This window comes from Colias philodice, chromosome 22 (genome assembly GCF_061535455.1).
Source record: "Colias philodice isolate Cphi_HAF_F1 chromosome 22, ilColPhil1 Martin Lab GWU primary, whole genome shotgun sequence".
Taxonomy (NCBI): domain Eukaryota; kingdom Metazoa; phylum Arthropoda; class Insecta; order Lepidoptera; family Pieridae; genus Colias; species Colias philodice.
In genome coordinates, this window is record NC_143107.1 from 7,753,099 (window position 1) to 7,897,277 (window position 144,179).

At 33.5% G+C, this 144,179-nt stretch overlaps 6 protein-coding genes, 1 long non-coding RNA gene and 1 other non-coding gene across 9 annotated transcripts; 1 reads left to right on the top strand and 7 right to left on the bottom strand.

The window, feature by feature from the left end:
* Positions 1–2,846: 2,846 nt before the first annotated feature.
* On the bottom strand, positions 2,847–3,875 carry LOC149478528 (uncharacterized). Its single transcript, XR_016317449.1, has 3 exons — positions 3,758–3,875; positions 3,569–3,630; positions 2,847–3,494 (listed from the first exon to the last, which is right to left on the bottom strand). It is a non-coding gene; the product is annotated as an uncharacterized LOC149478528 (long non-coding RNA).
* Positions 3,876–5,198: 1,323 nt separating this feature from the next.
* Positions 5,199–31,402, bottom strand: Cpsf160 (cleavage and polyadenylation specificity factor subunit 1). The gene is made up of 29 exons (XM_089709266.1): positions 31,030–31,402; positions 30,416–30,636; positions 29,834–30,007; positions 29,257–29,417; positions 28,608–28,747; positions 28,171–28,281; positions 27,460–27,641; positions 26,845–26,986; positions 26,287–26,486; positions 24,697–24,892; positions 23,221–23,336; positions 21,964–22,102; positions 20,929–21,068; positions 20,080–20,193; positions 19,351–19,482; positions 18,122–18,313; positions 14,824–15,006; positions 14,325–14,478; positions 13,824–14,002; positions 13,090–13,304; positions 12,296–12,442; positions 11,500–11,572; positions 9,596–9,748; positions 8,462–8,656; positions 7,854–7,968; positions 7,441–7,575; positions 6,615–6,744; positions 5,988–6,090; positions 5,199–5,322 (listed from the first exon to the last, which is right to left on the bottom strand). The coding sequence occupies exons 1-29, from the start codon at positions 31,190–31,192 to the stop codon at positions 5,242–5,244; spliced, it is 4,386 nt and encodes a 1,461-aa protein (XP_089565392.1). The 5' UTR covers positions 31,193–31,402; the 3' UTR covers positions 5,199–5,241.
* A 1,388-nt stretch (positions 31,403–32,790) lies between these two features.
* On the bottom strand, positions 32,791–34,891 carry LOC149478530 (autophagy-related protein 13 homolog). The gene has a single exon (XM_089709351.1). The coding sequence runs from the start codon at positions 34,889–34,891 to the stop codon at positions 33,665–33,667; it is 1,227 nt and encodes a 408-aa protein (XP_089565477.1). The 3' UTR covers positions 32,791–33,664.
* A 2-nt stretch (positions 34,892–34,893) lies between these two features.
* Positions 34,894–39,205, bottom strand: galla-1 (cytosolic iron-sulfur assembly component galla-1). The gene is made up of 3 exons (XM_089709376.1): positions 38,997–39,205; positions 38,654–38,917; positions 34,894–35,034 (listed from the first exon to the last, which is right to left on the bottom strand). The coding sequence occupies exons 1-3, from the start codon at positions 39,139–39,141 to the stop codon at positions 34,937–34,939; spliced, it is 507 nt and encodes a 168-aa protein (XP_089565502.1). The 5' UTR covers positions 39,142–39,205; the 3' UTR covers positions 34,894–34,936.
* A 1,392-nt stretch (positions 39,206–40,597) lies between these two features.
* On the bottom strand, positions 40,598–43,882 carry RpS11 (ribosomal protein S11). 2 transcript variants are annotated; one of them, XM_089709199.1, is made up of 4 exons: positions 43,826–43,882; positions 43,059–43,175; positions 41,365–41,570; positions 40,598–40,741 (listed from the first exon to the last, which is right to left on the bottom strand). In XM_089709199.1, the coding sequence occupies exons 1-4, from the start codon at positions 43,835–43,837 to the stop codon at positions 40,618–40,620; spliced, it is 459 nt and encodes a 152-aa protein (XP_089565325.1). In that variant the 5' UTR covers positions 43,838–43,882; the 3' UTR covers positions 40,598–40,617. The 2 variants fall into 2 exon arrangements, with proteins under 2 accessions (XP_089565325.1, XP_089565324.1); XM_089709198.1 differs by lacking the exon at positions 43,059–43,175 and adding an exon at positions 43,217–43,345 and having other exon boundaries at positions 43,826–43,879.
* A 251-nt stretch (positions 43,883–44,133) lies between these two features.
* On the top strand, positions 44,134–116,597 carry ssp3 (SCAPER domain-containing protein short spindle 3). Its single transcript, XM_089709384.1, has 21 exons — positions 44,134–44,438; positions 46,346–46,503; positions 48,604–51,363; positions 51,971–52,148; positions 52,815–52,890; positions 53,600–53,702; positions 53,939–54,028; positions 54,503–54,661; positions 55,872–56,042; positions 59,171–59,332; positions 67,587–67,717; positions 67,802–68,552; positions 68,946–69,055; positions 71,316–71,436; positions 77,941–78,122; positions 95,163–95,280; positions 95,778–95,969; positions 109,424–109,532; positions 110,097–110,197; positions 112,089–112,250; positions 113,434–116,597. Exons 1-21 carry the CDS (start codon positions 44,354–44,356, stop codon positions 113,527–113,529), a joined length of 6,015 nt encoding a protein of 2,004 aa, XP_089565510.1. The 5' UTR covers positions 44,134–44,353; the 3' UTR covers positions 113,530–116,597.
* Positions 57,346–57,418, bottom strand: TRNAK-CUU (transfer RNA lysine (anticodon CUU)). The gene has a single exon. It is a non-coding gene; the product is annotated as a tRNA-Lys (tRNA).
* Positions 101,485–102,860, bottom strand: LOC149478535 (uncharacterized). The gene is made up of 2 exons (XM_089709213.1): positions 102,625–102,860; positions 101,485–102,258 (listed from the first exon to the last, which is right to left on the bottom strand). The coding sequence occupies exons 1-2, from the start codon at positions 102,791–102,793 to the stop codon at positions 101,486–101,488; spliced, it is 942 nt and encodes a 313-aa protein (XP_089565339.1). The 5' UTR covers positions 102,794–102,860; the 3' UTR covers position 101,485.
* Positions 116,598–144,179: the final 27,582 nt, after the last annotated feature.

Sequence of the window (144,179 nt, forward strand, 5' to 3'; positions counted from 1 at the left end):
ACAACTATCAAAAACTTATGATGCAAGTAAGTCGTTGTCATAAAGCTATCCGCCGCAAAGCTTTGAAGGATTTCGATAAAGCAAACAATAGGTAATGTATTGTATACGTTAACAATACATAGTAAACACGTGCAAGCAATAAATACCGAAACCTTTTGTTTTGACACTCTTTCAAAATGACTCATTGACAAATAATTTTATGTTATAAGAGGTTGTGGAAACATTTCTTTAAGTTACTGAGGGCCAATACAGAGATTATTTATTTAAGTTATAGAGGTTGCGTATTTTAAGTTAAAGAGGTTTTGGGCTCTGATGGGAAGGGAACATATAATTTTTTGAAGTTACAGAGGTTTTTATGCTATCGAGGTTTAAGTTATCGAGGTTCTACTGTATTATATTTACCTACGTAATAAGAAACAGCAGTGCCAATTTGTTTTCTTTATCCAAAATAAAAAGTCAATTACATACACACCATAGAATCAAACCCAATTCAAACTATATATTATATCACACGCTCCAAAAATTCTGCAAGTCATCCACCATTAATGTGATCTATACAATATTACCTAACTCCATTCTATTAGCCCAGAAACACACATTATTAAAAGTTTTCTTTGTTTTCTACTTTATGCACTAACTGAGCAAAAGTAGAGAAACTATATTCTCTATAACAGACTTAAGTTGGCTGAAAAGAGCTTATAATATGACTTTATGCAAGTGATTTTATTTAAAACTTTCAAGTGTTCGAGTTCATTGTTTTATTTTTAGACGTTGATATTAACGATTATTGATAAAAGAGTGTTGCAGAAAATTAAAAAAGAAAAAAAAGTCTGATATTCAAAAATATTTGCAACTAGCGGTCCGCCCCGGCTTCGCCCGTGGTACCTAGGTACATGTTTAAATTATTTTTCATAAGAACCATCCTCGTACAAGGAATAGATTCCGCAGCGAACGCGATGACAGAATTTTTATTAAGGATTTTTTTACACCTTGGGGTACATTATTGCATTTTTGGTAAGGATCTCTAATTTTTTTTAAAATGCAATATAGCCTATGTTGCTCAGTGTAGATGCAGCTTTCTAATGGTGAAAGAATTTTTGAAATCGGTCCAGTAGTTTATGCGTGAAAACCATACATACATACATAATTACAAACCTTTCCTCTTTATAATATTAGTATAGACTATAGATGTAGTAGTTAGTTAATAATTATCATATCAATGTTTTACTAAGTTAGTAGGTAGAGGTAAACCTATCCCATTTCTTCCAATATTATAAACGTGAAAACTTTGATGAGATGTTTACGACTACTTTGTGGTAGTTAACTAGTGTATAAAATTAGGTTCAAGTTTGCTAAAGATTAAATACTGGATAAGCCTAAGATTCAGTTTCGAACTAGTATAAAATGTAGGTATTATAAGTAGAAATTAGAGACCGAATTAGTAACTACAGTAAATGTATACCTACAGTATCACTACATAGTATAAAACAGTCGCTTTCTCTGTCCCAATGTATGCTTAAATCTTTAAAACTATGCAACGGATTTAGCTGCGCTTTTTTTTTAATAGAGTGATTCAAGAGGAAGGTTTAAGTATATAATTTATAAGGTTTAAGACAAAGCAGGCGAGGTTGCGGGCAGAAAGCTAGTTAAGTATTAAATTGTCTTTTATTTAAATACGGTACCTAAATACCGTCTTTACATCGAAGCAAACACCATTTTAGTAAGTCATCAAACTAGCCCACAAACCCAAAGAAACATTGCATACCTCAATAACTATAAAGAAATAAACAAAAGCTTCTGTTTATCTAGATTATACGTTGTACGGTCATTTCCTAGTTCCGATAGCAGACAATGGCACAACAATGCTGATAACGATCTTATATAATATTGTTTTATTCCGTTTTTATTAATTATTTGGCGCAGTCTGTCGTGGTTTCCTTCCTTTCCTTCCTATTTAAATCTACACTAATATTATAAAGAGGAAAGATTTGTATGTTTGTTAGTTTGTATTGAATAGGCTCCAAAAGTACTGGACCGATTTTAAGACGATACACAAAAAAAATCCACTGCTTGGCGGGCGGAGTCTAATAGCTCGCTATCGCGAACGCGGGTGTGCTCGAAGTCATTCTTGCAAACTCGCCGCGCTGCCGCTGGCCGACTCGGGACAAACATGTATGGAGTCGTCATACAGTTATAATATTGTTATACATTTATTTAATTGTTGATTTATTGGTTTTATTTTCTTGCTTATAAACAATGCTTGCAAATAATCTTCTTTTTAACAACTACTTAAACATTATTAATAATTATTATTATTTCGTAATGTTTACTTTATTACAAAATAATACAGGTTATAAATAATCTTTAAAATAACAAAAAATATTGTTACTCTGAAAAAATGAAATGGTAGGTACTCAATAACGCGGACTACTGAATTCATTTAGATAGAATTTGATGCTGACGTAGATATTACATCATGCCCAGAAATGAAAGGTACTATTTCTGAAAGAAGTTATAAACCCTAATTCTTCTCAGTCAAAGTCAAGACTCAAGAGTGGAAGATATCACTAATACAGTAAAACTGATGCGAAACTTTGGATGTTAATTTGTATATTTTTTTGTTAGTTGTTACTTAATCACGTCAAGACTACATTACCAATTTTGATAAAATATAGCTAATTGCCTGGATTTACACATAGGATACTTTTTATCCGAACTGAACACTTCTGTGGGAAAAAACAGGATTCACGATATAACCTAATTCCACGCGGGCAAAGCCGCGGTCGGAATGATTTTAAAAAAAAAAATTGTTTTAAAAAAAACACAAAATATATTGACGCATTTATTTATTTTTTGCACTCTATTATAATTGTAATTATTCATTACAAATAATCAAAATAAAATAGCCAGAACAAAGTTAGGCCCTGGTAGGGTAGGTAGGCAGGTACAGCAATGTGAGACGAACACTGGCTTATTTATACCAATAATAATGTATTATAAACATTAAATTAAGTTTACAAAAAAATACATAATATTAGCTAATGTGAAAACGAATCAACCAATCATCCCACAACAATGAAATGTGCACACAAATATTCATCCAAATCGGTTCATGTGATTAGGAGGAGTGACTGCAGCGCCATCTTTCGGGCCCAATTGTGTTTCCAGATCACCCAGGAACTCAATTTAATATACTTACACAAAATTATTCGAAATGAAAACTCACATTACTATGTAAATATGAATATAAACCTGTTTTAGTACTAAGCAATTTCCCGCACAGGTGTAGTAAGTATAAATGAAATAAATATCAACATCAAATTCTTTATACAACATACTTATCTACCACCTACTAAGAAATGTAATTCTTGAAATTTTTTCGTATTTTTTTAAATATAATACTACTCCAATGAGCTCCTGTTCCATATTATGTCCACCATACTTCCACTAAGTTCACCATGATTTTTTATTTCTTTGCACTTTGTTGCTTTTTGCTAAAAATGGAATCATGCGATAAAACCAGTAGAGCGTTGATCACATACATTTTTGACTGAATAAAGGTACTTACGAAAGAGTGGGTTCACATTGTGAACAATCAGTGGTTTTATTTTCCTTCTGGATTCCGGATTTCTGAAAAGATTATCTATGCTATAAATGAAAAAAATCTTACACGTTCGTTATGTACTTAAAACAGGGGTACATATCAAACATCGTCTATAATACAATTATCATCAAATTTAAAATAAAACCAACTTACTTCATTAATTTGTTCCAATTGTAAGCATTCTTTTTCCTCCAACCTTTATGTTTCTTCTTCTTATTTTCTTTATTGTCCCCATTTGTCTTATCGTGTTGTCACCCTTTGTTACGATTGCGCGAGCAACACAAGTTCCCCGTGTGACGGCCGTAGCGGGAATGACTCGTGCAGCGATCGGGGTAGGAAGGTGCAGGGCGGCTCTCGCTATATTGGCTGGTCGCGCGCTAATTTCAAGTATTTCTTGTTTATTTCAAAACCATCGCATATTTCAAAATTCTAAATCGGTAGACGTATCGGTTGTATATTTTATAGTTAATATCCAAAAAGTCGTAACTTTACGTTTGTTATTTTGAAGATGCCAGAGATTAAAAAAAAATAACAATGATAACTTTGTATTTTTTTTCTATCGAGAAAATATCATGGAATCATGTTTCTAAAACGGTAGACGTTTTGTGTTACTATTGAACTTTCTTGTCAAGAATTTTCATCACGACAACTTTAATAATATAAAAATTACGAAGGTTTAAAAAGGGCCGTAAATGTTAGAAAAATTAATTCATCACCTTAATGACTTTTTTCACTGATAGAGATGTAGCCCATAAGCTTTATTTAATTTCGTGTTTATTTATATGGGCATAGATAATACTGGTATATGGGTCAGACCGGGCGGAGCCGGCATGAGCGGCTAGTATAGTTATGTGCTTCGCTCGTACATAATAATATGATTTGTTTTCAATATTTATATGTATAGGACCTACACTGCACTAAATGAAATAATTTATAAAAGATAATAAAGAATCCGGATCTTTTAATATATAAACAGATCGGATTTTTTAATCTAATTAAGATATCATTGTTATTTTATGTACATATATGTATATATTTCTCTGAAACTGCTCTCCTAATACATACTTTTTTATTTTTTATTAATTGTATTAACTTCCATTACATTAGATTATTTACCTACTTGTTAACTTTCTACTGTCCATAACATATGTATATAACCAAGAAGCGCAACTCAGGGTCCCAAGACACAAGTATTTCACTTAGTTTGGGACCCACTGTCGTACATTAATTGTAAATCATATAATGGACAAATAAATTTATTTCATTTCATTTATTTCATTTCATTTCACTTTACTTTTTAGTTGAGTTAAATAAAATTTTTAAAAATATCAAAATATGTATTGAAAATTTCATTTACATTTGTGCATGTTTTACTGATCGATTTTTTAAGAGACCAGTATTTTGTGTCAAAGCATTATTACTATAGTTTTCACCGGGAATCGAACCCAGAATTTTATTTTAAGTTCAACATTGAAAATCATAATAATTAATTGAATAAATACGTAATATTTCCATATATTACTTACTTTTCAAAAGAAGTATATATTATATCAGAGTAAAAATCAAAACGAGAAATAGAAATAAAACACCTTCATAAAGAATATCATTTATTCATCTATTTACAAACAACACTTAATCTAAAAATGCGCAGTAAGTCTGTCTATTTCGTAGAGATCACTGAATATCTCCTCCACTTTTGTGCCTATCTTCTTTGCGATCTGAAATAGAAACAAAATTTAATATAAAAATTGAATGAAAGTAAGAAAAAGATCATAAATAGCTATATATTTTTGGAGTGAAACATGTTTAGGCGCGTTGAGAATAAAATTCAACATGGCAATACCGTCACGTCATGGATTAAGGCGACGATATTGGTAGCTTTGAATCTTGCCCATAAGTTTCACTTCTGACACGTGTGCTCGGCACACACGCTATAATGTATTAGAGTTTAGACAAAGCGGGCAAAACCACGGGCGGAAAGAATGAATGAATGAATGAATGAAAAATACTTTATTGTACACCAGATATGATACATTTTATAAACTTAACAATAAATTAATCAATGTACAGTAGGCGGCCTTATCGCTGGCAGCGATCTCTACCAGGCAACCCAAAAAAGACGAGGAAAATAGTTAAATTAATCATGGTGGTGCATAATAAATAAAAGTGCATGAATCGGAAAGCTAGTCTTCTTCTTATATATAAAAATGAATCGCAAAATGTGTTGGTAAGCGCATAACTCGAGAACGGCTGAACCGATTTCGATAATTCTTTTTTTATTATATTCCTTGAAGTACGAGGATGGTTTTTATATAGAGAAAACGTAAATATGTACCACGGGCGAAGCCGGGGCGGACCGCTAGTATATTATAAAAATACTTACGTCTTGTTGTTCATTTATCGGCATCGAAGTATATAATGAAACTAAATCTCCGTCCAAAATGCCTCGCGCCGGACCACCGCCTCGTCTCACACTTTTATAAGTCCTGTATAATTATAAAATAATTAATCATTGCATAATAAAATCTATTTATATAAAAGTTATTTTAATTACAATACTTGCAACTCAAGAATGGCTAAGCCAATGATTTTCGGTTCGATAGATTTCTTAAATTTTAAAAAGAGCGAGCAACTAGTCAATTATACATATTAAGGGCGTATGTAATTATTTTAAAGATTTTCGAAGCGTTTCTGGCAAGCGAATTCACATTTATACATTTATTTATTCAAGAGATTTTTTAAGACTTTTTCTAAAGCTGAATTAAAAAAAGCTTTATCTATACTAATATTGTAAAGCTGAAGAGTTTGTTTGTTTGAACGCGCTAATCTCGGGAACTACTGGTCCGATTTGAAAAATTATTTCGGTTTTAGATAGCCCATTTATCGAGGAAGGCTATAATATTATATAGGCTATATATCATCTCGCTAAGACCAACAGGAGCGGAGCAATGCGGGTGAAACCGCGGAGCACAGCTAGTAGTTCATACGATACGATATTAAAATATATTACCTGTAAGCTCTAGGATTTAATCCGGCGATATGGCAACAATAGTTATTCATAACATTTTGCAACATCAGTAATCTTCGGTACACTTTTTCAGACACTGGCAACACATAGCCCACTCCACCGTCTAGGGTTGCTATATACAAAAAAAATAGTAAAATTAGGCATTGAAAAATATTAAAATTAAATATTTTATGGTATTGGTAGATTTGGATTCTTGATAAGGTTACTCAATCGGGAATTCGGATTCGATTCAATGATATTTTTATTTGTAAGAGTAAATAGTTCGAAAAATATGAAATGAAAAATATATGGGAGTCTTTGTTGTAAATTTTTTGATATTTCCCGTTTTATTTTTAAAAATGTATTATGGGGATTTTACTCATTAGGTTAAGTATTTTCGATATCAGTTTAAAGTTTTTTGATATCTGCAATAGTTACGGAATAATCGCTTGTGCACACTTAACGGTTACACCCTGTATATTTATTGGATCTTGGACCTTTGGATTACTACGATATTATTATACCAGTAATATTTCCAGTGTGGGAAAGTGATAGCGCTTACATACTGGAAATAATACTGCTTTAGGACATATGCAAGTAATTCAGATACGGAATTTATAATTTATACAGCATTTGAATGCTATAGAACTAAATATCACAATCCGAATTTTTAATATACATTAAAAATTTATCGTCACATGTCGTTGAGTTTGTTTGTCTTTGTCGTTGATTTGAGTGCAAATTTGCTGTTTAATCTTATACTTCACTTTAAAAATCGAACCTGTATTACTATACAGGTTTGATTTTTTTAGTATATACTTATACTCACTGTAAACAGTAACATGTCGTTTCTGCTCATTTCTCTGATTGACAACAGAATTTGTTTGAGCTCGAGCCGCGATACGAAACATGGCGTGTACCTGCTGGCCCAGGTGGTAGTCGCACTTGCGGATCAGACGCTGACCTGCAGACATACATACATACATTATATTCATCTATATATCACATTACATGTGTAAAAAAGTTAAAAAAAGACGGTTTGCACTCCGGGAGTGCCGGCAGAAGTGAAAACTTGATTATTAACGTTGAGCATGTTTGATATCCATCCGTCTTACGCTTTTTCGATCAGGTCACGTGTCCTGACGCGAGTTTAAGATTTTATACCCATTACAGAAAAAGTGCTCAACGCCGCTAAAGAAGTTTTCACTTCAAAAAGACAAAACAAAACAAATAAAACATTACCTCCATAACTCTCTCTAGCTTGTGGCTGGTACATAAACAACGCTAGATTTCCTTCAACTTCGCTAACCAGGAAACCAAGACTAGTGTTGTCCACCATGAATTCCATGTCATATATCTGTCAAACACAATGTAATAATTGAAAATAAATGATTTAAAAATTCATGTAACAATTTATTGACTGTTTCATGCTCATTCAAATACTCAGAAAAAAATCGAAAAACTCCTAAGAGGTATTTTTACATCTCTTTTTTTAATGGCTCTTAATTCACGCAAATTTGATTCAAACATCTATAATGGAATCTATTATTCATAGTTTATTATGAAATAGCAGTTTGTCAAAACGTCTCTTCCTAACTCCATTATTTCCTACCTTAAAAAGCGGTCCTAAGAACCACGGAGACCAAAAGTTTCGAGAAACATCTCTTAAAAAAATCAATTTTGCGTAAATTATTAAATACCAAAGACAATACCAAAAATTCCAAACCATAGACTAAACATAAACATATAGACCACCATAGACTAACATTAATACTTTTTTATTCTACTAACGAAATATGGATCTGCGATATCCAAATTTTATGCAAAATAATTAATAAAATAAATCTTACCTGCGCGGTCCTAAAGTCCCGCGAAACCAGAGACAACGTCCTATGTTGGTCTTGATATCTCAATAGAGATATGGACTTATAAACATCGGCTACTAAAATCAAGTTTTTAACAGCCAACATTCTGTGGACATAGATTTGTGTGTCTATGAAAGCAACACCCACTAGATCGTTGTCTTTGAGCTGCCAAATGTATATCTGAAAGGGAATTTATGTATTAGTTTGTTTTAAGATAGGAAGAAAGGAAATAAAAAAGATGTGTGGCACTCGGGGACTGCCGCGGTAAAGCTATTGCATGCTATGCCTTCAAGCTACACCTCCAAGCTCGTCGGAGTGGGGAGCGTGAGGTTTTTTCGTTACGCAATTTCTGGATTCGGTCCCCACGCTCAAGGCCCGCGATAGAAGCTATGCAATAGCTTAAAAAACTTGAGATATAGATAGATAGAGAGAGATAGACAGATAACCACGCGTACGCCGCACAACTCTAGCAAAAAAAGACGGGTTGCACTCCGGGAGTGAGGGCAGAAGTGAAAACTTGATTATTAACGTTGAGCATGTTTGATATCTTTAAAATAGCAACTATGGTGTTTCTTGTTCGTTCTTCTCCAGATAGATACTGCTTTCCGAATTGGTGGTAAATTTAAATATGTAATGACGATTCAACAGTGCTTCTGGAAGAAGTCTAATTGAATAAATAAATGTTTGAGTTTGAGTTGTATTCTTGATAACTTGTTAAAAATTCTCTTATACGAATAAACTGAATAAAAAGAGCGTGTGTGCCGAGCACACGTATCAAATGTAAAACTTCTTTGGCAAGATTCAAAGATACCAAAATCGTCGCCTTATTCCATGACGTTGTAGGCAATACCGTCATTGCCATGACGCTCTTGATATTTTACTCTCAACGCGCCTAAAGAAGTTTCACTTCACTACATAGTATAAAACAAAGTCGCTTTCTCTGTCCCTATGTCCCTTTGTATGCTTAAATCTTTCAAACTACGCAACGGATTTTGATGCGGTTTTTTTTTTTAATTGATAAAGTGATTCAAGAGGAAGGTTTTAGTATATAATTTATTAGGTTTTAGACAAACCGGGCGAAGCCGCGGGCGGTAAGCTAGTTAAAAATAAATATCTCACCTTCTGTCCAACAGCTGATATAAGATATCCCAAAACCTGCGTAAGCGCAGTCACGGGCCCTTTTTGTTCTTTCGCGTATATTTCTTTAAATCTATTCTTCGTTAATGGCTGCCCTGGTTCAGGGACCACGTCGATTATGTCGTAGATTATTATCTGGGAATAAAAAAACATATATGTTATATAATAAGGAAATACATTATATATAATGTATTTCAACAAAACATATTAGAAAACATATAATATGAAACGTATATGCTGCCATCTATTGCTAAAATTAGTAAAGTGATAGTGAACTGTCACTTTTCATGTCCAATTAGAAATTAAATTTAGTCATTTTTACACAGATATTTGATAATTTTAGTAAATAAAAATGATTTAATATTTATACATTGTGCAATAGATATCTGAAATCTAAAAACTAGAATATTTCTAAAACAAAATAATATATAATAGACTAGAGTAGATAATTTTTGAAACAAAAAAAAATCGCAGTCGGATGAAACCCATTAGAAAAGGAGGGGAATATGATAAAAATGTAAGGAAAAATAAATTACGGTCAATCCGAGTTCGGGAAGCGGGAGGGGGAGCTTTAAAGAGAAAAAATGGTTTCTCTCGATTTCCGACAAAACTACAAGTCCTATCGAAAAAAGTTCAATGGCAAAGTTGTAGGTAATTAAAAGTTCTACAACTTTTGTATTTACAATTTTTTCACATAACCTAAAAATTTAGGTGAAAAATTCAAAAAACCAAGTTTTTGGTCTTTTATTTCTATCTACTTCAAAATTTATTTTTTTTCTACGACATTTGGTGGAAACTTACTTTATTATGTCCCAAATACACTGTAATTTATTTGATTGAAAATATTTATTTTTTCGCCTTATTTTGAATTAATACCAAAAAAACAACCTAATTTTCAATCGAAAAGTCACCCGTCAAAATATCAGCTTTTTTCAAAAACTTGGGGTGCCTTTTATTCATTGAAATCTCTACTTTCATATGGTGTAAAAAAAATAAACACGACCATAGTAAATGTTCTCAGGAAATGCATACAAACAGTCTGAAAATTAGCTTTTACTAAATCAGGCACACTTCTCGAACTACCTGAAATGTTTTTATCGACATCATTTTGCTTTTGAATATGCTGTAAAATATTAAACTTAGAACAGATAATTATTTTTCTTTTGAAATATTACCGAAAAGCCGATACAAGAGAAGATATAGAGTTCAAGAAGTGTGCCTGATTTAGTAAAAGCTAATTTTCAGACTGTTTGTATGCATTTCCTGAGAACATTTACTATGGTGGTGTTTATTTTTTTTACACCATATGAAAGTAGAGATTTCAATGAATAAAAGGCACCCCAAGTTTTTGAAAAAAGCTGATATTTTGACGGGTGACTTTTCGATTGAAAATTAGGTTGTTTTTTTGGTATTAATTCAAAATAAGGCGAAAAAATAAATATTTTCATTCAAATAAATTACAGTGTATTTGGGACATAATAAAGTAAGTTTCCACCAAATTTCGTAGAAAAAAAATAAATTTTGAAGTAGATAGAAATAAAAGACCAAAAACTTGGTTTTTTGAATTTTTCACCTAAATTTTTAGGTTATGTGAAAAAATTGTGAATACAAAAGTTGTAGAACTTTTAATTACCTACAACTTTGCCATTGAACTTTTTTCTATAGGACTTGTAGTTTTGTCGGAAATCGAGAGAAATCATTTTTTTCTCTTTAAAGCTCCCCCCTCCCGCTTCCCGAACTCGGATTGACCGTAATTTATTTTTCCTTACATTTTCATCATATTCCCCTCCTTTTCTAATGGGTTTCATCCGACTGCGATTTTTTTTATCTTTTCATTATTTTCAAAGGCTTCTACCCCAGTCTATAAATAAACAAATTTAACTCACTCTTCCTCTAGAAGTGATGTCTTCTCCATAATTATAATTAGTACCTATAGCAATGTAACCGCGACGACCGGACCTAAGTGAAATTAAATAATTTTATTTAAGATCCTTTACCCCAAATTTACCTTATTAAGCATATTGTAAATGACAAAATAAATTACGTATTTCTAGTATGCTTTCGCGTCGAAATTAAATTTGAATTTTCATTAAAACCCAATCTGACATAGTCACATATGGATTGAAATTCAAATCAATAAAAATGATTGTTGCTTTAAAAGCATAGAAGGCAATTTTCATATACCTACTTAAAAGGTTTAAAGCTAATCTATTCAAATCCGGTTAGAAGGACCAATAGGCCTAGATTAAATAGTTACGCTTTATCATCGAAATTAGTGAAGCTTGAACGATTAAATTGTATCAACTTATTATTTCTAATTATTGTATGCATAAAGAAACTTTATGACTATGTACTATCATACACTAAAAACAGTCTATATAACCAGGCATTTAAATCAATATAAAATTGTTAATTTGTAGCCATCTCTTCCAGGCAAGTTAAATAAAACCGGCCAAGTGCGAGTCGGATTCGCGCACGAAGGGCTCCGTACTATGGGGGGTCCTTAATATATTTTTATTTGCTGTTATAGCGGCAACGGAAATACATCATTTGGGAAAATTTCAGCTTTCTAGCTATCACGGTTTATGAGATACAGCCTAGAGACAGACAGACAGACGGTAATATCCCCATCTTACAAACAGGCAATACTAGAATCCTCAAGAATACTAAAAAACAACTCACGTGGTCCCTTCATAAGATAGCGAAACATTTTTCAAGCAAGTGACATGTTCCCATTCTTCCAAAGAAACCCGACTGCCGGGAACAACCTCCCATGAAACCGGCGAAAACAACATCACTGAAAATTTCTCTTGCATCGGGTAAGGGAATCTGGAAAGGGTAGAAAAATAAATTAAACAGAATAATATAATATGTATAAGTGTAGAATAATAATTGGTTTGAGTTATCAGGCAGTAAAAAAAAAAGTGAAGTCGCGTGTCCCCAAGTGGGGTAAGTAAGTAAGGGCAGATGCATGATGCATACATCTGTTTAACTGATCTATTTTCTTTACAACAAAGGACAAGTAGGTGATCAGCCTTCTGTGTCCTGCCAGACCGAGACTTTTTTTTTTCTTCGTCTCCACCGGGAATCGAACCCAGGACCCCTCGATTCTACGCTCACGCGTCAACCACTATACCAAGGAGGCGGTCAAGCAGTGCCTTCCTTAAATATTGTGAGGAAATCTACATTGCATATTATATTAAAAAGCTAATGTTATGAAGTGATAGTTTTGTAACATCGAATTATTGGTGAAAAAATAATTTTTTTGGCGATTAAATTAAAAAAAGGGCCATGCTAAACTTAATTTTGTTCCCCATCCCCGAATATCATACATCATAGCGTCATTTTATTGGACTCCTAACACCTTTTTTTACTCTTCCTACTTATAGTATAAATTAAAAAAGACTGCGTGTGTTTCTCGCAGATACACTTTACAAAAACCACTTTACTTTTTTCACTTATTTTTCTACCCTTACCTATCTCCCTTATTCTCGGTACTTTTTTCCTTGTCTTCCCCGTTAAATTTGTAATAAGACGTGGTCGGTGTTGACACGGACGACACTAAGCAATAAGTCTTCGACTCCAAATGAAAAGTGACTGCGTGAGGTGTTTCTCGTAACGGCACTTTACGCACTGCCCATGGAGCGTCGTAGGAAAGGTGGGTTGGTAATACGCTGATTCGTAGTGAGCCCTGAAAATATAAAAAAAGACGTGTGTCACTCGGGGACTGCCGCGGTAAAGCTATTGCATGCTTTGCCTTCAAGCCACACCTCCGCGCCCGTCGGAGTGGGGAGCGTGAGGTTTTTTCGTTACGAAATTTCTGGATTCGGTCCCCGCGCTCAAGGCCCGCGATAGAAGCTATGCAATAGCTTAAAAACATAAAACAATAGATAGACAAACAAAATTACAATACAGACATGTTGGGTTCTGATACCATACTACTTTGGACGAACAATAGAAATAAAAGAAGACCGGTTGGGAGGAAAACAGAAAATAACTTTCATAAAGTTGCAAATCTATACTAATATTATAAAGCTCAAAAGTTATAAATATTTATCTGTTATTTCAATTTCCACGAATTTTTCACTCATTTATTGAAATAAATATTTTTTATCTTTTAAAAAACTTGCTTTTCATTTCTTATCTTCCAAAAATGTTTTCCTAAAACTTGATCCAAGAACATATTTTTTTCTTTGTTCACATAACTCACCTTAGTATTAAAATACAAGAATCCTTGCGGGCAATTAGTATTATTGAACGACGCGAAACTAGCAACAGGTGCTTCTTCCAAACTCAACGGGTGTAACCTTAGTTCCCCACGACCACTCAATATGAGAAAGTATGGCGTTTCCCCGCATATAAAAACGCCGTTATAACCGCCTACGTTACCTAAAAATATGAAAAAAAAAACGTATTTATAAAAGTAAGTGTAAAAATATAAACGTCTGAAAAAAATTCTTTAATTTCTATTTCTATTTTTCTGAAAACAATGGTTAAGTCGCTTAACAAGTGATCCTATCATGTCACTTTTTGTCATTTCTTTTCACGTCATGTTTTATCAAATGACGCCACGATCTGTCGTAAACACATCGAATCACGCCACGTCACGTGCTGTCACATCATATCTTTTCACGTCATGTCTTATCATGTGACATCATGCTTGTCACATCACAACACATCACATCACATCACATCACGTCACATCACTCACCGAAATATCTCAAATAGCGCACGTTTTCCCTCAAGGTTGCGGCTTCGTATCCATCATCAGGCGTCACCAGCGGCGTCCCGCGGTAACCGAACGGGAAAGAGCAGGCCACGCGGGAGAAACGGAGCTTTAGGTTGCCGCGGGGGTATTTGTAGGCCTGGAAGTGATTTATAAGTTTTTTATTGTATTTATTTTTGAAGTGAAAACTTCTCTAGCGGCGTTGGGTATAAAATCTTAAACTCGCGTCAGGACACGTGACCTGATCGAAAAAGCGTAAGACGGATGGATATCAAACATGCTCAACGTTAATAATCAAATTTTCACTTCTGCCGGCACTCCCGGAGTGCAACCCGTCTTTTTTTCCTCGTAGTATTGTCTGCAGGACACAACCAACGCTATTTATTTGCTATTTGCACAACGCAGGATTTGTATATTGTTGCAGACTCTCCACGTGCGTGCTGTGACCCGATGTCAGATCCTCTCCATCACGACCAGCACCCACCTGGTAGACCAGCAGCTGGTCGTCCATCCGCAACAGCAGCAGCGGCCGCGAGCCCTTGTTGCCGAGCCCCACCACCAGCAGCTCCCGCAGACCCTCCACCAAAGTGCTGTGACCTGATGTCAGATCCTCTTCATCGTTGGGGTTCAAGGGCATGGGAACCGATTCTAAGCTGTCCGCTAGTATCTGGAATTTTCATATTATACACATCACTGAATAGTATAAAACAAACTCGCTGTGTAGGCTTAAAGGCCGATTTTTCAATGCTTGGATAAAACTTATCCGTCCAATAAAGTATTACACGATAATATTAAAATGTCACGTAAACTGTCAAATACGAGCAATTAGAATACATTTTTAAAATGGTAGTTTTATACATTATTCGACGAATAAGTTTTAACCAAGGATTGAAAAATCAGCCCTTAATCTGTAAATTACGCAACGGATTTTGATGCGGTTTCTTTTTTATAAATAGAGTAGGTAGATTGGGTTTAAACAAAGCGGACGAAGCCGCTAGGAAACATTAATAAATGTGGTACCAAAACACAAAGGTCAAATTAAACATTATAATGCCAAAAAAATTCCCAAGTCAGGCAAAAATTACAGAAAAGATTCTGTAACACTGGTTTTAAATCGGCCTACAATCAATTATGGATCCGGCTCGTGCGCGTATCAACTGCAATTTTGACAGCGCACTGACAGCTGTCACCTGTCGTCTATTTGACAGGGTGGGTAATAAACGTTCCGCTGTTTTTAGGGTTCCCTACCCAAAAGATAAAACGATTATTAACTTAACTTATCGATTAATTAACTTAACCTATCCATATCGATTAATTAACTTAACCTATCGATATCGATTAATTTACTTAACCTATCGATATCGATTGATTGACTTAACCTATCGATATCGATTAATTAACTTTAATCTATCGATATCGATTAATTAACTTAACCTATCGATATCGATTGATGAACTTAACCTATCGATATCGATTAATTAACTTAACCTATCGATATCGATTAATTAACTTAACCTATCGATATCGATTAATTAACTTAACCTATCGATATCGATTAATTAACTTAACCTATCGATATCGATTGATTGACTTAACCTATCGATATCGATTAATTAACTTAATCTATCGATATCGATTAATTAACTTAACCTATCGATATCGATTGATTAACTTAACCTATCGATATCGATTAATTAACTTAACCTATCGATATCGATTAATTAACTTAACCTATCGATATCGATTAATTAACTTAACCTATCGATATCGATTAATTAACTTAATCTATCGATATCGATTGATTAACTTAACCTATCGATATCGATAAATTAACTCAACCTATCGATATCGATTAATTTACTTTACCTATCGATATCGATTGATTAACTTAACCTATCGATATCGATTAATTAACTTAATCTATCGATATCGATTAATTAACTTAACCTATCGATATCGATTGATTAACTTAACCTATCGATATCGATTAATTAACTTAACCTATCGATATCAATTAATTAACTTAACCTATCGATATCGATTAATTAACTTAATCTATCGATATCGATTGATTAACTTAACCTATCGATATCGATAAATTAACTCAACCTATCGATATCGATTAATTTACTTAACCTATCGATATCGATTGATTGACTTAACCTATCGATATCGATTAATTAACTTAATCTATCGATATCGATTAATTTACTTAACCTATCGATATCGATTAATTATTTTAATCTATCGATATCGATAAATTAACTCAACCTATCGATATCGATTAATTTACTAACCTATCGATATCGATTGATTGACTTAACCTATCGATATCGATTAATTAACTTAATCTATCGATATCGATTAATTAACTTAACCTATCGATATCGATTAATTAACTTAATCTATCGATATCGATTGATTAACTTAACCTATCGATATCGATAAATTAACTCAACCTATCGATATCGATTAATTTACTTAACCTATCGATATCGATTGATTGACTTAACCTATCGATATCGATTAATTAACTTAATCTATCGATATCGATTAATTAACTTAACCTATCGATATCGATTATTTAACTTAACCTATCGATATCGAAACTTAACCTATCGATATTGATTGATTGACTTAACCTATCGATATCGATTAATTAACTTAATCTATCGGTATCGATTGATTAACTTAACCTATCGACATCGATTAATTTACTTAACCTATCGATATCGATTGATTGACTTAACCTATCGATATCGATTAATTAACTTAACCTATCGATATCGATTAATTAACTTAATCTATCGATATCGATTGATTAACTTAACCTATCGATATCGATTAATTAACTTAACCTATCGATATCGATTGATTGACTTAACCTATCGATATCGATTAATTTACTTAACCTATCCATATCGATTCATTAACTTAACATATCGATTAATTAACTTAACCTATCGATATCGATTAATTGACATAACCTATCGATATCGATTGATTGACTTAACCTATTATATAGATTTCGCTGTCTGTTTGTCGGACCATCTGTCACCTGTATCCTACCAGCTGTATCTTACGAACCATGATGGTTGGTCAGTTGAAAATTTCAAAGAATATGTATTTCTGTTGCCGCAATAACAACAAATCCTAAAAAGCAGAATTAAATAAATATTGAAGGGCGCTTCAATACAACAATCGCGATTCATCAATTTTTTTTTTCGAATTTTTCTCAACCGATTATTTTTTCGTTTGTCTTTTAATTCTATAAACCTCCTTACCAATTAAAAAAAGTAAAGTCTGTTAAGTCGGTTTACTGACGATAATTGAACGTGACAACGTCCGATTGTGCTTCTTTGTCGCTCGTTCCGCGCTCTCGCTCGCACTTCAAGCCTTACATGGAACGCCTCAGAGCGAGGTAACGCCGCATGAGTCATGTTTTTTCGTGCGTGCAGCCGGCTATATCGCATTATAAGACGTTGTCACGTCAAAAAATTACGGAACCTTAATGTGGCTGGAGTTCGACTCACAACTTTTTAACTTAACATATTTTTAAACAAGCAATATTTTAAATAACTCACCCGATTGAAATGGATATTTTTGGTTTTATGGCATTCAAATGCTTTATAAATATAAATTTATAAAGAATAGAAAAAATTCGATCACGAGGCGGGACTCGAATTGGTCAGGCATCCGCCCCGGAATGGCGCGAAAGGATGCGGGTTCGAGTCCAGCTGAGTGATCGAATTTTTTCTATTCTTTATAAATTTATAACTCACCCGATGTCCAGCACACACATCGCGCACCAAAAAGCTCAATTTCATCTCTGGCAGGGAGTAAATCTCCAAATTGCCGTTATCCCTCAGTACGAAGAGCCAATATGTCGGCTTGACCTCCGCGAGCTGTTTCTTCCACCAACGTGACACGCGACGGGGAACGCCGGGGTTTTTCGATTGTTCTGCTAACATTATCTGTGAAATAATAGAAAGAAAGAAAGATAATTTATTTGACTCCACAATAATAACAAACACAATTAACACACAATACAATATTTAAAATTAAAACAACAAAACATGAAACAATACAAGTACAATAAATATAGGAGTAAAATAAAATAAAATAAAGCCGAAAAGTGGATCCAAGTCAGACAAAAAGTTAAATAATGACGGTAAGTACTGTAGCGTTTAATAAATTGTGTAAATAATAGTGTGTTTGTTTGTCCTTCTTTCACGTCGCAACGCAACGATTTAATGTTTTGATTTTTGTAGTTAAAGATAGTTAGAATAACAGACAGCAACTTTTACCGCGCATCTAATTCGTACGAGAATTTCCTATGAGCTTTTTTTGAAACAATTAAGACTTGAGACCTAGTTTCTTTGTCTATATTTTATTTTAATTTGTTCTGAAACCGAAGCATCTTTGTATATTATTTTTGAAGTGAAACTTCTTTAGGCGCGTTGAGAGTAAAATTTCAAGGTCACGTCATGACAATACCGTCACGTCCTGGAGTAAGGCGACGATTTTGGTATGTTTGAATCTTGCCAAAGAAGTTTCACTTCTGACACGTGTGTTCAGCATACACGCTCTTTTTTAACTATATTCTGTCATGTTAAGATAACTACTAATAAGAAGATAGTAGACTAATAATATAGTAAGATATTAAGATACTTTGAAATTTATTTTTAACTGTTTTCTCTGAAATAAAGCTTTTACTTTATAGTTTTCAAATAAATTTTTTTTTATTTAAAACTAGCTTTCCGCCTGCGGCTTCGCCCGCGTTTTCAAAGAAAAACCCGCATAGTTCCCGTTTCCGTGGGATTTCCGGGATAAAACCTAGCCTATGTTACTCGTGGATAATGTAGCTTTCGAATGGTGAAAGAATTTTTAAAATCGGTCCAGTAGTTTATGAGCCTATTCATTACAATCAAACTAACAAACAAAGTTTTCCTCTTTATAATGTTAGTGTAGATTTAAAATTAAATATGTAGTAGGATTGTAAAATACTCACGCTAGCCATAGAAGCCGGTGTCTGATCACCACCATACAGCAGCTCATCATCATTGAGCTCATACACCACGCCCGGCTTCAGACCTTCAGCTTTCACGTTCTTGTTCGCTTTGCCCGAAAACTCGCCTTTCACCTGGTTATAAATTTATTTTAGTGAGGGTAGTTGGATGTTGGAAGAATTTTTTTCAATTTGATTAAAGAAAGAAATGAAATAATAGTGAAGATAATGGCTGTACTGGTAGCGTTTAAAAAAAAGGTTAAATAAAATTATAATATCCTGAGGAAATAAGATCATGTCCAAAAACAACAGAACAATATGAATCAATTGATGATGTAAACATAGGGATAAGGGAATAAATTGCGTTTATAGTCAAAACTGCATATCTAAATAATATAATATTCATAGTGATGATTATCTCGATCCCAATGATACCAATGACTACGGTAGCAGTATTGGAAGTAATAGTGTCAATTATAGTTCTAGTGCAAGTGATAGTGATAGCGATACATGCAAATGTTATTGAAAGTGATAATGCTAGTGCATATGATACTGATAATGATAGTGATAGTGCTAGTGTTAGCGATAGTGATGCAAAAGTGCAAATTCCATTGAAAGTAATAATGCTGGGGCAAGTGATAGTGACATTGATAGTTCTAATACTAGGGCAAAGGCCAGTCATATTAACAGCCCTAAAAAAACGACTAACTCCTAATAACAAGTCACACCCACCTGTACAGGAGCGCCGCCCTGCGCGAACAGGCCGCTCAGGTCGCGGTACGGCGCCGCGCGGACCACGCCCGGCCGGTGCGGGACCGCCTGCCGCGTGGGGGCGAGGCGGGCTGACTGGAGTATACAAACAATATTAAAAAAAATGTTGTGTGGTTTTATGAAACCACGGTAAAAATGAAACTGTTCGAACGGTTCCGAACACTGCTTTGTGCCGAGTAGGTATACCTACTCGGCAGCCGCGATACACGCGACATGCGCTACATAGACCAAAGAGTTTGAGACGATGTAATAAAAGTTTCACTTTAAAAATCATCACTATAGCTGTAAGGCTACGCAAGATTTCCCCATTGAAAAAAAAGTGGCTGTAGGGCTGTTTGTGTATGTGCACGGCGAGGCGGGGGAGAGTACCGACCGTTCCGTTTCTTTCTAATTTCTAACTCGTGCTCTTTCTTGCCCGGTCCCCACCAAAACCGCACATACCTACACCACCCTACAGTCACTGCACACAAGCTATAGTGCAAAACATAGTTTCAAAAGATAGAAAATAGAAAATTTCCGCTATCTGTCTGTCTGCCCTTAAATAGGATTAGATCTTTAAAACTACGCAACGAATTTTAATAATGGTTTTTCTAATAGACTGATAGAAAAAAAGTCGGTCGTCGATACTGTAGATACAGGTGAAACATTTTTATATATATGCTATGTCATGTTAAACATGCCGTTTCTAACTGTAATTTATAAATTTCACATTTACAAAGCTAGCAACAATTTACATTTAAAATTAAAACAAGTAACACAATATAAAATCCATAACCTCAATCCCATAAAATCCTAAAAACACAGTCTTACCAAAGCGTCCTTAGCTCGCATTTCCCTTAGAGCCAGTACTAAAGCTCTCCCACAAGTAGACAGCACACACAAGTACGGGTCAGCTGTGATGGCAGTTCGAGCTGTCCATTCCAGTGATATGGACTGGATTAGCGCACCATCTGATTAAAAAATGTCCAAATTTTTCATTATTTCTCGTATTTTTTTTAGTATTACACCAAGGTAAGCGAACCTTACCAAGAGTCAAGAATCTTTTGACAAAATTTTCCAAAAATATGCCCAAAACAGGCCTAAAAGAATGCTGCCCTTTTCTAAATAATACCAAAACACCTATATCGTAAGAAATAGTTATTTTTCTAACCACCGTGATGGCTGTTCGAGCTGTCCATTCCAGTGAAATGGACTGGATTAACACACCATCTGGGTAAATAATTCTTTATTTTGAGCATTCTTTAGTGCTTTTTTTTCTGCAAAAACTTCTAACTTAACTCTATCTCATTAAAGAGTCAAAAAACATTGGATTTTCCAAAAATATGCCCAAATCAATGCTAAGAATCCTACTCTTTACAAATATAATTCCAAAACCTTTATATCGTAAAAAATAGTTATGAGAAGAACAGGAAAAACTTTTTATAAACAGCAGCAATTTCAATACTGAATTTCCTAAAAAAATATCCAGAAAAAAAAATGTATGCGTGTACTAGAGTACACACGTAAGAAGTGAAACTTCTTTATGACCTTAAAAATGTCACGAGTATGGCGTAACGCAAAAATGTCACGCGTACGGCGTAACGCAAAAATGTCACGTCCAACCCCGATAAAGAAGTTTCACTTCAAAAAACTAAAGTACTTTACACTAAAGTTTCTATTATCTTATATATAAAATTCTCGTGTCACAATGTTAGTCTGCATACTCCTCCGAAACGGGTGGACCGATTCTCATGAAATTTTCTGTGCATATCGGGTAAGTCTGAGAATCGGCCAACATCTATTTTTCATATGTAACACGGGCGAAGCCGGGGCGGACCGCTAGTCTACTTTATAAATGTTACCAACTTCTAATAAGCCGTATAGCCACAGTGGTAACTTGCACCATAAACTTGTTATTTCCCAAATTTCCGGCAAAAACTGTCGGCGCGTTCGTCAAGAAGCCAGAGTTGTCTACTTCGTTGATTTCCTGCCCCGTTTGTAGGATCTGTGAACATTAAAAAAATCCATGATCGTCTTCATCAAAATTTTCCCTATATCCGTAAAAATTCCTATAGCTTTTTGAATAATAATTATTTTGAAAGAAAAAATAATTATCACTTTACTACTTACGGCTCATTTTTAATATTTAATTCGAATTAAGCAACAATCAATACAAAAAAAAATAATCAGATTCATTCTTTAAGTGCTGATTTAGTAAAAGATTATTGAACAAAATGTTATCCCTTTATTATTTACTAGAGGTCCGCCCCGGCTTCGCCCGTGGTACATATTTCGCAATAAAAGGTAGCCTATGTCCTTTCTCGGATATCAAAATATCTCCATACCAAATTTCATGCAAATTGGTTCAGTAGTTTAGGCGTGATTGAGTAACAGACAGACAGACAGAGTTACTTTCGCATTTATAATATTAGTATGGATAAAAATAATAAACAACTAAAATCATGATACTATAGTTTAGATATTTAAATGAAGCACATAATTCAATTCACTTTCAACTGATTTTTTTATAAAAAATCAAAACTACTCTGTCCATTATATTATTTGCTTTTTGACAGCTTCACGCCTATGAAGGATTGTATTGTCTATGTTAAAATGTCATACAAATAATTATTATCGTTCTTCATGGACAGGTCCCGCCCACTTAGTGATGTCTACACAGAATTATTCAATGATGGGTCGATAGATTATAATAATCGATAGAAATACTATGTAAAATATATCCGATGCAGAAAAACTCTTCTATTATGTTATATAATTTAAACGTAAAGACAACCAAATTGTAAGATAGAAACCAATAAATAATAAAATATTAGTTTAGTTTAGTTTTAACATACAATGCATAGATATGTGGTCTTATTATTACATATCTTATTAGTACGTTTACGTTGTAATTATTATTTACGTACCTGATTCGATTTATGATAATATTTTTAATTTATAATTGAAATGGTATCACAATCGATAATCTTTTGAACATCACTTCTGGTATCGAGCTGTCAAAAAGCAATTCTTATAGTGGACAGACTATATACAATCATCAACCATCAAGAGGTAACAAGACAAAAAATAAATTGTATTATCATACTACCAAACTACACTCACCATGCTAGTATCATCCTGTGTGAGTATCATATACGCGTGTGTCCCCTCCATGTCTCTGTGCGCTTCGCGTTGCGTTTCCGTTTGTTCGCCGATCACCGTCCACATGTCTACACAACCTGCACATATACAGACAATAGTTATTTATAACACATTAGTATAACATAAAGTGACAAAGTGACGCTTGTATAACGACATGCCAAAGTGACACTACAAATTTGTGAAAGCGGCACTTGTCAAAGTGAATGAGTAGTTACATGTCCACACAGCCTGCACACACAGACATGTTATTAATTACATATTAGTATAACATAAATTGACAAAGTGACGCTTATATAACGACATGCCAAAGACACTAAAAATATGTGAAAGCGACACTTGTCAAAGTGAATGAGTGTAATTCAAGAAGCTTATATCTAATACACTGGAGATTTCAGTATGAACATTAACTTGAAACAAGAAAATATGACGTTGAATGACGCCTGTATGTTTTTTTATCCCTTTCACACCTAACTTGGCAAGTGCCGGCAGAAGTGAAAACTTGATTATTAACGTTGAGCATGTTTGATATCTATCTGTCTTACGCTTTTTCGATCAGGTCACGTGTCCTGACGCGAGTTTAAGAGCGTATACGCACTTTGCGGGTAGCCGCATTGCGGGTAGCCGTCCGGCTGACCGCAAGCAGCAATTATGTACGTAATATTCATTTCTATGCGCACTGTGCGGTCTGCGGTAGCCGCATCGCAGTGCGCATAGAAATGAATATTACGTACATAATTGTGCTTGCGGTCAGCCGGACGGCTACCCGCAATGCGGCTACCCGCATAGTGCGTATACGCTCTAAGATTTTATACTTAACGCCGCTAAAGAAGTTTTCACTTCAAAAAAAGGATAGGATGTGTATAGTGAGTTGCAGCTGTCTCGCTCACCCGGCAGCTCGAAGGCGGTGACGAGCTGCGGCCTCAGCGAGCGCTGCAGCACACACAGCGCGCCGTTCTTGCGGAGAGCTAGTAGTATAGTATAGTGCTGTCTCGCTCACCCGGCAGCTCGAAGGCGGTGACGAGCTGCGGCCTCAGCGAGCGCTGCAGCACACACAGCGCGCCGTTCTTGCGGAGAGCTAGTAGTATAGTATAGTGCTGTCTCGCTCACCCGGCAGCTCGAAGGCGGTGACGAGCTGCGGCCTCAGCGAGCGCTGCAGCACACACAGCGCGCCGTTCTTGCGGAGAGCTAGTAGTATAGTATAGTGCTGTCTCGCTCACCCGGCAGCTCGAAGGCGGTGACGAGCTGCGGCCTCAGCGAGCGCTGCAGCACACACAGCGCGCCGTTCTTGCGGAGAGCTAGTAGTATAGTATAGTGCTGTCTCGCTCACCCGGCAGCTCGAAGGCGGTGACGAGCTGCGGCCTCAGCGAGCGCTGCAGCACACACAGCGCGCCGTTCTTGCGGAGAGCTAGTAGTATAGTATAGTGCTGTCTCGCTCACCCGGCAGCTCGAAGGCGGTGACGAGCTGCGGCCTCAGCGAGCGCTGCAGCACACACAGCGCGCCGTTCTTCCCGCGGCCGCAGCACGCCAGCAGCTCCAGCGCGCCGTGTTCCGCTCGACGCTCTGCGCTCAGCAGCTGCACCTCGCCCATCGATATGTCGCCGATCGGGCACGTGTTCAGGAGAGAGTCGCACACCTGACCACAACGACACAAACTTAACAACTGAATAGGGAACACGAGACAAAAAACAATCAGGACAATGAACCCCAAACTAAACAGCTTTACGCAAGAAATTAAAGTGTCAGACATCGATATACAGATCGCACATTCAACGAGGGAACGAGAGGCAAAAATCTAAACAGAAAAGACAGATATACCGATAGGACCCTGAATCGCATACTTAACACGTTTACTCAAGAAAAAATATTTCAGACACATATATAACAACTAAAGAGCAGATCGGACACGTGTTGAGGAGAGAACCGCGCACCTGAACGTACACGGATATAACGATCAGACATCACATACTTAACAACTAAATAGGGAACAATAGGCAAAAATCTAAACAGAAAAACAACAAAGAGGAGCAATCGCTTTTACACATTATATTAAGAAGGACACACATTACATAATAAAATAAAAAGGTAAATACAATAAGAAAAGATTCAGCATATTAAATATTGCCAAGGAATAATAATTATAGAAAGTTTAAAATATTGTATTCACTAATTTAAGAAATTATACCGTGAAATTTTCTCATTTGAAAAAATTGTGATGTCTATAATGACTATGTCCGTGTTAATTTAATGAAAAAAAAATAATAAATTCACAATATCTAAGACTGATACACACAGGAATAAAAACCTGTTTCACTTATTCTGCAACACTGATATCTTTGATGTGCATCAAAAAGTGTAACGGTCCTAAAACTGAGCCTTGTGGAACTCACAATTTATTTCTGCACTGTCAATAACAAAATAATAATTTATCGCTATTTAATATCTGTTACTAATATACAAGTTAAGAATTTATCAAATGCTTTAACAGTTATCCCAATGTTGTTTATTTTTTTAACAAAATAGAGTAGCTTACTGTGTCGAATGCTTTTTTTGACATCTGTAATTATTTCTTAAATTTTGTTTATAGAACCAATTGTACCCAACGTATTGATATAGGACAAAACAATAAAAAAATATATTTCTTTATTTTTAAGACTTTTGTTATTAACAGACTTTTGACACTGGCCAAATTCAATAAAATATACCATGACATTTTCAATTCAATTCAAATCAGACGAATTCTGGCAAATTAAATTGAAATGACGGTATTAATTTATTTTATTCATACAAATCACAATTCCAACACTACCAGTCAAATAAAAGAGCAACTATGAAGTTTCTTGCCGGTTCTTCTCCATAGATACTGCTTTCCGAATCAGTGGTAAATGTTAAAAATATGTAATGACGACTCAAAAATGCTTCTAGAAAAAGTCTAATTGAATAAATAAATGCTTGAGTTTGAGTTTGAAGACTATCTAAATAGTTTAATGCGCTTAAAATTTCTATTATCTGTAAAAAAAAGGAACTCACCTCAAAAACATAGCTAGTCAACTGTGTAGACGTCCTAATATCAGATCCATACACTTCTAATTCATCTTTATCACTAATCTCTATCACATTACTTGCAACACAATCACTTATTGTATCCATACGACGTTTCTTCGCAGCCGGGTCTGTTTCTTTTTGCGCTTCCTTTTCCTTGTTAGATTGTTCCATTTCCCTTGTCGCTTCTGTAATTTTTGAGTAGAGGAATTTGAGCTTTTGGGTAGTAGAATAAGATTTAGTTTGCGATGGTAAGTAAACTTAAGTATGTTGCTATCTCAAGTCATAGTTAAGACAAGAAAGAGACAATGATATGTATACCTATGAGGGTAATATTAATTAAACTTTGTTTTGCTGTTGTTGCATTATTATCATTAAAACCAAATCGAAAATATTTTAATTTCATTGGCAAATATCGATAAGCATACATTTGCAAAAAATCATTCTGGATAAAGATTAAGGATTAAAAAATATAAAAATTTCACAGAATTAGGATTCCAATTTATTTTTTGTGTTTTTTGCGTCAATAAATGAACAATAACTTACCAGCATCCGTAAGATCTATGGTAGCAGCTAGCGGTCTATCGATAGAGAATATCATTCTATTCTCTCTCTCTGTCACTCTCAGTAAGAGAGAATTGCCCAACCGCGAGCCAAGAAAGAGAAAGTCCTCTTCTATGACGCACATCTAAGAAAATAATTTAACATTTTATATTCTATTGCACTTCAATGTGTTATATTGAACTAGCTATGCCCCGCGGTTTCACCCGCATTGCTCCGCTCCTGTTGGTCTTAGCGTGATGATATATAGCCTATAGCCTTCCTCGATAAATGGGCTATCTAACACCGAAAGAATTTTTCAAATCCACCAATAGTTCCTAAGATTGGCGTGTTCAAACAAACAAACAAACTCTTCAGCTTTATAATCTTTATAATATTAAGTATTTACTGTAAACTAGCTTTCTACCTGCGGTTTCGTCCGCGTTGTCGATAACTTTCAAATTATGTACTAAAACCTTCCTTCAGAATTTCTCTATAAGTGAAAACAGGATGTGTGGCTTGAAGGCATAGCATACCGCTGCAGTCCCCGGGTGCCACACGTTTTATTTTTATTTTTTAGTAAATAGTTTGAACCAAATAAATTAAAAACAAAAAACTCACACAGCTGGTCAACACAGAAGCCGCAGCTCTATCCAAATGGAAGCTGTTCACACTGCGAACGCTGTCAGACAACATGGTCAGTACGTATAACTGACCACCGCGTAACGCTAGAGCAACTCTACTCTCCCCTAGAGTGGCTACTTTGGCCCCATCGAGCGTTATACACACGCCTTCTTGGATACCTAAAATATATTTATTTATTTAGGGCTGATTTTTCAATCCTTGGTTAAAACTTATTCGTCGAATAATGTATAAAACTACCATTTTAAAAACGTATTCTAATTGCCCGTATTTGACAGTTTACGTGACATTTTAATATTATCGTGTAATACTTTATTGGACGGATAATTTTTATCCAAGCATTGAAAAATCGGCCATTAACCATTTATTGTTACCACACCATTTAACATTACAATGTACAGTATATATAGTTGTATAGATGCAAGGTAACATAGAAAGTACAATATATTTTTATTTGAGTCAAATACCTAATTTAAAAGTAATTTCAACAACTTATATCTAAATGATAATGATATAATTAGAAGAACATATGATTAAAAAAAATCAAAATATTTAGACAGTACACAGTATAAATATATATTTTTTAATCCCGTTAGAATTCCGCCTCGAGATCGAATATTTTGTATTATTTTAAAATTTATATTTATAAAAAATTAATTTGAATGCCATAAAAGTACACAGTATACTTACGTAAAGGAAAATTTGTAGTGTGCGTTGCTATACTGTTCAAAGATACTCCATATGGTGGTACCGACTGATTTAGGTATATGAGAGAATTCGCTGCCAATATCAGACAACCACCTAAAATAACAAATTACATGATTTATACAAACATTTATAAATACGATGGTAACATTGTACACAAAAATTAAATTAATTTAATACATGAAGTACAGAACAAAAAATATATGAATCGACATTTCAATGATTTGCCCAAGCAAGTAGTTTAATTTACAATTTAGTTTACAATTCTATAAATTTACCAAACTATTTCATTTATTCGCTGGATAATACCGCAATTTGGCTGCGATTTATACTCTCCAGGTACTTTTACAAAATTCCACACTGTATATCAATTATCATATACAATCTCACTCACTCACTCACTAACTCACTAACCCACACACCTAGTGGCTTCTGTACAGGCACAGCTTGCAAGCAATCGAACGGTAACCCAGCGGTGGACCAAATCACTGGATGCACGCGTGCGCTCATGTTGAGAGACACGCCCGCCATTGCACACGTGTCGCTGCGTACTGCTACACGACTGGGAAATAACATTTATAAAAATAGCATAATAACATTTTATAAGGGAAAATTAAAGTTGGTTATAGAGAGAGTTAGAATATAAAATAATTGACTTATCATGAATGAATTCAAGAAACATTTGCCATTGTAAGTGTCGCTGCGTACTGCGACACGACTAAAAACATAAAAATAAACAAAAAAGGGAATTGATATTATTTTAAAACAATTGAACTGAAGAATAACTGAAGCCGTTTTTTTTTATCATACCTTATCTAGTAACATAAGCTATAATTTATTTGTTTTTTATCCCAGTTTAACTCGCGTGAAAGCGAACCAAGCGACTTATTTATAAAAAAATACTATAGCAAAATTTTTAGACCATTCTTAAATAGTATTTGTTATGTGATATATAATAGTGTAAACACATTGTAATTCATACAAAATTCCACACATTATATTTTAAACACTTACAGGTATACAATCCCTATGTTAAAAAGCAACAATTTTCAATATTATATTAAAACTTACCCAGGAAAAGTCCTTACTGGTTCGTACAATAACAATAATGTTGGTTCATAATATCCATACAGGAACTGTATATCTAAGATGTTATCTATCTTTTCGTCTAGATCTTTTAATACTATTACATATGATGCTAATGTGGGAGCTCGCATTACTGGTTGAGCTAGCTGGAAAATGGAAAATTAAGAAATTATTTATGTAGGTATATTTTGTGTAAATATTATACATAAATATTATACTTATACTTGCATCTATTCTAAAATAAAGTTTCATGTTTTTTTTTAAATGTGTTAAATGATATATGCTCGTTACTAAATGAAATAGATGGTAAGATTGTAAAACAGTTCATTTTAGCTTAAATCATCACTAACAAAAATGGTTACTTTACATCCATGCCTCAAAAATATCAAATTTTTTGAGAAAAAATTAATGTGTAATATATGCACAGAATTCACACTATAAAAGAGTAAGTTTAAGTTACTCTACAATTTTATACAAACAAAATATTCCACATACTTCATCAAATTATAAAACTACCCACAAAAAAACCTTTTTACAAATACATTTAAACCAAATTACTCACATTCTTTTTATCATCGTCTAACGGTTTAGACTCCAGAGGGTCTCCTTCATCCGATGTTATGTCTTTTCTAAACGGTAAGACTGCTAGCTTCTTTCCATATAAGAGCATGACGGCACATCGAAACTCTGGGTCCACTCGAATCCAGGGAATGTGTGGGTGGGTGGTCCAGCCGTTCTGTAGAAATTTGGTTGAAAAATTAATGTTTGAAATAAATTTTATGAATATGTTTGTTACAAACTCTAACTGTACTGCTTGCAAACAGCCTTGTTGATTTAGCAGTATATAATCTTTGTTAAATTGTAAAGTGAAAAGACAAGACGATTGACAATAATTTACATGTTCTATTTACTAGAATATTAATGACTCTATTATCATATGTATGTTATAAAAATCCTTCATAAAAAAAAATGTTTATTTTGTACATAATACAAAAATATTGTAATTATAGCATGTATTATAGAATTATAATAACTTATAATAAAATATTGTTTTTGCAATTCTTAATAATGAATATTACCACATATATTACTATCAAAATCAGCATTAACTAATACAACTGTAGAAAACTCGTACGAAACCTACCTTCATATCATCCTCCTCAAAATAATGCATACTCAATGTAATCAAGTTGTTTGTCTGTGGATCATACTGCACTACAGATAGCTTCGCCTCTCGAAAGGACAGTAGCAACAAATCTCTACCAGCGCTCGGGCATTTGACTGCTGCGATGGACATTATGTTACCCCATAGCGTGTATGACGCAAGGCATTCTAACTTCATCTTAGGTGGTACTGGTTGACCGGCTGGAGTAAAAAATGAGAATTTATTTAAAACCATTTGTATACAGATTAATAATTGCATGTTTTATATACATTTTGGCTTGATCTAGGAATGATATTTGATGTAGAAAAGTGAATAACTAAAGAAGGAAGAAACTGTATAATTTGTTGAATAAGCAAAATTTCTGAACTAATTGAACTGTATATTGGTAAATAGATAAATTATGACTTAAAGGACGTTTTTGGTACTATTTAAATGAATGAAAGCTAGTTTGTTCAAAATAGATCGTTTATAAATATTCCTCTTCTTCAATGCTCAAATTTTTCGAATACAAAGTTCACAAAACTGGCCAAGATCTAAAAAACTAGGGAGATCATAGAAAAAATGGATAGTATTTAATATTATGAATATCATACCTGCATTGACCTCTTTAGTGTTGCCTTCAGGAACGAGTCTGAAGACCTTCAAAATATTAGCGCCTGCGGTAACCAAGCATGTTTCTTCGTTTTCGAAAAAGCAGCAGCTCACAGCATACTCCACGCCCGTAGCGGGATGGGTTTGCCGGGCAATCGAAAACATTTTTACGAGCTAAATGCTTATACTGATAGGTTATGTTTAAACAACTATAAGACTGAAGTTAAATTATACTAGACTATTATTATTCACAACGCCGTTGCATCTAGGAATGTAAAATGAGAATTTCACGTTAGCATTTTACAATATTTATTCATACACGAATACAACAATAACAAGAGCCGACGCTATATTGTTTTGACGTTTGACGTTTCACAGATATCATAAAAATCTGTCACAGTTGAAGTTTATGTACACAGATACAAAATTTTCACGATAGTGTTGACCAAAGAGATACAATAGCCGAATCGTAAACAGAATCCACAGTATTACCATATTTAATATTGTAATACTGTGCACAATCTTTCAATGTACGAGCATGGATAACAATAGGTTGGTAAAACTTATGTAAAAAATTAAATCAGGAATATACAACAATTTAACTGCATTAGAAATATGACTTGTATGTATGGATGTAAAATTAAAATTAATAGGATTAATAAAATATATTGCACATTTTCCAGTGCACATAGGATGTGCGCTCGTTTGATAACAACATCTTCAACATAATATAAACAAAATTGCTTGAAACTAGATTATTACGAGATCTTACGATGTGCCTATAATTAATAGTGAATATGGTACCTTTGATTAATAAAATTATGGTGGCGCCAATTTTCTAAAATTTGAATATGTTCAGGCTATTTTAAGACGGCAGTTAATATAAATAAAATTTACATCCGTTTTGCAAATCAAACTGTATACTGGCTACAAGTCTGAGAATTGTAGATGTTTCACCGATTGCCTTTACCTAACCCAGTTTTAAAACTAGAACTAAAATTACTATCCTGTGGAATGATTTTCAGCAAGATCTGAAGGGATAAAGCATTAAAAAACAACACTTCTTCAAAACTAATTTAATTGAAAATACACCAGTGATAAAATAACTTGCGATAGGTAAAATTTACATAGGTACTACATTCAATAAAATACACTATTACACTGTTTATTTTATAACACAGACAATATTTATCATTTATTAATTGATAAGATTACTAAAACTAGGAATACAAGTTCTGTATAATAGAATACAAATTGATAATAATAGAATGTGAGTACTTAATATATCTCTGTACATCCAAAATGTAGTTTTAGTTCGTTTAAACTTTTATTATAACTCAATCTACCTTCATCTTCTAAGTACTGTGCTATATCTATCAAGATTTTTTTTTCTATTACAAAAGAGATCGAAGGATTTTTAGTGCAGAGATATAATGAACTCTAGTCTATGTACATATTTTTAATAATCAAATTGAAATTACAGTTCACATTAATTACAGGATTACAGGTCTTGGTTAAAATATATTTTAATAATAATTATAATAGCCACACAAATAACAATTAAGAAATCCTGGGAATATAACGATATGGATAAAATATTGTATTTACATTATTTACAAGTTTAAGTGGGCAAGTGAAAATAGTAAAATATAAATGAAAATTTATAAATAATATTGCCAATTAAATGGCCACTGTATATGCCTAGTTCGAATTTTTTTTTCTGAACATAGAACGTATTTTCCGAACCGGTGATCTACCTATTAGAAGAAAAACTTTAATGTTGATTATTATTATTTTAGTGCATAGGGGTTTGTGCAAGTACATTAGTAACTCAGAAGAAATTAGTATCTAATTTACAAATTTGAGAAATAATATAAAGTTCTGCCTGTTCGTTTCAAATAAGCATATATGACCAGGCTATCTTAAAAAAAAGGTAACTTCAAAAAAAAATTAATACTTTCTCAGTCACTAAAAATTAATAGTAGTAACTATTACAGAAATCACTAAATTCTTTCAACAGTTATGGTGTTACTTGTTTTTGAAATTCATTATAATTACGTAAATATGTTTGGCAAGATGGTGATCACTAATTAGTTTTAAATTAAATGTGTTGTACTATATTATATGTTCTTTTCGATTGCAACAACGAATGGTATGTTTATTTACATACAATGGGAATTATGTACTTAACTTTTTACTCTAAAGGTCTTTATAGATCGATTTCCTATGATTGAATCTTTCAAAAAAGGCCAATTTTTTACAGAGGTAATTACTGATACTTTCATTTATTCGAAAATCACTAAGAACATATAGTATAATTCAAATTATCTTAGTAAAACAAATCTTATCCCTTCTTTTTCTCTCACTTTGGTTTCAGTCTCCAATTTTCAATTTAATTTCTCTACAACATGATACTTTCACATCACTTTCAAGAATTTAAACTCAACATTTGATTATCTAAGGAACTAGTTATCATGAGCAGGAATGTTTAAAATTCTTTAAAAAAGCGCAAAATTTTGGAACTTCGCTACTATTTAATTTTCAGGTACGTCAAGGGCCAAAGGATAAAATTATTAAACCATCATAAACTTTATTTATATCCCATAACATTTCATAATATATCAGTCTTCCAACAACTCAGTTTCCACTCCATTCCGCCGACCTGCACATGTCATCGACCAATCTATCAAATTCGATAAGAGAACTTTCATGTTTCGCAAGATCTTCAGAAAAATCTTCCGTAGTCATTTCTACTTTTTCTTCCTTAAACGCTGTGCTATAATCTGATAGTTTTAAATGTGGCGCGTTAAAAAAGTCTTTGTAAAATTCTGCCAATTCGCGTATGGGATGGTTATCAGCGAAGGGAAAGCAAAGCAGCTTTAACGGCGGTTCATGTTCACTCCTGAATCCAGGGAATCTTTTAGGCGGCATTTCTAGTGATGTTGGACTCTTTGAAATAACACTCATGTCTAATTCCTGAGTGCTCTTACATTCGGGTTTATCTTCAACCATCAATGTGACCCGCGGTCTAACTCTGCATTTTGGTATCGGTATTTTCTCTAGAAATTCTCTTATCGCTTGCTCTACAAGTATTTCATCAACAAAAGCTGCCAGTCTAAGCGGCTTATTCAGGTCTACGGGTTGTGGTGATTTTGGTTCCTTTTTCTTTTTCGTTTCGAAGATTACGTGTTTTGGGCTGAGTTCAAAGTGATCACTTTTCAACAATAGTGTTTTGTTTTTCTCTGATCTATTTGGTGATATAGAAAAGTTAGTTCGATAGGATACAGTAAAGCCAAGTCCGCCAAGTGGTGTTTTAAGCATGCCAGCTTGAACTTTCTTTACAGAGTCACCTAATGCTTTTAACTTCGGTTCACCGCTGTATACTCTATAGAAAATCGTAAACGATTCTGTCCGTTGTTTCCTTGATAAATGATACGCGGGTGTTATCCTCGTAATAGTGATGAGGGACTTCAATAATATTCCCATTCTGAAATAAACTGTGTTCATAGCTTTCAAAGACGTGTCAAACTGAGTTTCATCGAGACCTAGCGTCCACAACTCGAGGACCATTTCATCGCCATCTTCAGTTTGCACGGATATTTCGACATTAAGATGTGATCTGATTGTTTCAAGTATTCTTTCTGAAGGAAGCGCATTTTTCGTGGCTTGGTTCACTTCAGGAGAATCTGGAATTTGTAGATTAAACCAGTCCGTGTCTGATGAATGTGGTTTTGTATTCGGTTCTATCTTGATACCTTTGCGCGATTCGACGATGACTTGCACCCCCTTATAGGCTAAGAACTTAGTGAACTTTGTGAATTCATTTTTATCGCTAATATTTGAGAACGCTGCGTCCGGCGCCATGTTGTTTACAGGATATATTCACCACTAAACTACGTATATGTTAAGTTATTCTTCATCAGCTATGCAGCTTTCTACGAGGTTCCGGAGATTTGGGTTCTCCATTGCAGCTGCAATCCTCTCTTTATCGTTGATCTGCTTGTTGACTGTAAATAAAACATACATAACATTATAGCAAAAAAAATGATAAGTTTATTATGTGTAGAATGTAGTAGCGTGTTTAATTGCTTAAAAACATGCTGGTTAACGGCATTTATCTCAGATATTTGTTTCGACTTATTACTTTCGTTTGTATATTGTCCATTTCAAAGGTCTGGTCAGTTTTTTGAAACTCGCAAGTTTCCATTTCAATTTCTGTCTAAGAGCGAGCGCGCACGAGCAACTTTGTCTCCGCAACTATTTTGTCTCTCCCATCAATTTGTATGGGGAGTTGCGTCGCTATGTGCGCGCACTTTCATACTAGCCCATAGGTGGGAGAGACAAAATAGTTGCGAAGACAAAATAGTTGCGGAGACAAAGTTGCTCGTGCGCGCACCCTCTAACACTAAAGAATGAATATGAAATAGAAGTGATATATTTATTTGCGATGAAGCAAAACAATTTTCAAATTAAATAATATCAAACTTTTCATCTAAATCATTCAAATAAAGTATGAATTCAAATAAAGATCTTTAAAACTATCATTAGGTCACTTAAAAATACGACATGACTGAATGTTGCAACTTGCAACTCATTCACCGAAACCTTTACACCAATCTGTATATCGTATCTATATTTTTTATAAATCAACAGATAAGCAGATAATATCAATTACTATAATACACCACTCAACATCGGTATTTAGTCTATCATATATCATCTATCGAGTCTAATCTTTGTGTTCCAAGATTGCTTAAATCCAAACAGTGATATAATCAAAATTCACGATGACATCTTCACCTTTTACATTTATAGCTATGAAAGGTTATCATCATGCAATTAATGTCACAGCCAATTAGCTTAATCAGAAGTTTAGTTAAGTGCCTAGCCATTTTATTAAACGGTGCATCCTGAGGTTAATTAAACGCCAATCTCTAACTACTGTGCCGATTTAGAAAATTAATTCACTGCAAGATTAAGCGACATTATTTCTTAGTGGCATATAATATGATATGCTATTTTTTTTAGTGGTTGTGTCTTGTTGTGGAAACGGCTATTCTAAATACTAATATTATTTGAGTGTCTGTTACGAATTTGGTCTGTTTTATAAAGCAAAAATGACTCCTATCTATTTGAAACATTCTTGTACCATACCAGACTTTTTCTATTTGCACAGATAGTATAAAAAGTTACATTTCAAAAGATTCAATTCACCAGCACAGTACACTACCTATTATGTATGTAGCTGTTACATGTTGTGTTGTTTATAAAGAACCAGACCTGTTTCTCAATTAAAAAAACCTATGTTACAATAATTCTTGAAGAGCCTGTTTTGTATATTTGTAAAAGAAAAAGGCTGCAAATTATAAAACATCCGAATCTGGTTTTACCCTTACTGTTCATGGAAAGATTATAACATTGCTTTTAATATCCAACATAGCCATAATTTTATGAATTTGTTGTGCAAATTCAGGTGTTAAAATAATTCAAATATTACAAGGTCAAATCTTTCCCCTTCAAAATATTATTTAAGATCACATTTATGTAGAAAGTAACATAGGAATTTATTTATAACTAGATTTCCGCCCGCGGCTTCGCCCGCGTTTTCAAAGAAAAACTCGCATAGTTCCCGTTCCCGTGGGATTTCCGGGATAAAACCTATCTTAAGTGTTAATCCAAGTTACCCTCTATATGTGTGCTAAATTTCATTGTAATCGGTTCAGTAGTTTTTACGTGAAAGAGTAACAAACATCCATACATCCATACATCCATACATCCTTACAAACTTTCGCCTTTATAATAGTATTAAGATTTAAAGCGGAAAATAAAATCGAAAGTTAATTATTCAATTAATGTCAATGATAACAGCTAGTTATAAATATTAATAAGTTTAAATATCTTATTAAGCACAATCTATTCTTTACATAATATTACACAGCCGTTTATTGCTGTAATAAAAGATAATTTTGCTATAAGTCCTATAATAATTTTTCACAGACACATAATAGAATAATAAACCCATTTATTATTGTGTAAGGAACAAAATGCTTTGACTATTTAAGGCCATGAAATAAGTTTTCTATCCGCAAATTATCTTGTTTATCTGTGCAAAAGAAATAAAACTGTTTCTTATGTCATAACAAGTGCTTTTAATTGAATAGGTATATGCAAGAATATAATATGGTACAGTTATTATAATAACTAATAACTAGTTGCTGGCCATAGCTCTGTCTACTTCATTTTAAATTTGTTGATGTTTGTACAGATTAACATAAATGAAGGCAAAACAATTACACTTTAAATCATTAAATTCTGTTACATTTTTCCTTGACATTTGAGTGGTTTAACTATGTGTAAGTCAATCGCCCAAAAAAATACAACATGCGCCAAAGCAAGCAACTAGTTTATAGTTCTAGTAGTAAGTAGGATTTATGCGTTTAATAAAACTATTTGATTCAACCTATTCTCTTCAGTTACTTTAAAAAAAGTTATAAACCTAGTAATTTAAACTTATAGACCCATGTCCTGACTTAAACCTATCTCAAACTCAGATCCTAACATTTCAATACATTATGATGCTTGTCTGCATGTTAGTCATAATAACATGATAAAAACATATACAAATAATATATTTTTATGTTTGTAATATTGTATGATACATAGCATGACTGGCAAGTTTTGTTTCATAGCCTAAGGAAAAAGGATATAATTATATCCTGAAATATTTAAAGAGGAATACTTAGTAAGTATTCATGAGAAATAATTATGGTTTACAGGTGATTCTTTGATGAATATTAATTAGTAATTACTTCTAATTAGGAATTTGCTAATATTAAGAGCCATATATTCATACTTTTGTCTACAATGATATAATTATTTTTTTTTATATTGGGGTAATTCAACAAAAACAATTAGAATTAAATGAAAATAATCATGTGCCTATTCCATTGAAACTTTTTAATTATATAAACACTTATATCCTACCATATTGTTCTTTTTTTGTTATTAAAATTCCAAACTCTACAGGGCCAAAATACAATGATACTATTTAACATACACAATGATAATAATAGAACACCTATAAAAAATATACTGGCCGAATTGATAACCTCTTTTTTTTGAAGTCGGTTAATAAGATATAAATACTATTTACCTATAACTGATTAAAATAAAAAGTGAAAGTGTAACTTTACACAATAAGAATATTCATTCTGATCAGAATAATAATAAATGAAGCATCTCAATAATTTAAATTAGAATTATGGAAATATGAATATTGTAAGTATTAAAAAGTAATCTCTGGGCTGAATCTCATTTTTACTATAATTGTTACAATCTTTGAACTGCCTTAACAAGGTCACAAGTTGTTAATAAACAAAAAGTGTGATTTTTTAAACAATTAATATATATGTTGATAAATCATGTAGATAAGCAGATCTCTAACAAATGGAATGTTTTGTTTGTAGGAACAAAGAATACATACAAATAATAATGATTTATTTAATTAGGGTAATGAGATGTTAATAAATGTTTCTTTCTTTCCTAATGTCATGTAGTAAAACTCTCATGTATTTGAATGTGTAAATTATTGCATCATATGCATAATTAAATTAATAGTTAACTTACTTTCATCTTCAGTTGTATGTGCTCCTTTCTTGATGAAAATATCCAGTTTGACAGGATGATGAAGCGATCGCTGTATCTTTATTCTTATACAGAGTCCAATTAGCGTAGCCAAGGAACAGTGGGGAACGGTAGGATTAAACTCTACTCTCAACACGGGAACATTGTCCTCCGTCGATTCCTTGATGAAAATCCCTTCTTCATATACGACTTTCAGGTCCTCCAAAGTACTAGGCTTCTCCGGGTCCCGTATCGTCCGCAAAAAGTCTAAAACACCACAACACTAATTAAAACCACAGTAACTTGGAGACAAAAGCCACAAACCACACAACAACTCAAAACAAACCATAAATCGTCTCTCTCAACTCATTATTGTCCTTGTACCCAAGTTCCTCTAATGTTGCACTTTTGTCCATATAAGCGGGCGTAGCGACTTCCTCCGGCGGCTTCTGCGAGTTGCTTAATGAAAGCTTTGAAAAGAACGATAACATATCGTCAGAAATTAGACTTTGATTTTATTACGTTAACGAGTCGGACATGTTTGTATTCATTATAGTGTTGTCAATTTGAGCAGTTTATAGTACCGATAAAAAAATACCGATAAATCGATTATTGTTCATATATATATTTTTTTTCAATTATATATTTATATTATAATAAAAAAATCATATTTAACCGTTATTTACTGAATGTATGCTTTTTCTTATTCATATAAGAGTACTGCGTATTCTTTGCCATTTCTAAAAGTGATAGTTTAATACTAAAATCAACGAAAATGCGATTCTAATATCCAAAAGTCGATCAAAAGGATAACATTAATAATATTATTTACCTACTCATGGCCCATGGTGTTTTATTTCTCCATACCAATGTATTTTTTGAAGAAATCAATAGGTAATGAATTCTTATTGAGAATTATTTATAATTTATTATATGTATAGATGAAATGAATAAAAAAACAAAAGAGTCTGTAGCCGGCGTAAAGTTAATTCCGGATGATGGGGTAAATGCTTAGATCATTATGTAAAAATGCTTAATTCAACAAATATGAATGCTGTAACAATGGCTGTAACTCGTTTATTTTCATGCAAAATCTCCACGATACTCATCACAGAGCAAGTGATCATGCTTTTTATGTGGTATTCAATGGGTATTCACAATTTTTTAAATTATTCACATGTACCCGGAAGTCCCCGATGCAATGTCAAACTTTTAGTCCAAAATTAAAAAAAATATACAAAATATTACATATTTAATGAAAATAAAATAGTTTATGAAACGTTGACCAAACTACCTATACTTAAACTTTAAAATGCTGAACACTAATAAATAGTTTTAACTATAATGACTATTTACTACGAAACAAGTATATGTTTTTTTTATATATTTTTTTTGTAGTAGTGTACATAAAATATTTAATTCATATTATGCCATCAATTTGGGAAAACACTTGTGAAATGGGTTTTAGATATTTTAAATAATTATGTACCTAGGTCTAAAGCATGTCTAAAGGTTTTCTCTCGTGGCGGCTGTTGGGCGGTAGCGCGTACCTACTAAACACGCACAGATGACAGAATAATTATTTATGTTAGCGTCACATGCACAATGCCATGCAGCCATCCTATCCCTGATATTGATTTTAAAAATATGGGCTCTAATCATCGAGATACTAATAAAATTAATAATGGCGTTGCAATGTGTGTAGGCAATTTTAAGCAAAGATGTTCGACTATGGGAGATAAATAACCTGTATTTTCAATAGGTCATTTATTAGTTTGAATTTTTGGCATTGGTCCCATAGTTCCCGAGATTATTGTTCAAGTTCAAACCAAGGTTCAAACTCTTCAGTTCATATTAATTATTATAATGATTTGAAACCAAGACAACCATCAGAATTTCAACATGTATGTATATAAAGTAGGTACATGACTACAATAAAACACCGCATACTTATAAAGTAATTTTATTTAGAATTTTTTAAACGACTTCTTGGATCCCTTGCCTTTGGAGACCTTCAATACATTGAATCGCACAGTCTTTGATAAAGGCCTGCATTCTCCAATGGTGACAATGTCTCCTAGCTCCACATCTCTGAAAGTTATAAAGAAAATCGTTTAAAAATGATATTTTAGTGGAAATAAAATTTATAAAGTGTTGAATAATATCAGATGTTGGGTTAGAACACGTTTTTCGTCAAATAGTCTTCAGAAGACCGTCGTGTGAGTATCATCATTTAATAATTTAAATACTTTTATCAAGTCCCAAAAATTGCCATTTTTACATTTTCCTAAACAAACTATGCTCAGCTTGTGTAAAAAATGAAAATGACTTTCTTTCATCTCCAATACAAATATGATAATAAACAGTTACATATTTTGTAAAATTAAATTGTAATACTGATATGATTTAAAAGAGCAACTATGGAGTTTCTTGCCGGTTCTTCTCCATAGATACTTAGTACTTTCCGAATTGGTGGTAAATGTAAAAAATATGTATTGACGTTTCAAAAGTGCTTCTCGTAGAAGTCTAATTGAATAAATAAATGTTTGAGTTTGAGTTTGAAATAAACAATATTCAATCATATACAAAAATGACAAAATTCAATTTCAATTCAATTAAATTTTTTCATCACATCTTGCAGTACACATTACTTATCAAACATTTAACAACTTATTTCCACATATACAATTAAACCATAAATAATGTAAACATACCTGAAGCAAGGCGATAAATGAACAGACATATTCCTATGTCTCTTCTCGAATCTGTTATACTTTGGAAGGTAGTGAAGATAATCACGTCTGATAACGATGGTCCTTTGCATTTTCATCTTTTGGACCACTCCTGTAAGGATTCGACCACGAATCGAGACATTACCGGTGAAGGGACACTTCTTGTCAATGTATGTGCCTTCAATTGCCTGCGGAATAGTAGTAATGTGACTTAAAGATGACGATTTGATGTGTGTTTGTAATGTATGAAGGTGTGTGGTTCCTTATAAAAATGTTTACCCTTTGTAGAAAATGAATTGACTTGTATTTTTAAATATCGTAACAAAGGGAAAGATATGTTCAGATAAGTATATTTTTGTTACAGGACATTTGTTTTGAATAATTTCTAAAAAAATATGTATATATATAATATGTATTCGCACAAATGTTGCAAATTAATATTTTGAATTTCAATTCAATTTTGAATTTATTATCTAGATATTTCTGTGCTATTGAAAATTAATTTATAAACAGCAAGATATGACTTTCATAATTATTATAATGAAATTGTCATAATAACCAGAATGAAAATGGTAAATATTTTTATAAGGAACAATAAACCAATCAGATTTTGGGTTAGAACACAGTCATCGTCACATAGTAATCGGAAGACTGTCGTGTGATTTTCATCATTTTGGTTCATTTATAAGCTATAGCCCCAAAAGCATTATTAGCACTTATAGCTTGAATATATATTTTGTACATAGCAGTGAAGAATTAAATTATATTTTTGCTAGATTACCGTGTTATTATTTCTAACAAAACTATAATTTAAATATTTGTTTAGCACAAAAAGCTAAATAATGTGAACCTCCACCAATGTATTTATTACAGTGCAGTATATAAAAAGTTCGATTCTTAGCATATTTAACATTTGGTTAATATATCTTATTATTAAATAATGTGATATAAACTGTACACTCATATTCACAAAATCATAATACACTAAGCAAAGATTTTAAATAATGTAAAAATTGACGAATTGTAATTTTACTGTCTTGTGAAGATGAGTGTATTAATTATCATCTGATATATTTTACATGCAACTTACCTATAGCCCATAATATATATACCCATAGCATACAGAGACCGTGAATTATAACGAGCATAACATGAATGTAGAACAATTAATATTTCACTTAGCTTTTATATAAAATTTAGGTAATATACTAAGAAAATATTGGCTTTTCTTTTATTTATTTCTTATACTAGAAGTAAATCAACTAAAATTAATGTTTTTTTACTACAGTCACAAATACTAATACATAATTTGCACACCCAGAAAGTGGGTAGAATGTATTAGCGCCTTAATATTGTAATAACACCTTTTTTGTACCTACATTCTTGTAAATAAATGAAATTTGAATTTGATTAAGGGCCGATTTTTCAATGCTTGGATAAAACTTATTCGTCGAATAATGTATAAAACTACCATTTAAAAAACGTATTCTAATTGCCCGTATTAGACAGTTTACGTGACATTTTAATTTTATCGTGTAATACTTTATTGGACGGATAAGTTTTATCCAAGCATTGAAAAATTGTCTATAAGTGAAATACTAATCATTGCATAAATATCCCAATAGCAACGATGAAGCCACCACCAGCGGACCAAGTAACTGTAAACAAAACCAGACCTCTCTCGGTGTCTTGAAACCCAGACCGACATTCTTATGATGCCGCATGTCCTTCCTCTTTAGACCTCCCTTACGGTTCAGGAAAACCGTAACCTGTTTCTGAAACGCTTTCTCTGTCTATAGAAAAAAAAACACACATTAGTATCACTCAAGTTTACCTCGCGTGGTGTTTTGAAACCGAGTCCCACATCTTTGTGGTATCTCAAAGGCTTACGGCTACGTTTGACACCGATCCCTTTTTTACGGTTCAAGAACACCGTTGGTTGTTTTTGGAAGGAACGTTCGGTCTGCAATTGGTAATATCAATTAGCGGTTTATAATTGAAAATATTTAAGGGAATATCTACAGGCTTATTGCAGCGAAGTCTTACGGTTACTATTAGTGTAATACTTGTTCTAATTATTATTAAAAGCTACATTACCTGTTTGCTGATGCATATGTGGTATCTTACTTATAACCTAAATTTCTAAGTCAACTGATTTGGTTAATGTTTTTATGATAATATACGCTTAATATGTGGATGGACATATTAAGTAAACGTTTTCGGGGCTTAGTTTTAGTTTTTAAATAGAAATTAGACTACGATTGAAATAACGAGCCGATTCCCACGTGGATGAAAACAACAAACACATTTTCACTTATTTGAGTAAAAACTTTAAATTATGTTAAGTTTATAAAATCTAACACTTTTTTATCACTAAAATGGTTAAAAAATTATAAAATTATTCATTGAAAACGATTTAATTTGCAAGAAACTCGGCACCTACCTGATCCGCCATTTTGCTTGACAATGAAAAGAACTGTCACAGATAAAACATTTGATAGGAATACGATGAAATTTTTACAGATTATATAAGTTAAGTAAAATACCGATTTATTTTTAATGTTAATTTTGAATTAAAAATAATGTTTCTTATTAATTTATGTAACTAAACTAAAAGAGGTCGTTTTTATGTATAGGTATTCGTTTCTGGATTACACAAATTTTTCAATACATAAAAAAACGAACATTTCTCTTCCAACCTTCCGAACGAGTACTTTTATTAAAAAAGTGAAGTGTCAAAAACGTAAAAATTGTTATGAAAATATTGAACGGCTTCTGCAATTTGGAATAATTGTGAATTATGATATTTTCTTTTACTTAATTAATGTAATTTTTATTCGTATTCCTTCTTATTGATTTTTTACTTATTTTCTTTGTTTTACATATAGTGCGTTTAAAAGTATATGTGCGAGAGTAATGTCTAGCTTTTGCCATTTGTTTTGTGAAGAAAGACAATATTCTTTTATTTGATATGGAAGAAGTGAGGCAATTGGTGCAGGAGGAAGGTCGGGAAGCCAGGAATTTGGTGGCATTTCATGTCGCCGTGGATTCCCCAGGTATTTTGCAACGAACTTATGTCTTACGGCCTTCATCTTTTGTACTTACTTTATCGTGGGTGTATCTATACAAATAGTGTTCTGTGTTACCTTGTTTAAAGAAGGATTGATCAATATGTTATTAATACTGAATGCAGACGGCGATTGATATGCTATATTTACGACTATTGATTTTATTCAGTCTGGCTTTTATGTTTGGCTCAGCTTTAAATATCATGTTTTTGTTTTGATGCTTTGATCTTTTCAATTTTCATGGCGCCTATTGGATTTTTAATTTGATTTAAAATTACAATGAAAACTTTAAATTCATTAAATAATATAACCAGCTATGCTTCAATATCTCTACTAGTAAAAAAAAAAAAATTCGGATGAACTTTACTTAAAAATATATAGGTATCTAAGAAGAAATGTAGCCAAATGTAATGCAAAGCATTTGCATTAATAACACAGTTTCTATTAAATATGTATGAATAATATATACAAAAGTTATGTTTAAAATGCATGGATGTTTTAGGAAAAGAAATTAAACTCATAGCAAATTGGCTGAATTTGAAAATATTATATTATTATCATGGACGTATAAAAAAAGACGGACGGTATATCGCCTAAACATTGAGTGAAGCCTAGTAATGGCGGCGAAACATCCATGTGTGTGTGCCATGTTGCCATGGCAACAGCTGTCCTGTTGACAATGGCGGCTGTATTTTTTTCTATAAATTTTGCCGTCATAATTTTGGCATTAAAACATAAAATAAATAACTTGCTTCCCTGTGGAATGTAATCCCTCGTGTTTTGTTATTTAAAATTGTACTGTTGCGACACCATTTAACCACGCAAGACGGCATTTTAAATATTTTTTGTGAAACAGTGACGCAGTTAATCAGTCGGTAGTTCACGACGTAATGGCGGCCGACTAGCTTACTATGGTGAGAGTGTGTGCGTGTTTATTGTCTTTACACGATCGCTAGCTTACTATGGTGGCTTCACGTTGTTTGTTCGTAATACGGCGTCCGTCTTTTTTTATACGTCCATGATTATTATACTATTATTGCAATGTTTTGAACCTTTTCATTTTCGACAAAGGTCTTACAGTATCTTTTAGTGTATTGATATTATATCTTCTTGTATTGTAACTCTTTTCTGTAGTTCTTCTACAACTACAGAAAAGAGCTAGCTTACAATACTTAAACGATTTAATGTTTTAATTTATCTTTATATTTATGTTTAGCTGTTTCTTTATAATTATTTAGGTTTCAAAAATATATTCAAAGAATTTGTCCACTCAGTTATTCAAAACGTTAATGCTGAAATTATTGAAACTATGAAGCGACATTAAGGTTATTATCTAATTGAAGTAATTCTGAATCATTTCTAAACGTAAGCTGATTCATTTGACCACTTTTTGAGTCATACATTTAAAATAAATATTAGCTTCAAAGCATTTGTTTCAAATTTCATAACTTCGAGCAAAGCAATCCATATTAACTTTATATTTTAAGCACTGCACAGCTGAAGGCCCAAATTAATCAGAGTATCCCACACACTTTTTTTCACACAGGAGCAAGTCATGTTGTAATTATAAGTGTTTTCGATTGATGTAATATACATATTTATTTCAAACTAGCTGTGCTCCGCGGTTTCACCCGCAGTGCTCCGCTCCTATTGGTCTTAGCGAGATGATATATAGCCTAAATCCTTCCTCGATAATGGACTATCAAACTCTGAAACAATCTTTAAAATCGGACCAGATTAGCGCGTTTAAACAAACAAACTCTTCAGCTTTATAATATTAGTATAGAAGTATAGATTAAAAAAGCTTTTAGAAGTATTTATAACTAGTAATTGTTTAAACTACCACATATTACACAAACTACATGTATTTATCTATATATTTAATTATTATCTAGCGTCCAAAGTAGCCCGCAAGCCGCCCCGCACGCTCCCGCCCGCACCTCGTCCCGCTCCGCGCGCGTCCCGCCTTCGCTCCGCGTCCGCGGGACGCGATAAGCGAAGCGAGTTGCGTGCGAGATATTGGGCATTGCTGTTCGGCGATTTGCAGCGGGCGGTGAGTTGTTTGGATGTGTTTTTAGAAGATGTATTTGGGGTTTAAATATGATTTTTTCATTGTAAAATATTTTTATTAACATGAATGTATAATCATACTTGTTATAAATGCGAAAGTTTGTAAGAATGTATGTATGTTTGTATTTTATATTTCACGAAAAATACTTACAGGTCGTATGGTCGGATTTGGGTGAACTTTACAGAAATATAGGTGCTATATTAATGAGCTATAAGAATTTACTAGATTTTCAATCTGCTATATTTTCTAAGTTCTACTGTTAATATTTCGCCAGTACAAAGCTTTATTCCTAAGCGATTGCTTCTTTTTGTTTTTATAATGATTCAACTTGTGTCGGATAAAGTATATGTGCAAAATAAAATGTAATTAAACTTGCTGATAACTTCCAATGAATATGATATAGATCTATGAATTACGGCGCAGCCGAAGGCTTAAACAAAAATATTTTTTTTCAAATGTATAATTACTAGAATTTCATTCCTTCCAACTTACAATGTTGCATATAAACTCTACCATGTATAATTATGGTGTAGTAGCTTCGCCATAGATTATTATCCAGTACTATTTGTTTATTATCCACATAATATATATTATGTGGGTATAATAGCAGAAATATGCATATAAGTTAATTATGTGATACACAAGGTGCATCGGCGGGGACCATGAATAAATTATAGCTGATATTGATTCGTAGATTGAGGTCACATATTAGTTACCGACTGCCTTGTGTTGAATGTTTAATGGGTTTAAGGCTTATTGTGTAGACCATTTGTAATTGAGTGGCGGTAGTTAGTGTCGAGAAAGCCTTATAAGAGTAAGTTGGAAAAAGGGTAGCAGGTAATTTTGTATGATTATGAGAATAGGTAAAATATAGCCCAATAAACTTATAATTTATTGAAACTAGGATTTAATTTTAATCTATCTAGTTTTTTAATACATCTTGAATACATTGACTGATGTGTCATGTAGAAGTTTGTCATTTGGGTCATTTTTATTTTTGAAAAAATAAAAATGACCCAAAATGTTATAGTGTTTAAGGTGATTCTGTATAGTTTAATTATTATTATTGTGTTGACATAATTATAAAAATTAAACATCCAAAACTAAAAATTCTTTCATTTTTACACAATTTTTCCAAATCTCAACTAATCTTAAGGGGGCGCATAAAGCACAATAACCAATCTTCTATTAGATGATACGTGTAATATGCAAGACCAAATCTAAAAAATAAAATATATATCAAACTAGATGATATGTTCAACGATTCTGTTTAATCAAAAACATAAAATATTAAAATTTACTCGATAAAAAAAAATCACCAAGTTAGCTCTAATTTTCGCACTTTTACGTTTTCTACTTGACATGGTAATACTTATTATGATTTTTTTTCATAAACAATTATATTAAAACATTTGCAAGATATTTGTCAGAGCATTTTGTGTAATTACTTTTAGTTTTGGTTTTATCTGCGATAAACCACTTTTGGCGCTCTTTTTTTCTCGAGATAAACGTTTGATTTTGTCACGATAAAAGTGGTTTATCGCAGATAAAACCAAAACTAAAAGTAATTAAACAAAATGCTCTGACAAATATCTTGCAAATGTTTTAATATAATTGTTTATGAAAAAAAAATCATAATAAGTATTACCATGTCAAGTAGAAAACGTAAAAGTGTGAAAATTAGAGCTAACTTGGTGATTTTTTTTTATCGAGTAAATTTTAATATTTTATGTTTTTGATTAAACAGAATCGTTGAACATATCATCTAGTTTGATATATATTTTATTTTTTAGATTTGGTCTTGCATATTACACGTATCATCTAATAGAAGATTGGTTATTTTGCTTTATGCGCCCCCTTAAAAAGTGCACCATTTGCGAAGTGCACCATTTGAGACGTGTACCAGTCGCGAAGTGTACCATTTGAGAAGTGTACAAGTTGCTAAGTTCACCATTTGAGCATGGTGTACAAGTTGAGAAGTGCACCAAGTGCGTCAAACCCGTACTCTTGTATTTATACATCCGATTTGCATCTTGCGAATTTCACGTCTAATTATTCATTACGTTTATATGATGTTCACAGATTGGAGAAATATACAACACCGTTGAAGCCAACGAGAATCTAAATGAGTGCCAAGAAGTGATCCTAGTTTTGGAAAACTACACACGTGATTTCAAAGCTCTAGCGGAATGGTTCCGACTCAAATGGGAGTACGACAACACGCCCCCACCACAGAGACCGCAAAGCTTAGCGTGGGAGATACGGAAGACTGATTTTGTTAAACCAGAACCGAAACGAACTTACTCGGTTAAGAGTTCACCAACCGTGTCAGGCAAAAACAGCCCTTGTCTCTCTGGACATAACACGCCAAGTGGCAAAAACAGCCCGAATCTAACGGGAAAAGCGAGTCCCGGAAGCGGTAAAATTAGCCCAAGGATTTCTTCAAGCCATTCCAGTACTAGTCCAAAAGCGAACATAGAATTCTTCAGCAATAAAATTAACGCTTCTAAAGTTACAGCTAAACCAGAGCCTAAGATTGCTAAAGAACTTTCACGATTGTCTGATATTGAAGAAAAATATATCAAAGAAACATGTGAAGATGTTCCCATTGTAAAAGAAAATGAAAACAAGGATAAAGATGAACCACTGAAGCCTAAATCGGTTGAAATAGGTCATGCAAAATTGAGTCCCAGCGCGTCGCCTAAGTTAGTTGTGGTCAAATCTTCAAAATCCAAAACTAACACAGATACAAAGAAACACAATGAAAACATTTCTTGCCAGGCCAAATCTACAATTGATAAACTGAACGCAATGGAAACAGAGTATTTACAAAAACAGCTCGTGGAAAATAAGTCAAAGAATGAAAATATGCTTAATCGGGATTTGGAGATTGAGCAACAGGCCATCCTCAAAAAAGAAGACAAAGAAGAAATTATTGTGGACGATAAAGATAGAGAATTAAATGACTCTCCAACAAAATCTGAAGACAATTTTGCAGATGTTTCAAGCGATAGTTCTCCAAAATCCGTAGCTAATGATAAAGTAGCGGATGTCAACATTAACGCAGATATTTTAGAAAATACAGACGAAATTTTAACTGAAATGGAGATTAAAAACGATTCTGAGAATTTAATTCCACCATGTGATGATTTAAAGATGGAAATCAGTACAGAGAGCATTATTATTGTTACTGAAGACAAAGACGTTGTAAATATTGAAAATGTTAATGAAACAGTAACAATCCTAAAAGAAACATCCAGTAATTTACCCATGGATGCTAAAGAACTTTCTGAAAAGCCAGAAACAAGTGAAACAATTGCTATACAAGTAAAAGATGACTCCAATACTAAAGAAAATGATCATCCAATGGATAAGAAGGATGAACCAAAACCTGTTGAAGATTCAATAGCAAAGATAGAAGATCTTTCACCTTCACCAACAAAAACAAATGACGTAGAAAAAAACACTAGTAAAGATCAGGATACAAAGAAATCTGAAATAAAACCGACATCTAAACCTGCATATTCGCAAGCGGCAGCAAAACCTAAAGTCGTTACTAATACTAAAACGGAAGTTAAAACACCTGTACGACTCGCGCGAAGCTCGACAGTTGTTGAGATACGTCCACCGGTGCCAAAAGTAATTCGCCCATTCCCAAAAAAAGTACAAACTAACAAATGCAGTTATCCTTTTAACTTAACTACAGGAAGGACAAGCTTATTCGATACAACTCCTTCACCTAATGCGAATCGAGGACAGGTGGTTCCAAGAAAATCAACAGCTAGAAACATTCACATGGCTGCAGGAGATGCTAAATTAGTCGCAAATCGACCCATCCTTAAAGCCAGACCACGGCCTACAGCCTTGAGAGTTAACGAAAAAGGTGATAAGCGAGAAAAAGTCAGTACATTCTTGGAAAAAGTTGGCCGCAAAAATTCTGTACCTAATTCAGAAATGAATAGAATCGAATCGAATGAAAGTATAAAGACTCTGGTACCAGAAGACTTGAAAGAAGATGACGGTGTGAATTCTATAGAAGTACTTAACGTGGATAATAAGAATGATAATGATGGTTGGTTGACGGTGAAATCTAGACGTGAATCAAAGAAACAATCAAAAACTTATTGGGCTAATAGATTCAGACAACCATCAGCAACTGCAAGCTTGCCAACATTAAATATGCTTGAATCGCCTAAAGAAGAAATGAAATCAATCGTTGAACCTGAAATAAACAAAACAGATCGAGCGAAATCTGAACAGCCTCAAAAGATAGATAAAGATAAAGAAAAAGAAAAGAAAACGGACAAAACCGTTAAAGTAGCGGCTAAACCTAAATCTGAAGGTAAACAGAGAGACCCAGCGATGAGGCGTCAAAAATCCGATGTAACTGGATTGAAAACTCGCGTGTCTAAAAACAAAGTATTAACCAAAAAGGCTGAGAAAACTAAAGGCGTGCCAAAGGAAACTAAAAATCGATTACATTCCTCATTAGAAAGTTTAACTATGGGGCTGAGTCGATCTCAAGAGAGCATTCATGAAGAATTTGATTTCGACAAATGGAAGGCAGAATTTAAATCGACATTCAACTTCCTGGATGACGACGATCAGATATCTGATCATAACGAAATATTAAAATCAGCTGATCCGTCAGAGATGTCGGAAATTGCGGAAATGACGTCACAAATTGAGGAAAATGAAAGGAAAATCAGTCTAGCACTTGATTTCCAGTCGGAAGTCGATCAACGGAAACTTTGTGAAGAAGAAGATCTCTTGAATAGACAGATAATGGAGTTACAACAAGTTTCTGATATTGAATTGGACACAGAAACGGATGATACTGAGGTAGGATATACTTTCTTTTGAATTATTAATTAATATTCTTTCTTTTGAATTATACTTATAAAAACTTATACTAATAAACAGTACTCGAATTAAGAATCATTGAAAAAAAAACCTTAAACTCAACTTGTTCAATTAAATGCGACTATAGTTATGTTCTGTCTTGTTTTTTCAAGAATAGACTTACAATCGCCAATAATAATTGTAAAAAATATCTCTTTTTATTGTTCATTGAAATTAACACCTTATTACGTAGCATTAACATTCAAAGTCTATTGCATCGCACATCAGAAGGCATACGGCAATTTTTTAAACGTCAATGTGAGTCTGGTTGTTTATTGTACGTCAACAAACAAACATATGTTTTAACCACCATTTATTGAAGTGAAACTTCTTTATCGGGGTTGGAAAAAAATTTTGTGTAACATTTCGTTGCGCGTGACATTTTTTTTCCGTTACGCGCCATCTTTTTCTTATCCCTACCACGCGTGATTCGACGTATTTCTGTAGAGTTGCATATAGTTGTATTTTTTGAAAAATAAGGCCATAAAGAAGTTTCACTTCTGTGTGCACACTAGTACGCGCACACATTTTTTTTATATATTTACAGACGGACGCAGAAATACCTTTAGAAGAGCCAGCCCCCACTCCTGTACCAATTTCAGAGAGCCTCGGTTCTTTAGCGGCCAGTTTAGAAGATCAATATGAAACTGCTTTAGCCGGCATGTCTTGGGCAGAAAGAGTTGACACTCTCGTGGTTTTGGAAGCATTGGTGGCTAGAGATCCAGGTAAAAAATAAATAAATAAATATAAAAAAAATAAATTGAATTTTATTGTAGATTAATATTAGTAAGTATAAGAACTTTTAGCGGGCATGTCGTGGGCAGAAAGAGTTGATAGTCAGGTCGTTTTGGAATCATTGAAAAATAAAACGAAAACTGGCTAAAGTCTAATAAAACACTGGTTTACTGCTTTTAAGATTGACATTAAAAAAAATGGCTGCTTTTACAACATATTCACGGAAAATGTTGTGCATAAATATTGAAATAAGCAAAAAGGCTTGTACTATGCAATGCATATGCGATTTGAATTGTAATAAGAATGTACTGCGATTACACAACTGTCTAATTGATGTAGTTGATAACAAATCACAGCAAGTCAACGACTATTAACTAAGTGAGGGTAGTTTAGGAGGTCTTTATAAATTTAAATTTATAAGTGAGGGTAGTTGGCTCAAACGTCGTATATAAACAACGTCCGAGCCCCTAGGCACGATTCGTACGAATGCGCCATGAGTCAAAGGAAAGCGGCTTTTTATAGTATACGACAGCTAAGCATGTTCAGACATGAAATAATGACAACTATATTGATAACTATTCATTCACAAAAATATTTTATCAAAAGTTACGTCTACCAATAAATATAATATTAACTAGAAAATTATAACTTTTCAGGAAGAGCACAGCAATTACACGCAAAACTATCGCAAGGTATCAAACGACGCGGTAGCCTGCAAGACGCACTGCGTAGGTAAGATCAGTAAAAGGGATCTAAATCTATAAAATATCCAGAAAAAAATAAAGAGGAAAGTAACGAATACGACAAAACAACTATGTCTGTTAGTTATTTTAAAATTCCTTTACGTTTAAAAAGCTATATTCTTAGCGAGTAACATAGGCATTTTTAAAGTGAAACTTTTATTACATCGTCTCAAACTTTTTGGTCTGTGTAGCGCATGTCGCGTGTATCGTCACGCGACATGCGCTACACAAAGCAGTGTTCGGAACCGTTCGAACAGTTTCACTTTTACCGTGATTTCATAAAACCACACAACTTTTATTTTTTTTCCATGGCCTAATCCCGGGTATGCAGCTAGTTATTCATTAAAATGGCACTATTTTTCGTTCATAATTATTGTAATCTTTCGGTATTTTACATTTTAATGTTTCAAAACAGCTTCTCAACGAAGTATAGTGAAATAAATCCATACTATAATATTATAAATGCGAAAGTAAGTCTGTCTGTCTGTCTGTCTGTTACTCAATCACGCCTAAACTACTGAACCAATTTGCATGAAATTTGGTATGGAGATATTTTGATACCCGAGAAAGGACATAGGCTACCTTTTATTGCGAAATATGTACCACGGGCGAAGCCGGGGCGGACCTCTAGTACATATTAAATATTTATTCAAATATTTGTCGAATTTAATGTTTACCTTTTTCTATCATTAATTCAGATTGCAAGCAAAGCAGGCGCGCGCTGAAAGACAAAGAATGGAGTTTCAAACGGAGAAATCGAAGAGAATTCACCAATTGCTGGCCAGAGTTGAAGAAGTGAAAGTGAGTGATCTTTTTAAATTGAAATATTATTACTAACTTGAATATATTCCAAATCTGTAAACCCACACAACGTCACAACACGATACTACGCCACAACAGGACACTACGTCACAACACGACATTGCGTCACAACACGACATTGTGTCATAAATCTGAAGTTTTTTCCATTGCAGAATCCTATAAGAAATATAAAAGAGACTACTGAATATGCATATACACTTTGTATTTTTTTAAAGGTTGCCAAAAACCAACTCATTGAAGAGAAAAAATCAAGAATGGAGAGGAGATTGCAAAAGGCGGCCGAAAATCGTGACCAACATTTGAAGGTAAGTTATTTATATTGACATTATTTACAAGAAAGAAGATGGCAAAAAAATAATGTGATATGATACAGCACTCAGATTCTGCTCTTTGCTCTTATCTTCTGTGCTCTATAAATTTTGACATTTGAATTGGAATTATTTGTTAAAATTCAGCTGATATTTGTTACCAGCTGCGCTCAGCGGTTTTACCCGCAGTGCTTCGCTCCTGTTGGTCTTAGCGAGATGATATACATATAGCCTATAGCCTTTCTCGATAAATGGGCTATCTAACACCGAAAGAATTTTTCAAATCGGACCAGTAGTTCCTGAAATTAGCGCGTTCAAACAAACAAACAAACTCTTCAGCTTTATAATATTAGTATAGATTATAATATTAGTATAGTTGTGCTAAGTGTGCTCGCGTTGTGGGTTGTTTCTTTAAAAAATACTTTAAGAACTAAAACTGTATTTCATTCATCGTTCATTCGATATTTTCAGGACATTGTCCGCAAAGCGCACGACGAAGAGGAGAAACTACGTGAGATTGCGTTTATAAAACAGCTGGAGGCAGAGAACAGGCGGCACGAGTTCTTGGAGCAGTGCCGCTCGCACACCACGCGCCTGCGGCAGATGCGCCGCGACCGACTCGCCAAGTTGGTGAGTGAGTGAGTGAGTGAGTGAGTGAGTGAGTGGGTGAGTAAGTGGGTGGGTGAGCGGGATACGTGTACATAAAGCAGCTGGAGGCAGAGAACAGGCGGCACGAGTTCTTGGAGCAGTGTCGCTCGCACACCACGCGTCTGCGGCAGATGCGCCGCGACCGACTCGCCAAGTTGGTGAGTGAGTGAGTGAGTGAGTGAGTGAGTGAGTGGGTGAGTAAGTGGGTGGGTGAGTGGGATACGTGTACATAAAGCAGCTGGAGGCAGAGAACAGGCGGCACGAGTTCTTGGAGCAGTGTCGCTCGCACACCACGCGCCTGCGGCAGATGCGCCGCGACCGACTCGCCAAGTTGGTGAGTGAGTGAGTGAGTGAGTGAGTGAGTGAGTGGGTGAGTAAGTGGGTGGGTGAGTGGGATACGTGTACATAAAGCAGCTGGAGGCAGAGAACAGGCGGCACGAGTTCTTGGAGCAGTGCCGCTCGCACACCACGCGCCTGCGGCAGATGCGCCGCGACCGACTCGCCAAGTTGGTGAGTGAGTGAGTGGGTGAGTGAGTGAGTGGGTGAGTGAGTGGGTGAGTGAGTGAGTGGGTGAGTGAGTGAGTGAGTGGGTGAGTGAGTGGGTGGGTGAGTGAGTGAGTGGTTGAGAGAGTGAGTGGGTGAGTGGGTGAGTGAGTGAGTGGGTGAGTGGGTGAGTGAGTGGGTGAGTGAGTGAGTGGGTGAGTGAGTGAGTGGGTGGGTGTGTGGGTTACGTGTACATAAAACAACTGGAGGCCGAGAACAGGCGGCACAAGTTCTGAGAAAAATATATTTTGAAATTAGATCCATAAGTTCGTAAATAGGTGTATTAACTGACATTAAGTGATAATAAGGAAACAATTTCAAATCTTTCACAAATCGTAACATATCAAACCTTTGTCTATAAAATAGAGTCGTTTTAGTGACACTGACACCACATAAAAGCAAAGTATTTCAAAATATTCAGTTCGTTGTATTTGTCATAATAACTGTTAAAATTAAAAAACAACGCAAAAAATGATTACCTGTAATTAAAATGTTGTGTGGTTTTATGAAACCACGGTAAAAGTGAAACTTACCTAAAACCTAAACCTACTCGGCAGCCGACCGTCACGCGACATGCGCTACACAGACCAAAAAGTTTGAGACGATGTAATAAAAGTTTCACTTTAATAATTTAATTATTTATTTCCAGGAACAAAAAGCAGCTCGCGAAGCCGCTGTCGGCGCGCGACGTCAAGCGCTCGAAGCGGCTAGGAAGCTGCAAATGGAGAATCTTATAGAGAAGAGAAAGGAGAGAGACGCGAGATTGGAAGAGATGAAGGAGCAAAAGAGACAGGAGAGAGATGACGCGGCTAGAGAGAAGGTGAGCCTAATCTATAATATAAAAATGAATCGCAAAATGTGTTGGTAAGCGCATAACTCGAGAACGGCTGAACCGATTTCGATAATTCTTTTTTTATTATATTCCTTGAAGTACGAAGATGGTTCTTATGTAGAGAAAACGTAAATATGTACCACGAGCGAAGCCGGGGCGGACCGCTAGTTCTTAATCACTACATAGTATAAAACAAAGTAGCTTTCTGTGTCCCTATGTCCCTTTGTATGCTTAAATCTTTAAAACTACCCAACTGATTTTGATGCGGTTTTTTTTAATAGATAGAGTGATTCAAGAGGAAGGTTTTAGTATATAATTTATTAGGTTTTAGGCAAAGCGGGCGAAGCCGCGGGCGGTAAGCTAGTATATGTATATACATCTCGTGTCACAATGTTTGTCCTAAATGGACTCCTAAACCACTTAACCGATTATAATAAAATTCGCACACCATGTGCAGTTCGATCCAACTTGAGAGATAGGATAGTTTTTAAAAACGTAAACATGTAGGTACCACGGGCGAAGCCGGGGCGAACCGCTAGTCTTACTCATAAAATTAAGTCTTATATTATCTAATTCCAAATACTGTATTTTTCGTGTCTTGATTAGGTTCAAATGATTATTATTTCAGCAAGTTAAACTGCGTAACTCCGAATTCGCGTAAAACGGAGTAGCGTAAGTCGGTATATTACTGTATTCGTTCGCACTTACTAAACTTTTTTAATTTTAAGAGTAAACCAACGACAAGAAAAAATATACAAAGAAATGATATTACATGTGATGTGATGTGTTGTGTTGTGAGTTGTGACGTGACGTGACGTGACGTGATGTGATGTGACGTGACGTGACGTGATGTGATGTGACGTGACGTGACGTGATGTGATGTGTTGTGACGTGTCGTGATGTGATATGAATGGTATTATAAAAAAAATTGCTTCGTATACAGTATGTTTATTTTTATAACTCTTTCATGCGAATCCCACTGAACGGATTTTGATAATACATGGCAGTTACGTAGCTTATGTACGAGTTTAACACATAAGCTATAGAAATACTTTTGTCAGATTGTTTGCAGGTGAAACCGCGCGGCATAGCTTGTTAATAAAATAATAGTTATTTAAGAACCGACATGAATTTAGCACTTAAAGAACCGACGGAACGGACCAACGGAAAAAATAAAATTGATGATAAAAAAATATTATTCTAATACTAACCTATAATTTTAAGGAATTTGAATGCAAAAGATGCAATTATTATGAAAAGTTAATTTAAAAATTGGAAAAAAAAAATTATTCGCCCAACGTGGGGCTCGAACCCACGACCCTGAGATTAAGAGTCTCATGCTCTACCGACTGAGCTAGCCGGGCTGTTGGAAGTAGTGCGAAATTGTAAATAGTTTACTACAATTTTTTTTACAAATGTTTAAAAATAAGTTATTAGTTCGTTTTACATTTTCACAGTGCTAAAGGTGGTACAAAAATAGAATATCTTAAACCATTTTGAGTGGAGGTGTGTAAACTTCTTAGATATTTATTTTAATTTGAATTGAAATATAGATGTTTTGCAAATATAGTGGGTAGTATTATATTCTTGTTATTTTATTGCTTGTTTTATTGAATTCAAATTCAAAATTAAAACCTATCATAACTAAAATGTTGAGCTGGCCTATTGTTTTCTGTTTTATTTAATACTAGCGGTCCGCCCCGGCTTCGCCCGTGGTACATATTTCGCAATAAAAGGTAGCCTATGTTCTTCCTCAGGGTCTAAAGATTATCTGTGCCAAATTTCATCAAAATTGGTCCAGTGGTTTATGCGTGAAAACCATACATACATACATACAAACCTTTCCTGTTTATAATATTAGTATAGATAAAAAAATGAAGATTAATTTATTGAATCCGTCTATTTTACACTATTCTCCTTGCAAACATTTTTCACATAGCCAGAAATATATTTTCTATTATACTACTATTATTATATTCTTTATAACTCCTTCCTTTGACGACGCGGTTGGCGCAGTGGTAAAGTAACTGCCTACTGAGCCGACGGTCCCGGGTTCGATCCCCGGTCAGGGCAAATATTTGTGTGATGAACTCAATTATTTGTTCTTGGGTCTGGGTGTTATTATCTATACAGGGTGTAATCGTTAAGTGTGCACAGGCGATTTTCCGTACAGATAACAAAAAACTTTAAACTGATATCGAAAGTACTTAACCTAATGAGTAAAATGGCCGTAGTAAATTTATTAGTAGTAGTGATATTTTCCGGACATTTTCACGCATTTTCCAGATATTTTCCGGACATTTTCACGCATTTTCCGGATATTTTCCAGGCATTTTCCGTGGATTTTCCAGGCATTTTCCACGGTTTTTCGGAAATTTCCACGCATTTTCCGGATATTTTCCAGACATTTCCCAGGCATTTTCCGGTTATTTTCCGGGCATTTCCTAGGCATTTTCCGGGGATTTTCCGAGCATTTCCCGGGGATTTTCCAGACATTTACAGGCTATGTCAGGGAAATGTCCGAAAATGCCTGGTAAATATCTGGAAAATACCCGGAAAATGCGTGAAAATGTCCGGAAAATGCGTGGAAATGCCTGGAATATCCCCGGAAAATGCCTGGGAAATGTCCGGAAAATGTCCGGAAAATTCCCGGAAAATATCCGGAAAATACGTGAAAATGTCCGGAAAAACGTGGAAAATGTCACTTCAAATTTGCGAAGTAATTAAAGCAGAAAACCAAAAAAGAAAAAGAAGGCTAATATCTTTCATATTAAATGTATATGGGATATTCATATTTCATACTTAATGTATGGGAGGGTTTAAAGATAATTTTTTTGATATTTCTCGATTTATTTTTAAAAACTTATTACGGCCATTTTACTCATTAGGTTAAGTACTTTCGATATCGGTTTAAAGTTTTTTGTTATCTGTAATACTTACGGAAAAATCGCCTGTGCACACTTATGACTTAACGATTACACCCTGTATATGTATTTATTAAATATTACATTTATCGTCGCCTAGTACCCACAACACAAGCCTTAATTGAGCTTACTGTGGGACTAGGTCGATTTGTGTAATAATGTCCTATAATATTTATTTATTTCTTCCTACAGGCGGAAGCAGTAAAATCCCGTCTCTCAGCGTTAGCAGAAGCAGCTGAATTAGAAGCGGATATGTTGCGTTCACGAATACGAGACAAACAGGATGCGAGTCTGTTGCGGCACTCGTCGCACTTGCAAGCGATACGGGAGAAGGCAACGGGGCCGAGACAACCGGTGAGCAGACAGACAGACAGACAGATAAACAGATAGACTAGACGCAAACACACACACACAAAATCATTAAAACATACATAGACGTACACGTGTACATACGCACGCACATCGCATACATACACGTACACAGACATAAAGATACAAAAACATACTCGAACACGGACGCTTACGCATTGACATAGACACACATGCTTGAAACAACGACGCAGATTTTAAACATATTATTATTTAACACTTTATTGTGCAATAAACCAGGTACATAAAATAACAATTTACAGGAAACAAAAGCACAAAGGGTGGCCTTATCACTATGCAGTGATTTCTGCCATATTGTAATGATCACTACAATTAGATCAAATAAACATCAGGTTACACTAAACTGTTAAGGTGATTGCAACGATCTGTTCCCAGCCAATATCCCGCTAGATGGCGCTGAATTCTACATTTCTAGTTTATTTGAGTTTTTGCGTAATTGGAATAGTCATCAAACCTAGGAATAGTCATGGCGGTTACTGAATATTATATTTTATTGAAATATGTTATATCATTGCCTTAAAATCCACCCAATTCGGTAAAATTATGCGTTTTAACATCTGTCATTGCATACAGGGTCGTTTACACACACAGACGTATACAAAAATGATAAAGATTTAACTCTAGATGGCGTGAATGTAAAGCGCGTCACACACGGTAAAGATACTACCTATAATATTTTATCTAATCTAGTAATATTTTATATTACAGTATCTTAAGGTATCCGGTATCAGCGTTCTGACCATCATTTTTCTTTTTTCGCTGTAGAACCGCCATCCTGTTACAAATGACCCACAAAGGAGAATGACCACGGGTGGTATCGGTAAAATTTTAGTTGTGCCACGTATTCGTTATATTGTTAATTCCTATTTGTATTTATAATGATCATATGTATCAATATTAAGTCTTAATTAAACCGGATAAATTGAAATAATAGTAAAAGTAAAAGTTTTTCTTTTGAAACATGTATGAACTTTCGCATTAGTAGGAAGTAGGATTGTTATAAAAATAAAAGTTATATTTGTTGGCGTAAACTATTTTATTGTAATTTTGGGAAATAAATAATGTCAAAATTGATTACCTACAATAAAACGCAGTTTTATTTTATTACCTACATTACACTATTGTTTTTTTTTTATCAAAACATGTATTTGAAGTAGCAAATATGATATTATGCTGATCCAAGCATTTTCACTCAAAACTAATATCACTAATGATTTGCAAAAGTAAATTATTTCAAAATACATTTCATAACCAACAAGTAAGAATAATTATTCATACAACAACAAATCAAAAACACTATTTACTATGGAAAAAAAACCAGGAAGGTGAAAAACATATTTACGATTTCGATGCACTCGACTTTTAGTAAAATAATAGGTAAAAATATTATTATGGTTTTGATCACAGACATATCTGTGGTTTTGATTTTAGCTACTAGTATCAGAAATGTTCAATGCACGTCGGGGTCCCACAACTGTGGAGGAAGGAAGGTAGAATACCTCCATCGAATAAGTGAAGTTTCTCGACATACTCGATTTGCCGGCCGGTCTCAATGAAGATTGTCCGAAAGTTGTATATGTGCTCTGTAACGAAAAAATTTCGCTAGCGCGATTCAGAGTGAGGTGTCGTACAATATACCTAATGAAGTTTTTCATCTTTTTATTTTACTGCAAATACAAAATAAAAATTAAACAATGGTAATGTAAATTCTAAACAAACTACTACCAAAATACAATTAGAACAAAAATCATTTGACTTGTTTATTTCACCCAGAGGCCAGAGGCGGCTCGTGACAAAATTGTATAGGTGTTCACTTGAAATAAAACAACGAAAATACAATAGCGTTCGGGATGATTTATTACAAAAAAATGAGCACCACATTTTATAAATGTCTATAACACTATTACAAAGTACAGGCTATTTCAAAACGAATTCAATGACTAGGTATCAATAATTAGTAAATCACCGAATTTGCATTCGCGAGCGTAGGTATCCATAGTGTTTGTCACTGACGGTCACTGACCTCTATAACTTATAGTTATAGAGGTCAGTGGTGTTTGTTGTGTAAACATGTATGTATTTGAGTAGTTAGTAGCATATTATATTCTGAATTTCTGATCCATGCCTATTCACTCAAAACTAATAACACTAATGATTTGTAACAGTAAATTATTTCAATAGGTAGGTATTTGAACATTTCCCAACAAGACGTAAGAATAATTATTCGTAGGTATACAAGATACAATAACAAATCTAATACACTATTTATTATTTTATTATTTACTAGCGGTCCGCCCCGGCTTCGCCCGTGGTACATGTTTACGTTTTCTCTCCATAAGAAGTAATAGCTAGAGAGCTAGCGCAAAGCTACCTGTATGTATTTGACCAGACCTGGATTTTTGTGTGTTGATTCCCCTATACCTACTATACATGAGATGAGGAGTCACTAAGCCCAGAGTGGTGGACGGGGCGCGCGCTTAGGTAAGACAGGTGGAAATTTTTGGCGAACTTTGAAACCATTTGACCACGTCTGCCATTTTGATATTTGAAAATAGATTATTATTACTATCGGAAAATAACAATGGCAGACCATTATCACGCGGATAACATTCTGGCAGACACTTATGAAAGTGCTGAAAAAAATACAATTTTGAAAGTATTTGACCAGATCTGCCATTCATATATTTTATTTATTAGGGTCTTAAAAACTTATTTTCGAAACGGCAGACATTTTCATTGCGTACAGACTTCAGCAGACAACAAAACTTTACAGACTTCAGCAGTCAACAAGACTTAGCTTCTACATGGTCAGATGTATATATGTATTACGTTCCCTGACCTTACATCAATGATTTACTTTTGTTTTTATGGTCATTTACATTTAATTTTGAAAACTATGGAATAAAATTTATAAATTTGATGATACAAAACTATATATTTAGTTTTGTATCATCAAATTTATAAATTTTATTTAAGATTTGTAAAGAATCTCAAATATAAAGTTGTGTTGCAAATAACAAATCATCATTTAAATATTTAGTTTATTTCTTTATTTAAGAAACAATTAACAATTACAAAACAACATAAAAAAACACGCATGCATTTATTGAAATGTTCATTCATCATCACTATCGTATGGCGTTGTGTGACTCGTCTTCATAATCCATTGAATCGGATTCTGTAAAAGTAAAACGTAAATTATATAATAAAAGAAATGAGTCATTATAAACTTACCTAGTAAGGCAATGCCTTTGATGTCGCACGATGCCGCCGCGCCGCCAGTGTAGGTACTTCTGCTGCTACATGAAAATATGCTAGGGTTGCAACAAATGGGAAATAAAACAATTGTGATTATTACTATTATGATGTAATCATTTATTCATATTATGTACATTCAAAACAATTGCTATTATTAAATCTGATGTAATTATTTTTTCATAAATATATAATTATTATTAATTACATAATATATTGCACTGTGAAATATTTACGTATCACTTTATTTTTGATGTTCTTAATTGTCTTTTATAAAATTTAAGTGACGCATTCGCATTGGGATCAACAATCCGATAAGAAAAGAATGGAGACAACATATACATAGCTTTGATTTCAATTCTACAGATACAAAATATACAATCTATCTAAAATGATACAACGGATGTTTCCTGCGTTTTCTCGTCAAAATACCGAAACAACGTAATTATTGTATAGTAGTTGGGCGTGAAAGTAAAAAAACAAATGAAAAGTGTTTTCCATATGATTATTTATTAAATTTACGCGATTAAGAATAATTTCAACGATACAATTTAGTAACCGAGAATTCAGAGGATTAAAGAAAATACCTGCCTGATCATTTTATCAAACTCTAAAAGAATTATGGTTATTTCGCATCACTCGGTTTATTAGTTTGGTAATAATTATTAAAGGTAGTTACAACCCTAGCCATTGAGTCGAACGGTAGGCAACACAATATCGACTTTGTGCGGGTACATATGGTACATTTCTTCTTGCTGTGAAGCGTAATTATTATTATTAAGATTTTTTAGGCTATTTTGAATCAGCTGTTCTAATTTAATTCTAGAAATTTATTAAAACGTGATTTTTTTAAAAGTATATTATGAGTTTATAAATACCTCAACCAATAGTTATTGTGTCCTATCCTCATTTCTTTATATCTTGGTAGTTAACTAAAGTGTTAAATTTACATAACCTCAACAACAACATTTACACTGCCACTGCACTAAAACTAAACTAACTAGCTCTCTAGCTATAAGAACCATCCTCGTACTTCAAGGGATATAATAAAAAAAGAATTATCGAAATCGGTTCAGCCGTTCTCGAGTTATGCGCTTACCAACACATTTTGCGATTCATTTTTATATATAAGAAGACAAGCGGTCCGCCCCGGCTTCGCCCGTGGTACATGTTTACGTTTTCTCTACATAAGAACCATCCTCGTACTTCAAGGAATATAATAAAAAAAGAATTATCGAAATCGGTTCAGCCGTTCTCGAGTTATGCGCTTACCAACACATTTTGCGATTCATTTATATATATATACTAGCGGTCCGCCCCGGCTTCGCCCGTGGTACATAATATTTACGTTTTCTCTACATAAGAACCATCCTCGTACTTCAAGGAATATAATAAAAAAAGAATTATCGAAATCGGTTCAGCCGTTCTCGAGTTATGCGCTTACCAACACATTTTGCGATTCATTTATATATATATACTAGCGGTCCGCCCCGGCTTCGCCCGTGGTACATAATATTTACGTTTTCTCTACATAAAAACCATCCTCGTACTTCAAGGAATATAATAAAAAAAGAATGATCGAAATCGGTTCAGCCGTTCTCGAGTTATGCGCTTACCAACACATTTTGCGATTCATTTTTATATATAAGAGATAAGATTATGTGAAAATAACCAGGAAGGTGAAAAACATATTTACGAAAACATAGTAACATAATATGGCTGTCGCTACAATAATTATATTTCAATTTTATCTTTTTATACCTAGTAGAACTGGCCGACGAATAAAAAAAATCGTATTAGAATAAATACAATAAATTACGGAACAAAAAAAGGATTGTAACTGAATTAGGTATGTTTGTTTCTGGGCGCACCGTTTTCGACGACGCGACGCGCGACGTAAGCGTATAGGTATAGGTACCTACTTTGCTAAAACAAACTAATAAAATTGTGTGTCTGTCTGAAAATTCGGAAAAGCATATTTTGCAAGTTTGTAATTACTTTGATAGTTTACCGATTTATAATAATTGTAATTGTAATTGTATAATATATAATTTGCAATGTGGTGAAATTTCATAAAAATCACGGGCCAATTTTTTGTTTTGAATCCCACCGAAAATATAATTGCGTTATTAGAATAATTAATTACTATACCTACCCACGATCAATTATTACAATATAGTCTCAAATGCATACTAGAGAAATATTGCAATTTGATTCAATTAAAATGCATAGCATACAAAAATAAATTCACAACACAAGAAATTCCGCGCGCAAATCATAGCGCGTGTTAATGAAATCAAGAATGTTTTATATCAAGCCGACGCGGACGACGACGCGACGCCGAACAAAAGTACCTACGACGGACGACCACGCTTCGAGTTGCCAAACAACATGAGTAATAAATTGTTTACAAAAAAAACAAGTTTTCCATTTTTCTGTATGAGTAGACAGAACTTCAAAACGCCACCTGCTACGGTTTATATTATGAACGATTGTTATAAAAATAAAAGTTATATTTGTTGGTGTAAACTATTTTATTGATCAATAATTTTGGAATTTAAAATTGTCAACATTGATTACAATAAAACGCAGTTTTATTTTATTACACTATTGTTTTTTTTATCAAAACATGTATTTGAAGTACCATATAATATTATGCTGATCCAAGCATTTTCACTCAAAACTTATATCACTAATGATTTGTAAAAGTAAATTATTTCAATATACATTTCATAACCAACATGTAAGAATAATTATTATTATTCCTACCTACAACAACAAACCTAAAACACTATTTACTATGGGAAAATAACCAGGAAGGTGAAAAACATATTATTATTTACGATTTCGACGCACTCGACTTTTAGTAAAATATAGTAGGGAAACATAATATTATGGTTTTGATTTTTGCTACTAGTATAAGAAAACTGCGTGTTCAAACTACTTGTTTGTCTGTCTGAAAATTCGGAAGTACTTTGGTAGTTTACCGATTTATAATAATATTGTATATATCGTTGTTTAAAAAATATTCAAACACAATAAAATATGATATATGTACTGATTTATCACTGGTTTCAGTGATGAACTGATGAGTCAATTATAGCCACTATAGGTACTTTCGTCATACGTGTGTATGATTGATGTGATTTGCAACGTGGTGATATTTCAGAAAAATCACGGGTCAAATTGTCCCACCGAAAATATAACTGCGTTATAAGAATAACTATACCTACGATAAATTATACATAATACAATATAGTCTCAAATGCATACTAGTGAAATATTTTATTTGAATCAATAAAATAAAAAAATAAATAAAAAATAATAATAATACAAAAATAAATTCACAACACAAGAAAATCCGCGCGCAAATCATAGCGCGTGACAATGAAATCAAGAACTTTCGAGCCGACGCGGACGACGAAGGAGCCTAACAAAAGTACCTACAATCATAGGCGGCTCGTGACAAAATTGTATGGCCGTGTTCACTTGAAATAAAACAACGAAAATAGGTACCTACAATAGCGTTAGCAGTACAAAAAAAATGAGCACCACATTATAAATGTCTATTTATACACTAAAAATTATAGAGTATTTCAAAACGAATTCAATTATTATTTAGCAATAATTAGAAAATCCCCGAATTTGCATTCGTGATCGTATTCATAGTGTTTGTCTACACTAATAAGTAATATTATAAAGAGGAAAACTTTGTTTGTTTGTTTGATTGTAATGAATAGGCTCATAAACTACTGGACATTTTACCAATGTTTGCAAGTTTGTGATTACTTTGATAGTTTACCGATTTATAATAATTGTATACTTATATCATTGTTTAAAAATATTCAAACACAATATGATATAGGTACTGATTTATCACTGGTTTCAGTGATGAACTGATGAGTCAATGTTAGCCACAATACTAATCACTTTCGTCATACATGTGTATGAACTATGATTGATGTGATTTGCAATGTGGTGAAATTTCATAAAAATCACGGGCCAATTTTTTGTTTTGAATCCCACCGAAAATACATATATTACTAATTGCGTTATTAGAATAATTAATTACTATACCCACGATCAATTATTACAATTTACAATATAGTCTCAAATGCATACTAGAGAAACATTGCAATTTGAATCAATTAAAATGCATAGCATACAAAAATAAATTCACAACACAAGAAATTCCGCGCGCAAATCATAGCGCGTGTCAATGAAATCAAGAATGTAATTTTATATCAAGCCGACGAGCGACGACGCCGAACTAAAGTACCTACAGTACCATTTACCTTCAGTGTACAATACAGTTTACAGACCTACGACGGACGAACAATAATGAGTAATAAATAAAAAAAAACATAGTTTCTAAGGTCATTAGTTTTATTTTATTTTATTGTTATTTTCTTTGAACGATTGGAAATGAAATTACTCAATTTTTACACAGAACTTTGATTTATTAGAATTATGCTCATTATGCATAAGATAACGAACGCGAATGCACGACATCTAGCGCGTCAATGTCTAAACATCGCCTTTCGTTTAGACATTGACGCGCTAGATCTGTAATAAGTATATAGTCTATGCGCTAGATGTCGTGCTTTATGTCGTGTTTCGCTTGGCAAAAGTCACGCACACTACTGTAGAAGTGTCAAATTTTTCCGGTATTTTACTGTTGTTTTTCTAAGTAAATATTGTAAATTATTGATTAAAAAGGTCGAACGCGCACACATTTCATTATAGAGAAGTGATAAAATGATTAGTTTTAAAGAAATAGTGTCTGTGTTAAGTGTTTAGAGGTAATCAAAAATGTATGGAGGGACGGTCGGAACATCAACCTTAAGCACTAAAACGATACGCTTCTACACACATTTTTGATACAGACTAAACGACAAAAATTTATCTTAACAATTTGTCTCAAATGTAGATTGATTAATATATTATTTTTTTTTACTTTCAGACTACATCCGAAAGCCAAGAAAAAGAAATGGCAGAAGAATTAGAGAGAGTAGAACTGGAGAAAAAGGAAAAGGAGAAACAAAAGGCTATCAAGAAGAAAGCTAGGAAAATGAAACAAAAATTATTGTCCAGGTATGTTTTTCATTTTAGCATGCGATGGTGAAAAATACCTGTTCTTTTATTACGTGTTTGTAATTATTTCAATATTTTTTATAGTGCTTCAAAGAAAACTGTATTCGACAATCATATACCAATTCACATCGAAAAGATGCCCACACCATTCATGATTAAAACCAATAAACTGGTCGGTCAATTGAATAACGTACTACAAACATTGAAAAAGACCACTAAAAACATTGAGAATGATAATAAAAAGAAACCTAAGAAAAATCACGAGAAAAATGTTGAAAGCGATGAAAATGATGAAAATTGTAATAATAAGAAGAAACCAAAGCCAAATAATGTAAAAGCAGACAGTTGTGAAAAAGAATTTGTTCAAAATGGTGATACCAATGAAGTAATTGCAAACACGAATACTACAGAAGTACCGAATGGTCTCGATGATGCAAATACAGCTAATAATAATAACAACGAGGAAACTCCCAACGGACATGTAAAAGGCAAGAAGAAAAAAGGCAAAAACAATGACACCGAAGAAAAAATACCAAATGGCTGTGAAGCATCGTGCAGTAAAAAGAAGAAGAATGTTAAAAGAGACGTAGATACAGAATCTTCTAGTAGCAGAAAGAAGAAAAAGAAGAATAAAGATATATTGACTGAATTGGATATAGATTTTGATGAAGATAATAAAAAACGTAGGAAACGCAACAGGAACCATGATCTCGCTAATTTGTTAAGTGATATAAACAAATATAAAGGCAGAAAGGACATTAATATGGGTATAGATGCGCATTTAGTTGAGAAGTTGTTGAACGAATTGAATAGGAGCGTTGAGAAATTGGAATCGGTAAGTTATATCTCTATTTTCGTCAATGAAAATGTGAGGTTCATCGAGATTTTGTAAATTAGAGTCATAGTTTGTTGACTATTTGTACCTGTAACGTTATAACAATGTTCGTTTTGAATTTTGTAATCGTTACATAAAATAAACTGTAACTTTTTTACTTATCAGAGAAGGTCCAACCTCCGAGTTTCTTTAACCTCACACGCATGCTAAGGCATAATAAATAAATAATAGTGCTTGAAATGAAATAATTACATGTAATAAAATTAATTTCAAAAAATAATAAATCTAATACAACATTTCACGCAATGCCATATCCTTCCGAGTTAAACAAAGCTAGTGAATTAAATTCTATGCAATCTAGACACAAATAAAAACATTCGTATGTCTGTCCAGGATTGCTCCGAAAGTGCCGCGCTACAGAGATACGCCGCAGTGAAAGTGACGTACGAGTTGCTCGGTCTCATCGCCGAGAGAGAGGACATAGCGGCCATTTTGTCTACCAAGTAAGTTAATAATAATAATAAGGGCGTAGGGATGTGACGACCCCATCGCCCACGGTTGGAATATCTATTGTCTACGTGACAATAGATATTCCACCCGTGCAATCAGTCAACCCGCAGGACACCTTGTGGCGGGGTGTCGGGGAGTAGCGACCCCGCGGGAACCGAGTGCTCCCGGGGGAGGCCCCTGTCTTCATCTCCGGCTCGCCTTCACCGGCCGGTCGGAGTGAAGCCTGACGAGGACAGGACCCCCACCTCTGGCTTGCCTTAACCGGCCGGCCAGAGTGGAGCCGCGAGAGCTTTTAGCTCGAAGGGTGGATGCGAAGCGTAAGTGGCGAGTGGGCACGTGATGCTGGACCCTCAGGGAGCGCGTGATCGTAGTTTAAAGTCCAGGGACGCCTGTCCATCCTTAGCTGCTCGCAATATGTTGCCCCCTTGTCGCACTATTGCAGCGACTTATTTCGGGGGCCCATACAGTGAGAGGGCGAGTCACCACCTGCCAACATATTTTTACTTTCTTTTAGTAGAAAGGCAGGTGCCATAGTTTCCTATAGTCCCCAGTACCAGTCCATTTAGCATCCCAATCCATAGCCCAATTATTAAATTTCCATACCCTGCAATAGTCCTACTTCGGCCGCGGACTGCCTAGGGCTGTATCTCCATAGTGCAGTCATGGGCAGGCTGCGGCTGGTGTCCCACAACACATTAAAATTCTCAAAAGGGCCTCTGCGTGTTGGATCTGTGTCCCCACGTAAGCCTTCCAAAGATCCGGGTACCGTCCTTCTGGTGGTACCCGAGTATTATGGAAATGAGAAACATAATATTAATTTATTTATTAATAAAACATCATTAAAAAGTGAAACATAAAAGATGACGTTTAGAACTTTTTACATTATTTTGAAATGAAATGTTTTTGACGGAAAATAATTTTTCGAAGAAGGTTATATGACATCGCACGCTTCTTTTTGAAATGAAATGAAATGAAATGATTAATTTTGCAAGAAATGTGGTAGATTTACAGATGTTGCATAATTCATTGTTCAGCACAAATCGCCAATTGATTGGCATGCAAAAATTAACAAGAGAATGTCAATGTTTTACTACATAAATATCATTTTTATAATACTTACCGTTTTTAACTTACAATTATATAATATATATGTCAATTATTACTCTTTTTACTATTAAATGTCCATTACTACAAATACAATTTCATTTATATAAATAAGTAATTACAATATTATAATATTATGTCACATTTTGATTTTTGAAAAAATTCTTTTAAGTCATAATAACATTTTTCAATTAGCCAGGCTTTTAAACGCTTTTTAAAAATATTAAATGGCAATTCCCTCAAAGATTTGGGAATTTCATTGAACTTCGAGCAATAGGAGCGGATTATCAATGATTTTGTTAATCTTACATTCTTTAGCTTTAATTTAATATTTTTTTTTTCAAGATGTCACCACTATTGATAAATTACCAGCAAATAAAATTAAAACATGGTCAGTTTAATTGACATTAACATTAATAGTATTGGGCCTAGAACGATGCCTTGTGGAACTCCTCATTTTGAATATGTTTAGACTTATGATTTACTACTTCATAAAACTTCAAATCATGCTATATTGCTATCCGTTGACAATATAAAAGTGTATAGCCAATCAAATGCTGGCCAGCTTATAATTTTCACGTTACTTTTGGTGAAAATTTGTGAGCTACAAAGTCAAATGCTTTTGTGAAGTCATTTATTTTCTTCGATTGCTTTTCAGTAATTTGATCACGTTTTTATATCTTTATCCATACTAATATTATAAATGCGAAAGTAACTCTGTCTGTCTGTCTGTTACTCAATCACGCCTAAACTACTGAACCAATTTGCATGAAATTTGGTATGGAGATAGAGTATTTTGATACCCGAGAAAGGACATAGGCTACCTTTTATTGCGAAATATGTACCACGGGCGAAGCCGGGGCGGACCTCTAGTATTGTATAATTTTGTCCTTCGCGCTTGATATACGATAGTTAATGTAATTTTTAGATTTATTAATAGTGCACAAGGCCTCACAATATTATGTTGTAGAGCCGTGCTATTTACGAAAATTACGATTTATACTTAAGTGATTAAAATTTGAGGGTTTAATTTTCATTGCAGTTACGTTAGGTTATTTTTGCCACTTTTATCGTACAGCATATAACGTACTGTTTCGTACTTACGTGTATTTTATTGCCTCATACCCAACTGTACATTATTATGTACAGATGCGTCATAGTCGGCGTCACGCTACTATCCCGCACGCTGACGTCATGCCCCGTGCTCGGGTCGCAACTCGCGCCGACTGACATGTGCGTGCATCTCATCACGCTGTTGGCTGATTTACTGGTAAGTACAGGATTTTAGGGTTCCGTATCGAAATGGAAAAACGGACCTTATTCTACAGTCGAACAGACTTTGTTGCGGTGAACGGAATCTACCGCCTTCCAGACTTCGCTGGCGGAGTTTTTCTGGAAATAACAATAAAAATAATATTTAAAGAGAGGGGCATATTATAACAAACTTAAAACTATCTTTAATCGATATTTATAAGGGCATCACGTAGAAACTTGGAATATTCACAGAATCGTTAGATTATTTACTAAACAAGTATAATTAAAATAAATGAAAATTAAACATAATATGTAAAAAAATGTTGTGTGGTTTTATGAAACCACGGTAAAAGTGAAACTGTTCGAACGGTTCCGAACACTGCTTTGTGTAGCGCATGTCGCGTGTCGGTCGGCTACCGAGTAGGTATACCTACTCGGCAGCCGCGATACACGCGACATGCGCTACACAGACCAAAAAGTTTGAGACGATGTAATAAAAGTTTCACTTTAAAATGTGTTTTTGCTCGTTATTGATAATAGCGACATCTGTTTTCGAACGGTGGTAATTTTATATTCAAGTTCTTATTAGATCATATAAAAATCAATAGAGGGCAGCTATTTAACAATATAAAATAAAATTATATGTATTTCAAAATATTATTAATAGGTACCATAATATTGTGATCAAAAAGACATCATTTAAAAAACAACCACGGAACCCTTTGTGTCGTGACTTCGTCCTTCGACTCGCACTCATCAAATTTTTATATTTAGCGGCATCTTGAGATGAAAAATTTTATATCATTTTAAGCTATTGCATAGCTTCTATCGCGGGCCTTGAGCGCGGGGACCGAATCGAGAAATTCCGTAACGAAAAAACCTCACGATCCCCACTCCGACGGGCCGAGGTATGGCTTGAAGGCATAGCATGCAATAGCTTTACCGCGGCAGTCCCCGAGTGCCACACGTCTTTTTTTAATGCCATTTGTGTCTAAATTTTAAACCATCAATAAAATAAAATAAACATGAAGTAAATTAAATCAAATTAGGATGACTGAAATTTGAATACATTCGTACATTCAGTGATTCCCAAAAAAACCTACGTCTAAAAGTAGCAAATAAATGATATAAACATGTCGTTATTTACAACTATTCAGTTACCGAAGTTTTTATCAAATAGAAAGGGGTCGGCAACATTTTCCAATCCGTTAACTTTGATGGGCCTCAATCATATGTCGTCAACTTTGACTTGTGTTTTGTGTTGAATTAGATTTATTTTACTTTCTGGTAAAAGTATTGAATATTTCTAATAATTATTTTTATAAATAAATTCGATTGTTTAAATAACGTTATAAAGTTTTGCCCCGTGAGTTTACCAGCACACAAAATGATCGATTTTTTTAAATTAAAGAAAAGATTATTTTTTATTCATGGTCTTACCATTTTCATGATAATTTTCACCCAAAACTGTATTTTGATAGAAAGTGTGACAGATTGACAGATTTTCTCATTCACATATCAATATTAGTGCGTATTGATTTATGGTGTTATCGGTTTAAATCAAATTCGCTCTAGTCCTTTAGAAATGATTGACATTTAGACATTTAATTACAATATAATTTTAATGTAGTACTTGGATTAATAATACACTTTGATTCTTTGAAATAAATAATAAATAAATAAATTATTTATATTCGATCTAATTTAAGCATATTTTTCTGTTTTTTTTTTCCTTAATTATAATTTTGCTTGTTGTATTCGATTTGCTCAAAAACGGTAACAATACCGGCCAGATTGAGAATCTAATTTTTTTGAAGTCGGTTAACAACATTGAAGAATTATTGTCAAGCATTATTTCTTAACGTCAGGTATGTTTCGCTGATGCTACGAAAACTTTTATTTCATCAAACAAAAAAAAAGGGGTGAGCAACATTTTCCACTCGATTACTTTTGATGTGTACTAATCAGGAGTTGTCAACATTTTTTTTTATGAGTTTTTCTTACGAGAAATATGCGTTTGCAATTTATTTGTTTGTTATTTGAAAGACACGAGTGACTTGTTTTTATTGAAGTGAAACTTGAGAGTAAAATTTCAACGTCGCGTCATGGCAATACCGTCACGTCATGGAATAAGGCGATGCTTTTGGTATCTTTGAATCTTGCCAAGGAAGTTTCCTTTCTGATACGTGTGCTCGGCACACAGGCTCTTTTTAAGTCCTTATAATGGACAAAGTCACGGGAATAGGTAGACCGTAGAAGGTATATTGTTATGTGTACCTACAGAGCGTCGTTGAAATTGATACATTGTTGTGTGTGTACGCGTGTAGCGTCTGTGTTGTAACTGATGCTTTGTGTGTATTGCTAGGGTTATCACTCGTTCTATGATAAAAATGAAAAATAATATTCACATTATTTTTCCTTGTATATTATTTTATGTTTTAAGATGGTCAATTACAAAATTTTGTTTGCGGTATGTGTTATGGCTGCTTGTTAAAGTATTGTAGCTTATTAATTTGACGATTTAATATGACGTATAATATTTCACCATAAAATTACGCAGTTTCATAATTCGTTCATGAAGCAGTCTTAGATTGAGTGAATATTGCAGGCAAAATACAATTATTAAATGATTTAAATATTCTACAACTGCCAATTTATAATATTACCTCGATGCAAATATTAAAAAAGCAGTACATTTCCTAGCGCTAGTTGCTTTTTAATATCTTGCTTTACTGTTCGAATTTTAAATAGCATAAATAAACCTTACTTTATATTTATGACATCACGAGCGGCACATTACTTGACACGCCGCAGCCCTAAAGGCCCACTCACGTCGGTAGCGACGCGAGTGGGCCCTGCAAGCGCCACTAATGCATCTCGGTGCTTCGTTTGCGTTTTATTGTCGTGTTTGTGCACTAGCGCTAGTTGCTGTCTTGCGTGGTTGACTAGTTAGGTTAATATGAGTTTGAGCTTAACACAATAAAGATGAGTTAATATTGTTTGTCTCCTTTTGGGTTGAATTAAAAAAAATGCCTCTTTCTCTGCGTGTAAATATTTTTAGTAAACCTCTACATTTACTAAAAAGTGCGTTCCAATACAGATAAATTTGGTTCGAAAGTTTTCAGTTAGGTTGGATTGTTACATGTCGATTTGCGAATGAATATAAAATATTTTAACAACCAAGTCACTTTTAATTGTATACGTCAATATCTTTGTTAAATGCAAACACGTGTTAAAACAATTAAATGGCAATGAAATGAAATAATTTATTTGCAGGAATTGTGGTTAATACAAGGTTTTACAATAATATATTACAATAAAGTCCGCACAACTCGCCAGCAACCTGGCATACAAATATTTATGTGTATTTAACTCACTAAAATACAATATATTTTTAGATTAATTTTAACATTTTAACATTTTAGATTACAGTTATTATTATTATCTATCTTTAGTGTTTACAAGCAAAGAACTCATTTATATTATAAAAGCAATGAGATTGCAGCCACTTTTTTAATTTAAGTTTAAACAATTGCATGGGCAATTCCTTAAATGCCATTGGGATTCCGTTATATATCTTCGCACTCATAACATGGCTGTTTTTGCTACATAAAGCAGTGCGACAAATTGGAAGTTGCAATCTCTGAGGATCCCTGGTTGGGTACTGACTATTTTGACAACTTTTAATGTACATATAGGGATGCTGTTTCACAAATATTCCAACCTCCAAGATGTATAAAGAAGTAAGTGTTAAAAGTCCGAGTCGCTTAAATAAGTCTCGACAACTTTCTAAGGGCCCTACTCCACATATTGCTCTGACACACCTTTTCTGAGCTATAAAGACTTTTTTTACGTTTGTAGAGTTGCCCCATAAAATAAGACCATACCGAAGCAACGATGAAACATAACCATGATATGCAATTATTTCAATAATATCCTTTTGTAAGTTTTGGTCAGATGTTTTTGCTCTACAACGAAACTGTAAAAGTCGAATAATAAATTAAAATCTTTACGCATCAAAACCTTTTTACGACTGGAAAAGTAATTCAAGGATTGAGGAGACAGTTATTTGAACTGTAAGTATTACAATTTACAAGCATCGCACTGATTTACCGGGTTTTAAAGAAAATATTTATGTTAAATTAGGCTATAGTTTTTTTGGATAAATGATGCAAGTATATAAATCATCAATATATTATTAACTCAGGCCCCGGAACCACAGACACATCTATTGTGTCTGGGACCGATCGGGCCGCTTGGGGCTCAATGGGTTAAAGGCATATAATTTTTATTGAATATGTGCCGGTATCAAAGTATATGAGTGTATTTACCTTAAAATTTTTATGTTATAATTTTTAATGAGCTCAAAATATAAAGTAAGGAATAAAATAAAATGCTGTGTTGATTTTTATACTTGTTGATATTCTTAAAACAATATGACGCTATAAATTTCGTGAGGTGTAATAAAATTGCATTTTTATTGATCGATGCGAATATTCGGTTCATTAATAAGCCAAAAGTAATATGCTACCTGCTTGACATTAGAAGTCGAGCCGGTTGTAAACTTACAAAAGTTTATTTATACCTATTTGTCAATTAATATGGGGTTGAAGGACAAATGTGATGTTAATATGAATGCCAATTAGTTATAAATGAAATTTTTTTACTAAGATCATGTAGATAGAGGGTGAAGATCCCTGATTATAAACATTTTCTAGTAGAAGAGTATATCGCATCTTTTCCTTCTTAAAGATATATACATTTTAAAAATGTTTCCAGTAGTAACTTATTAAGTATTTCTATTAATATGTTTAATTTACCTTCCTTCGCTTTATCTGATTTTAGATACACAATCGATATTAAATAAACATATATTTTTACCGATGACACTTTAAATTTTATTATCGAAAATCTCCAAGCATTTTATTTGAATCGAGACGGGTATTCAAATTAAACAACTTATTAGACTATAAACCGCCGTGCGCGATGTTAATTAATGGTTATCGTCAACGCCATCTAGCGGTTTTGACAAGAGATTGGCATCTGTCGGTAAATCTGTTTGTTTACGAGTTTAAAGTTTTAGTAAAAAAATCTCGTTTGTTTAGAGTTCATACGTTTTTACCCGACTGCCAAAGAAGGAGGGTAATGTTTTTCGAGTGTATGTAAGTATGTATGTATGTCTTTTCCTTTGTGACCACCTGTAGCCTAAACGGCTTGATGGATTTTGATGTATGAGGTATCGTTAGATTTGTCTTGATTACGGGAGTGTCATAGGATACATTTTATCCTAAAAGTCCCACGGGATAAAGACATAATAATATTTTTTCTAAATTTCCCTTTAAAAAAATATGTATGCGGTATCATTAGATTCATTTCAATCACTCTTTTTTTAGTGTGCAGTCGGGTATTTTGTTTTTTTAATAATTTACTTGTTAATATCAGAGGATCAGATAAAATCTCGGGAACGTGCCAAATTGGTCTTTTTCAATACATTTTTAAATAACAGAAAATGTTGACTTTTATACGACTTATATTGCTCTGTCGGAAGTCAATGTCGCGTTGATAGGTTGATACTTTTTTCGTTTTTCAAACATAAATATTACGTTTTATTTTGGTTTAGCTATTAAATGTTAATAAGGCAAGTTTGCAAGCTTAGAATTGCGTTATTTTCAAGTTTTATTTTTGCTTTGCTTTCGCTGCGAATTTTATTTCAATACGTTATGTTATTTTCCGATGAGCAAAATTTATTTAGACTATAAATTAAAACAATAAAATAAAAAGTACGCATATCTTCTCCTATTGCATTGCATGCTTAGAAAACTATTTGCTATTGGAACTTTGTTCCATGAACAATGTTTTAACTTTTAATCAAAAGCGTTTACAATTTCCACATAAAACTACTGTTAAACAACTGCTACAAAATACAATTCATTAGTATATCTAATTATACAAATACACTATCAAAATAAAAACAATCCTTGTTTACTCGCAAAATTCTCAAATAAATAAACAAGCCAGTACACTATCCTCACAAACGCTCCCTTGCCTTACTCTCCCCAGAGCCACGTAAGTATAACACCTAATGGTTCGTCCCCGCATTCTTAACAATGCCTAAATGTATCCATTTTAACGGATTTATGCCCCGTTTTATTGCACATAGGGTATAGTTATTGTATAATTCAAGAGGACAAGATGTAGTTGTTTTGTTGAAATGAAAGAAAATGTAAATGAAGCTTTAAAAATAGCAAAAAATATGATGTTCCAAATTTTTTAAGTCTAGTCAGACCTTATTAATAAGCCTGACTAATCAATCACGATCATATTTGCATAGTTTTGTAATTATATTGCAAAATATATAATAGTTTTCGCCAGTACGAATGTTATAATTTTCAGGTAACATTACGAGAAATATTTATACAACTTTAATATGTATTCTTACCTATGTTTGAGTTGAATTGATATACTTTATATGCTGCACAAATATAGAATTATAACACTAAAAATATCACATTTTCAATAGGAAAAAGACCTGAAATCGGACCCGAAACTGATGGAGCTAGCGAAACAGATAGCCGATTGTCTGTCTGTTTCTTTCGACGCAGTGTTATGCACTTCTCGAATATTCGACGAGACGCCGAGCAACGAGCCAGAAGACGCCGAGTGCTTGAACATGTTCCGTATACGCACGCACCAGTTTATCACGTGAGTAGAAGATTCTAGAACATTCTAGAACATTCTAGAACATTCTGGTACGTTCGATGAGTTCCCGATAAATGCGCCATTTTTTTGCTCTAACTAAGTTTTAAAAATTATTATTTAGTTAGGTACTTACCGATGAAAAGTTAGGTACTTACCGATGAAATGTTAGTCACTTTTCCGTATTACATATTTGTATTATTTGTGCAATATTGTAACACACACGAAGGCATATTTGATGCGTTTCACTTTAAAACCATTAAAAAAAAACCGGCCAAGTGCGAGTCGGGCTCGCGCACAAAGGGTTCCGTAGCAGCAAATATAATAAATTACAGTTAAATCAACCTATCTCAAAAACTATAAGAGATACTTTGATCAAACCAAAAATCGTTGAAAGAGTTAATTAGCATGCATCACCTCTATTTTTTTTAGAATTTTATACCCCGTAGTTATAAAAATAGAGGGGGGGGGACATACTTTTTACGACTTTGAGAGCTGATATCTCAAAAACCGTTCACTTTAAGAAAAATGTTTTTTAGAAAACTTTATATCATTTTAAAAGACCTTTCCATTGATACCCCACACGGGTATGTACATCGAAAAAAAAAATTTCATCCCTCAGTTACATGTATGGGGGGCCCCACCCCCAATTCTTTTTTTTACTATTTAGTGTCATATTTTTGTAGCGGTTCATACAACACATATTCCCATCAAATTTCATCACTGTAGTACTTATAGTTTCCGAGTAAATCGGCTGTGACAGACGGACAGACGGACAGACGGACAGACGGACATGACGAAACTATAAGGGTTCCGTTTTTGCCATTTTGGCTACGGAACCCTAAAAACCGCTCAACGTCACCATACGCCGTATGGCGTATGTTGAGCGGAACATAGGCGATGTAGGCGGTATCGTCTCCATAATATGTAAATGATGCGTAATTGTAAAAACTATAGCGTACGTCTAGAATATTCGACGATAAAATCTGAAAAAAAAAAATTGTTCTCGATCATTGTAGAAGGTTCGAGTTAATCGGAAAATGAAACATTTGCAATTCAAAGGGATTAAAACACTTGTATGTAATACTTCCAGAATATTCTAAGAACATTGAAGCATCAACATTATTATAACATAACTGCTAGATTACGGGTATCCATTTATTTCGTACTTCGATTTTTCTTCAATTTTTTGTTCGCATTTCTACAATTAATCTACTATAATACAAGACGCTATTGTCTAACACCAAGAAGAAACATCATCCGCTCAAAAGAAAGAATCTTTTGTCACCATAATACAATCTTGCTAATGCACTTTCCCAGTAAGGGATGCCTGTAGGGACGTTTGAAGTGCGGACTGTACATAGGGTAAAGGTATTTGTCGATATTTTGTTATGGGATAGAAAAGTAAAGGCAAAATTGAACGTATTAGGAAGTAGTAAATAAATAAAAATTATTAATTTTTTAAATAGCTTTGCGTTATCACTGAATGAAGACTGTAAATAACATTGTTATTTTTCTGGATGAAAAATAAATCTATTCATGAATGTTATCTGTATGTGTAATGAATTTTAAACAGATTCATATGGTTATTTATTATTGCGTGGTAGAAAAATAAACGTCCACCTTACATCCATATTACGACCTAGCTTTAGGTCGTAGATTTTGATTATTCCTAGATAAAATGTCTATAGTACTTATCTACATAGCCTAATTAGTTTAAATTTATTATCCTCTAAATTTTTGGATTAACGAGCACATTCTAAATTGTAACACACATTTGTAGTATTCAATCACAAAAAATGCACTCTCATTCTTTAAATAAGTAGCTGTAAAAATAAAAATACTCGAGACATCAACGCCACTAAGCAAAGCTAGAAAAAAAAATTGTCACTACCGACGTTTTTTATTTTTTCTCCTGCACGCTCCTTTAAACGCCATTCAAATCCACTGGAATACATATTCCAATCAAAATACCAATCACTTACTCACGTTTGGAACAATGGTCGCGTCAATAAAAATAAACATCGAATCCGCGACCCGTGACGTCACAGTCGCGTTTAATTAAAATCGAGAACAATGCGCCCCTTTGCACAGTCGGGTAAGCGGCAGTGTAATGATATGTGACAGCGGTTATTTTTTGAATTTTGGGAAGTGGTAGCAAATTGGGATGTAGGTAATGTAACTTTTTGGTATTAAGTCATAATATATATATTTTTTTTTGGGAAATACAGGTAGGTACATGTATTAGATAATATTTATCGTAACAAAGTAGAGTGAGCCAGATAAGAAAATTACAAAAATACAATACAAGAAAATTTTGGCTGGGAAAAGGTTAAAAAAAAATTATGCGGGATTTTCCATCTTTAATTTTTGTCCGAAGTTGCACCGAAAAAAATATCTACTTATTTAGGAAACTTTTGCTACATAGACCATGTTATTAGAAGAACTTGTCACGTTAATTTTTCAAATAGAAATCAACACCATCCCTGCCAGTAGGTAAACAACAATAAAAAATCCGTCGCAAAACAACAAAACACCCCGTCTCCGCTCGTTTCGTGTGCACTAAACAAATTGAATGCAACGTCACAGCACAACATGTGTGAGAGCGGCCATTGTGCGCATATGGAACCTGTATCCCGTTGCAGGGACATAGTATAGAAAAGTAAGCAGTTAGAAATAAATAAAAGAAGAAAAATCGGTTCTTGAGGGAACGATTTGTGAAATAAGTTATGTCTAAATATGTAGATATGGTAAAGAATATCGGACTAGGAGTTTTTCAGACAATTATTTCGTTTTGTTTGTTCCAATGACACATTAGTGAAAAAAGTTATGCTTAGATAATAGTGTAGGTATGTAATATTTTACTTATTAACGATGTTATGCGATATGATCTCGTTTATGTGGATAAATATGAGGCGGACAATATGCATAAAATATGTATACATTGTGCAACCAAAATATCTGGCGGTAGTTCCGTAGCTAAAAACAAACAAAAATATGACTTACGACGTATTACTATACTGCCTACATTTAGGGTGCACTCACACACATCAGTCACCGTCACGGCACGTCACCGGACAGGATTAAAAAAAAAAATGTATCAATAGTTCTAGTATGACTCTGTTCCCACACGACAGTCGCCGGCACGAAATCTATCAGTGACGTCCCCGGTCAGGCACGTCAAATAATCTTTCCATACATGTATCATACTTTTATCCCCACTCACCCGGTGCCGTCACGTCTCAGTTCAGTCAGCGTCGTGCTACCGTCAATTGCTACATGTTCTCTAGCGTGACACACGTCTAATCACTCACTAACCTGATGTATGTGTTCAATGATTCAGTCAAACCGGCGACGTGACTGACGGACAACATGACGGTGACTGGTGTTTGTGGATACGTACACAAACCGTCACCGATCAGTCATCGGTGACTTGACGGTGACTGATGTGTGTGAGTGCACCCTTACTCTGTGCCACAACGAATGACACGATGTTCGGTAGATTACAACCGATGATCAATCTAATAGGATTTAATCAGATCGAGTGTGTCGGGTGGGTGGTAATGATACGGTATTGTGCTAGTGCAGCGTGCCACTGCACTGTGCCAATGATTTATAAGTATAAGTATCGATATATAGATAGATGGAAAAACTACTACTTAAGTTAATACTTGAGTAAAATTACAAGGAAAAGTCTTGTAAGTTCGAGATGTAGATACCAATGGATATTTCATAAAGTACTTATAAACTGTAGTAAGTAACGTAATTGTTTATTAGGAGAGGAAGAAGTTTTGTAATTCGACTGAAAAACTGTCAAAATATGTGTGTCGCCATCTAAGATATTGTGTGAATGTGTGTGCTGTTATGCAATACGTTCTTCAAAAATAGAAGTACATAAGTATCGAGAATCGTAAATCGTTTCCTGGCACTCGAATCAATTATTCGCTCGATGGTGCTACATATCGAGTGGCCGATTGTGAATTGAGAAGAATCGAATTAAACACTCGATTCGATTACCACTCGCACCTTGTAACTATGTACTCGTGGCCCTTTTTATACCTTTCTGTGAGTGCTGAAATGTCCAATAGGTTAGTCAGTTAGTGCTTTGGGAAAAGTGTGAAGATAATTGGGTCATTGGTGCAATTATTGCGAATATGTGTTATACGATAATTTTGAAACAGCTATGTCGTTTGCGCATTGCGCTTGAAAATGCTTGATTCATTAAAACTGAAACATTTATTAATTAAACTTAGTTATTAAGCACTCCACGCTGAATGTAGTTTCAGAAAGATATTACTACTTGACAAAAAAAAAATTCGTAACGAGAATGTGTGTCATTATCTAAATTCATCGTTCGACAAATTCTATAGAACTGTTTATATTCAAGTTTACATACAAATCATTGACTTCAATATCACAGGGTAAACGCACGAAATTGTCCCTTGGCACACGGTGTCGGTCTATTCATTATGAATATCAAAAAGCCAATGAGCCGCTTTGTAATTAGACAGCATGTCGTCCGATCGTGTCTCCGCCCACCAATTGCGAAATTAAAATGTTGAGCTCTTAATGCAAGTAAAGCGCTGCCCCGTCGCGTTTCGACTATGTGTGGAGTTGGTGTAAGCGGTTTATGGTTAAAAATTTAAATTTGTTGCTGGTTGTTTTGACTGAAACTTTTGCATTCCTGCGGTTAATAAATATTTTAGTGTACGTGTTGTACAGTACGAATTTTATGTATTGGAAAGAGAAATACAGAATTTGCTAATATTTGAAGCTAGAAGAAGAAAATGCACGGTGTTGTATATATTTTTCAATAGGTATATGGGATATGAATGATGCACTATACATGTATGTATTTAAATAGACTTCTCTTATAAGAAGACAGTTATTTTAATGCTGTTAAATTAACTTTTTACTTAATTTAAAAGTATCTTAAAAATTAAAAAAATAAACGTTCCGCTTCTGATCTGTTTCCCCGCTTACAATTGCACAGGCACAGTCTTTCAAGCGGCAGCCTCAACAGGGACATTTTTAATTTATTAAAACGCAGTCGGTCCGATGATTATTTGATACACCAATATTTATTTTTTATTAGCGCTAACTTTATGCATCAATTTAATAAGGGGCGCGTGGCTATGCCGTCTTGTAATAACAAAAACTAAATATGAATATGTTTGTTTTCATCAACTGTTGTAGATCAGTACAGTGAATAAATAATAGTTTTATTCATAATCGATATTAAGATAGAAAAAATAGGTAGTAGTAAGATCAAGTGAATTTTTTTGGTCATGATTATTTTGGCTTGTTTAGATATACCGTAATAACATATTTTTGGGTGATATTTCTATTCAACTTCCATTTTTTATCATTTGATTAATCACGCCAGTGAGCTCGCATAGCTCTGTACTAAAACATAAAACATAATTATATCAGACTCCATACGCACTCGACTCGCAAACGACATTACCGATGCTCAGTAACAAGTTATTTCGGACGCAACATGCGCCACGCCTCGCGTCCCCATTATGCGAACTTAATTCAATCTAGCGGAGAAACAATATTTATTCAATAGACGCCGAGGGGTGTCCCCCTGCTTCTGTATTTTCTATACCGTGCTGTCAATGATGCGCGCTCGATTTAATCGCAGGTGACCGTTTTCGGTGCGTTTACCCTGTCTGTTATTACGATATAATGCGTGGTTCTTTAAATTAGTAGTGATTTAGCACGTGTAGAGTTTGGAAATTTATTTTTTAATAGTTGTGACCGTATTCGGTGCTTTTACCCTGTCGCTGTGGACTATAATTACAGTATGATGCGTGGTGCTTTAATTATATGTTGAGTTTTGATACTTATTTTGTACGATGTTTGAACTGACTTTTACCACGTTGAATAAGGTAGTCATACTATAATGATTTTTCACTTGATACATTTAATTATGCTTGCTATATTTTAAATAATTTTTACCCTATCTCTTTATCTCATATATACTTACTAATTTCAATTTTGAACACGAGGGCAAATCTTCAACAAGAACACACAAAGGCATAGCGGATATAATTGGTATAATACAAACAGAAGTGCACTCCCCATTCCATTACTATGATAGTCTGTTGGGACATACCGATACTAGAGTTAAATAACTTTCCTGAATTTATATACTAAGTAATAATACGTAGATGGATACGTGGAAACATTGACAAAAAAGTCGTTAAAACATTTCTCGTAAAAACTAAAAATACAACGATTAATGAAGTCTGTTAAAAAACGTGAAAAATTATTATTAGCTGTGTAATAGTTATGAGTAACAATTGAAATTTAGAATTATGGAATTGCAAGTGTTTATAGAAACTATATAATTAAAATAAGAAAGTATCCAACTACATGTTCTTTACTGATGCTGGCTAAGTAATGAAATATTTAAGTACAGAAATTCGTTAAATCTGAAGAAGTCATACATCTAACAAAATAGTACAGTCAATTTGAGAATCTCATTTTTGTCATCGTCTAAAAAGGGTGCAATACTGTGCAAAATAGCGGCATATTTAGTTAATTTAACAGCGCATTAACTAATACATTCACACGTCGTTGCCTGCGCCATATGTGAGATTTGTGACAAAATTGTGCAATAAAAATATGGCTGATTTGCGTTGTGTTTAGGAATATAGCATATGCATGAATAGAAGATTGAAAGTTTTATGACAATATCTAAATAAAAATGTAAAGCTTTCTGCTGGTGAACTTTCAAAGTATTTTATTAGCTACAAACATATTAATTATTATTATCCCTCTTCTATACAAACAAGCGAATCTAAGAGAAAGTCTTGAAACAAATGTTTCTTTTGAGGCTCGGATACGTTATATGCTTTCATGCAGAATTATCTTAAGGAATGGACATTATTAGATTGTTACTGACGATTTTGTGGATATTAAACTAATTATTAAAATTAGTTTAAAATGAAAATTACCACCAAAAAATAAGTGAGTCCCACACTAAAATTTGTCATTCGCAAAACGAGGGCGGCTCACGGCTGTAAATAAACATTTATGAGAGTTTCAATTGCGCATTAGTCGTGTGCTGCAAATGTGGTTGTCTTGTAACCTCCGGGGACTGGGTTCGATTACCGACGCGTGACGTGTCCCCAGACGGTGTGGTAGATTTGGATGATATATCTCAATGTATGATAGTTTTTGCGTGTGAATTGCTTTAGTGGAGAGAAAATTTTTGGTATGTAGATAGGGTTGAAGTGAATAATGATATGTATGGCAGTTAAATAAAATGTTTAAATGAAGTAAGAGTTGAAAATGTGCAAGACTTCAATGTAATTTTCAACTTTTTTTTTCTTCGTTTCGAATCCGTCCCATAAAGCTGAAAGTAGGTACAAGACTAAGCTGGCGACAACAAAGTGAATTCGAAGACAAATATACAAAAATGACACAGCATATTATACTGTAACTGCTTAGACATAACTGCCAGCTGAAATAGGGGAATCTGAAAATCTCTGTCTGCTTTTCAAATACAGCATATACTGTAAAGACTTTCATTGCAACTTCACTACATTTCATACATTATGATTGCGTGCTATTAAAATAAATGATCTCTTTCTTTCAATATAAGCTGTTCAAATATAAATTCATCTAATTTCCCTTCTCAACACAAATGAAGTAGTCACTACTGATTTAGGAACAGCAGGGCCCTGGTATCACGCTGCGCTCTTATGTGCAGTGCAAATATATTTATTGACCAGAGTGAATTAACGAGGGTCTCATTGGGCTGGGCATTGTTTGATTAACTGCCCTTTAAATGAGTTTGTTTTGAGGATAATTTGAAAGGAAGAATAATATTTCGTGGTTAGATTCGAGAAGTTTATGCTAGATGAGCTAGGCAAGCTTTAGAATACTGCAAAAGCGATAGCAATATAGAAACTTCTATGATACTAGGATATAAAATATAAAGTTCTATATTTTATTGGAAAAGACAATAAGTAAAGTATCTTTTGTTTTTCGAAAACTTGTCAGTTGAAACTGTTTTCCGAAGCATCGGTAACTTATTGTTGCATCAAACGATCTTTGATGCTGTAGAAATGAAGAAGTAAGAGTACATTGCGTGTTATATTACGTTTTTTTTTGCACGCAAAACTGTTTTATCGCATAACCAATAGAAAACCTGCCATGCATCAGTATTACAGAAGACAAGTAGAAAATTGTGGTCACGATTGTAGCCAGTGGCTTACACCTAAAATAATAATAGGTCAAGCATCATTATTACCAAGTCGTTATGTCCATCCAGTCCTCTATCCAGAGCTTAGTTTGCAAATAATCATTAGCGGTTCAAACCCGATCCGCCAGGGACGGAGCCCCGTGGCGTTCCCGCTGCGTCTCTCTGCCATAAGTGTAAATAAATACATTGTCCTGCACTAACTGAGGGGGTGTGATTGAGACGGCAGTTCATAATGCAGCTGATTGTGATGTTTTATTTAAATCTGACAAGCTTTGTATGCCCAAGAGGAGTATTTTTTGATGCAATGCTTTTCATGGACGTTTTGATTCTATTGGTAGTGGCGTGATGTTTTGATGTAGCTACTGCTGCGTATACTTATTTGTCCATTTTCACGTTTACAAAGTTTGCTTTTTCCAATTTTCGTTAAATTTAGCGTTATTTGTCCTGTTTTCAAACAGCTCAGGACACCTGAGTTGATGAACTGTATTCTTCTTACAAAACGAATGTATTTTGCTAGTAGCTGCAAATATGTTTAATCAAATCTGTGTAAGGATTTAGTACAAGTTTTTTTGATCCCCGTCTCTAGACAGAATATTTCTACCCTAATCTACTGGAACAGCTCTTCTACCTTACATCATTATCGTATTTACCAACACAGACGCAGAATCCTTGCTTAAATTTTCATTCCGTACATTTCGCAAGCCGATTATTAACACCCAATTTGGTACGCGTCGACCGCGTAATAATAAAAACAAAACACTCGCACACCCCAACGCTTGGCACGTGGTGCTCAACGGGAGCGAAGTCGCGGGGCGCACCTGTGCTATCCCACGACACTTAACGTCAGATTATATACCCCTGTAGAATTGATTAGGTTCTGCTGAGAAATTTTGGTGTGAAAGCAGTTGGGGTTTGTTGCTCTGTGTTGATTTGATTAGCTTGCTTCTGATTCTTCTACTTCAGTAGAACTGCGTTGTCTAAATAACTGGATTCACAAGGAATAACTATAAAGTATCCTGTTTCCTTCACTATAAGTAGATGAATAAAGGTCGACCTTATTTGGGAATATGCTCCTTCCGTATTTAACTGGGTTAAGCTATACAGGTTTTAAATTTTAATCAAAATCAGTCAGCCATATTGAAATGATGATTAACTGCAAAATTGTATGATACCAAAACTATCAAAGCATTGTACTACGTTATTAAGTAGAAAAGTAGTAATTACTAAGAGAAAAGTACAGAAATTACAGCAATTTAAACTTCGTGGCTATGAGAAGGCCAATAACATAATGTGCAAAAGGTGAAGGAAGATTGTTTATATGTTAACATTTGAATGTTTGTTTACAATAACATCCTTAATCGGATTTCAGACAATGTGTCTCTACGTTCAAATGAATGTGGATCACAAAATGCGTACTTGCCATAGCACTACGAGTGTTTTGACCCGAATAATCGAGTTGGACAATCGAGAACAATTCAATACATCGCTCCGAGTGATTATCGCTCATTCGCTAAGTAGTCGCGACGTGGGGAGACTGGGGTGTTTTGGTAGAGGGTGTGCGAGCAAGACGGAGGGATGATCTCGCGTGTGTTAGAGAGGGAGAGGTGGAGTGCTTGAGATTTGAGTAGCAACGACAGATTGGCGCGCACATGTCGCTGCGATGCGCTTTTTGCTAAGTTTGGCGTGGTGATGTAGGGATGTTTTATCGATAGATTGATTGTGTTTATTTATTAATTTAAGGTTTGATGTTCGTTTTTAAAGTAGTTTTTTCTAATGAATTGTATTGTATTGTGTTCATGTTAAGTTTGATGACTTAATAAACATATTATGTTATAGTGTGAGCACAGACATGTTATATAACATATTTATGGCGACGTTATAATAATAACTAAATTGATGTATAAAAAATAAGTTATGATTTACATCAAGTTGCTGCAAAGCAGAATACACTACACACGTCGTTGTCTCCTATATTTCTGTTTAGCTATCTAAATACGTTATTTTACCAATCATCAGTTTATCATACAAACTAAACACACATCAAACTCGATAACAAAATCGCTAATCCGCGACTTCTCATCCCTAGTTGAACTAGATGCCGCACGAAAGGGGAGCCCCGGGCCGAATGGCAGCACTTGTTTGTGCGATTTAATTTCATTTATCAACGCATTACTTACTCAAAAAGAATTACTTACCGGGATTACCCGGCTCTCCCCGCCTCTTCATATGTAAATAGAGAGAGATTTGTCGGAACGCGACATGACTCTAATATTCGGCTTAGGTTTAATGCGTTGAAATAAAATAGTTTTATTGATGCTCAGGCCTGTTCGCTGTTTGTGTGTTAATTTTAATAAAGGATGATAATCGTATTTGCTAGTGTATATTCTAAATATCTATATAAAATGCAATGGTATTAGGTAATATGCGGTAGTAGTTTCAAAAGCTTCGATTGTAAAGCAAAATATCTAAAATATCGTCACTATAACATGAATAGCAAGTGAAATCTATAACCCTATTTATATTGTATTATTTTCATGTTTGTTTCTAAATTCTAAATGACGCAAAAAGTGTCATTGGGTACGTGATATGTGTAGGTCACATATTTGATTATAAACTTTAATTGAATAACTTATACTTTTTATTATGGTTTAATCTGTAGCAATTATTTTGTAAACTTAAAGTGAAAACAAAGACACCTATGTGTATTGATATTGATTTAAGTTTTTATCCCACAATATATGAACATTGGTACAAATATCTAAGAAAACCAAATATGTAAATGCATTGTAGAAACACACCAGTCAGCTACATTGAAAGATATAAAACAGATGTACAGCTTAATTAAATCATATCATTTCACTTAAAATGCGTTCCGTACCCCAGATAGTAAAGAAAGCATCGGCAAACAAAATAAAAATGACACTAATACAATATGATCGGAGATCAAAAGAGGAATGCGTTTTTAATTGAATTTCTCCACATATTGCTTAATGTACCCTTCGCTAATGGTTTGAAATTCCCTTTCGCATAAGGGTGGCGTGAAATAAACTTGTTTTGACTGCATTTACATATATTAGAACTGCATGATGTCTCAATGTATGCGCTCACGCCCCGTATGACTTGGTTCCAATGATTTTATGGTCATTTATGGTTTTTATAATGTTCTTTACATCTGTTGCGGGAGAGTTATGAATATGTTGCAGATTTTTTAATAATAAATTTTTTATTACGTATATTATAATGTGTAGTTAATAATTTGCGATATTTATGCACATGTTTCTATTAATAAGCATCTCGACACATTGCTACTAATACGGTCCGGCTTATATTAGATTATTATGAACTTTAACTCTTGAAAGAATTGATTGAATTAGGTTAAAAATTAAAGACGAAATATAGATGGCGCTAGCGAAGCTGTCGTACACAGTAATAAAATTGTTTTCTTTCTAACTTAAATACCGACTACTTGATTTACTTGTTCTTGGTCAGCCCATAAATAATTAAATATGTATTTAATTCCACCACGAACAAAATACACAGTTATTGATGACTTTGTCTAGTTTAAAAGTAAAAGTATGAGTCAGTATCTACGTTTCGACGTTATCTATATTGCTACATGAGGAATTTAGCGTGTTCGTAATGTTCACTGGTATTTCACTATATTTCGTCGAAAGCCTTATTAATCATACCAATTATAACATGTTTTAAGTGTGTACGTATATTTATTACGTGAGAACAGCTGAAGCTATTTCCATGTAGTTTATATTTAGATTAGGAATTGGTAAAAACATATTCTCCTAAGGATTGTTGATTGAAGCGGTGAAAATACGTATAATATTTCCAGTATCGAAAATTCACTGGCGGTATGAGCTGGTAGATAATAAATTGTTCAAATAATTATTTTTCGACTATAATTGATTCAACTATACCTGTCGCTTAACTCAAGAACTAAACGATAGCTAAAAGTCCCTGATCGTCTGTCCAAAACTTGAGATTGGCAGAATCCGTCCTCACTGGGATCGGGAATTGTCATATAAGAAATAGATGAAGAAGAACTATACCTGCTTAATTTTCTATAATTACATTCCTTTAATCATCGCCATCAAGATTCATAAATACAAAATATCACACCCAATTCAAAGAGAAACATCTGTACCTATGCATGTATTTCCATCCTACCTCCATTCCCTTTCTTTGGGGTTTTAAAAGCATACGCAACATGAATTACGTAATGTGAGCGCATAAATCACGGTGTTTAGAGTAATACGGTGTCATTCGTCTCGGTGAAATTAAGGACGAAAGCATTTTAAACGATCTATAAATTTTTGGTTGCCGGTGTTGCTAGCGCGCGGGTAAAATTCGACCGTGGAGTTTAGTTTTGATTTATTGTGATGTTATTATTGGAAATGATAGGTGAATGCATGAATAGATTATTTTTTCTTTTTATAAGGTCGCTAATTCAAAATAGTACCTTATATAAATTACAATCTAGCCTATAAGACTAATAAGTAATTTTATGTTAACTTAAATTTCTAAATACATAGGTAACTTATTCTAAGACAGTGTCCATTGTCACTTGCTTCGTGTCTGTTAAGGGGAAGTCACTTTGCTCGTGTGCTTTGGCATGATAATTATAACGTTAAATGACGGTAAAGATTTGATCAGGGATAGATTATACTCTAGAACCCGTACTTAATTAGTGTTGTCGTTTTAATCTGGAAGACATGAAGTATGAAAACGTAAACGTTTACGTATTGGGTGTAAAAAATGATAAAATGTAGATAAATTCCACACGTACATATTACTATTACATATTTTAGTACTGCTGTTTTGAAGTAATTAACATGTTACGCGCGAACACAATTACCATAAGACGCATGTGTAACTCGGTAGTTGGCACATCAGTTCGACACTTTCTGATAGATAAATGAACACCATTTCTGACTAATTATATTCAACATACACATGTGAAATACAACATTGATAAGGTACATATTATAGGTTAAATCGCTAATGAACTTCAATATAAGTAATTGTCATTTTCTGAGAAATAAATAAATACCGATCTTGACACTTCATTTTTAACATGCACACGGGAAAATTCCTTAAACCTGGCAACATAAAAACGTCGATGCGCAGGCGCCGCGCACCGGTTCGGCTTCCATTAGCGCGTTTGAATTTAGAACGCGCTCGGATTGGCCGACGGCGCCCATTAATCAATGGCGCCTGCGCGTTGAGGTGTTTTGTTTTGTTTTTTTTTGTTTTTGATGTGCTGCGATCCGACTAAATGAACCTTTTTGCAATTAAGATGATTTGTCTTGAAGGTATGCTGGAGTTGAATTGTGGATTCTAGTTTTGATCTGCCTACAGGGTTAAATAAAGATTGGTTTCATGAATTTAAGTCTTCTGTTGTTTATTTTAATATGAGCTTTTCTATTAAAGAATAATGTATACGAGTAACTATAAATCGATGCAGGCTTATGCTCCTGCTTCTCTGCTCTTTATGTGTATGTTTTCCTGAAATAAAAAAAAAATATTATCTACTTACATAATGTATGTTTTTTTTATGATCATTATGTTTTATCACACAGGGAATAAAAGTACCTAACTCGTTGTAAACAACTAAGAATGCGTATTCATATTCTGTTTTAATATTGTTGGAATGCAACATTTACGATAATAAATGAATATCTCCCATTTCTCTTTGTATAATTGGACATGTACTCGACGCATATTCGATCCCGTGAGACACGACAATTTGGCCGTAAGCTAAATCACCATCGGCGTGACGTAAACCCTTTCCGTACAAACGGTTCGCACGAAACGTAGCTCATTCGGTGCATCATCACTCTCTATATCCGTCTCGGAGCCAGAATATTTAAGATAAGCGCTATCTCAGCACGTCACTCAACAAGGAGGTCCGATATAAAACTCATTGTGCCCAAGAGCGACGCATTAGAGTCGAATTTACGAAATAATTGACGTGCCCATCGCATCGGGCAACATTACGCGCGACTGACCAATCGCGACGCGGCGTTTTATCAGCGGAATAGGAACGGCGCCATCTCGGACGTTTTGTTTTTTAAACGGCGAATGCTTGGGATCGTTGCGTTCCTTTTTCGATAAAGAGCTCTTTTCGTAAATTATTTTGTACGGCAATAGGTGGGTTAAGTGAATTCGGATGGGTTTCGATAGCTAAGTGTAGTTGTAATGGTGTTGGCTCCGCCTCGATCAGCTCGTGCCACGAATTGCTTATTTAATTTACGAATTGGGAGGAATTTTAAGTGATGCATCCAGCTTAAAGCGGGTTGAAAGAATTGCTTGAAACGGTTTGGAATGATGTTGAAGGGGCGATTTTGGTAATGTTGACAATTGTACAGAAATAAGAGGAGCATATTTGATAGCAATCAGACGAAATATAAAATTTGCAGTTGAAGTTTTTATTTCAATCTGCATTTCCATTTTATAGTTAATGAATTTGTATTAACTCAATATCTGCTCTGGAACAGCAATTTTGAAGGCCTGAACACTTATATAGGTCAGTAAATAAGCTTTATTTCAAATTGTGGGCATTATAATGGGTTTAGAATAGATTGAATATAGGCCACACTATAGAAATACCTTTTGTAAGAAATGATTCTGATAAGAATAAAAATATGACTATTGATAAACACTTAAAATTTAACATGAAGATAACTTTTTTAGTTGTAGTTCGATAATAACTAATTGGCTATTATCGAACTACAACGAATAACTAAAAAATTGGCTCCACTTTTTATAATTATATACTTATACAACATATTTTCCACTATCCACACTACCTACAGTATCCACTCCATTCTACATTATATAAAACCGCTGGAAATATGCGAAGCGAAGTGTATTCTCGTGTGCAACTCAAGCAAAACCAGCGAAGATACCTCAGCAACCGCTCCGCAAAGCAAATATTTACACCCGTTATAATTGGATAGCAGAAGGGGCTGTAAGACGAGCGTACAGTTTTTAATTTTGCAAATTATTTCGCGCTCGACTGTACACTGCAGTGATCTCTGTGGATTTATGGATTGCTTGTACAGTCGGGTGGAGATGAAGGTGGTAAGGAAAGTTGGTAAAAATGATGATTCGATTGCGTAGATGTTTAAATATTGTGACGTAGTGGCATTTCTTTGCGTATTTACGTTCGTTTTCTACTCAAACTCAAACTCAAACATTTATTTATTCAATTAGACTTCTTCTAGAAGCACTTTTGAAACGTCATTAAGTATCTACATATTTTTAACATTTACCACCGATTCGGAAAGCAGTATCTACGGAGAAGAATCGGCAAGAAACTCCATAGTTGCTCTTTTTAATCATGTCAGATTTACAATTTTACAAATTACATATGTAATATCATAATATATTATCATAATATGCCAAAGAACTGTCCTGTGGTTTTTACGCGACAACCCTCCATGGGTTTTTATCTTCCATATATTCCTTAATACTGTAATAGGCTCTCTGGACAAGTACATTTTTTATATAAGTTTTAAATTTAGAACTACTAAACTCTTTAATATTACAAATTTTAATACATCTATCGTTATGGAACTTATATCGTTGTTTTTGTATTACAATGCATGTTTTTAGAATATTTCTTACATAGCTTTGATATTTGCAGTGGAATGCAGGAGAAATTTTGACTACCTTTTTCCTGTATCCTGCCTGCCTATTATGCCTGCCATATTCAATATTTTTTGTGCATTTTGTCATTTAATATTAAAGGCATATTTAATCATTTTAAATTTTATAATAATTGTAATCTAGATCCAATATTATTGTCAGCTCATATAAAGCTTGTTAAATAAACAACGTCCCAGCATTAAGACATATTGCTTGAACACATTAAGCACACTGCGCTAAACGATGATGATTAAACTTTTTGTTTCTCTTTATTATTTCGAATAATCTATCCATCTACACGGCTCTAACTACGCAGCATCAAATCCCAATCTTGGAGCCAATTAAAATAATTATGAAAGCATCGAAACACAAACAATGTTTAACGAGCATGCTGTAGGTACCCCTTTAAGCCGAATGAAAAGCAAACACGCGCCGTGTTGCCGTAAACAACACAACAACAACACTGTTGGTAACAAGAAAACAACAAGTGTTGGTTGGATCTGCATGTAGTTATAGTGAGTGCTGGTCGGTTAAAACGTTTTATTGGACTAGATTATGCAGAAAAAATATAATAAGCGGGTAATAAGGGTAAAGTACAAAGGGCTGATATTCTAAGAAATTATCTTGTATGGAAAGTAAAATGTACCGATGATGTTTATGTAATAAATGTTTAAATAACAGAAAAAATGTGTTACTTAGGGCCGATTTTTCAATGCTTGGATAAAACTTATTCGTCGAATAATGTATAAAACTACCATTTTAAAAACGTATTCTAATTGCCCGTATTTGACAGTTTACGTGACATTTTAATATTATCGTGTAATAGATACTTTATTGGACGGATAAGTTTTATCCAAGCATTGAAAAATCGGCCCTTATAATAATTATTATTAATGTATTATTGATATTGGGTCAGTACGCCTCTACTTCGTAGCAGATGAATTATTAGGTACATCGTTTTAGTTGTAAATTGTATGTCCTCGAATCTCAGTATTTTTTGAACATATTACATAGGGTACTATAACATACATGACCCACCTGAATTTAACATAACACAGACTTAAAACTAATGCTCATGAATTCAACAATACAAACCAATGTTTATTTTAAAAAGCAATCCCTCTATTTTTGTTTTTATTTTATTCATATAAATCTTTTTGTTACAGTTACCTCTGTCTAAGCGGATGTCTCGAACGCGCAGAAAAGGCGGGTGAAGCGAGAGAGAGCATACAAACCTTGCTGACTGTCTGCGCTGATTTGTGTCATCCATGCGCTGTTGATACTGTAAGTTTTCTTCTTTTTAACCATTAGCAGGGGTTTCACTTATCTTAATATATATAAATCTCGTGTCACAATGTTTGTCCTGAATGGACTCCTAAAATAAAATTCGCACACCATGTGCAGTTCGATCCAACTTGAGAGATAGGATAGTTTAAACATGTAGGTACATCGGGCGAAGTCGGGGGCCGGGGAGGACCGCTAGTTTATTCATAATCTTTTGGGCAAAGCGAAAATACTGTTCACTATAAGTACGTCACTCTATCGATCTATATTCTATGTAACGTGGTCGTGCGTACGCTCTAAAATCAACGTGTCAATGTATCGCCGCCGAGTTTTGCGAGGCTGGAGAGCCGCGGGGGTTTACGTGGCGCGCAGGACTTGGAGCAAGCACAGGTCGTGTGCTTCGACACCTAGTAATCAACAAAAGTATCAACTGTAGAGCTAACACGCTGTAGCTCAAGGTCACAGAGTCTGCGATCTAAACTAGCCCGTATGCCCAGGGCAAAGAGCGCTTGGTCGCTCGGCAAGCGCTCAAGGCGGCGCTCGGCACGGGCGTGTGCGGCTCGCGCGCCGAGTTCTGCGTGCTGTTCGCGGAGGGCGCGACGCTCGCGAGCTGCGGCGGGTTCGTGCGGGCGGCTCGAACTGCGCACCTGCTGAGGGTGCTCGCTGAGATGGACCACTCTATTGTACAGGTTTGTGAGCTACATATACACGGAAAACAAATATACATATACACATATGGTTGACGCATAGAAAACAAATATACAAACATCATAGACACACAGGTTAGTGAGCAACATTGACGCACAACATATAGACTCATATACCTAATCGATACTCAACATAATATAGACTCATATTTACGATTCATGTGTATATTCAAGACACAGACACATTTTACACAATTACAATAACACAAATAAAACTTATTTAATTAATAAAATATTCATAAATTGTTATATTTTTGCCTACGACTACTTTTTCATTTCATATGTAATAAATTTATAAACACACAACTAATCTATATCAACTAAAAATTTACCAATTAATGATCGAATCGAATCGTTTTACTGGAATACTACACGATTGACGCCGCGTGTTACAACTAGTATAGCAAAAAAGCATCCCCTAGCTGCCAATTGATTCAGCAACTCGGCATATTTGCTCTCTCCTTAATTAACGATATCATTAGGGTTTGTTGTGCAAACACTAGCGTTGCGTACTGAATGTAGATTATAAGAGAATCGACTACTTTTTGTGAATTTTTACCTGTAGGTCGATGACCTTTATTCTATTTTTTATTCTATACCTTTAGAGGAGCATTTATTTGCGGGATATAGTTAAAGATCTTTAATATTACGACATTATAAATATGCATTTCTTCTGGGGGTTTACCGTGACGTCCTATTATTTCTTTACAAATTCAAATTATATCAATCTATTATTCATCACTTAGTTTTGTTGTTTAATAATATAGTTTCTTTGTTGTTTTAGAGACGTTAGATTCACGTCATAAAATATAATACAAAAAATGTTGTTTTTTTTTATAAAAAATTAAATATTACTTAGTAGATTTTTAATTCGTAAATTTTATAAAACATACTACCGTGTATAGCGAAATAACTCATAGCTTAAAACTCGACAAAGTTCAGTCGTAACTTGCAATGTAAGTCACAAGAGTGCATTACGCACATTGTTTGTGCAGGCACAGGCGATGCGCCACTCTTGGTGCGCAATGTTTTGTTTGTAATTGATACTGTGCTGAGTGGCGCCTTGTGGGATAGCTGGGAGCTATGTACTTGTCTTTTGACTTGTTGGAAGAAATAGAAAAGCGAAAAAAAACAATATGCATTTTTATTGAATATTTTTTTTGGTAGGAAAAATTTTGGGAATTAAAGAAGAAATATTGTGAATGATTTTATTCGTTTCACTTTTTCAAATGGAAACAAGAAAGAAACAAAAATCTTTTTGTTTGTCTGCATAACTTAAAATAATAAATTTTGTCAAAAAATGCCATCGTCCTTTCATAAATTAGTTTTTGTACATATTTGTATCGTTTTATAAAATATGTCCAAATAAAATGTATTCAATTATCATTCGAAACAATAGATAGACACCAAACATTAATTATTTAAACACCGCTACTCAAAAATCGACCCTTAGCCAACTATTATGTATGATTTTATTATAAACCAAAATAATATTTGCTTGTATCAAAGTAAAGATGGGAATCTGTTAAGTAAAGAACGGTGATTGTAGGAACCTCTAGGGACGGGGTCAATCAATTTAAAATCGTTACCGGAAAGCCAATTTATCTGCCCTCACTAGTGATGTACCTGTGAATAATTTATTTCTTATCGAAAAGCACAGACAGTTCTATTAGTAACAATAAATATAACAGCGACATAAGTAGGTAGTAGATGTTTTATTTTAAAAAGGGCTTCAACCTTCAGATCAAATACTTAATATTAGTTAATATAATGTTACAAATAAACTTTGCCGGAATCATCCTACGAAAAGAACCTAAAAAATAAAGAAATGGTCATAAAATTTGTCTAGTACTTTATGAAAATTTAAATATCATTCGTTCAATTTTAAAATATCGATAATATTTAATCGCAGTAGCACATCACCAAACACACATATTAGATCGGGACTATTTGCCAACTGCGGGTTCCGTACATCATAATTGAGTTAGCTGTCACTTTTTAACCCTAACTTCGTCTGTTTTGTCTATCTCTCTCTTTATTGCTTACAAGAGCCTTTCAGGTTTCTAGACTTTTAAGTGTATTTGTTTCAACTAGGGTAGCGTGAATGTATCTTTTATATGTGGATACTATTTTTCGGTTGCATTCAATTATTTTTTAAATGCAATTTAAAAAATTAAACTACAGAAGGCTGAAAAAACGATTGGCTGTATTTTTAAATGGTTAAACGAACTTACCTGTAAGTGAAGTTCTACCATAATTATACGAAGCTCCTTGTCTGAGACGGTTTTTACTATGGTAGTCTACGGTTTCATGCTAGTAGCCATCACAATGTATCCAAGCTAAAAAAAAAAAAAACAAAAACACGACAATATCCGGAACGCAACTGTCAAACTTCATTACTTTTAAAGCAAGAAGTTTCATGAACAACTCAGACTTGGTCAGAGGTGGGTAGGGTGGGAACAGGTACCGTCTCAGACAAGGAGCTTCGTATAATTATGGTAGAACTTCACTTACAGGTAAGTTCGTTTAACCATTTAATTATACTCTCTCCTTGTCTGAGACGGTTTTTACTATGGTAGATGTTTAAAGATTCATGAGTTGTGAATGAAACCATTTATAATAAATCAAATGAATTTTTTATTTATTTCAAAATATTACAAATATTCTTATAACTAGAGACAAGTTTTTCTTAAATATTTGTACTCAGATTACAAATAGTATCAGAGAAGGATAAAGGATCTTCTATTATAGGCCTATTGTAAAACCTAGCAAATACAGAAGAACCTCTAGACCAGCCAGCAGTCTTACGGATAAGGTCTATGCTAAGACCCGCCCTGTTTGCTGCCGACGTAGTCGCGTGTCTGGTACTATGGGCAGAAAAAACAGACACATCTATCCCAGATTCACACAATACGGATTTTATCCAACGACTTATTGTTTGAGATGAAGCCTTCTTATATGGTTTTTTAAATGTTAAAATCAGGTGATCTATGTTTTGCCTTAATTTTTCTGTGGCTTTTAAATAAATTTTTATAATTTCTACAGGGCAGATTTCTTTTTCCGTAAACGACTGCAAATGTAAGATTGGTTGAAATGAATTTTTATTTGACGTTTTTATAATGTCTGGGATTTTAATTTGAACTCCGCTTTGTGTAAATTTAATATTTGATACTTTTATTAGGGACAGTGTTTGAACCCTATGTCCCGTAGTAAGAGCTAACATTATAACAAGTTTTTTAGTAGCCCTTTGTAAATCCAAATTATTATTCGTATAATTTTTACCTATATATTCTAATACTAAGCCTGGGTCCCAAGTCATATTATATTTTGGTTTAGGTGGTTTCATTTTAAACACACCTTTTAAGAATCTTTTTATTCTATCATCTGCACTAACTTTCGGTCCCATTATTAATACAATAGCTGATCTAATGGTATTAAGGGTACCATATGAGGCACCTGAGTTAAAACGTTCACTTAAAAAATTTAAAATAAATGGGACTGAAGTTTGAAAAGGATCTAATTTAAACCTATTACAAAAACTCCACCATAATTTAAGAGAGCTATCATATTGTTTGATAGTATTGCTAGATAGTGAATTTAACATAATTCCTAAGGCTGAGTTTGGAGTGCCCCGTCTCACGAACGCCTCGCTGACAGCAGCCCTGCAGCCAGGGTAAGTTGTTGATGAAGGGGGTGTGTTTCTCTGTAAGGAGAAGATAATAAATTTGGATTGGGTTCGAAAATTAACATTTTTCCAACTAGAAGAGTCTGTAATGTGGGAAACCAGGCTTGGGATTTCCATAAAGGAAATACCAAGATACCTTCTGCTTTATCACATTGTATTTTTCTAATGCATTTTAAAACTAATGAGAAAGGAGGAAATGCATAAAAAAAATATTTACTCCATTTAACAGTAAATGCATCTACAGCAAACGCTTCAGGATCTTGTTTCCATGAGATAAACTTCTTACATTTGTTATTGATTCTAGAGGCAAATAAATCAATTTCTGGGCAGCCAAATTGTTGTACAATTTCATCATAGGCAGTATTTGAAAGTTCCCATTCTATGTTTATTTTCCTTGATTCAAAGTCAGCTTCAAAATTATCTTTTGAATTTATGTATGACGCATACACCCAGATATTTTTTCTCTCGCAATATTGCCAAAAAATCCTAGCCATTTCATTTAAATGAGGAAATTGAACACCACCCATTTTGTTAATATATGCTACTGCTGTTGTGTTATCCACTCTGAGTAAGATTTCACAATGACTTAGGTCTTTTGTAAAAGATTGAAGTCCTAGATAAGCTGCCTTAATTTCTAAGAAATTGATATGGTTTTGCCTCTCAGTGGAAGACCATGAACCTGAAGCTCGCTCTATACCACAAGCTGCTCCCCAGCCAGTGGTTGAGGCATCTGTCTGAATTTCTAGAGAAAAATTATAATTTTGAATCGGGTTAGACCTATCTATGTTCTTTGTCCACCATTCTAATTCGGAAGTAACTATTTTTGATAATTCCATTTTTTCATCATAATTGTTATCCTTTTTAATTAAAGCAAGATATCTCTCCCTTTCTAGAAGTTTTGTATATACCCATGAATAAGGTATAGCTGGACAAACTGAAGTTAATTTTCCTAGCAGTTGAGAAAATTCCCTTATTTTACAAGACTTAATTTTCTTGAAATAATTAACTTTTTCTATTATAGATAATTGTTTTTCTAGAGGTACTGATAAGGACATTGATCTTGAATCTATAATTAGGCCCAGGTAAGTACAAGTCTTTTTAGGTGTGAAAATACTCTTTTCAAGGTTAATAATAAAACCTAGATCTTGAAACAAAGTGCACGAAATCTCTATATCCTTCCTACATTGTTCTTTTGATGAGTTAAAATATATTATATCGTCTAAGTAAGATGTCAGGACAATATTTTTATTTCTAAGGTAGGTACATATTGGTTTCATAAGTTTTGTGAATACAAAAGGGGCTGTGCATAAACCAAAAGGTAAGCAGTTAAATTCATACAACTTATTGTCAAATTTAAACCTCAAAAACTTTTTTGATTCATTTGAAATAGCCACACTAAAGTATGCATCTTTCAAATCTAATTTTGCCATATACCAGTCTTGAGTAATTAATTTACATGCTGTTCTCATGTCTTCTAATTTGAAATGACATGTATCAATGTATTGATTTAATTCTTTTAAATTCAATATAAACCTGAATGTACCATTTGGTTTTGGAATTACAAATATTGGTGATATAAACTGGCCCACTATATATTCACATTGAGATACAGCACCCAAATTTATTAATTTTTCAATTTCCCATTCAATAATTTCTTTTTCTTTGTTAGACCAAGACTGATGGGGTCCTGTATGCTCTGGAGGGATAAAATTAAATGGGATATTGTATCCCTGAACCCATTGTAAGATTACCGGGTCATTAGTAATTTTTAACCAGTTATGAGAAAAAAATTTCAATTTACTGGCATGTACCTCTAGTATCTGCGATATTTGTTTTGGGGTTGTCGACTGGGGCGCTGGGCTTGAGGTCTCTTCCGCTGTTGTTGAGGCCTCTGGCCCTGGGCTTGCTGGGGAGTCTGAATTTGCTTGGCTGGCACGCTGCGAGGTTGATGATGTGCTTGCCCGCTGCGGGGTTGAGGATGGTGTTGCAGCGGGCTCTTCCAGTTTTCCTGTCTTATAGGTCTTTTAATTTGGGAGCCTGTTTTTTGAATGCTCTGGGCCGCTTTAATAAGTTCCCCACAGTTTTTACCAAAAAGGTATTCGTCTGTTTTTACCTTTTTGACTGCTTCCTTTATAACTGGACTTGTTCCCGCAAGAGCAAAAAATTTTCTCGATTCGGAGTCTTGGTGGAGAACTTCTGCGGCTAGTTTTGCAGAGTCATTCAGTTGTTCTACAATTTCTTTGGTATTTATATTACCCTTAAGGACACAGGTAAGTGCCTTACCTAATGCGACCATCATTTTACCTATTAACGCCTGACGGAAAACTATTCGTTTGTCTCGCTTCTTACTGGCTTCATTCATAGCCGCTGCTATCTCTTCATTCAAGACAGGCGGTACAGCTGCCATAAAATTTATTGGTGAGGGGTATTTCTTTGTTAAATTTTCTCTGGCTTCTTTTCCAAGTCCCTGATGAATGATGTTTGTCCATCGTTCTGTCAGCTGCTGCTGTATCTCCCCACCAACAATGTTTTCCTTCTCACCTTCCTTGCCCAGGGCTAACAGAAGCTCCTCTGGGATATCTTCGACTGTAAATAATATAAAACAAAATGTTATTCATTTCTCATACTACTATATGATTTTATTTATTTAGGGAACAAACATTTCTGTCAGGCTGTGGTTGTAACTGTCTATCCACAAGTGATAGCACTAGAAAGTAAGAATAAAATGTCTATCCGCTAAGTGATAGCGCTGAAATGTATATATCTGACACTGTCTATCCGCTAGGTGATAGCGCTGAAATGTATATAATATATAACTGACATTGTCTACCTGCTAGTGGTAGCGCTAAGTCAAAAATTAGTATTGGGCCTGTACACTAGTTTAATAGGTACTAAATCTACCACAGTTATCCAGTCGTTTGAAGTAGGTAAGATTTGGGTTAACAATATTACCTGTCAAGTCTTCAGTGCATTCAACAGGAGGAGGAGGAGGAGTCCCTGGACTTGACTCTCTATCTCTATCAGTTCTGCCTTCACATTTCTTCAATTTTCTTTCCAGTTTTTTTAATTTCTTCCACAAATCTTCTTGGGAATAGGAATCTGATCTTTTTCTTTTCCCCATTTTCACTTCACAATTATTTTAAGACAGTGATTTTTGCAACGCAAACACAAGAGAGATAAAACACGCGCGATCCGTAGGTACCGAAAGTTTTTTCAGGAAACGGAAATGACTAGTGTACGAATATAACGAACCTAACAAAAAACCCGCTTTTTCGTTCAGAAAAACACTCATGTCATGTTGACATGTACAAACAGGTTGCAATGCATAAACATAACATAAACATAACCTCTAAACCGGTACATACGCGATATTTAATGATATTCTTTGGTAAAACGACGTTAATATCTTCGTTTGACTACCAAAAAACTTTTATGCTATGTATCACTTACCCCTTGAACGTTAGTAAGAATTCAATCCATTTATGTACCTTTAATGCACTCGTCATTGTAAGATTTCCTTTGCATTTATAAGCTTGTAGCACTTGATTTAGCCAACTATTTATTCAATTTACAGTGGAACATGATATTAAAACTTAGTATTAGTAATTAATACACTTGTTTTTAAATGAAATTTTCATTTTTATAAAAATAAACAAAATTTTACTGTGATGGCTTGCGCACAAAAAAACGTAATGAAGTTTGACAGTTGCGTTCCGGATATTGTCGTGTTTTTGTTTTTTTTTTTTTTAGCTTGGATACATTGTGATGGCTACTAGCATGAAACCGTAGACTACCATAGTAAAAACCGTCTCAGACAAGGAGAGAGTATAATCGTAATTGTATTTATATAATGGCGTAATTATATGCTTTACGTTTAATTTTTTTTTGATTATAGGAGGATTTAACAATGCTATTGCGGAACAAAATTAAATAAAAAGTTGTTTATTGATTCCCATCCTTTCAATACACTATACAAATTACAAATTTCCTTAGTAAGCTACGCAATTTAAGCAAATTGTTGCGGACAAAAAATTTAGGATATCAATCGGACAGCGCAGATTTTCAAATGCCCCTATAACTATACATTGTACAGAGTCACCACGAGGTGCGGTGGCGCGAATCCCCGTGACATGTGTCAAAAATGACAGCTGTCAGAGTGACATTACACTGTCACGCGATACGCGCGCCCGCCACGTGGCGCGAAATATTTCGGGTTAATTTTGGTATTATACGTTACTATTATTAAGTATTATGTGGTATTATTTAAATTGTTGCTAGGAGGATGAATTATGGCGATGATACTATTGTTTCGTGGTTTCAATGTGATATGATTGAATATATTGTAAGGAAGGGGTATTTAAGTAATTTTCGTTTTTGTTAAGCGTTGATTCATTAAGAGTTCTATCGGGGGAGAAATTATAATAAATGGAAATTGTGAAGTTGCTTAAATGAATCATGACAATAATTTCTAATACCTACTTATTTAAGTTTTTTTTTTATAATTAAATACAAGCCATAGTCATACATTTCGTCATTGATCAACCGTAATATTAATGAATGCAATTCTTCATCAAAAGAATAACGTTCTTTATTTAATATCTACTTACAGATTAATTAATAAAATGAACCAGTTTACATATTATTATCTTATATATAAAATTCTCGTGTCACAATGTTAGTCTGCATACTCCTCCGAAACGGGTGGATCGATTCTCATGAAATTTTCTGTGCATATCGGGTAAGTCTGAGAATCGGCCAACATCTATTTTTCATATGTAAGTACCACGGGCGAAGCCGGGGCGGACCGCTAGTTATCTTATAAAAATCGCGTACAAACAGCCAAGAACAAAGCACTTTCCATACTTACAACAGAACAGTCTACAAACAAAGGCACTCTAATAGTAGGTAATAATAAAAACGAACCGAGCCGCTCCCCGGGGTCCGAGCGAACTTTGATGTCTAAATACATGTAGATATAATTGTGGACCCATGGGATGTTATACATTATGGATAAACACGTTATACGTTTATTAGCCACCGCAGATGGTTTGATGGATTGGTGCTGGGTTTTTTGGTGGTTGAGTTTGAGTTGTGTGGTGTTTGAATTCAATAATTTATGTATAGAAACTAATTTCTTTTTATAAAGTTAAAATCAACATATAATTCTACTTATAGCATCTGAAAACAAAGCTTAAAAGTTAGAAATGACGTCCAATCTATCGCAAAAAGCAAAAGTAAAATTCAATTTAAGAAATAACATAATTTATTTGCTTGATTTGATTTCTTAAGACTAGATTATTACTACAGAATAATAACTAGTAACTATGTTATTAATAAGATTTAAATAAATAAAAGATTATCCGTTACTCTTCCAAAAACTATAGACTATAGAAGAAAACATTTTTCTTGTCACTCATGTTTTATTGTCAAATATTTTTCAAATATCTGTGTAAATAAATAACAATGAAAATTTTGCCTACACAGTAACTATAAACAAATAACATTATGGTATATTGTTTGAAGATAACCACTTTATATTTCAAAGGGAGTAAAAATACAAATACTTATGTACCCTCCTCTTATCTTCAATATTTTCATGTTTGATGGTTACCCTTGGGACACACGCTTACTTATTTTACTCTCTTAAACTAAGCTTATTATGAAATGTAACCAAATACTTGTTTTTGGGGGTATTTATAGACATAAGAAAAACTAAAACAACGCTTATATAAGATGTTCATTTTTCTCTTTGCATGTTAATTTATAGGCATTAATTTCAGATAGATTAAGGGCTGATTTTTCAATCCTTGGTTAAAACTTATTCTTCGAATAATGTATAAAATTACCATTTTAAAAACGTATTCTAATTGCCCGTATTTGCCAATTTATGTGGCATTTTAATAGTATAGTGTAATACTTTATTGGACGGATAAGTTTTATCCAAGCATTGAAAAATCGGCCCTTAACCGATTTAGATGCAGTTTCACTAATGTTTTGTGTGGCCTTTTTACCTATTTTTAATAACCTTACGTTTAAACGGGTTTAAACAGTCTTTAAAGGGTTTAAACAGTATTATTCACGTAAGTTCAAACATGGGTTAAAAACTGTTTACACAATATTCTACCAAAAACGCAACAATTTGATATTATCCTAAACCCAAAGGAATGAAATCCCGTCACATCGCAACATTAGCTAAATCTCAACTAATCTCTGTTGACGATACAATCGCGTGACAGCGTACCGTGATGCTGCGGATGTTAGCAATACGTGCAGGGAATCGGGATGATGTTGAGATTTCATCTGTATAACAATATATAGACTTTATTTATTTACTAAATGCTCGTCTGTGCAGACAAGTTCAACCAAAGACAATTAGAATCGTGTAATTAACGCAACTTTATTTTATATAATACTAGCTGTGCCCTGCAGTTTTACGTGCAGTGCTCCGCTCATGTTGGTCTCAGCGAGATAATATATAGCATATAGCCTTCCTCGATAAATGGGCTATCTAACACCGAAAGAATTTTTCAAATCAGGCTAGTAGTTTCCGAGATTAGCGCGTTCAAACAAACAAATTCTTTAACTTTATAATATTAGTTTAGATATCTCGAAATGACATGTGACATCTGCTAAGTTGTGCGGTGCGGTCAGCGTGCTTGATCACGATACAAGCCTGAACAATAATGTCTTAAAGCAGTATCATTTCCAGTATGGAAATATGACAGCCTATATAGGTCGTATAGCGCCATCACTTCCCCACAGTGGAAATAATATTACTGTAACATATCATGGTTACCCCACTGTACAAAGGAAATGTAGAAATTTCATAATCCAGCCCCCCTAGTCAAGTGGCTTTCTGTTAGCGTAGCGTTCAATAGAATAGGCTGTAGATAAACGTATCTACAGCTTACGTCAATCTCATACATTCGTAGTCTATTCTATTGAACGCTACGCTAACAGAAAGCCACTTGACTAGGGGGGCAGGTCGTTCTGTGTGCTAATTTGCTAAATTCATATCATTTTTATAGCCAAAAACTATCGCTATAGTCTGTCGACTATAAGAATTGCCTTTTGACAGCTCGACGGGTGATACCAGAGTGATGTCCAAAAGATTATGGATTATGATACATACCATTCCGATTATAAATTCAAAATATTATCATAAATCGAATTAGGTACGTAAATAATAATTACAACGTAAACGTAATAATAAGACCACATATCGATGCATTTTATGTTAAAACTAAACTCAACTAATATTTTATTATTTATTGGTTTCTATCTTACAATTTGGTTGTCTTTATGTTAAAATTACATAATACAAGAGTTTTTCTGTATCGCATATATTTTACAGAGTATTTCTATCGATTATAATAATCTATCGAACCATCATTGAATAATTCTGTGTAGACATCACTAAGTGGGCGGGGCCTGTCCATGAAGTACAATATTTGTATGACCTAAACAATACTGCAATCCTTCATAAACGTGAAGCTGTCAAGAAGCAAATACGTAATATAATGGACAGAGTATAAATAAGAATTAATGGATTTAAAACGCGGTTTATTCATCTCGTCTCAGCTAGGGTCAATTCAAGTAACCTAATTTGAACGCGTCCATTCAGTGTTGATAACAAAACTACCGAATACGTGTGTAGAATGTTTCTAACAGAGATTTGGCAGCAAAGTTGTACGAGCGAATCTTGTTAGCTCGTCATAGCTGAGATTTCTATTGTGTTACAAGTTTTTGGTAGATAAATGTATCCTATAACTAATACTTTGACGCAATAAGGTTTTAAGGATTTTGACGATTGCTTGATAAATGATCGATATACGTCTTCTTCTGTTATCAGACGGCAAAATAAAAGCATAAAACAAATTATTAAACATTGTTACTATTACCTATACCTATGATGATTGTAAAAAACCTTTCCAAGTCTGGATTTTGCTTCACACGATAACTGTTTTTTAAATTAAAACATATAATATTACTAGCGGTCCGCCCCGGCTTCGCCCGTGGTACATAATATTTACGTTTTCTCTACATAAGAACCATCCTCGTACTTCAAGGAATATAATAAAAAAAGAATTATCGAAATCGGTTCAGCCGTTCTCGAGTTATGCGCTTACCAACACATTTTGCGATTCATTTTTATATATAAGAGAAGATTAGTCTTTTAAGCAATGACTTTGATTGTTTATCTTTTTATTATTTACTGGCTGTGCCCCGCAGTTTTACCCGCAGTGTTCCGCTCCTGTTGGTCTTAGCGTAATGATATATATAGCATAGCCTTCCTCGATAAATGGGCTATCTAACACCGAAATAATTTTGCAAATCGGACCAGTAGTTCCTGAGATTAGCGCGTTCAAACAAACAAACTCACTAATATAGATTAAAAATCGTGATAAAATACTTCTACATTAGTGGTAAAAATCTATTCCTTTCGGCCAATTGTAGAAGTTACGGAATAGACTCGTCCCTCGCAAATTGTCCAAAGTGAGTTACGGTTTCGTGAGGGCTTCCTCTGGTCACGGTCGACCTCCTTGAGTGTATCGTGTTACCTTTATGCACTAGCTGTTACCCGTGGATTTGGTTGTGTGGTCAAAGGGAATTAGCCTGCCAGGTGTCTATTATATAGAATTATAATTGTTGAAATAATTGTATATTGAAACACAACTTTAATGATAAATTAACTTTATTTTTATAATACTTTTTAACAAGCTTCATTGTGCACACACGACATTACACCACGAACCAGAGACAAGAGGAGGGCAAAAACAATTCCTGTTTACACAGACTATATAACAGTTGACTATGACCAAAATACATAATATTATTTGTCTATTACAATGATATAGGGAGTATTCAGAGAGAAAGCTTGAAACTTATAAGCGCTTATCGGCGCTTGTCATGTTCATATATTTTCCTGCGCGGGTTGACAGCACTGACAGGAAAATATATGAACATGACAAGCGCCGATAAGCGCTTATAAGTTTCAAGCTTTCTTTCTGAATACGCCCATAGTCATTTTATGAAGCTATAGAAGAATAAACACATTGTTATTGTTAATTATACCTAATTGATATAATGACGGATTCATACACGCATTATAATGTATATTTCCAGCATAAAAACATAATTTATCACTGTAAGAGTATCCATTGCTTTCTATCACCGCACAAAAAAATCTGACTGTTACATCCCTCCGTTGCGACATTATGAGGGACAAAACACACACATTTTCTTGTAATCATATTTTGGTAAATTTTTGACTTTTGTACTAATTTTAAATATTTAAGAATCATTTTTAGAGTTCTTGTTTTCTTTACTTTTATTGTACTATTGTCGTCTACACTCAATATATGTCGCGTTTCTAAAGCTATCATTTGTATTAATGTTACTTTTGTCAAAATTTAGTTTGTGCAATAAAGTGTTATAAATAAATAAAAAATGTGTGCGTGTACTAGTGTACACACGTAAGAAGTGAAACTTCTTTATGACCTTATTTTTCAAAAAATAATTTACTATATGCATCTTTACAGAAATACGTCAATCACGCGTGGTAGTGGATAAAAACAAGATGGCGCGTAACGGAAAAATGTTACACTAAATTTTTTTCAAACCCCGATAAAGAAGTTTCACTTCAAAAATAAATATATATGTTGCGATTCTATAGCTTATTTCATCTGTATGTTCTTCCTAAATAAACATACGTTTAAGAAAACAAAGCAAATGGTAACAAACTGTATAGGAGGCGTTCGGTGAAGGCGGTTGGCCGATCGAGTTTCGCGCGGCGGTCGCTCGGCTGCTGTCTCAGCACGCGCCCAATGATAAGGAAGCGCCTAGGAAGAATACTTTGCGTGAGTTTGGTGTTTATTAGGAAAAATTATTATGAAGGGAAATGTATTTTATCACACATTTCAGGTTTTGAAATTGATAGTTTTTGGTTTTATGGCATTTTAAATATAAATTTATAAAGAATAGAAAAAATTCGATCTAGTGAGTTCGAGAGTCCCGCCTCGTGATCGAATTTTTTCTATTCTTTATAAATTTATATGTAGGTTTTGTTATTTGGGCTTTTGTTAATGTGTATTGTTAATATGTTGTTAATATAACATATGTATTTCTATATGTGCTATGTTTTTGAAGTAGGTTATTTTATGAACTGAAATTTGATAAAAGCTTTTTTTTTAATTTAGGTTTGTAACAAACTTAAATGTTGCCATGAATAATAATAACAATTTTTTATATAAACTAGCGTTGTTCTGCCTTACTCTGCCTCACATAGAGTTCGGATAGACTTATACTATAGAATTCTTTATATACCTACTTTCTTTCTGTATTCGGGTTCCTATTTAATAAAAATCTATTACAATAATATTTATTTATAGTAGATACTTAGATTTAAATCTGATTATTCACAGGTCTAAGCAACGAACGATTGGACCAGAGCCTGTCTGAGACTATGGTCTTGGACCTTATTGTGCTCGTTGGCTTTGTTGTGGTCAACAATCCACAACTACAGGTAATTATTTTATTAGATAAAGTTGTTTGGTATAGTAATAATAACTAATTTTTATGACAAGTGTTAAAATGGGAATGTAAAATTATCTATAATATTCAGTTTAAAATACCATACTTATTGAAAGTCTTAAAATAAAGACATTGAGTGATTTTTTATTTATTTTTATAGACTAAAAGTTTCTGTAACTCTTGTAAATTTTATTTAATGTTTTTCAACAGTGCTATAATTATTTTTAAACGGTTCAAATAGTTTTTCAAACTTTACTTACGGTTAATTGACTTTCCACAATAAATAAAAATAAACATGTAATATATTCACAACATGTAATGGTCACTAAATTTTTCGTGTATTCAAGTGTAAAATGTAAAACTAATAATGTCATGCGGGCGCACCTGACTACACACCTGTGGACTGAACTGAACGGAACTATTAAACGGATGTTTTTAATTATTATTGTCTTGTCTTAATAGATATGTTCGTTTTTTTTGTTTGTAAGATAGACGGTTTATGGGGAAAAATTGAATTGAAAGTATGAATTTTTGTTTTAAATTTAATTTTTATTCGGTCGCTGTTTCTTTTTGGAAAGATAAAGGACGAAAATATGGGTTAGTTTTATGAAGGTAACTAAATAATTTTCCAGTGCCTATAATTTATAAAAAAATCGTGGCTTAAGCGGATGTATTGGGAGTTAAAAATGTATATATTGAAAAATGTGTTTCAAGTATTTATGATCAAACTTCATTGCCAAAATAAAATAAAAAGTGGTAAATTAGCACATGATATCATTGTTGTTCAAAGGCTAACGAGATAGTAAAACAAAAACAGTAAAAGCGTTTTAAAACATTTGCGAGTTCTATCATACATAAAATATAACTCAATATAGAAATATATGTGTGTCTCGAAATTTATTAACGATAAACAACCCAAGTTATTAAGATTAACAACGGCCAAGCAATTTCGCCCGCATCAAGAGAATTAATAATACAAATTGTAAACTTTCCCACGGCCTCAGGTGTCTCGTACGGGAGTCACTCAAGGAAGCGCATTAGGCCCGACACTCCTCCTACTTTACACTGACCATTACTATGAATAATTTATTAGCATTCTTTCGTTACTATAATGAATTTTGTGTCAACAGATGGGTCTTGTTTATGATAATGTACTGTTTAAAATTTCATGCGCTTGTAAGTGGCTTGTAGTGAGATTAGATATAGAAGTTATAGTAGGATAGGGCGGAATTTTAATTCGTTGGAAGAAATTTTTATTGATATTACGCATTAGTACGGTTATCTGTTTAAGGGTTGGTTTAAGTTCGGTAAAACTGTGTGATAAAACTATTTGATACAAGATTGGAATAATTGTGTTGTATAGGAGTAAAGAAGTGGATAAGATATAATGTCATTTAGATAATAACTTCGATTTAGTAGTAATCTTAATTGCTTAATCAGATAGTTGGTGATATATTTAAAAGTTAAAGCTGCGTTTACGCTAGGAGAGCCGAGCACGAGCGGAGCACGAGCCGAACACAAATTCGTCTAGTGTGGACCAACTTACAAGCCGAGACAACACACGACGAAGCCGAGAACGGCTCCGCTTGTGCTTCGCTCGTGCTCGGTTCGTCTAGCGTAGACCCGCCTTAATAGTTTTGTGCAGGTTATTAAAAATAAGTAAATTGAAAAGAAATATAAAAAAGTGTTATTTTTTTAATAATCCTGATGCATCGATTCTAATTATAAATACAAAAACATAATTTTGAAATGTCAGATTCTAATACTCATTTCTATAAAAATTATGACCATTCTTAGATTTTACGTATTATCAGTCTTACCTATAGGTTCTAGTAGTCTACTTATTTCTCGATTTAACTTTCTTATATGTACTTTTCAACCAGGAGGCAATATGCGAAGGTTGGAGTGTGGTCAAGACACTGTGCACTTTACCAGCAAATTGGTTGGTGTCAAAATCTCGTAGTCATGCGTTATTGCCCACTTTGATTGCTCTCTCTGAGTACCCGGCGTGTGCTGCGGCTATAGCTTCCGAGCTTAGTGTTACGGTAAGTTTTGGTTTTTATTTTAAAATAATATTTTTAGACTATATTGCCCTATCTTCTGTATTTGCACTTTGAATTTTTTTTAATTAACCGCAACTACTACGACCGGTTTCGCTTCATCGTCATGAAGTGTTTGTTTTATTGTCTTGTCAATTTTGAAATTTTTAAAGCATTTTCAATGCTTAAGGGCTGATTTTTCAATCCTTGGTTAGTACTTATTCGTCGAATAACGTATTAAACTACCATTTCAAAAATGTATTCTTTGCCCGTCTTTGACAGTTTACGGGTGACATTTTAATATTATCGTGTAAAGGCTTTGTCAGACAGGACGCGTACTTAGCGCGCGTCAGAGCGTTAAGTTGACGCCGCGATATGACGCTAAGATGTGTTCTACTACCATCGTAGAATACCGTCAAACAGAGCGCCGGCGCTAGTAGTACGCAACGCTCTGTCGCGGCGTTAGGACGCTTTAACGTCGGGTGTTGTATTTTTTTACAAATTTTATTTTAGCGTCGGAGTTAATAGGCGTAAAATAATAATAAAATACTGCATAATGACCGAAAATTTGATAGAATTGGTTAGAAAATATCCATGCTTATATAATACGAAGGATAGTTCATATAAACTATAGATATATCAATGAAGGCAAAATTGTGGGCACAAATCGGAGAAGAAATTAATGAAACTGGTAAGTAAAAAATTCTTCCGACTCCGGAGTTAATATCGCTGTACCTTGTTTTGTTCGTAAGTAATAATTATGTAAACAACATGCAGCTTTAATTATATCAATTGCTGTGTCCTAACGCGCGCTAAAGCGTTCTGTTTGACGAAGCCTCGCGCGACGTTAAAACAGGACGCTGTAGCGCTACTACGCAGCGCTAAAATACGCGTCCTATCTGACAAAGCCTTAATACTTTATTGGGCGGATAAGTTTTAACTATGGATTGATAAAATCGGCCCTAAATGTAGGAATGCCTTCCGGCTTACACGCTAAGTCCACCTGTAAAATTATTTCAGTTGACAATTTTTATTAATAATTACTTTAATCGATGAGTAGTGTTGTCACATCTTACAGTGCTGTTATAAAATAATTAATAACTTATGAAAAAGTTGTGTTTATTGATTAACTATTATAAATTTTACCTTAACAGGCTTTTCCATAATTTAATAACTTATTATCCAACAGATGCTTGAAGAATTCCTCGAGAATCCAGAAGCTCAATATTTGAAACTCGTGCAAGTAATAAAACAAGGACGAGCTAAGAAACCTGGTAAGAAGTAAAAATAACGAAAACATATAATAATTTATTTTGATTAAAGACAATGTTTTGAACATCTAAAACATAATAATGATGATAATGTAAAACTAATTCATTGATACTGTGGTTTTGATGATATTTATGTTTTTAAAGTATAAAACGAGAGGCTTTTTATTTTTGATGAAAATGAACATTACATATTTATTTTTAATGATCTATCTAATACATAGCATGATGAATTCAGAAAACCACAGACGATAATGAATGTTAAACTCAAACTAGACGAAGAACATGAATGTATTGAAAATGATGATATAATACCAATGTTACAAAATATAAGAGAGAAAAAATAATCTGATCATTGAGACAGTAAAATAACAGAAAATATTGAAGATCATTTTAAAATAATATATTGATGTCTGTAATGGCTATACTAATAGTTTGGAGTTTCAGATAACAGTATTTGAGATATATGGTCTTACCATAAAACAATTTAAACACAGTCTTAACTTTAAACCAGGGATCTGTCACTTTAATAGTTGTCTATGTGAAATACGACAAAACCAGATTAAAGAGAACCCGCGCTTAAATTTAAACCCTGTCTAAAGTTTTTTGTGGTAAGACAGATGATGTTTAAATTATTAACTTTTAGATCTAATTGAATCTTTTTAGTTGACAATAACGCGTATTCTGATATCGTCAAAGTAAAAGATACAGTTAAAGGAAATCATGTAAGTTTCCTTGATAAAATTCTTACTCAGATAATTTGCATACATAAACAATTATATAATGTTTTTAATAGACATTTTTAATGTCTAGACTCTAGACGACTAGATTTCTGTTCATTAGTGTTCATTTTGTATTGACAATTTATGTTAAAAACTATGAATAAATCTTATTAAAATTCGACTTTTAAGATTTATTGCTACCAATTTACGTATTTTCTCTTTCCTTATCTATTTTTATAAACTGTTAAATTTAAAACAGTTTTAATATGTCAGAATACCGTTATTGTGAACTAAACAACGTAAATATTAATTGATATTAGCATGCAATTACTATTACTTGGCAATTAATCAACTAGTCTGTCGTGTGCGACTGTAATGTTTAAATTCTTTGTTATTTTAGATTTTTACGTCGTTTATTTATTTATCTATTTCAGCTTTATCTTATTTATTAATCGGTTTAATATTATCTTTATATTTTATTATTAATTTATTATTTTCTAAATTACGACCAGTGACATTTGGTTGTTTCTATGTGTTACGCACATTTGCATTTTTTTTCAAATTTAGTTTAATTTTACTTGAAATATAGGAATTGCTTAGTGTGAGTGCGTTCTGCGTTTCAATTTACGTAAACACAACTATAATCTATAATTATATCTAGAGAAGAATTATATTTACTTAATTATTTTTCGTCTTGTCGATGTTGAAATTAGACGTAATTAAATGTTAACGGAGTCGCTCTTTCATCTATTTTCAAAGAAACTGAGCGTATTTAATCAAAACGTAGTTAGATGGAGTATGTTTCTGTATTGATGTTACTATGTAGTTATTGTGATTCTGTACACTTTTTTGATGTCGCTATACATATTTTTCTATGGATGTAGCGTTGAATATAACTTATTCGTATACTTGTTAGAGATCTATATTCGGGAACCCGTTAGTTCGCTCGTTCCTTACTGTATTTTTGAAATTAACTATATCATCGGCTGGGTCTACTGTTGTAGAAACTTTGACGAGAATGTTCGTTGTTTCAGTTATATTGTTGATTTTAACTGCATTTAGTTAGTATAATTCTAGTGAATGAGTAGATTTTGTTATTGATATGCTAATTATACCACAATTTTGTTTTTGTATAATGACAATGATTGTATAAAAAAAGTTTATTTCTAGTCAATATTAATGATTTTATTTGACCATCAGGGATTCACAATCTAAGGATTCTGTATGATGATGAGAAATGAATTTACATTCTTATTCTTGCCTTCATTTACATCATTGGATACTTTATGATCTACTTCATTTGTTGTTTTTACATTAAGAGCATTTTTTACCAAACTTATTATTGATTCTATAACAGTTAGATCCAGTGAGTTCGCACAAAATGTGTACGTTAGATAAATACTTAATAATATTTAGTGGTTGCTTTTTAACTGATTTAATTTGCATTTCACGAATGACTGATGCGACGTTGAAGTAATAGAGAGGATATGTGGTCGATATAAATGGTAGAGAGCATTGAGGTAATATTACTCGTATAGAGAGGACACCACGAACAAAATCTGTGCGACAATAACTGCGGTGCGGGACGGCTAGTTAGTCATAGATATAAGCGATGTTTGAGACGCTTGGCTCTAACTCGTGTTACAAATAGTGTAATAGCGATGCCCTCTCTAGTACGTAGTACATAGTAACTCAATGGTAGAGAGTGATTAAATTAGGGATTGTAACGATTAAAATTGTTTTTAACGGATTTCATTGCGTGATTGGAGATTCGTGTGAAATAGGTAAAAGTATTAAGATGTACCTAGAATGGATTAACTGCTTTATGTCTTTGTATTGGTTGCAATGAAACTCCGTTAAAAATATTTTTATGACAATAATTAAATTGATGAATAATTAACAAAGGGTGTGCTAAAAGTGTGCCTTGGGGGACACTCGTAATAAGATGCATGTATAATATTAACTTTAACGTTAATACAGGATCGCTGTGATAAGAAATGGAAATCTTTAAAATATACTAATTGGCCAAGAACGTTTTTATACTAAAAATTGTAAAAAAAATTTAAAGTTTGATGAGGTTTCGTAAGAGGCAGTCAGTCGAACGCTTTACTCGATTCTAAATAGCTTAGTATCTGCCTAACGTGTTTATTTCTATGTGATTATCAGTTTTAACTAGAACTGTGATTTATATTTATTGGTTGTAGTATTACCGTCTGATTATATTTTTATTTTTAGTGATAGATACGGCGTTGTCGTCAAATGTATTACATCTGTGATTTTGTTTTGTTTAGCGTATAATGTCTGTCGCGTGTCACTTTCATTGTCTAATTTGTATAAGCAAATAAATATTTGTGTAACTACTACATCTGTGTTTCATTTATGCCTTTCCTTTCCTCTGGTGTCTAGTACAGTGTCTCCTTGTATGGGGCAGATGCATTACACATTCACTTCATTGATCGATTTTTACGGGCAAATAGATGGTAAATTTTAGATACCCAAGATAAGAAAGATCTATACATGACTGAGGATTGAACCTCCAACTCCCTTATCTTATGAATTACGTGACACACTTTAAAAGTATCTGATGAGGAATAATTAAGATGTAAATGTAAGGGATAAGATGCCCATTGCCACTTTTGAGCCCGTTAGAATTTTGAACATTAGAACATTAGAATTTTCAGAAAATACATCCTTTTTCGACGTGGCCGTTGCCTGTGTACAGAGTAATTAACTAATTCAAATAAAGAAGATATTAAAGAGGAATACAAATGTAAGTAGCCTTATTTTAATCAATAGCCAACGAATGGAAGATAATAATATCTACTTATAATTAATGCATTACATAATATGTTCTGAATACAATTTAGCATTAAAGCATAAAATATGCATTATGTAACACCAACTTTCAAAATTACTTTAACAGTTTAAAAATATGTATAACCAATCAAAACTATATGACGTAGGTACTCTTAATTTTGTATCCTTAACGTCGTCTCCATATATCTCAACCATTTCGAAAAATTGCTTTTAACAAGAATCAAATAAAAACTGTTATAACACTAACACATAAAATCATCCATTACAATTAACACGTTCACTCAGAATATAAACAGATAATAAATAATAAGATGGCCGCCAAGGAATGAAAATAAGATGAAAGGAGGGAAGCGTTTCATTCAAGCGACTACAAAGTGTCTTGTAGTCTAAGAGATTGATGTAATTTTGCAGGGTATATTTTGTATGAACTAACGTAGATATTTTTTTATCAATTTATGAATAAGATGAATGCTTGTTACCCTTTCTGGTAAAAACTGCTGGACGGATTTGGATGAAACTTTACAGAAATAAAGGTTAAGTAGGTACCTATATACATCAGAAAAAAAGAACTGCGCGGCACAGCTTACTTACTTACTTACTACAGTGGCGCAGGGACCCAAAGTGAGTCTTGGCCTCCGACAATAAGAGCCTCCATTTGACTCTATCCTGCGCCATCTCTTGCCAGTTTTCAATCTGGAGGCTGCGCAGGTCTTTGGCAATTTCGTCTTTCCAGCGGTACCTGGGACGTCCAACCGGACGGCGTCCAGATGGCTGTCCCAGGTACGCTCGTTTCGCTGCTCGATTTTCCCCTTTCTTTCCACATGGCCGAGCCATCGGAGTCTTTGGGCTTTAATCTCACCTATGACGTTGTAGCTCGGCACAGCTACTTTTATATAATTTTGTCAAACAGTAAGGAATAAAACAAGTTGTTAATCCATTACCTAATTCAATGTAAGAGTATATGCTGTGTGTTCTATATGATATGTGTATATTAAAATAAATGTGTGCGTGTATCTACTAGTGTACACACGTAAGAAGTGAAACTTGTTTATGACCTTATTTTAAAATAATTTACTATATATGCAACTTCACGCGTGGTAGGGATAAGAAAAAGATGGCGCGTAACGGAAAAATGTCACGCGTAACGAAAAATATGTTACACTAAATTTTTTTCCAACCCCGATAAAGAAGTTTCACTTCAATAACACAAATAATATACCAACCATTCACTACATTTCTAAACACTCTCACATACATCAATAAATGCATAATGTGTGTAAAGACTGTAAACGTAAAGTGAACGTCAACTCAAACCATAACTCAGCAGTCACTTAAGTGTGCGCGTAAATTTGTCGCATCAAAGGAACACTCTACACTTATACGTAATTGAGTTCCGATTGAAATGAGATCAATTTATTATGACGTAGGTATCTATGCTTTGTAGATTTTAAATAACAAGCTAAATTTTGATGTGAAATCAAGAAGCTTATATTGTGAAATTAATACTTTTTATTTGAAAACAGGTGCGACATAGAGTTTTACTAATTTTAATTGAAAAAAAAAAGAGTTTTAGTTATTAGTTATTTTCTTTCATTTTCGTTGTGAATACAAAGTCGCTTATTGCGAAAACAAAACTTCAGACTGCAGAAATGCCTAGTGTATCTAAACAAAAACTTCTAGGAAATACAATAGTGTTACCTACTTGGAAATCTAAAAAAACACAAACTAAACTCTCTATCTTTAACTGTCTATCTGCAAATACTTGCTAAAAACTTTTGAATTTATCTAGGTCACCATCAAAGTACAATAATCAATAGGCCGTTGCCATGAGCACTTTTACAAGTTACAAGAATATAGGTATATTGTTTAGTTTTTCATCAACTTTTCCAAAAACAATTATTTTAAAGTGAAACGTTTAACTCCAACTTTTTTTATAAATCTTCCCAACATCATTTATTTCTTCAACATTGACTTCACAATACCTTCACTATACATCAATATTCTATCAAATTTACATTCGTAGCCCATTAAAATAATAACCGCGTAAACGCGTCCATCGGAAGCCATTTTCCATTCCATCGCCGCCATTACAAGCACTTTACGGATTTTTCCTTAAAACGTCCCATTGTACGCTATTGATGTGTACTTAATGCTTTAATGTCATTTTTAAATGTGAATAGAACGGAACGTTTTAAATTTTTCTTTTCAGAGCATTGGAAAACTTAAACACAATTTTTCTTTATCAATTCGATTCGAAAGACATCAATTTTTGAAGTGAAAATTTCTTTAGCGGCGTTGAGCACTTTTTCTGTAATGGGTATAAAATCTTAAACTCGCGTCAGGACACGTGACCTGGGTACCTAGTCTCGACACATTAATCGACATCGATCTCGACCGAAAACGGTCGGTAACTAACGATGTTCAGTAACTATAGTATGGACCTAAAAAATTTAGTGTTGTTTTTCCAAGAAATTTACCCTGATATTATGGAATATATAGTAAATTAAAATTAGTTACATAAATTTTTCGCATTATTACAAATACAATTGCATATGAAAAAAGCACATGTTATGCATAAAAAACATGGCAGTTAATTTAATTTTAATCAAATTCGATATTTTTTTATATCAATCGTTTAATTAATGTTCTATTTATTACATATTCAAGGAATCCAAAATTCCATGTATGGCAATCTCCTGATTTACTTTTTTGACATTTGACATCAATCAATCAAAATAAATATAAATTTTGTGTTTTCAAGAGGATAATTTTTAATTATGTTCTTAAAAATCCTATAAATCTATGGGATAACAAATATCCTAAGAAAACATCAATCTGCGTTATGTTTTTATATAGTTAAAGCTATTAGTTTTAGATTACTAATATTTTGTTATTTGTGAAGTGCAATAAAATTCTAATCAAAAGACTCTAAAAGCTCTACAAGATAATTCTGCTCAATTCGAAGCCTTTCGAGAAATCTTTAAGACATTATAGAAACGGACGGAACTAAAACTAAGGACGGAACGGATAATTTGTATCACTTGTATTTTTAGCTTGTATTATTACATATATTATATTATGTGCATCATTGTATATTTTATTACAGTTAATAAGCAAAGGATGAATATATGCAATTGATTTAGCGGTTCACGGGTAATTATTTATGTGTTAAATATAAATATTTATCTATAAATTTTATAATTTACAGATGAACAAGTTACTAGAATTATGTTGATGAGAGATGATGGTTTTGAGCCAAATTTTCAACTACGCTATTATAAACTGTTAAATTAAATTTTTCTAATAAATTTTTTTCTTAATTCGATCGTTTTTTATTAAAATTATACAGAAATTATACAGATGAAGTTCAGAAAGAAATTAATCGAATATGAATGCAATAATTTAGGCTGAATAAATGCAGACAGCAGTACACTACATATTTTAATATTTATTTAATATAATATAAGAGGCTTCTTAACATTTTCAATAAAATTTTGAAACCATCTTAAAAATAAAACATTATTTGTTTATTTTATTTTAATAATTGCAATAACTTTAAATAAGAGAAAACAATATTGCGTTAAATCATGTAGCATCGGAAGTTTGAAATATCTTTTTTATTATAAAATTATAATAATCTATAATTTTTCCGACATTATCAACCGTATCTACAAATCCACACAAACCGTAAGGCCCTTCTCCCATTACGATACTTCTAGAATACGATACTCGAGTAGAATACTAGTTAGATATTTGCTCGCTACCCGATGCTCACATATTATGCGACTGAAAAATGACTAAATTCATCATTATTGTGCCTCGTTTTTGTAGACGGACGCTATGTCGAGCGATTCCAGTGACGACGTAAAAGTAGGAAGTAGGTACTGCAGGATTCATCCATATATTGAAAGAAACATAAATTGTAGTTTTTATAGCCGCACGAGAACTACAACATGATGATAAGAATTTTTTATCTTTCTACCGAAGAGATACGCGCGAAACGCGACGCAAAAGCGACCAATTAAACTAGTCGCGGACGTGTAGGATACCGGTAGCGTAATGGGAGACGGGCCTTCGAGATCTTGTCGAGATCAAACGTCGGTATCATAACGATTGACAATGTCAAAGAATAATTTGTTTTGACAATATTCGAATGTGTTGCAAAGAAATGATTTTCCAAATCCATGAAATCTATATTTTATTTATTTTTCATATATCTACGGAATTGAAATAATGATGTTATTAATTTAGATAAAAATGCATTGCTACAAGGCTATTATTATATAAATATTTTGACGCATAACGGAAAGTTTTGTGAAGAATAAAAATTATAAACAAATATGTATCCATTGTATACTTCCATCAAATTGGGGAGAGGTATTAAGCGACATCATTTTCATTGCTGAAGACGGGACTATAAATTAGTTATCGGTAATTACCGACTAATTTGTACAGACTAGGGCCCCAGATCGAAAAAGCGTAAGACGGATACTATTCCAAAATATCAAACATGCTCAACATTAATAATCAAGTTTTCACTTCTGCCGGCACTCCCGGAGTGCAACCCGTCTTTTTTCTATATGTAGGTACTTATGAATAATTTGCATGCTGTTATAATAACGGCTAAACTTGTTAACATCTCTGCATACCGTGTTTTTTTGTCAAATAAATGAATTTGAATTTTAAAATACATAGGCTGAGGCTGAGGACCGAGCCCAATGGCGTGCCTTAGGAGAGGCCTATGTCCAACAGTAGACGGAGAAAGGCTGAAGAAAGAGAGAGAGATTGGTACCTACCAACTTGTAGTGTATAGGTTTAGAATTTAGATATGAGTAAACTAGTTGAGCTAATTTTAATCTATACATCTATACAAATATTATAAAGAGGAAAGGTTTGATTTTTTGTTTGTTTGTTTGTATGAATTGAATAGGCTCCGAAACTACTTGGCGGATTTGAAAAATTCTTTCACTGTTGGAAAGCTACATCATTTCTGAGTGACATAGGCTAGGTTTTATCCCGGAAATCCCACGGGAACGGGAACTATGCGGGTTTTTTTTTGAAAACGCGGGCGAAGCCGCAGGCGGAATGCTAGTAGTTAAATAAATGTCATTATGTTTATGCAACAACTAAACCGTTCAAGCATATCTACCTACTAAATATCCAAAAACAATATACCTAGTAGGAAAAGGAAATCAAGCCATAATAATTTAAAATTCAAGTAACTTCTATCGATATGATGATTTCATCAAAATTGATTCAGCAGTTCCGGCGTACATAATAATAAAAATACTAACATAACGTCCTTGAAAAGGTAGTGTTATTTCTTTCAAACTATATTATTATACATTATATGAAGGTATCTAGGCGTGATGGTTTCTTGTTATATATTCCTTGAGTATTCATGTAAATATAAAGCTAGTGTACACAATTATAACAAAATAATATTATAAATATATCAATCACATGTTAAAAAATTTGCACACAAGATTAAGTATACACATTAAACAATAGGAATTTATAGTAGCTTTTTGAAGTGAAACTTCAAAAATTTAGTGTAACATTTTTTCGTTACGCATGACATTTTTCCGTAATACGCGCCAATTTTTTCTTATCCCTACCACGCGTGATTCGACGTATTTCTGTAAAGTTGCATATAGTAAATTATTTTTTGAAAAATAAGGTCATAAAGAAGTTTCACATTTAGTACGTGTGTAAGTTAAAAAAATGTGAGCGTGTACTAGTGACACGCACACATTTTTTTTACTTTTCCAATGCACTGAACATCCTACAAATTTCCATTGCCTACATTTTTACCTACAATAGAAGCTGTGTAGTTGCCATAAAATTTAGCTAATGACTAGTTAATGTCCTGATAATTAAAATGTATTTGAAAAGCTATCTTACCTATTATGTGTCTGTGTATACAGAACTCAGAGTTTTACGAACGACTACTTCGCAAAGTACCTACTAGGTACTTAGCATATCCTCACAAATGTTATCTATAGGTACCATCATAGGTATACATACATATTCTTATTTGGGGTATCATCTGCAATCGATATCGAAAGCCAAAAATATAGTTTTTAGAATTTTTGTCTGTTTGTCTTTATGTACGTTTGGGCTAAACTTAAAATACTGCATGGATTTACTTAAAATTTTGCATGAATATTACAGGTCGGATCAACCTATAGGCTATATTATATCCTCACACTCGATCAATAGTAGCGAAGCAATGCGGGTAAAACCGCGGGGCACAGCTAGTTTAAAATATATATTCATATCACGTGTATCACGCCTTAGAGCGAGGCGCCACGAAGTAAAAAACCACGTCAATTCATCGCTAATGGAAGCTAGGAAAGCTGTGGAGTCGCTCTTAATTTATTGTCATAACATTTAAATTCTTTTCTATGTTTAGTGTTTGTTTACACGTTGGCTAGAATAGTTTTGAAAAGGTTATGAGTTAAATTAATGAATATGTAACATGAATAAAATGTTTCAAAAAAGCGTACGCTTTTGTACCTATATACTAAGCCTCTGGAAAGGTTACCAACATTTAACATGTACCCGTTAAATTTTAGCATTAATATTGCACTTTTCAATTTTACTGAATAAAATGATCTCTGTAAGAAAACAACTGCTTCCTAATGTTGAAAACGTATTTTGATAGATTTCGCTATTTTTCGCTATTAACTATTAAATATTAAAGAAAAAAAATGTTGTGTGGTTTTATGAAACCACGGTAAAAGTGAAACTGTTCGAACTGATCCGAACACTGCTTTGTGTAGCGCATGTCGCGTGACGGTCGGCTGCCGCCGCGATACAATTATACATACATTACATACCAACGAATTTAACATATTTATAAACATGATTTTAATAATTTCTTATCTTTATTACAATAATTTCAAAAGTATCATGTTTACTTCTACACTTGCATCTTATCGCGTAAACTACTTACAATATTTATTTTTAGCTCCATATAACATTGCCGCACATTGATTTATTGTTAAACATAAATCCATAACACTTGTAAAATTATAAATGTAATTCATTTCAGCTCCATGCATTTAGAACACGTCGGACACGACCTTGTAATTTGGATGAGTTTATGCAAGAGAGTGTAATAATTTTATGAGAAATTTGACTATTCAATAAAAATGTTAAATTGTTTATTCAATTATTAGAACCATTTTTTGTGTACACACATACAATAGTTTTGTGTGTTTTTATTAGATAAAAATTACCTTATTGAACAATAATAATATGATAAAGATGCTTTACATAAGATAGGTATGTTCATAAGATAAATCACTGCGATAATCTTGTTTTTTTTTTAGTTATGTACTAATATAATAAAGCATAATGGAGTAGAAAATGATAAGCATTCCCTTCATCATACCATAAATTTTTTAGACATACACCACTTGCAAGTCATTAAACAGCAAAAAATAACTATCAAATGATTATATATTTACACCTATTATATTATGTCACACTATTGCATACACCAGTCCCAGTCATTCGCCGCTAAAAGCTTTCAGGAGGCACGGACGCGCACCGTTCGGTTTATTTTGGTTCCGCCACGCACGTATAATATTAAGGACAAACTAACTTTGGGAATAGATAACTTCGAGCCGACTTTGTATTAAAATATGATGTTATTTTAAAACTTACTAAAATTAAATGTAGGTAGGTATATTAAAATGTAAAAATACCTACTTCTTAAAATTACATTTAAAATTTTAAATCTTCCCACTAAGTCAACCAACATACCTACTACAATCCGTCTTAAAATGTAACTTATATTTTAAATGCGAAATTGGTGAGGATGGATGTAATGTGCTCTTTCTCCAAAAAAACTGCATGGATTTGGATGAAACTTTACAGTAATAAAACTAAAAATCATATTATGATATATAGAAATAAATGACAGCGGGTACGCGCGGCACAGCTAGTCTTTAATATTACCTAAAATCCGCCTAATAAAATCATACAATACCCAATTTACACGACCACATTACATTGACCCCTCATAGTTCCTGCCTCTTAACCAACAAGAGATCTTGTTCACTGGTAGTACAATCTACCCTTAATCGCCATATGGACTGATAACAATCAAAGGGCTGTAATTAGATGATACAGTAATAAAATGCATGACGTGTTATATGCTTATCAGATTGAAGTAATATAATATTATAATATTGATCGCGGTTTTGGTACTTAAGTATGAAAAATTGTACCTTAAAGTACCTACATTATATTAGATATTTATGTCGTAAGCAAGAAAGTATTTTTAGTAAAATGTATATGTACCTACTTATATGCTACTCAGAAATCAGAAATCAGAAGATTTTCTTGATTAGATAGATCTTGATAAACATAATATTATGCATTAAAGAAGTCTCGAACGCCATAATTAGACAATTTTCAATTCGATGAAAGTTGTTGGAGACTCGAGCTAGTAAGATTATTGTACACATAAGATTATCTTTTGAATTTCTATGTTATTTCAACGAAGAATATAATAACACTAGCTTTCCGCCTGCGGCTTCGCCCGCGTTTTCAAAAAAAAACCCGCATAGTTCCCGTTCCCGTGGGATTTCCGGGATAAAACCTAGCCTATGTCACTCAGAAATGATGTAGCTTTCCAACAGTGAAAGAATTTTTCAAATCTGCCAAGTAGTTTCGGAGCCTATTCAATTCATACAAACAAACAAACAAACAAAAAATCAAACCTTTCCTCTTTATAATATTTGTATAGATATCTGTTTGAAAATTTGTACTGATCTTCTACAGTACACTTCCTTATGTTCTTAAAGTGCAGAAGTAGTGACTCTTGTAAACTTGTCTTAATTATTATAAAAAATAATATAATTTGTAGCTTACACTATCAATTACAGTTATTTGCGTTACCTACTATTTCCCAATAAAGAAAGCAGAACATAAATGTAACTACAGACTAACTACACACACATTAAAAACAACTTTATAATTAGACATTAATCAGTTCGCGTGCCATCAAAATAAAAATCACCCCGAATCAATAAGTCGCACCCACAGTCCAGGGGGTGACCAGTGACGCACCGTGACCATCTGATATCGGTGTACATTAGTACCTACTGAATAATATATCTGTTAATCTTGGATATTAATGAATGATAATGAATGTTTTGTAACTCAATGTAATATGGATGTAATAGAAGACATTTTTAACTACAATCAAAAGACGTGACTCGGGACCAGCGTGCAAAAAATAAAGTTCGAAACATCTTAAGGAAACTGTGTGTTGTTCATTTCGACGTTATATATTTAGCATTATTCCTACCAACACACACTTGACCACTTAGGTGAAGTTAATCCACCTATTAAATGATAATAATGATGATGATGATAACTTTAATTTATTTTTCGATAATTGCACAATCACCAAAGTCGTTTGAAAATTCAAACTGCTTTAATTACGGATAGGAGGTAATATTTTCTCTTTCAATTTATTTGAAAAATAAATTCCCGAAATTTAACTAAAAAAAATGTGTGTGTGTACACATGTATAAGAAGTGAAACTTCTTTATGACCTTATTTTTCTAAAAATATGCAACGAAGCACGTCGAATCAAAGATGGCGCGTAACGGAAAAATGTCACGCGTAACGAAAAAATGTTACACTAAATTTTTTTCCAACCCCGATAAAGAAGTTTCACTTCAATAACAAGTTAAATACACATCTCAGTCACATACAGAAGCGCTACTTATAAAACAAAAGTACTTAAAATTCTGTCATCGCCAAAAATAAATATTATCAATACAAGTGCATCTGTAGCCGACAATATAAACAGGGAATCGAACCTAGTACTTGAGATCTATCATCTGTGTAAATAGGATCACCCCATAGAACTACCCCTTGTGACACTGCTAGACGTAATAACATTTTAATGTTGAAATTGTAGTCAATGAACAAAAGAGTAGTAAGTATTATTATAATTAATATTTAAATCGATTACTGAATAGGGATTAAGTATAGAATTTTGATAATCATAAAATTCTTCATCAAGAAACAGAGAAGCAATTGTTCATAAATTATTAGTTAAGATATAGAAAATAAATACGAAAACTAAGCGTAACTTCTGTTTCTTATCATTTAGAAAAAGCTCTAGTTAATTTATTTTAATAAATAAGAGGAAAAAAGGTACCCCAGATTCTAACGTGCAGTCTATGAAGTCTTTCCTATCGCTGCAGTAATCTTTTCATTTTGAACTTGAATTTTCATACTCAATGGTAAAATAAATACTTACGACTGTATTTGACCGACCGGACTTTAAATTTCGTTCGTAGAAAAATTACAAATTTTCATTCAATTTTCGTATACAAAAATTCGTTATTATAATCATATTTATATTTTAAAAGCCCCTCGTCGTGCTTGCTTTTTACATAAAAAATATCAACTTTATACACCCAAAGAAACACATACAAAACCTAACCCTCCTCATCACAGTTAGTAAAGTTAATCATACATGTTAGCACCTGGCATGACGTGACCAGCGGCCATCACAATTATATACATATTAACTTCCCCGGCCGCGCCCGGGAGTCAATTGATGATTCATACATTTTATTGTGATTAATTTTCGTTGTTTCGATATATCAATCGTTTTTTTTTATTTGAATAAATGATTTGTAGAAATTTTTCATAATTTTTCTTAGAAAACTTCAATTATGACTTGTAAGTTGTAGTTATTTCGTTATTCAATATCATCAAGAGAGATCGCTATAATGCTAAAGATATACATATGTTGCGAATTCTTAAAAAGCTGTTTAAGCAATATTTTTAGATTATGTAATTTAAGTGAAAAACTGTGTACTTCTATATATATAAAAGAAAGTCTGTATGTTCCAACACTTATAACTCGAGTTCTGCTGAACCAATTTTCATGGTTTTAGATTCGTTGGATTTGTCTCCGTCCAGAATAGAAGAATAAATCATAAAAACAACAAAAACTAGACGAATAAATATTTTCCCAAAATTCTGATTTTCGTACATGTCAATCATTAGTTGTCAATCCTGTCAAATACGGAAAATAATGTTTGACATTCATGCGTTCAAAAATGTATTATGTGTAAAATAATAAAAAATTAAAAAGGGTGAATAAATATTGTTTGTATTTATTTTAAAATCAATTATTAAAAAGTGCAATAAAAGCAGATACATACAAATTCCTCAAATGTTTGTGTTTACGCGTGTTTTCAGAAATTAATAAGGTATTTTTGGTGGGGAAACTAACCAAGAAGTTTAGTTCGATTAATTATTAAAAAAATTCTATAAAAATGTACAAATTCTGACAATTATTTGTTGCGATTTCGTCGACTGCGTCAACAATATTGCCTAAGAATATTGCTATCAAATTGCTATAAACAAGCTAAATTGCGTTTTTAAGATTACATCCATTTATGCGATGCAATTAACACAGAAGAAGGTGCAGAAAATGTTAATCTATTGATTATTTTACCGGCGACATACACAGGTAGCCCAAGTGAATATGCGCAAGATGCAATGGCATAATAATATGTTCGTCATTATGGTCAGCCAGATTTATTCATTACATATTTTATATGTAATCCGAAATGGATGGAAATTATTCAACTGCTGCTTCCCGGACAAATATCAAGTAATCGGCACGACATCACCACACGTGTTTTCAAGCAAAAAATCCGATCACTGATGAGTTACATTAATGGAACACATCTTTGGGATTATTCAATGATGGATGTATTCAATCGAATGACAACAATCTGGCTTGCAGCATGCACACATTTTAATTTGGTTAGTCGAAAGGATTCGGGCAGATAAAATATATGAGTGTGCGGGGATTGCTAATCCTGAAACCGATCTAGACCGACATAACGTTGTTATCACGAATATGATTCATGGACCATGTGACACCATCAACCACCAATCACCATGCATGGTTGACAGTGAGTGTACCAAAAGGTATCCACGAAAATTGATGGCAGAGACCATCACAGGCAACGATGGTTACCCACTGTATCAGCGTCGATCGCCCAATGATAATGGTAAAATTATTATCACAACTAAAGTGAAACGAAACGATGGCGTGGTCGATAACAGTTAAAGAATGAAAAGAGTTAATCCATGCTGCACAAATTATTAAAATTCAGTCATTTTTCTCTGAGACGTGTTTGAAGTAATAAAATAAAATATTATTACATATCAATCCATATAAATATTTATTTTGTATCATTATATTACGTTCATCAAAGCCTAAATTAGTTTAGCTAAAAGGTAACACAACATTCATTGACAGGGCGGTACAAAGTTCGCCGGGACAGCTAGTATAAGATATTTCATTGGTCGATTTTTTATGCTGCATCCTGTCTCTACCATACTTAAATTATTTTTATCAATTATCATAGCCTACTACGTAACATATAAACTTAATTTAAAGTAATCAAAAACAAAAACTTTCTATGCAACATTTAGTTTTTATCCCTGATAATCCCGGGCAAATCCTGCGAGGCTAGAATTTGATGCGGTGCCATGCGCGCCCTACGGAGGGCTGAGAAAGCATATTTATGTAGGCCCTTGATTGACGATGGAGGGCGGGCTTGTTACGACAATTTTTAACGTGGAGATTTGTAAAAAAAAGTTTTATTTATATGTGATGAAGAAGTAAGTTTGAAATAATGTAGAGCCGTAGCGTTTTATTGCATTCAAAAATTATTATTACATAACATATGAAGGAGTGAGTTATGGTAGAAAGTAAAGTAGGTATGTATGTATGTATCATAATTCTACTAATGACAACGTGATGAATATTTAATTCTTCTTTATTCCCAGTCTGAAGAAAATTATAAGTTGTTTGACCCTTAAGCCAATCAGCTTCAAGAATGGAACTTCAATATGTATTTTAGAAAACAATGAATATTAAGACACAACAAATTTCTTCAAAATTCGCAGCACAGAGGCCGCACGTTACGCACTTAGTCTCTGGGACATTACTCTGTGCATTATATGAATATGGCGGGCTCTAACCGGGTTGAGAGGTGTCATTTTAGTAATGTGTTTTAGCTTGGAAAGTAATTTTTTATTGCGACGCAAATATACCCCTGTGTACTATTTTTGGGCTGTAATTTTGGTGTCAAAATTATTGTATATTTGGGTTTTGTTAGGTTAGAATTTTGTTCTAAAAATTTTGTTTGAATTGTATCAATAATTGAAAAATGAATAATGGTTTTGTAAAAATAAAAGAGCACTAAGGTCTAAGGATGTTCTAACTTAAGAAGCTACTTCCAAACAGTTGTTAATTTTCATGAAATTCTATACTTAAATAAATATTTGAACCAAAAATTACACACCCATTTCGATTTCTTGTTATCTACATTTTATTAAAAATTAAAAATGGAATATTTTTATGGAAAATATAATATCAAGATTTCGTTACATTGCTATCATCAGTCTTTTACATTACGTATATAGAGCCCCTAGGATAAATCCTGGCCAGCATATTGGATTCTGTCCTAAATGGCAGAATCCACTATGCTGGCCAAGTTGGTAGGTCACAAGCCTTCATACAGATACATTTTGGTTCTATGACATAGGTAGGTATGTACTTCTGTTTCAGTAAGATATTATTCTTCATTGATTAGATCACTAGATGTGTAGGTAAATGTGCAACTAAATTAAATTTGGTTAAATGCAAATCTACTGGTTTTTATCTCGATTTTTTATGAAAGCCATATTATGTAAGTAATAGTAATAAGTAAAAACCATCGAGTTTAAACATGAAATAAAACATGATAACAATCGATATCTACAATAAAAGCTAAAGTAATTAATTGTGTTCTGTGGATTAGATAGCAATTAGTTGATTGCAACCCTTCTGCTCACCGGCTGGTAATGCCTTGCTTTGACGTTTCATTGGAGCGAGTAAAGGATAAGTAGGTACTTGTAGCTATATAATAAACTAGCTGTGCCCCGCGGTTGTATTCGCATTGCTCCGCTCCTGTTGATCTTAGCGTGATGATATAAAGCATAGGCTTAGAGGATTATAGAGGAATGCTATAGAGCCTTCCTCGATAAATGGACACCGAAATAATTTTTCAAATCGGACCAGTAGTTCCTGAGATTAGCGCGTTCAAACAAACAAACTCTTCAGCAGTTAGCTTTATAATATGAAAGCATAGATAAAACAAATTTCTACGAAATAAAGACACAAGTATAGGTACATTTCTACAAAACAGTTTCTACAAAACAATGACGGCATGATAACTTTTGAAGAGATATAGGTATATACTGTAGGTTTTGTATGTATAAACTATAAGCCTATTTAGTACCATGGAAAAGAAATATAGTACAAACATTCGCATTGTGACCCAGATATACATATAGTGACCTAGATATACACATAGTGAAATTTTAATTTTATTGTATGTTCGTCTTACTGGGCGGATTTGGCTGAAATATAAGTAGTAAAATTAATACATTTTCAAATAACCTAATAATTATATTCTAGTCGTAAGAGCTAAAAGCAATTAGTAGTAAAATAAACTACCAAAATAACTATAATCTAGTAGGAAGAGTAGAAATGACATAAATACATAGGCTTTACAACCAGACTTGCTATTCTTCGATCTTTGTAAAATGATTAACATATAAAATGGAAAACCTACAAAATATCGAATTCCTGTCTCAATCACTAAGCCACAGGTCTGTTTAATTTTCAATATTGACGTCAGTTCGCATAGCATTCGCTACACCGAGTCTGTTGTTACGAACAATACCTCCTTCGAAGGGTGATTGCCTCGTGAGATTGTCAACCAATTCTGAATATTGGTATGAATATATTTTGAATTATATGTAGATATATTAATTGGTGTGGAAGAGAGAAGAGATAAATTATTTTTATTGAAAACACAAATAAAAATTAAAACTGGTGAGCAATGTTTGTCTTTTTCTCTTTAGAATGTGCGCTATAAAAGATACCTACTCGTTCATTTGGCAAGCCAGTAAGCTATATTATTATCTATTGATTTATTTATTGCCAGGAACCACCTACTGGATCGAATTTTAAAATTATTTTATTTAAGGATAGTCTATTTATCGAGGAAAAAAAGTGAATTCCCGTGTCCCATAGTGGGGTAAGGGGCAGATGAATTATTCAATATTCATACATCTGTTTCACTGATCGATTGATTATCTTTAGGGACAAGTAGGTGATAAGCCTTCTGTGTCCTGTCAGACCGAGACAATTTTTATTTTCTTCGTCTCCACCGGAAATCAAACTTAGGACCCCCGGTGTTACGCTCACGCGTCAACCGCACTGTACCAAGGAGGCGGTCAAAACGAGGAAAGCTCTGGAATAAATATCATAAGTACATATCATAAATTTTGAAAATATTCCTGTCCTTCTGTCCTTAACAGACTAAATTACGTAGGTCAGATAGTAAGTTTTCGTAGCTTTTTAAAGCACACATTTTCGACTTTTCCATATGTTTTACCTCAACCATAGACTAAATAGGTACCTCTATCCTTAAGTAAAGAGTCAATATAATAAAAAGCAGTGTGTAGTGATGCGACTAACGCTGCCGCGTGTCTCCGCTCGACTGCTCTCCCCAATATTAGACTTACAAATTAATATTGATTCATTGAGATTGGTGATTCATTTCGCTTATGGTTTTCTTGAGCTAAATGATGCCTAAGAAAATTTCTCAGCCTTATTTAATAAGGAATAAATCGGTAAATTTGAAAAATTTATTTATTTATTTATTTATTTATTTATAAATAATTATAAATTTAATGATAATTAGGTACAATATTGTTATATAACAATTTTTCCAGCCTGTTTTAGAATAGACCTATTAATTAGATGTTACTTATAGAATTATCTAATTAGGTATCTTAATCCATTTTTCAGGGATTTTTTTCGTAAAGAAATAAATAAGTACCTACTCTATTTGTTTGTAATTTAATTTAATTATTACTTAAAAGCTGAAAACTTCCACGCATTAATATTATTACTTATTACTAGATAATAATTACATTAATAATTATAGATAGCTGTAGTGACTACATTCTACTTCATTTGTTATATCTTTGTTTTTCTATGAAGTCATTAATTACTGTTACCAATTTCAACCAAATTAGCAATGACATAAAAAAAACTCTATCTTGTTAGCTACTAGTTTTATTAGCATTACGATGAGTATCGCATGACGTACCTACGTATAATATAATATAATCTGTGGCAGATGGTCGCGTGCGCACGCGCCGTTGCACGCAACTGTTGTAATTAGATATTTAGCTGACTAGGTGAAAATCAATAAACAAATATATTTATTTTTTATTTTTATTGCATAGAAAAATACAAATTTTACCCAAAAGCAGAATATTTGTCGGGAAAAGAGGCTTTACTGCTTCAAAGCAATTTCCTTTAAGCAAAAACTACGATGAAGAAAATACATTAATTTTACCATACCTACGATATCCAAACAGAATCACACTTAAAATTTCAAGACTTTTCAATGATCGATTTCCTTAGAGATGTGAGCTACATAAAAGATTTTTTTGTGAAAATATTTTTACCTCACTGTTTCCAGGGTCAAACTAGGTACTTACCTAGTTTTTTTCTTGTACTTAGGTAATGTAAATGTGTAACCCATTGCATCTAACTGCAACTTACTGCCATTTATTTAAGTTGTATTATAAAATATGTATTTTATTTGACCAATAATCAATAAATGTAATAACTTTACTACATGTGACAAAAACGGCAAACTGCTAACTATATACTAAGTAGTTTTGGAGCTCATTCGATGCAAACTAACAAAAATATCTAGATTTAGTATTTACTTTTAAATTTTATAAAAATAATATGTGTAATAAAGTGTTAAATTAATAAATAAATATCTTCGGACCTATATCTACCGATATGTTTCATTATTAATTATTATACCTATTCGTTCTTCAGTACTGTAAAGTAAAGATCTATGATGTAAAGTAGGTACCTACTTATTAAACTGAACACGAGTTATTTGTAAGACAAGAAAACCAAAGAAATAGTCTATAGGTATATTATAAAAATCAACCACTGCTTTTCGCTGCTTCTTTATTTGAATTGTTCTTCCCACTCCATACTTTGAATGAAAAATGAAATAATTTGGAAAATCCAAAAGTGCACGCCTCATAATTTTTGAAGTAAAACTTCTTTAGGCGCGACTAGGGAGTAACTCAGATTTTTTTTCTGACGGAAGTAACGCTGTGTAGTTTCCGCCATTTAAAAATAATAATTCTGATTGGTTGTAAGTATATGTCATATACTACACGCTTCTTGACTTATACGCCAGCTAGTGGCAAATATCATAATCAATTAGGATTATTTATTTTCAAATTTTCAAACGGATATTGTGAATAGCAAAGTGAATGAAAAATTCAACAGTTTTAAAAACATTATTTTAAATTGCAAAATTTTTTGAAAATCTCTAAATATACTTGTTTATTTATTACTTTTAAAATAAGTAAATTAAAAATAAAAATAAACATGTTGCGGATTATAATCAATCTATTTTAAATATTGCTGAAGACAAAGTAGTATCCATAGCAACAGATATGTATATAGGTTGTCATTCAGTTGAACAAGAAGCATATGTACGCCAACAATTTCATAAAATGTCAGTTATTGATACAGGAGGATCGCCTTATGAAATCATATTAGTTCTTAACAAATTTTACATTATTACAACCAATATTGATGTATCTGATGGCTTAGCCAACGGTTGTGTTGGAAAGTTAGTGTATATTGAACGTGATGACAGTGATAACATCATACGCTTATGGCTTGAGTTTCCTGGTAAGATAGGAGAGAAAATTAGGAAAAAAGCTGCCCATCATATTCAAACTCTAAACATTAGTAGAACAGCAGTCCCAATTTTACGAAGATCGTCATCTGTACCAATGAATAGAAATAAGACAATATTTGCAAAGAGAAATCACTTTCCATTAGTATCTGCTTGTGCGCTTACAATACATAAGTCTCAAGGTGGTACTTTTGATCAAATCGTTTATGAATACAATAAAAGTCACAGTCAGCAGCTGTTATATGTAGCATTATCACGAGTAACTGATATAAATGGATTGTTCATTGTCTCAAACACCGATGACAACAAATTTTATCATGGAAGAAAGCGTCCAGGGGGAATAGTTGATTTACAGTGTGAATTTGAAAGACTTTCAAATTCTCGCCTAATAACACAACAGGAAGAATTATATAACCTTGTAAATGAGAGTAACATTACACTATTTTCCTTCAACTGCCAAAGTTTACGTGCTCATGTTTCTGATCTGAATGATAAAGTATTAAAAAGGTCCACATTGCTGTTATTTTCCGAAACTTGGATGAAAAATGACGAACAAATTCTTATTGAAAATTTTTATTGCGTTACCCAATACAAACGACCCAACTCAACTGCTGGTGGAGTAGCTGTATATCATTCATCTACAGATACACTGAACAATGTAACACCAATTCAAAATATTTCACCAACTATATTATCACAAATTTCCGATGAGGTTTCACAAATTGGTGACATCGCCTTGGTTCGATGTGTTAACACGTTCGCTGCGAAACAGGGCTTGAAACACCCTGTCCGTGTCTCGTCGTTATAGCGGTAGGAAAAAACTTAAACTTCTCTGTCGTGCGGGAGGCATAACTTCCATCTGGTTCAGTGTAGGAAAGTGATATCTATATATCTGAGATGTGCTATTGATTCCTAGTTCAATGGTATACCGACCTTAATACCGGGTTTCTTAGACCTCGTGCCGCACTGAACAAATAAAAATTCTAACACAGTGCGGAACGAGGTTGCGAACACCTCGTACCACCGCGCACCTCGTACCGCACCCTAAGCTAGCTTCACGCGGTTAGTGTTGTGCAACGCATTCGAGACTATTTGTGGAACAACTTATTGAAGCTTTTACAAAGAAGGACTTGGATGTGGATACAGGTACCTAATTTTCAAACTACTCGTTATAATAAATATCGTTAATAGAAACGTGAATGTGACATGTTGAGTAACTTTCTTCAAATAGGTTGATAATCATGATTACTATTAGTGTGTTTGTTCATTGAATCAACTAGCGGCAAATCCAAAACACCCGGCAATCGGTGTATGGCTCATCAAAATTTAACTCTTGCCCAAGTCAACAAGCCAACAAACAAGGCACATCATCTCTTAAAGGGATCAAAGAAGAGGAGATGTGTAGGATGTTACGAAAAACACCGCATCTTCTTAACAAGTCGTGAGGCCGACAAAAAAAGTAAAGGAAATTCTCACAGAATGCACTGGTTGCAAACAATATTCTGGTTTGGCCTGTTTTAATAAAAAACATCCATAAGTTTGATAAATAAATACAATTAAATAAAATCGATATTTCTTTTCCCATCACTAAATTATATGAAAAACTGCTATTGTTCAGTGCGGTATGGGGTACATCAGACCCCACATTTTATTTTACCCATAGAATCTAAACTAACTAATCTAACCACGGGCGGCGGTAGATTTAGGTTAATGAACTCATTGTTAATAATAATCACGACAAAAGCCGCACACTTTGTCTTATTTGGCGCCAAAAAAAGGATTTTGGTCTCCTACGGGCGGTGGGGTTTAATATGCCTCGTGCCGCCACAATCTCTGGTATAGGACAAGGTTTAAAACGACCCGTAACGCAGTAATGGAAAGTACAGATATATCTGTGCCGCAGCGAACGTGTTAATACGAATGACCAATAATAATAATTAATACTGTGATTATCGTTGTTATTTATATTTCTACAAATACTAGCCTGACAAATATCATAAAATTTATTCATCAGCAATTACTTCACTTCACAATTGAAGGTTCTCGACTTTTAAATAGTAATTATCATGAATTACCGATGATTCTAACTGGAGATTTTAATGTTGTTTTTCGCTCTCAGGAATCTCAGCCGTTAATTGATTTTTTAGAAGAAAAATTTGATTTATCTATGAATACTTCTCGACTTCATTCAACAACGCGTTTCGGTCAATGATATTTTATGTATAGATACGTTATATACTCACAATATATCCAAAAAAAATGCTTCATATGCAGTGTCAGGCACACACAAATACAATTTTCATTTTACTTAATTTATTACATTGACAGACTGTATAAGAGAGATGGCTCTAATAAAATGATATAAATAAAAAAGACAAAGATAGTTTGTCACTTCCGCGCAGGTGTAAGCAAAAGTCATAAGAATTCACCAATTAAATATAAATAAACAAATAGTTGCCATGGTAATTGGCATAGATAAGCGACACAGAAGGTTCAATGTTATAGATGTTAGGTTTCCTGCACAAGTAAATAAATGTGACAATTTCATTTACTATTTTATGATTATTATGATGTCGTATTAAAATGAAAAAAAAATAAAAAACTTTTTTGGAGATATAACTGTATTAAGTATTTATTACTAGCTGTGGTGTTCGTTTAAGTCATCATCATTTCACCCGATAATCACCCACTGCTGAGCATACTGCATATAGTCCTCCTTATAGAAATCCATAAGGACCGATCTTACGCTATTCGTTTCAAGGCAGTTCCCGAAATCCGTACAAGGTCATCACTCCAACTTGTAGGATAATTATAATAATAGTGGTGCCTAGATGAAAAAAAAGGATGAAATAAAAGAAAGGATGAAGTATAAGCCTTTTTTATCTAAAACACAAATAAAATTTATATATGTTCAATAGCTATTTACAGAAAAGCAAATAGCCTTTTTCGTCAGTAGCGATAATCTTTTCTTCAATGTATACGTATATTCAACATCATTTTTGCAAACAAACATTTTTGCCATCACGATTTCATTGTATATAATAAATAGATATATTTGTTAATTATATGCACTGTGTGGATTTAAATATAAAATTAATCAAGTATTTACCCAAATCGAAATTAATAAAATAACCGTTCTATTTTCAATAATCGTATCTACATGATAATCTTTGAACACAGTGTACGCTAGCTTTGTCACACTAGTGATTGAAGCAATGTTTTATCCCTTTCATTATTTCAATACACGTGTCAAGCAAGTGTCATTAATAAAGAATTGTAAATTGCTATTTTTACTCTTAAACTGTAATAATTTAATATATTTTGCTGTGATATGATATTCCTTTATCTTTCTTTATTTTTTTGCACGAATACGTGCACTTTCTGAACACACAGGAAGGCATTTTCGACAACTTTAATGTACCTTTAGGCACATGCGCTCACTGGGACCGGTGACAATCTGACTGATTGCATTGGTCCCAAATAGGACCAATTCACGGAATCAGTTTTGGTGCGTTGATGACGTATCTACCTCTTGTTTCTATATATAATATCATTGGTTTCGGTACAACGATAGATGCTGTATTTTCAAGAAAAGTAGCAAATTTAGAGAGTAAAATTTATGTTTCACATTATAGTTACCACAAACCTATAATTTCGTACGTAAGAAATTATGATGACATTCAATTACCTGTTTCGAATGAATAATATTAATATAACATTTAAATAATCTTTGTAAAGCACATGAATAATAAATATAATTAAATTATAATATAATATTTATTTATTTAAGTTAATATTTAATCATTTCAGTGATATATGTCGTCAACGCCACAGAAGTTTTACTTCAATCGCGCGTAAAGGTTACACGCACACACTTTTTTTTTTTTTTAATAAATATTTATTAATTATTATTTTTGTTTATTTAATAACAATTAAACCACATCGAATCAGACCCTGAAAAATGAAAGGGTTCTATTCCTGAGGATACTCAAGCGTAAGAGAAATAAAAACCGGCCAAGTGCGAGTCGGGCTCGCGCACAAAGGGTTCCGTAGCAGCAAATATAATAAATTACAGTTAAATCAACCTATCTCAAAAACTATAAGAGATACTTTGATCAAACCAAAAATCGTTGAAAGAGTTAATTAGCATGCATCACCTCTATTTTTTTTAGAATTTTATACCCCGTAGTTATAAAAATAGAGGGGGGGGGACATACTTTTTACGACTTTGAGAGCTGATATCTCAAAAACCGTTCACTTTAAGAAAAATGTTTTTTAGAAAACTTTATATCATTTTAAAAGACCTTTCCATTGATACCCCACACGGGTATGTACATCGAAAAAAAAAATTTCATCCCTCAGTTACATGTATGGGGGGCCCCACCCCCAATTCTTTTTTTTACTATTTAGTGTCATATTTTTGTAGCGGTTCATACAACACATATTCCCATCAAATTTCATCACTGTAGTACTTATAGTTTCCGAGTAAATCGGCTGTGACAGACGGACAGACGGACAGACGGACAGACGGACATGACGAAACTATAAGGGTTCCGTTTTTGCCATTTTGGCTACGGAACCCTAAAAAAAAGACTCGATTAATAAAGTATTTCGGTCGCTATCGTGTTAACAAGAAAAAGGATCAGCACATACAGACACACGGACGTCCAAGACAGAACTTTTTTAAACTGTTTTTTAACTAGTTTAAATAACAAAAATGACATCAAAAATATCATGAACGTTAAAAATAGTGTGTATGTATTATCTTACAAGTGCAATGTATGATACATAAAGACGTCATTTTAAGTTTGAAAAATCAGATGTTTTGCGCGAAGTGACAGTCTGTAGTACCCACCTCAACGCTTCGCTTATGAGGCGTGCAATAGCAATTTAGCAGATATAATATTTTCCCATAAAATAATGTATATCATCAGAGGCGCCGACGAAATTTCGATTCATTATCAGCTGTCAATCTGACATTACGTAGTCGGCCATTGTTCTTTAGTTTCGACCAATGGCGGCGTCTACTTTGAATTCCGAATGTTTTCTTTTTAAATTCGAAGGGCTATTGTTTCACGAGTTTCGGATTTATCTTTATATCTGAGATGATATCAAATACTTTTTGTAATTTTTTTATTGAAGTTTTAACTGCTTAAAAGTAGCTGTGTAGCCGGGTACAAACTTTAGCCTCTTAAAAGAGTGTTATTATAAGCTTCTAGATGCTAATTTCTAATGGTTAATTTTGTGTCTGTGTCTATCCGCATGTCTGTCTGTAGAAGTCCGAAAACGAATGAACCGATTTGAGTTTAGTTTTTAAATAGAGTCGTGTCGATCGGTTAAGTAGGTACTCTATCTATACTAATATTATATAGAGGAAAAGTTTGTAATTAGGTATGTATGTATGTATGTATGTATGGTTTTCACGCATAAACCTCTCAACCGATTTTGATGAAATTTGGCAGAGACAATCTTTAGACCCTGAGAAAGAACATAGGCTAACTTTTATTGCGAAATATGTACCACGGGCGAAGCCGGGGCGGACCGCTAGTATATTATATATGTTTGACGCCACGGGTTAGAATACGCAGTTAGAATGTTATAACAGTATAGTAAAAGCACAGACTAATAATAATATACTACGTATACAAGTAAAAGTAAATAAAATATACGAAAATACTTGAATATTTTTATTTTAACATTTGACAATTTAAATTATAAAATAAAGAATATGACAAAAAAAATGATTTCCTTTTACTTAAAGCTAATTTACTTTTTCCAACACAATAACCGATCTTTAACACATTGTAAAAGTCATAATTTGTCCATTCGTCGGTGCTCACAAGGGCCAATCATAGAAATTGCCCTTTGTCTATAATAAAGTGGCCCTTACCCCACATTGGGGGCAATTTTAAACTCGCCAGTCACCCTACTTGCTAATATTTTGACATCTCGAACTGTTAAAAGCTTTTTTGTTTGGTTTTTTGGGGAAAGTGAGGTAGTTTTTTATTTCAAGTGTTATATGTATGTATGTATGTACATACCTATGTATATCTATACTTAATATTAAAAATAAAATAAAGCTGAAGATTTTGTTCGTTTGTTTGAACGCGCTAATCTCGGGAACTACTGCAGGTCCGATTTGAAAAATTCTTTCGGTGTTAGACAGCCCATTTATTGAGGCAGGCCTTAGGGTATATCATCGTCACGCTAAGACCAACAGGAGCCGAGCGGAGCAATGCGGGTAAAACAGCAGGGTACAGCTAATTTATATATGTACCTAATACAACACTTTGATACCTACTGTATATCTTGCAATAGGTACAATGAATAGATTTTCTCGATTTGATAATTTTCCAGTTATATTTTCTTATAAGAATAATTTCTGCTGACACGAAAATAAGTAGCAGATTATTCAATTATAAGTAGAATTCATTTTCAATCCTTTTGGTATTATTTTTTAAATACATTTTTTCATGTGTAATTCTTGTTAATGTTTTATGTGTCTGTGTGTATATTTGAATCGTGGACATAATATTATGCTACCTACATTGCATATTTTCAGAATTCAATCCTACTAATATTATAAATGCGAAAGTTTGTGAGGATGTGTGTGTGTGTGTGTTTGTTATACTCTTTCACGCAAATACCTAGGGGGAGTCCGGGAGACTTGCCCAGGTGGGAGAGTTGAACCACTTTCAATAACTTTTTAAATTAGGCGTCAAATTACGCCAAGTGGCAAACAAATGAACGCGCATAATTCGCCAATCACAAGCAATTCGAAATTTTGAGTGATAACAGACACGTTCGACCGTGAGTTACGAAAAAGTGTTTTCATCGTCGCGGAGTGAATTTTTTTGGATCTGTTGTTTTAATTGCTATGCACGCATTTATGAAGGTATGTATCAAACACCTACGTTATTGCACTAGTAGATTATCATATTTTGTCGTACGTTCAGTGTTGTTCTCCAGGTGATAGTGGATTTGTTGGAAAAAATCAAGATATGGCCTTGAGTCGGGTGTGGGAGAGTTGAACCAGTCTGCAGTCGGGAGACTTAAACAGTGGTTCAACTCTCCCTTTGCAGTTTGTGCACTATTTAAGTTAGTTTTTGTTTTGTTTCAGAAAGAAAATGCCATTTCAGTATAAGCCTAAGGAAGGTAGTCGTCACAGGAAACCGTTTAGGTACTTAGTCTGAGGTTGAAAGTGCAGACAGAGAAATAAAGAGTGGCAAATCTATTCGTCAAATTTCAATCAAGTATGGGATAGACAGAACCATTTTACGACGGTTTTACCTGTTAGGTGAACAAAAGTTAACACCCTTGCAAGACAAGGGGAGTCAATACAAATGCTCCCAGATTTTCAATGTAAATAAAGAGACATTGCTCGTTCGTTACTTATTGACCTGCAGTAAAATGCACTATGGCTTAACCAGAAAACAAGCAATGCAACTAGCATTCGACTACGCCAATTTCATTTAATTATAGTTCCACTTATTAAACCTATATGTTGATTTTACATGTGCCACATTTAATCTTTGAGACTGATAGCTATTCTTAGTTTATAGTAAAAAATGTCTTTAAATTTGTTTTGTAGATTTATATAGCAGTGGATACCTCAAAACGAGTATTTAATTAATAATAAAAGCGAATGTTATGTTATGCAGTTGCTCTGAAAACATTTGGATTATTATTTTCACTAATTTGTTTAGAAGGTGATTATGAATATTCTAGTTATTGTTAAACGTGTCTAAATAATACATAAATAATGTGTGTAATATGCTTTATTTGCTTCATTTCTCCTCTCTAAAAAGGTATGGGCAAGTGTCCCTCACCTTATGAGCAAGTGTCCCGCCGGTTGGGGAGACTTGAATCAAAACTCATTTTTCATTAAAACTTAGTTTACTGTCTTCTCTTTGCAATTTTTATTTTCAAAATGGTATAAAATCTTAGCCAGATAATAAGGCTTCCATATGGTATAGATCTTAAAGCTCTCAAGGTCACTAATCAGATTTTATAGAGTTTTTAGTAAAAAGCGGTTCAAGTCTCCCGGACTCCCCTACTACAGAACCGATTACAATGAAATTTAGCACACAATATATAGAGGGTAACTTGGTTAACACATAGGATAGGTTTCATCCCGGAAACCCCACGGGAACGGGAACTATGCGGGTTTTTCTCTCAAAACGCGGGCGAAGCCGCGGGCGGAAAGCTAGTTCAATATAATTATATAGCATATTTGTTTAAATTAAGTTGAGATATTAAATTTTTAACCAATGCTAAAAAATATATACCTACTTTTGAGTAAAATTCTTGTAATTCTTTGTATGACATTGTACGTTTTTAGAATAAATGTAACAAAAACTTAAACATACTTATTAAGTACCCTAATTTGTAGTCCATAAAAATAATCACCAAATTATATGGTGATAGTATTTTGTAGCAAAAAACATTGTTATCATTTGAACCTTACCACTTTCACTTTAAGGACGAAAATATGTTTTATTTATAAATGTTATGACATGACTATTTTGTAAAATAGCTCAATCTTTATCTTTGATCTGTAGACAAAGAGCTGATTAAAATTAATAGACCTATAATTAAATTTGTAATGTGAATTTGTAATTGTATTTTACTACGTATCAACTTATTGTAATAATTAAGTATTTGTGTATTTGCTATATAAACTAGGTATTTTTGTTTAAAATTAATCTATGTGTTAAAACCATTTGAACTAAAGTTTTTTTTTGTAAAAGAGCAACAAACATTTTAAAACCTCTATAATACCTAATATTAAAAATTGGCTTCAATAATATGCTAGACTATTGAAAATACAAAATTAATGCAATAATAATTGTACTGCACTGCATCCACATGGAATTTTTACAATAAATAAAAAAGAAATTCAAACATTTGAATATTTATGATAAAAGGCTCTCACGCTAAGGCTTCTAAATTATTCAAAATTAAGCTCCGCCCAGACCTGTGGCGGTTAGCTTTCTGATTGGCTGATACATATGCGCCTGCGCATGCTCCAATATCATATTTTAGTAATTATTAATATTTTTCGTTTAATGCATTTATTATTAGTGTTTTTCCTTTAATATTGTTTATTGAAGTATACCTAAGTGGTGTAGTTTTATATTTATTGATTGAAATTGTTATTGTTTTAAATTTTGTATGTTATTTACAGTTTTTAATTACTTTGGACCACCCTGAACTTATACATGTAATTTAAAAAATATTATCGTTATTTTAAATCGTTTA

What these genes read in the sequence shown, in the direction of transcription:
- Cpsf160 (XM_089709266.1), bottom strand. Translation starts at nt 31,192, where the DNA reads ATGTTTTCGATTGCCCGGCAAACCCATCCCGCTACGGGCGTGGAGTAT. An exon ending in CACCGGCTTCTATGGCTAGC is followed by an intron (nt 18,314 to 19,350) that starts GTGAGTATTTTA and finishes ATTATTTCACAG; the next exon opens with ATAATGTTAGCAGAACAATC. An exon ending in CGATAAATGAACAACAAGAC is followed by an intron (nt 5,323 to 5,987) that starts GTAAGTATTTTT and finishes TTTCTATTTCAG; the next exon opens with ATCGCAAAGAAGATAGGCAC.
- LOC149478530 (XM_089709351.1), bottom strand. Translation starts at nt 34,891, where the DNA reads ATGGCGCCGGACGCAGCGTTCTCAAATATTAGCGATAAAAATGAATTC.
- galla-1 (XM_089709376.1), bottom strand. Translation starts at nt 39,141, where the DNA reads ATGTTATCGTTCTTTTCAAAGCTTTCATTAAGCAACTCGCAGAAGCCG. An exon ending in GTTGAGAGAGACGATTTATG is followed by an intron (nt 38,918 to 38,996) that starts GTTTGTTTTGAG and finishes GTGGTGTTTTAG; the next exon opens with ACTTTTTGCGGACGATACGG. An exon ending in ACATACAACTGAAGATGAAA is followed by an intron (nt 35,035 to 38,653) that starts GTAAGTTAACTA and finishes TTTTATTTACAG; the next exon opens with TCAACAAGCAGATCAACGAT.
- RpS11 (XM_089709198.1), bottom strand. An exon ending in GTTTCAAAACACCACGCGAG is followed by an intron (nt 41,571 to 43,216) that starts GTAAACTTGAGT and finishes ACTATTCCGCAG; the next exon opens with GCAATTGAAGGCACATACAT. An exon ending in CATTTATCGCCTTGCTTCAG is followed by an intron (nt 40,742 to 41,364) that starts GTATGTTTACAT and finishes TATAACTTTCAG; the next exon opens with AGATGTGGAGCTAGGAGACA.
- ssp3 (XM_089709384.1), top strand. Translation starts at nt 44,354, where the DNA reads ATGGAAGAAGTGAGGCAATTGGTGCAGGAGGAAGGTCGGGAAGCCAGG. An exon ending in GCGACCGACTCGCCAAGTTG is followed by an intron (nt 54,662 to 55,871) that starts GTGAGTGAGTGA and finishes ATTTATTTCCAG; the next exon opens with GAACAAAAAGCAGCTCGCGA. An exon ending in CTTCCGAGCTTAGTGTTACG is followed by an intron (nt 112,251 to 113,433) that starts GTAAGTTTTGGT and finishes ATTATCCAACAG; the next exon opens with ATGCTTGAAGAATTCCTCGA.
- LOC149478535 (XM_089709213.1), bottom strand. Translation starts at nt 102,793, where the DNA reads ATGGGGAAAAGAAAAAGATCAGATTCCTATTCCCAAGAAGATTTGTGG. An exon ending in ATGCACTGAAGACTTGACAG is followed by an intron (nt 102,259 to 102,624) that starts GTAATATTGTTA and finishes TATTATTTACAG; the next exon opens with TCGAAGATATCCCAGAGGAG.